This window comes from Vulpes vulpes, chromosome 12 (genome assembly GCF_048418805.1).
Source record: "Vulpes vulpes isolate BD-2025 chromosome 12, VulVul3, whole genome shotgun sequence".
In the NCBI taxonomy this organism is placed as follows: Eukaryota; Metazoa; Chordata; class Mammalia; order Carnivora; family Canidae; genus Vulpes; species Vulpes vulpes.
Window position 1 is genome coordinate 181389980 of NC_132791.1, and position 144179 is coordinate 181534158.

General features: G+C 37.1%; 1 protein-coding gene across 7 annotated transcripts; it reads right to left on the reverse strand.

The window, feature by feature from the left end:
• Positions 1 to 569: 569 nt before the first annotated feature.
• Positions 570 to 113959, reverse strand: NFAT5 (nuclear factor of activated T cells 5). 7 transcript variants are annotated; one of them, XM_026011586.2, is made up of 15 exons: positions 113518 to 113940; positions 111700 to 111753; positions 63161 to 63286; positions 48741 to 49299; positions 42474 to 42666; positions 39471 to 39661; positions 37253 to 37425; positions 28327 to 28461; positions 28149 to 28201; positions 20730 to 20862; positions 15334 to 15417; positions 7244 to 7392; positions 4025 to 6524; positions 3118 to 3361; positions 570 to 2679 (listed from the first exon to the last, which is right to left on the reverse strand). In XM_026011586.2, exons 1-14 carry the CDS (start codon positions 113588 to 113590, stop codon positions 3126 to 3128), a joined length of 4659 nt encoding a protein of 1552 aa, XP_025867371.1. In that variant the 5' UTR covers positions 113591 to 113940; the 3' UTR covers positions 570 to 2679; positions 3118 to 3125. The 7 variants fall into 7 exon arrangements, with proteins under 7 accessions (XP_025867371.1, XP_072587709.1, XP_025867372.1 ...); XM_072731608.1 differs by having other exon boundaries at positions 15334 to 15414; positions 113518 to 113932; XM_026011587.2 differs by lacking the exon at positions 111700 to 111753 and having other exon boundaries at positions 113518 to 113959.
• Between the last annotated feature and the right edge of the window lie 30220 nt (positions 113960 to 144179).

Below are 144179 nucleotides of genomic sequence, written 5' to 3' on the forward strand. Positions count from 1 at the left end.
TTTTAAAACTGAAGCACTGGATTGTGTGGCTGGTCCTTCTCATAACCTGAACTATATTGGGTAATTTTTCCTGATGGGTGGGGAGAGATGATGTATTGAGGAAAATGCTTTTGGTTCAGAGAATTTATAAAGTAGCTCTGGATATTACAAGATGGGGAAAATGTTATTAAAATTACAAACATGGGTATTTTTTTAGTGTCATTATAAATAAAAGGCATAGAATACAGAAAGCCAATTAATAATAACAATAACAACAATAAAATATTAAATATATAGTGAGCAAGGACTGAATGGCTCATTCTCGTCAAACACCATTTGACACAACTGCCTAGGTGGGTTTCCTTACTCTGACATCTTGCCGAGTGAAGACCCAGCAAACACACAGTAAGCTGCCTCTAGCCCACTGATAGCATCAAGGAACTGCCCGATGGAATGGCCACAGATGAACAGGTCATTTGTTTCAAAAGATACTTAAATACTCAATAAAGACATAACAAACCCCCCCTCACTGTTATCAGACGCCACGTTGTGGTAGAACATCAGACAAACTCACAAATTTACCACAAAAATGTGTGGCAAAAAAAGAATAGTTTATATATATGTATATATATAAATTTCTATATTTATGCCAATGTACTCACTCAGTACAAATAGCAAAATAGTATACCATTTCCTAAATACAAAATATAGCTTTCCAAAAAAATGAAACACACATTAGATATAAACCATCCAAAACTTGAACGATTGAAAACTGTATTCAAAAGTAAATGACCCAGAGTAGGTCTCTTTCTGAAAAGTTCCCTTCATATCGGCAAGAAGCCTGTACTACTGAAAACGTAATTCAATGCCTCTCAATCAGAGAGAGAAAGAAAGAAAGGGTTGGGGTGGAGGGAAGAATATAGAAGAACAAATCAGAAGAAGAGCACATCTGAAGAACCAAGGAAGACCACAAAAAGGGGGAAAAATCTGGCTGTATAAACAAAACCAACACCACAATTCCACAAAGTTCAACTAAATGTATAGGATAGAAAAAAATTAAAAAACAAACAAACAAAAGTAGCCTTCGACAAACAATTAACAGGCTATTTTTTTGTACACTTAAAAAAATTAAATGAAACGGACATGAATACCAAAACATCTTATCTACAGATAGAAGCCACACACAATTTGGCCTTAAACTGTATTAACAGCTTTCTACATGCCAAAAGGAAAATAAGACATAAGCATGTGTCCAGACAATAGGTTGTAGTGAGAAGCAGGCATCCCATGGGTGGCAAGAACACCCAAAACTGTATAACTAATGCTACAACTGCAAATTCTGGAGTGTGTAATTTTGCTCTCTATAGATGTAACACAAGTTAATTCTTCATTTTAAGTCAATGACATGACCCTGTAAAGCCTAAGGCTTGTGGGAACCATCAGGTAAGTGACCACTTCAAACTGTAAAGCACTGAGGTGACAAGTGAATTACACTCTCTGCAGTTCAGGGAGAAGTGATGTTTCAAGAAATTTCAGTTTGCCTTTTTTTTTTTAATGTAAATGTATACTGCTTCCTATTAGAGGGAAAAATTTGAAGACTTCAGAACAGCACCGATCATGGAAAAAATGCATTGTTTCTTGTTTCTCAGGAATCGGCTCCCCTCATTCCTGAGAGGGTGGCCCCCGCCCCACCTGTGCTGCAGGAGTTGCTGGGTTACCCCAGACCAAAGTGGCCTTTTCCTTTAAGTTGCTACAGGGTCACAAAGCTAGTATATTACTCATTGTCTAAAATAAAGTGAGAAGAGGAGAATAATATAAATGATGATAAAAAGGGAACATCGGTCCACGACGGGGATCAGAAGAAAACACTCAAATTGCTGTGTCAGTTCAGTTTTAACTGCTGAAGGAGGATATCATAACATAATTTACCACCTATTATCCCCTTCATTTTTTGATAGAGCAAGATAATTATTTTTTTTTGCACATTTATGGCTAAACCCCTTAAGAGAAATGCAGAAAATTAGCAACTCTCAGAAAAAATAAAATCAATAGCATTTCAGCTCTTCCTAGTTTGTGTGCTGTCTGCCTTCTGTGATAAAGATGCCTCTTAACTGTGCAGAGCTCTTAATACAGCTACTTGTTAGAATGTTACCCCTTCAGTTTCTCCATAAAAACTGACAAAAGATTCCTTCACTTTGGCCAATAGCTGTGCTTCTTATATGGAAGAATCACAGCCTTAGTTTTAGTTACTATGTGACCTTTCCTTTTTCAAAAGCCATTACTTCACTAAAACAACGCAGGAAAGAAAATATGAATGAAGAACAAAAGTAAACATGACATTCTGAATTACTCTCTAATAGCAATAATAACTGAGCAGTCCAGCTTTCGGATTTAAACTGTACTTTTAGAGAAATAGCGCCTAGGAAAATAGCAACAATTAATTCTGTCAGCTGGAAACTCAAATAGATTCTCAGTCATCACTGTTATTAGGAATATAAAATATGAAGATGTTAACAATGGTGGCTAATTACTGCAACAGGCAGCATAGGTGTGCTCTTTTGCAGTAAAAGTAAAATCTATCCATTTACTCAATCACAGTTTTTCATACTTTGTTTTGTTTTTAAAGTAACAGTTCAAAAATCCTCATGGAATCACATGATCTCAGGACATCTTGGAATCAGAATTTTCTTCATGGAATTTCTAAAAAAGAAGGAGAAGTTGAATATAACTCACTAGGGAGGGAAGCATTTAGAAATTTCCCATTACCTTGAATGACCCCAAAGTATATTACAATACCATAAATGATACCTCATCATATTTATATTTCCACAGACTTTTCTGACTCAGTATTTCTGGAGGAAGGGAGAAATGAGATGTAACTGTATCTAACATATAGTATGTTCCTTGGATGTTCTGTCATTCCATGGCAAAGAAACTTGGATTGCCTGGTATTAACAACAGGACTACGAGCTATCATTCGAGTAATTTATGCAGATCGAAAAAATACTACTACCTTGTGAGAAAGCTATATTTCAAAAGACTAGGGTCTAAAGAGTGGTATTACTTAAGCCCAAATCTGGTAAGAATAATACAATTTATTGATGCTTCTCAATAAAAAAGCCAAAATGTAGTACTTACTCATCCAGTTAAAAGGTGCCAGTCAAGTTGTTCCCTTGGTTTTGCAATGAAACAAGCAAATCAATCTTTTCAATGTTCTGGTTGGCATTTATAGAGGATGCTAGTGAAGAATTCTCTGGCATTTGCTGAGAAAGAAGTGTTGTCACAGGAGGCTGACCCTCATTCTGGGGTTGGCCTGGCTGACTTATGGCCATCAACTGATCTGGCAATGTAGCTGGTCCAGAAGTTAAAAGCTGACTACAGTCTGCAGAGACATTTAAAATAGAGAAGCTACCTGATTAGTTACTTTCCATTAATATTTATAAGAAGATATTTATTAGTTGCTGGGGGAAACTGATTATTGTGCCTACCCAATATAGAACTAGAAGGAAGGCACCTGACAGCCCCATAAAAAGGTTCTCACCGAACAGTACTGGACTTCATCCCAGGTTCTCCTCTAAGTGGTATACAACTACAACTTTGCCTCGTTAATCCTAAGTAAGTCCTACACATTTTCTTCAGTATATAAACATTAAAGATGAGTTTTTACCTCCTTGGAAACTACTTATTTTAATTGGCAGAGATTTTTCTGTCATTCTTACTTCATTTTCCTTTCAAGTTTATAGCTTAAAATGGCAAACACCTTCATTTAACATTCATGACCACATTTAGTCCTCCCATTATCCTTTTTTGAGTAAGTAGATAATATTACCACCATTTAAGATATGGAAATTGAAGCTTTTGTAGGTCATGTAACTTGTCCATGATCTCACAGTATATGAGTAGTATAGTTGGAACTTGAACTCAGTTCTAAGTACACTCTGTGCTCTTAAGACCCCTGTGTTTTGCTTCCTTTTAGTAAAAATAATAATCTGACCATTTCAATCAATAACATTTAAGAAATAAGAAATCAGAAAGAGTTTCTTACTATTTTGAATGCCAAATAAGAACATTCCAGAAGTCTGTTGAGATGAGCCAGGAGAATTCTGTAGTTGGTTCATTGTGCCTCCAGTAGTGTTATGAAATAAAGCAGCCTGTGGTTGAGGTGAAGATGTGGCTCCTTGGATTCCAGGCATGTTGTTCTGAGGAGAATAAAGAGGAGACTGCTGCATGTCTTGTTGGTTCATACTGGTCTGCAAAGCAGACATGGATGCTGGAGAGAGGAACAGTGTTACTTGCTGCTCTTGCGAACTGGGTGACCCTTGGACCAACTGAATCTGAGGAGAACTATGGAACAAGGAGGTCTGTGGTGACTCAGACTGGGTAGGGCCTGGGTTCTGAAGAGAGGAAACTGTAGGCTGGTTCTGAAATTGCATGGGCTGCTGCTCTTGATTCATTGGGGCCATATTATTTTGTTGGTGAAAGATGGATTGGTTCTGTTGCTCCTGATTAGCCATTGGATTTTGACTTGGGTTGAACATCATGTTTGGTGGTGGCTGCTTCTGAGATGTCATTGTGGCCATGGTATTCTGATTACTGAACAAAATGCTCTGCTGCTGCTGTTGCTGCTGTTGCTGCTGCTGCTGCTGTTGCTGCTGCTGCTGCTCCTGGGATGGAGAGTTACTCTGGATAGCGACTATTGAGTGCTGCGACTGGAAGATCGGTCCTTGTTGGTTTTGAGGCATTGGATTAGGAGGCAGGGAGCCCAGGGACACCTGAGGCTGGAACATACCTTGCTGGGAGGGTTGTGCCTGTTCCTGAGAAAGCATAGGGGTCTGGATGTGTGATATTGGAGCCTGCTGTTGGAAAGCAGCTTGCTGCTCAGTGTTAGACGTTGACTGAAGTGGAGAAATTGAGTTTTGAGCTGCAAAAAATGAAATCTGTTCTTCTTGGGCTACTGTGTTACTTTGAAGATTATTCATTGGAGTCTGGGAAAGAAATAGGTTGGCTGACTGCTGGTCTTGAGGAACAGAAGAGCCCTGCAGCACAGCCATGGAACTCTGAGAGTGAAACATTGGAGGCTGCAATTGTTCAGAGGATGTTGTAGAAGTCTGACTGTGGACAATAGGACTTGGACTGTGAAAAATAGAACCTTGAGTTTCCTGGGAAAGGTTCTGAGCATCAGCAATAGGATTCTGAGGATGAAAAAGTGGCGCCTGTGAATGAGAAGACTGTTGCAAAAAATTCCCAGATTGGAGGGACATCATCTCATTACCTTGCTGGAATAAACCATTACCTTGTTGCTGAGTACCATTATTCTGCACACTCATCATACTTTTCGTAGATGAAAAAAGGTTAACTTGAGGTTGACTGTCCCCACTATGTTGCATTTGGACCATGGTCTGAAAGACACTGTTCTGAATCTGCTTTGCTTGTGCTCCAGTTTCTTCTCCATCTCCTGAACTTGATGTCTGAAACATGGTAGTGCCAGGGGTTGCAACCTGCTGTGTGGTGGTTGTAGTAGTTTCATTTCCAGAAACTGCAGGTGGAGAAGAAAACAATTCACACTGCATTTGCATGTCTTCATTGGTAGATAATGCACTCATCATGTGAGGAGTCTGCTGGTAAACTGGAGATTGCTGAAGGTTCCCATTTGCTGACGCAGGTGAAGGAAATAACTCGGACTGGATCTGGGCAGCTGCCTGGCAGATACTCTGCTGCATCTCCATCACCATCGCAGCTGATGATTCCATTACTTGTTGCTGTTGTTGTTGCTGCTGTTGACTGGATAATGTGTTCTCAGTCGGTGGGTGAACACTTTCGGCTCTTCCAGTGATTAAATTATCTGGTCTAGTATGGACTGCTGGCTCCGTTGAGGAAAATATTCCAGGGCTTACACTATTTTGAATTTGACTGACTTGTTGAAAAATGTCTGCACTAAGCTGTTCTTGAACATTCTCATTACCATCTGGAGCTGAAAATAAAACTGAAGATAACTGTTGTTGTGCCTCTAAAACTTGTTGGACTAAGTCAACATTTCCACTGCTGCCACTAGCAGTACTGCCTGTAAAACTTCCGGCTTGCAAATGCTGAATCGTATTCTGTAGCTGACTCACGCTATTTGGTGATGGGAAAATATTGGATGAAATCTGCTGCTGTAAAGTCTGCGCTTGTTCTTGTAGTGGTGACTGCTGCTGTTGCTGGGATGACTCAGTCAGGTGTGACAAATTAACCACTGTACCATCTGATTGCAGTACTTCTCTAGTTGGAGTTTCTCTGGTCTGAAACTGGGTAGCCTGCTGCAGTAGTGCATCACTATTGGGCAGCTGATTAGAAGCAGAAACTGCTGGAAAGGTACCAGGCTGTGAAATGTCCTGTGTTTGGATAGTTGTCAGGGTCTCTGGGTTGTATGTCTTGGGTTGAATTTGCTGCTGCTTTTCATTTTCAGAAGGTAAGTGGGAAGATGATGATGATGAAAAAGACCCATTTCCTGCTATGTTAGAGATATTTTCTAATGTTTGTTGAGTTGATCCAACTGTCTTTGTAGTCTAAAAAATAAAAATCCCCAAATAATATGTATATATAAACATCAAATTAACTCATTTGATACTTCAAAAATTATTACTCTGAATACATATGTATATGCAGGACCAATTTTCCACTCTACATTGTTTTTTCATAAAATGTGTAAGACTAGGATTCTTGGTGACACCATATCTGTCATTATGATATTTTTTTAATAAATATTGTAAGCAAAGACAGTCAAACAAAAAACTAGAATAATCAGTTAGTTATTGATGTGCTAAGGACAGGAAGAACACATTAATTCTACAGTTCATGAATTAATAGTAAATTCAAAAATATCTCCATCTTGTGGATCATTGGTAACATTATAGGAGGGAAAGGAGTTAAGTGAAAAAGGGAAAGGGGGTTATAGAAAAAAACTGGGGGAAAAAAGAAAATAAAAATGTCTCCAATTCTGAAACTATTAAACTTGTACTTTCATGAATACCCCACATCCCATAGATCTAGCTAACATTAATCAATTCCTCCCTTATCAAGATATACTGGAAGTCACTTTGCAGGCTATTTTACTGGCTATTTACTGGTTAAAGCATTTATTCTGAAAACCAAAACTCAGTAACTGCATCCAAAAAGAAACACGTGAAAAAAAAAGTAAAAGTAAAAGCACAAACATGGGGAAAAGAAATCAAATTAGCAATTTTTATAACCAAGAAGATGTGGGGCACTAGTCAATGCAGCTTACCTTAAAAATAGGGGAAGATCTCTTTTCTGCTGTTACTTCCATTGGAGTAACATCTTCACTCTTAATCATACTGCTTGATATGAGTGGAGTGATCAGAGCATTAGGAAGAATATTTACCTTATCTAAGTTACAACCAGTAGTTTTCATTGCTGTACACACACACACACACACAAAAAAAAAAAAAAAAAAAGAAAGAAAGAAAGAAAGAAAGAAAGAAAGAAAGAAAGAAAGAAAGAAAACTTTAAAATCACTAACATCATTAATTATTTCATTCTATAATATGGTGATTCTTAGTCATGATTTAAATATGTCTATTTTTTGATGCTATGCTGGCAGCATAGGATATAAAAACTGATGTATCAAAATGTGTCTTCTAGGCACCTGGGTGGCTCAGTTGTTTGAGTGTCTGCCTTTGGCTTCAGGTCATGCTCCTGGGGTCCTGGGATTGAGCCTGCCTCTCCCTCTGCCTCCCTTTCTGTCTCTCATGAATAAATAAATAAAATCTGGGACGCCTGGGTGGCTCAGCAGTTGAGCGTCTGCCTTCGGCTCAGGGCGTGATCCCGGGTCTGGGGATGGAGTCCCACACTGGGCTGCCTGTGAGGAGCCTGCTTCTCTCTCTGTCTTCCACGAATAAATAAATAAATAAAATCTTAAAAATAAATAAATAAAATCTAAAAAAAAAAAAAAGTGTCTTCCCTTTTTAGAAGTCATAGTGGCTTGAGGACTCCTGATAGGAACCTGAGACTGGGTTGAATTCAACAAGCTTACTCAGTTCAATTATCAAGCTATATCCCTCAGGGCCTTTCAAAGTACCATGAGTTACACTAATCAACATGATCACATATATTATAGCGTACAGCTTAGAAATCTCCAAATTAAAGCTACTCAATTACAAGTCTCCTCTTAGCATATGGTTAGTTGCCTGGCAGCATAAAATCAAAACATTTACCAATTAAACTTCCAAAGCAAAACCATCAAGTATTTTCCACTTTCTTTAGTTTGCAGGAATAGTTACAGATTTATGCTAGGGAGAGTTAATACATAGCAGATAAGGTAGGTTCAACCATTTCATTCTATTTTTTCTCCTTGATCCCTTTTCTTCGACTTCTTTTTTGCCTCAAGTCTGTGTTACTGGCACTTCGTGGACCCTACTGATACCACTAATGATAGTCTCCTGAACTGAACACCTAGCCAAATTCTGCACCCAGAGTATACCACTACTTTGAAACCCTATGGAGAGAAATACAAAATCCCCAGAAGCACAGCTATTAAACTTCTTAATGTGATACTGAGAAGAAATACTGGCTACAAAGAGGACTTTAAAATGTTTTTTTTTTTAATTTTTATTTATTTATTATAGTCACACAGAGAGAGAGAGAGGCAGAGACACAGGCAGAGGGAGAAGCAGGCTCCATGCACTGGGAGCCCGACGTGGGATTCGATCCCGGGTCTCTGGGATCGTGCCCCGGACCAAAGGCAGGCGCTAAACCGCTGCGCCACCCAGGGATCCCCAAAGAGGACTTTAAAATGGCATATGGTATATATGAATAGGATAGCTATCTTTGTAATAATTTGATTTTAAAATATTTGAAATTTTCTGGTCTTACTTCAACTTGTCTCACAACTAACTGGCTAGAAACAACTCCTATGGAAACTGATTATCTTGAGGGAGGGAAAAGTGCTCATTTAACTTTTGATATTTTATACTTTATTACTTTGAAAACTGGATCATTTAATCATGAGTTCTCAGACCTCTTTTCACTTAGATTCTAACACTACCAATACAATGCAACTCACAATCCAAGTTTGACTAAGACAGAACTTCGGATCATGTACAAGGCAGGCATTTGAAAGTATTCTAGACCCATCTCACACGACAATTTGAAAGACCACAGTAGTGTCCCAAGTTGATCCTGTAATACTCAGTTCCTATTCTTGCTTTTGAACTCTATTAGAATGTGAACTCTGTGAAGGCAGATTTTGTTGTTGTTGCCTGGTGCATAATGGATAACCAATAAATATTTGCTGAATTAATGAAGAAATTAATAAATGAATCTACTTTACCTTTGTCACAGTCAATTTAGTTCGCTGTAGATTATTTGGTTAGTCTTACAGTACATTGTTGCATATTTTCATTCTAGTATTTCTGACTTAAAAAGTTCAATATCTAAAAATAAACTTATATTACAGTTCAATGAGAAACTGTATATAAACATCCACTGACAAATAAATCCATCACCTACACAGTTACTGTTTAACATGTCTATATAAAATTTTGCCCAAATTTACTTAGAGGATAATTCTTATTATCATATTTTTTCCCCCTTTCTGGAAAATGAGAACAGGTAGGACAAGTTGAGCAAGGGTCTTTAACATCTCCTAAGGAGACCACTGACAAACAGGTAGGTCTACTAGTGTCGACTAACAAGAAAAGGACATTTTGTCTAATGCCCACGCAGAGATACAAGTCTATCTATAGCCATATGCACAAAATCTTTCTATGGCCAATAATAATTGAGGTTTCTGACAATCTGGTCTGTTTGTTGTTCTAGTTCTATATGAGCAGTAGCTGGAAACCTGTTGGTGTTACCCATAAGAATGGAAAGTCTTCCCTGAACTCCCTGGTGTGGGTGGTAAGGGATGCTGAACCTACAGAAAAGAAAACATTTTTCCTGGTATTTTCTCTAGTCTGCTGATACTATTGGGCTTCCCATTCCATTTCTGCTAGTGCTGCTAGAGGTGGGAAAGCACTTACATGGGCTACTTCTGCCCTGTGGCTGGTCAAGAACTTCGAGGTTAAGGTGGGCTCCTTGTCACTGGGTGAAGATCTGGGAGACCCTGAGTCTGGTTCACCTTCTGACAATGGGTTGCCTTCTGTCACTGGGTAGATGACTGGGAGACACTTGGCCTGGATCTTCTACCCTTAGGGGGAGGGCCAGGAGCTGTTGGGCCTGGGTCTTGCTTTGCTGCTGAGGGAAGGGCAAGGAGATGCAGGGCCTGCTGATGCCACCAGCACAGGTGGAAGGGCCTGTGTGCTACTGCCTGATATGAGGGAGGGGATGGGTTGGATCCCTGGGTTCTGCTGTTCCCACTCCAGCAGACAGACTGACCTGCTGCTTCTGGCTTATGTGAAGCCTGTATTTGGGCCCTCTTTGGTTCTACTGTTAGTATACTGGGCCCACCGCTACTTGGCAGATGTGGGGTATGGGGTGAGTTAACCATATAGCTGTTGCTATTACAAATTTGAGTGGGGGATGTGCTAGTCCCCAAATTTTGTTAGTGGATCAGCTGTTGTCATTAGATATGAGTCATCCCATTAAGACTCTGCTAGGCTTTGCCTTTCCTAGTCTTTGAGAGCAGGCTGTTCATGCTTATTTATTGATTTATTCTTTCTGTCTGTGTAGGTTGCCAGTTCTGAGTTGCAGACTTCTCTGGTACCTAATTCAGATAAAATGGTAGATAAAAGAAAACCTAGGAAACTCACTTGGTGTCAATTATTTCCAAGGTATATTTAGAAAGGAGGGACAGGGAAAAATAAGTGTATACTATTATGTCCCAGAACCCACAAATATATCTTTAATGGATCTGTAAACAATATTAAATGGCTTGAGGGATGTCAACCTACTTTGCCTTCCTACATTCTCATTATATATTTATGATCCTTTACAAAATTTCAGGCACTGTTCCAGGTTCCAGTGATGACTAAGATGGATAAAGCCCTACTGCCTGGAAATTACATTTTAGTGAAGGGAGGGAAAAATCAAACATATGAAGTCTGTGTATTATGTAAGGGCTAGGGGAGAACTTTTAAGCAATTCAGAAAACCCACAAAGTAAATAAGACAAACATATTTAACCATCCAAATATCAATGTGAATTTGTAAAGAATAATGGCATTGACAGTTTATGCCAAAACAACTTTTGAACTGTTCTCTCCATCTATGCCGAATAATCTTTGAAATTTAGAATAATCTTTACTGGAAGTTTGTTATCAGCAAGCAGTATTTAGGTGGAGTACAAATATGTTTGTATAAATTAAGATTTATAGGGGAAGAAATAATAGAGTAAGAAAATACAGAGTTGTGGAAGAAATCTAAGTCACAAGCTCTATCAGTTACTAGCTGTGTGACCCTGAGGCAAATCACTTAACTTCTCTGAGTCTTGGTTTATTCACCTGTGAAATGGATCGAGATATGGTTCCTCCAAGCTTCTAAACCTTTGCATGTAGTTAAAACCAGTGAGAAGGGGATCCCTGGGTGGCGCAGTGGTTTGGCGCCTGCCTTTGGCCCAGGGCGCGATCCTGGAGACCCGGGATCGAATCCCACATCAGGCTCCCGGCGCATGGAGCCTGCTTCTCCCTCTGCCTGTGTCTCTGCCTCTCTCTCTTTCTCTCTGTATGACTATCATAAATAAATAAAATTAAAAAAATAAATAAATAAAACCAGTGAGAAAAGTATATGCTCTCAACTATTTTTCACTCATCCAGTGAAGCACTCCTTACAAAGCCGAAACTAAGAGAATGCATATCAATACAAGTTGACCCTTGAACAACGTGGGGGTTGAAGCAATGACCCTGCCATACTAGTTGAACATCCATATAGAACTTGACTCCCTCAAAACTTAACTGATAGCCAACTTTGACCAGATGCCTAACTGATAACATAAATAGTTGATTAACACATATTTTATGTATGTATTACACACAGTTTTCTTACAATAAAGTTAGAGAAAAGAATGTTATTAACAAAATCATAAGGAAACATGCTATATTGAAAAAAATCTACATATAAGTGGACCTGCGCAGTTGAAACTTGTATTATTCGAGGGTCAATTAAACTTATCCCTGGGTCCTAATAAACCCGTATCACAGTCTTTGAGCCATCTTTCTAGAGTGTCCCCTCATGTCTACCTGTACCTACAGAGATACTTTCTGGAAATATGCTCTAGAAACGATTAATAGTAGCTTACACTGCACACTTTACATTATTTAATTAGTTGTTTTTTGAAGATTTTATTTATTTGACAGAGGAGAAAGCACAAGCAAGGGGAGTAGCAGGCAGAGGCAGAAGGAGGCAGAAGCAGACTCTCCACTGAGCAGGGAGCCCAATGCGGGACTTGATTCCAGAATGCTGGGATCATGATCTAAGCCGAAGGCAGGTGCTTAAATGACTGAGCCACCCAGGCACTCCTATATAATTTTTATTACTTTTGTGTAAAGGATACATACACAGTTGACTAAAACCAAAAATGAATCATGATACCTTGGCTCTAGATTTAATATCTCACTGAGTAAGCTGTGCAGTCATCCTCCTTACTCCCTACACACTTCCCCCAAACCCTAAGAAATTAGAAACTTATTTTAAAGCAAAAGCTTTCAATATCTTTCAATAATATAATTATTTGGTATCAAGTTCTAAAGCTCAATGTAATTGATGGCTATTTATAAGAACGTTACTTAGAAGATTCTTGCCAGAAGACAAATTTAAAAGTCATTTATGTTGCTCAGTCTTCATTATTAAAAAATCTCTCAGCAACTTGGCATTACACTAATGCTCTAATTTCAAGAGATCATAAAAATAAGCCATATGTCAAAGAAAACTGTTGGTTCTGAAAGCTACTATTTTTATGTCGTTGTTCAGGAAATCTCCAAATGATATAAAATTTAAAATGACAAGTAAAAAATTTAAATCAATGTTTAGTATTCTATTCAATTTTCTATCTTTAAAAAAATTTTACCATGATTTGATAAAACTGTCAAAATCAGGTCTAAATTGTGAAAAACTAATAACATGTGTATGTGTTTCTTATCCAGTTTTTTAGCCTTTTAAGATTTTGATCAACTAAATCATTTATTACTAAAAATTAAGCATGACATTTACAACCTTTCAACCTTTAACTCATAATCTTATATTAGAAATTTCATGTTAAATTGGATTAGTGTCCCATTAGTATGATACACTATGAAAGTACCACCACAAAATTCTGGAGAGGGATGCCTGGGTGGCTCAGCGTTTGAGCATCTGCCTTCAGCTCCGGGTGTGATCCCAGAGTCTGGGATCAAGTTCTGCATCAGGCTCCCCATGGGCAGACTGCTTCTCCCTCTCTCTCTCATGAATAAATAAAATCTTTAAAAAAAATTTTTTTTGGAGAAAAGCATGGATGGCAAAGTTGGCCAAAAAAAAAAAAAAAATCATAAATATCCCTGACTTTCTATATGGATTAATTAATTATGGTATTATTCATCTAATAAGCATGGTTTATTTTTTATTTTTTAAAGATTTTATTTATTTATTCATGAGAATACACACACACACACACACACACACACAGGCAGAGACACAGGCAGAGGGAGAAGCAGGCTCCATGCAGGAAGCCTGATGTGGGACTCGATCCCGGGTCTCCAGGATCATACCCCGGGCCAAAGGTGGCGCTAAACCGCTGAACCACCGGGGCTGCCCAATAAGCATGGTTTAAATAATTTTTGCTTAGATGTGTTACCTTACACACTAGAGCTCAACCTATCCTTCTGTTATTACTGACTAAGTGACCTAGGGCAAATTTTTAACCTTGGTTTCTTCACCTGTGAAATGAGAATAATAAACTACCTACTTCATAAAGTTTGGAAGATTAAATGAGATAGTGCCAGTAAAAAGTACGGCATATTGCCTAGCACTTAATATACATTTGATAAATATGAGCTATGGTTATCCATTATATAGATTTGTAAATTTTCCTGTAGTTGAATCAGATAAACTTGGCTGTTTACTTATTATTGCAAAATCCCTCACTAATCTACTCTGGATGTGTTCATGGTCAGAAATTAAAATGGTAAGTTATGTACATGAATGCTGGATTTTGCTACTGATGATATTTAATAGACACATCATATTTGATTAAATATTTTTAATTTTAAGATTGGTTTTAACTCATGAATTTCATGGCAGAAAAATATAAATAATGGCTAGGAATTATAAAAATAAATCAATAGGGATTATGTAGTTGACATCTCCATCTATAATGGCAAAAAAGCATCACCACTGAGTATCTAGTTGTGTTAGAAATCCCTTAAGAAAAAAAAAAATCTTGATTTTTGCCCCTCTGACGTCCCAGGTATTACAGGCTGGGCACAGAATCAAGTCTGCAAGCCGGGGGGAAAAAAAAAAAAAAGAATGAAAGAAAAAAAAATTTACTCTGTGTTACATTATAACATCCTGAAGGTATCTTCATTGTTTCTTGGGGTTGGCAGGAGTAAATATGATGTCAGAAGGAAGGATGATAACAAGAAATCTTTTTTTTTTTTTTTTAAAGATTTTGTTTATTTATTCATAGAGACACAGAGAGAGAGCGAGGCAGAGGAACAGGCAGAGGGAGAAGCAGGCCCCCTATAGGAAGCCCGACATGGGACTCGATCCTGGGTCTCCAGGATCACACCCCAGGATGCAGGCGGCGCTAAACCGCCGCGCCACCATGGCTGCCCAATAACAAGAAATCTAAATAAACTTTTTCAAAATAGTTCAAATTTCAGTTTCAAAATTTCAATGTCAAATATTAATTTTGGTAGCAAGAAGCTTTACAGACCCTATTTTACATAAATTATTGTATTTTATACTTTAACATTAGGGAATAAAAAACATCAGAAAAATCTCCTCTCCTCCAACATACGCTTTAAAAGAGTTTGTTCAGGGGATCCCCGGGTGGCGCAGCGGTTTGGCGCCTGCCTTTGGCCCAGGGCGCGATCCTGGAGACCAGGGATCGAATCCCACGTCGGGCTCCCGGTGCATGGAGCCTGCTTCTCCCTCTGCCTGTGTCTCTGCCTCTCTCTCTCTCTCTCTGTGACTATCATAAATAAAAAAAATAAAAAAATAAAATAAAAAAAATAAAAGAGTTTGTTCATATGGTGAATAATGGGAAATACCAAGTTGGGAAATAAGTATCTGCATTCAGTAAAGTTAAACAAATGTTTATTTTGTGACATGGAGGATACCCTGTTAAGTGTTCTAAGCACATAAGAAAAAACAAAATAGTAAGATTTGCCAGACAAAATAAATAGGATCACCTTTTTATAATTTTTGGAAAGAATGGACTTGGTACCTTTCATGGCCTCTTCAAAAGAGCAAGGTCTTGAAGGACTAGATATTTCTTTCTTCACATTTACATTCAAAGCACCAGCTGCTGCTATAAAAGCAAAACAAAAAGATTGATGTATTTATTTAAACTTTCCCTAAGAAAAAGGTGTATCCTAAAAATCTTTAATTGGAATATTTCCTATAAAATATTATTAAATTATTTTTTTAGCAGAAAATCTAAGCAGAGATGAGTTTTTATAATCACCAATCTATGCCCTAAAAACTCACCAACCAAATGGGCAGTAACATGCTCATGTATCAAAACAAGAAACAATAGCAACTTAAAATCCTTTTTGTAACAGTATTGACACTGACAATATGTGATGAGTAGAAGACTGATGTGAAACCTTTTTTCTTCCCCTTTTCCCCCCCTCCATGCTGGGCGTGGAGCCCAATGCAGGGCTTGAATTCACAATCTTTAGATCAAGAGCTGAGCTGAGATCAAGAGTTGGATGCTGCACCCAGGTGCCCCATGATGGATATAAAACTCTTAAAATTCATCAAATATATTTTAACACCAGAATGAAAAAAATTCACCATTCATCTACATAAATGATTTATTAAAATAATATTGATTGAGAAATGTTAATCAATCAGTTGAACTAAATTAAAAATGTGATAAATAGGGGATCCCTGGGTGGCTCAGTGGTTTGGCGCCTGCCTTTGGACCAGGGCGCAATCCTGGAGACCCGGGATGGAGTCCTGTGTCAGGCTCCTGGCATGGAGCCTGCTTCTCCCACCTCCTGTGTCTCTGCCTCGCTCTCTCTCTGTGTTTATCATAAATAAATAAATAAATAAATAAATAAATAAATAAATCTTTTAAAAAAGTGATAAACAGAACCTATAACATTATGATTATTCTTTTTGTAAAGCCTTGGAAAAAATAATCTTTGTATATTATTAATAGAGAATTTCTAGACTATAACATCTAGTCATAGCAACTACAGCTACCATGGCAACTTTAAATTTAATGGACCTGAGAGTAGGGTTCAGTTCTAAAATGATAAATAGGGACACGCCTGGGTGGCTTAGAAGTTGAGTGTCTGCCTTCAGCCGAGGGTGTGATCCTGGGATCCAGGATCGAGTCCCACATTGGGCTCCCTGTGAGGAGACTGCTTCTCCCTTTGCCTATGTCTCTGCCTCTCTCTCTCTGTCTCTCATGAATAAATAAATAAATCTTTAAAAAAAATCTTTGACTTACTCAGAATGGGAACGGAATCACCTTATTTTCAATTTCTTTTAAATTTTTATCTTGGGATCCCTGGGTGGCTCAGAGGTTTAGTGCCTGCCTTGGGTCCAGGGTGTGATCCTGGAGTCCCGGGATCGAGTCCCACGTCAGGCTCCCTGCATGGAGCCTGCTTCTCCCTCTGCCTGTATGTCTGCCTCTCTCTCTCTCTCTCTCTCATGAATAAATAAAATCTTTAAAAAGAAAAAAAAAATAAATTTTTATCTTTATTTATTTTTAAGTAAAGTGTATACCCAATGTGGGGCTTGAACTAACAACCCTGAGATCAAGCATGGTGCTCTACTGACTGAGCCAGCCAAGAGTTCCACCTTATTTTCAATTTCTTATTTTTGATAGGACAAGGTGAAATGATACTTATGAAGAGACTATAAAGAGCTAGTTAGTTGTGAATAAAAAGACAAAATGAACACATCTAAGAATGAAGTTAAATAACTTAGTGTGCTACACAGGAAGTCCAATGAATGACATATAGGGAACTGAATGGAAAAGAAATCCATAGACAGTTTTAAAGCATAACAATAATTCTAACAATTACAGACTTACCTATCATCCATCCATCTATCAATCTATCAATCTACCAATCTACAGCTTGAGTGTGAGCAGGGTAGGGAATAGGAGAGGGAGGGAGAATCTTAAGAAGGCTCCACACCCAATGCAGAGCCTGATGCAGGGCTTGACCTCATGACCCTGAGATTATAACCTGAGCAGAAAACAAAAGTTGGATGCCTAATCAATTGAGCCACCCAGGTACCCCGCAACCACAGATTTAAAAATAGAAATCTTGGAAAACATTTAAATTTCAACTTTTAAAATCAAGTTTTAGTCAATTGTTGTTAGAGAAAAAAAAAGAATAATTATTATATCCCTCATTTCTTACAGAAATACCACTGCTGTGTCACTGCAAAAAATACCTGATGTGATTTACGTGTCTTCATAAAGTGAAGTGAAAACTTTGGTGACTAACTGGCAAAGTTTTATGACCCTGCAAACTAAAAGCTTGGGAACATGCACATGAAGTATATTTTTTAGCTCTAGACTCAGAGTGCTGTAGAGGAGCTTTATCTGGCAAAGCATGCAGAACCAGTTTATGTTCAATTGAACCCTTGCCCCAATCACATGTACCAAATATCCATGATCCCCGCATTTTCTGCATAACTATGTTAGACTATGAGTACAGTCTCAGATCTCCAGAGCAGACAGAGCTTGGAAGCACTGGTTGGTGCACAAAGGCCCTCTAGGTATAGAATGAAGCTAAGAAAGAAAAGAAGGCTACCAGACTGGGGAATCCTCCTTCCTTGTGTTGCCATATCTGACTTAGAACTCCCAAGCATTCTGATAATCCTAAATTCAACTCTCCTCTTTCAGGTTGGTATGAAAGTACCTTGGTCAAATCAGGAGGACAGGACTTATTAATTTGCTAGTTTAATTATAACTTTTAAATATTTAGGCAAGTAGTATAATAGTCATCATTTCTACAATACTGGGGTAGTCCTAGTTTTTGCTGTTATAATTATACACCACTCAAATGTTTAACCACAGTCCCCAGATGAATCACAACAGCAATTGGTTTATCATGAGATAGTGCAAATTTTCTATAACCAAGTTTTCCTGAAAATCATATTCTCTCTCATGTATATCTGAAAAGATTATATTTCAGAAAACACAAGAAGTGAAATTATAGCAAAGTTCTTTTTTAAAAATATTTTATTTATTTATTCATGAGAGAGAGATAGAGGCAGAGACACAGGCAGAGGGAGAAGCAGGCTCCATGTAGGGAGCCCAACATGGGACTCAATCCCGGGACACCAGGACCACACCCCGGACTGAAGGCAGGCGTTAAACCACTGAGCCACCCGGGGATCCCCAGGAAAATTCTTTAATTAACTATATCATAAAGGCAGAAACTGAAGCATTAGGTCTTATTACAAAGTTTGCATAGTATGTATTTATTTGATTAAGAGATTCTGAGTATAACTGTTATCTATTGAAGACAAAATATGAAAGGAAAAACTTAAAAGAATAGACATGTTAATGATTGCCTAAATGTGGCCAAAGATAGCCAATTAGTGTATGCTGTTAAGCAGAAGACTTAAAAGCTGTTTTATCTGCCAATTTTTCAAAGGGAAATTTCTTTTTTTTTTTTTTAAAGATTTATTTATTTATTCATGATAGAGAGAGAGAGAGAGAGAGAGAGAGAGAGAGAGAGAGAGAGGCAGAGGGAGAAGCAGGCTCCATGCCAGGAGCCCGATGCAGGACTCGATCCCGGGACTCCAGGATCGCACCCTGGACCAAAGGCAGGCGCCAAACCGCTGAGTCACCCAGGGATCCCCTCAAAGGGAAATTTCTAATCATCAATATGCATCAGTAAGAAAGGACAGTACTAAGAGAGGATTCTTAGTGCTGACACTAAACACTTCAAAGTCCAAAATGTTCTTCATAATTAATCAATAAAAGCAAACAAATAACCATAAAACCTCAGTATTTTCAACACCGCAAAATCTTTGAGGCTATTCCCTGACTAGATACCTACATTTCCCTCTTCCCTTTCCACACAAATGATACAGCTCATTAGTTCTGTATCAATTATGCCAGCTTTCTCCTCACGAGTAAGCTCCTCTTAACAAAAAATATTAAATGCCACTATTCAAGTAATTTAGCGATTACTAAAATGCTTTAGCTACCATTAGTTTTAAGTCAAACTTTCTTGGATTTTTGAGACCTTTCTAGAAAGAAAACAATAAAATATTTGGTCTCTTTGAGTATCTTCTCTTTTATTTATTTTTGAAACCAGTATATTATTTCTAAACTTTGCCTTTTCCTGCCTGAAAATTTTACTGCTGATCTTTTATTCTGAGACAAATATTAATTTCATTAATGCTATGTAATGTAGCATACTTTTACAGCAAACTGGTGGATAATAATAAGCAATGCTGTGAAATTTAGACATGATTTATTTTATTTTTATTTTTTAATAAATTTTATTTTATTTATTCATGAGAGAAAGAGAGGCAGAGACACAAGCAGAGGGAGAAGCAGGCTCCATGCAGGGAGCCTAATATGGGACTCGATCCCGGGACTCTGCGATCATGCCCTGAGCCAAAGGCAGGCGCTCAACCATTGTGCCACCCAGGTGTCCCTAGACATGATTTTTTAAAAAGGGGAGAGATTCATTAAATGATAGAAAGTAATTATCAAGATAAGATTAACTCAGGTCTAGTTACGGTTTCCATTGCTTTTTCTTGCCTGGGCTTTTTTCCCCTCTGCCACCTTTAGTCACCTTGTACCTCAATGAATCCTGAACTATATGGGAATAACATAAACAATAAACTTAAAATATGGAAGAAATGCTAATTCTGAAGTATGCCTGAGACTGGAATGAACTGAACCAATGGTAAACATAGCAGAAATCAAGCATAGGTCAATGGAACATGTATAGAGTTTCATTTTCTAAAATGTTCCCCCTACTTTTGCCAGGAAAAGGCTTCTCTTCTTTAAGCAACTAAATGTGTAGGGAAGAAATTCTTAAGAGACTTCCTACCCAGAGATCTTCTAAACTTATGAACATTTCAATTGTTTTTATTGTTCTGGTTTCTAAAGGAACTACTTTACCTCAATGCTTGAAATTGTATTTGAAATACTAACCAAATAAATATTTTTGACTACAAATTAGAAAATGTTACATGCATACAACTCCACTTGTGATTTTATCATTTATCAATCCAAGCTTATCTCTCCCTCTCCCAAAATGCATCCTATAGGCCAGATACAGACTAAACTATTAAGTTTTTCAAAGTCGTCACTTTTACCTTTCTGTATATAAGAGGTACTAAATGAATGATAACTCTTACCAAGTAATATGGATGATATAATTCTGTAGAGTAAACTTCAGAGCATTCCTAGCTTTTCTTTATACTATTGGAGCATAAGCAGAAATAATATCCTTGACATAAGAGTAAAAACAGTATGTGGTGGACATCTTCTTAGGAAATCATGCCCTTAGAAATCAATTCATCCTAGCACACAACTTTTTCTTTTTGGTTGACTGGTCTTCATATGCTTCCAAAAAATTAGAAATTAGTGATTGATTTTAATTCAGAATTTTTATTTTGACATACCTGGGTCAGGAGTGTAAGTGAATGGCTGAACATCATGAGATCTTCCAGCATTGGTCACTACATATATTCCCACTGATACTGGCAACGTTATATGTTGGTCATGATATGGGGGAACCTTCACAATAAGATGATTCTAAATTTAAAGGAAATAACAAGAGTCAAAAAAGAAGCAATATTTAAATTAAAAATTTGAAATAATTATAATTAAGTACATTTCCTATTAGCTATAAAGTATAAAAAGTCTGACTAGGAAAAAAAAAGCATTTTAAAGCTCAGGTTCACAGGCATCATGACATTAAACTTAAAACTGCTTTTAATTTATTTTTATTTTATTTTTTTAGTATTTTACTTATTCATGAGAGACACAGAGAAAGAGAGAGAAACAGAGATACAGGCAGAGGGAGAAGCAGGCCTCCCACAAGGAGCCCTGATGTGGGACTCCATCCGGGGATCACGCCCTGAGCTGAAGGCAGATGCTCAACCACTGAGCCACTCAAGTGTCCCTGCTTTTAATGTTTTACAACAGCTTACAAGGTGCTTCTCCCGCCAACTATCTCTCTTTTCCATTCTCCCTGAGCTTGTTACATTCTGGCCATGCCAACCTTCTCAGTCCAGTCTTTTAACACATTAAATTCATTTTTGTTTTTACCTCACAGCTATTACAACTTGCTTGTCTCTCCCACTGAAATATTCTTCGTTCGCCTCTTCAAATGGCTAGTTCTTAACCCATTTTCAGGTCTTACTCAAAATGTTACCTCCACATAGAGGCCAGCCTTCTATGACCATACTACTTGAAGTAGTAACCCTTCCCAACCGGGTCACATAATCTTATTTCTAAAACAGCATTTATCACCACTTTAAATTACTGTGATTGTTTTTTCACTCTCCAATCACAAGAATTTAAGCTCTGTAAGAACCTAGGATGTTCTGTTCTTCATTCTATAACCACTGTTAAACACCTTATACAATATAGATCAAATGTATTTGTTGAATTAAAAAATGAATAAATTTTGAGAAAAAAAATATGCCCACCAAGCACAATGTCAATTATATGTTTTGTACAACATTAATTGTGAAGTGCCTTTCGCAATGCAGTTCACAACTGCTTCCTAACCACTTTCTCATTTAAAGTCAGATAGAGTTCAGTGTACCCAACCCTACCAAATCAAAGTTATTTTTTTGTCAGATAGTGGCAGAAGCATCCTCATAAGAAAAAAGTTTATAGTGCTTCATCAGCACTCACTCAAAGAAGACTTCATCTTCTTGAACCATATTTGAGTTTTGCAACTTCTTCCCTAGTATATTATAGTAATGGGAAGGAGTATTAAGGGTTAGCGATTATGTTTTTCTACTGAGGATGTGATATGCAGGAGGTTAATGATGGCAAATGAGGATGATGTGAGTTTTCTTTTCTTTTTTTAAGATTTATTTATTTATTCATGTGAGACACAGAGAGAGGCAGAGACACAAGCAGAGAAGAAGCAGGCTCCCCATGGGGAGCCCGATGCAGGACTCCACCCCAGGACCCCGGGATTACACCCTGAGCTGAAGGCAGACGCTCAGCCACTGAGCCACCCAGGCGTCCTTCTTATTTAGCTAGACTACAGTTGATTGACTCAGTTCATAGAACTGAGTGACAAGTGACAAGTGGGGCCAAGATCAAGGTTTCAATTTTTGAGCAATTAGTTCGTTTCTAAGCCATTTTTTTAAAAAGATTTATTTATTTTTGATAGACATAGAGAGAGAGAGAGAGAGAGAGAGGCAGAGACACAGGAGGAGGGAGAAGCAGGCTCCATGCCGGGAGCCTGACATGGGACTCGATCCCGGGTCTCCAGGATCGCGCCCTGGGCCAAAGGCAGGCGCTAAACCGCTGAGCCACCCAGGGATTCCCCGTTTCTTTTCTTTCTTTCTTTTTTTTTTTAAAAGATTTTATTCATTTATTCATGAGAGACACAGAAAGAGAGGCAGAGACTGAAGCAGGCTCCATGCAGGAAGCCCGATGTGGGACTTGATCCTGGGACCCCAGGATCATACCCCGGGCTGAAGGCAGATGCTTAACCACTAAGCCACCCAGGCGCCCCTGGATTCCCCATTTCTAAGCCATCTTAAAACACTCTCTGAAACAGTCATGTTAGAAGTAAAGAAATAGCTTCTGAATTATGGCACTATGCCTCCTAAGCCCAGTTAGCCATCCTCCCCCAAATCAATCAATCAATCAATCAATCAATCAATCACTTTTTAAGCTAGGTGAAAACACATGTATACATGAGTGTATGTCTACAGATATTTGGACATACTGAAAGCACATACTCAAATACACATAAGCTCATCAAAAAATGTATCTGCATTGATCTAACTTCTAATAAACAGTTTTAAAATTCTGCTTACTCTTAACGTTACTCTTTTGTTTGAACACTCTAACTATGTCACAAAGCAGTCCGACCTGAAGAGATGTTTGAATGGATGGGCTTATGAGGTTATCCTCTCATTCTTAAAATTATTTGGCAAATTTTGCAACTGAAATTATTCTTCTGAATAAAATCTTATTTCTTGGTAATCAGTAACAGAATTAGTATTTAAAAGTTGGATGCATATGTTATTTAAAAGCTTTTACTCCACTTGCTTTGAGAGTATATTTAAACAAATCTAATTCGAAACCTTTAAAAAACCAAATGAATCTATTTTTATACTAATCTTTCATACTCTCTCAATTTGCATCTAGAAATTCTACAAGTGATTTGAATTAAAAACTAGGTAAATTATGAAGTGATAGAAAGTTGTTTTTAAACACTATTTTAGTAAATTAAGAGCAATTAGCTACCATTAAGTTAGGAGCACAATACAGATAAAACACACAAAGGGTTGGGAGGCCTTTGGAGCAAGTCAATATTCTCTAGCATAAAAATAGAAGCATATCTTAATTTTAATTTCTTAGAAAAAATCTGCCTGGGTTCAAAATAACAATTTTCTTCTCAGTAGATAATTTTTTTTTAAATTTATAAGCTATGGTGCTAGATATTTTCCATTCTCCTAAACGACAATTTATCATTGCCACGTTCATTTTGCAGTTGAGGATATGTCTACATATGTACAATTAGAAACACTAACAAAATTCCTAATAAAATAATTTGAAAATATGCAACCTCTAAGCCTTTGTTTAGTCTAGATGTTCCCAAAAATTCTGAGGATCTCTTTTGGCATTTCTTTTAATAACTTTCCATATTTAAACTGATAATTCCATCTTTTCCAAAACTCCTAAGCTTCTCTTTATTTTTTATTGTTTCCCTCTAAAGAGTGCAATAGAAAGACCTCAGAAGACTAAAGATTGAGAAATAACAATCTATACAACTTTGTATTTTTGATACACTAATGCCTGTTTCATGTTTTATAAAACAAGCTATTCTTTTTTTTTTTTTTTTGAAGATTTTATTTATTTATTTATGAGAGACACATAGAGAAAGGCAGAGACACAGGCAGAGGGAGAAGCAGGCTCCATGCAGGGAGCCTGATGTGGGACTCGATCCTAGGTCCCAGGATCATATCCTGGGCTAAAGGCAGAGCCAAACTGCTGGGCCATCAGGGCTGCCCTAAAACAAGCTATTCTTTTTTTTTTTTTTTTTTTTTAAACAAGCTATTCTTAAATTGAATTATATACTTCTTAGTTTCTAATATAACCATTCTTAGCTTCTAGATCCCTTTTTAAGATCATCTCCATATTTCAAGCTATGAAACTCTTGCTTTCTTTCAAAACCAACTTATGTTTAAGACTATGTATATATACATATAGAGATTATATAATTTAACTATATGTGAAAGATAAATCTTAAGAGATTGATCTTTAAGATATATATCTTTTGTATATATTTAATAGGCAGAATTTATCTGAAATTGTTAAGCTGGGAGTAGATATAATGACCATGTGCCTATCACATTTGGTATATATGTGCACAAGATATTATTGCTTTGAACAGAAGAGCCAGATATTAAACAAAGAACTGTTTTTCCCAGACTTCATTAATCTCAATTTATTTAAGTCTATTTTTAAAGTATTATTCATTCTTACTCTCTACTCAACATGGGGCTCAAACTCACAATCCTGAGGTCAGGAGTCATATGCACCTTCAACTGAACCAGCCAGGACCTCTCAACTTTTAAACTTATATTATTTTTAATTTATTTTATTATTTTTTAAACTTCTGAATAATAAAAAAGCTTAACGACTGATGAGTTAATTTTGGAGTTGCAAACGAAGTTATCACAATTACTCATAACTGCAATTTGCAAAGTTATCTTTAAATGGTCTTTTCTACTATACCATCTTTTGTTCATTTTTTAATACTACAGAGGTCCTTTCAGCTTTTCTGTATAGACCTGGTATTTCTTTACTGACTAAAATTTCTTTTCTCTTGTTTTCTGAGTACTCTTTCCTCTAAATGTTTATTTTTCCAAACAGATTTTTTTAAAAGTAATCTCTACACATAAGCTCAAACCCACAACCCCCAGATAGAGTCACATGCTTCACCAACTGAGCCAGCCAGGCACCCCTAAATGTTTTGGTTTTTTTTCTTTTTCTTTAATATAATCTGTTGGATCAATTCTTTATATCTCCATTGTGATCCAACTCTAAAACACTTCCCAGAAAGTCTCTTAGGAAAAAAAGACAGAAAGCTCTCTGAAAAAGATAAAAATTTAAAAATGAAAAGAACTATAGAATTAATGAAAGATCATATTATGTTTTAGTTTGTTATACATACTTGCTTGAAAAAACCCCAGGACCTCTAGATAAAGTCACCAAATAAGGACATTAATTCCTTTCCATTCCACCATGTCTTATTTTTATGATTATTCTTCTTTAATCTATTGTAGCTGGTATAACTACCCTGAAAAAAAGTGTTTTAAGAATATTAACTACCCCATGCCTCAAAGGTAAAGAAGTAAAAAAAGGAAGCACGGAAAGAAGGAAGGAAGAGGAAGAGGGAGAGGAGTTAGAAGAAGAAGAGGGGGAGAAGAAGAGGAAGGTGAAAGATGAGGAAGAGGAGGAGGAGAAAAGACTTAACAAAAGACTTAACTTCTTAACACTTCTTAAGTTCTATATGAATCAGCAAGTTAAGACTATAATTTGTTGTAGCTATCTTAATATTTTGTACAATTTATAGGGCAAGTTTCTCAGTCTCCAGAACTAGTTTTCTTATCTATAAACTATATCATAAGGTAAGGAAGAGAAATTATAATAGAATATTACTAGAAAGGAATTTACATTAATCTAACCAACTCATCAAAAAACAAAATGTTTATAGAACACATAGAAGTACTGCACAGATAAGGTAAGCTTTAGTCAGGACCAAAACTACAGGCATGTAAGAGCCTGGTTGAAATCAGGGTTTTAAGTCCCCTCAGAAAGAATAAGGAACCTCAGACCCCAGGGTCCTAATTTTCTTCAAAGTGAATAAAATGAACTGACAGTTTTTTTTTTTTTATATATGTTAAGTGCTTAATATTATGAGGAACACAGAAGACTCAAAATATATTGTTCCTAACCTCTGGGAGTCCTTGAAAGGAAGCCACTGTAGTTCATGGGGAATGGGAATGGTCTGATCAAATAAATTATATAAGAAATCATAAAATGTCAGAGTTAGAAGGAATCTCTCATATAATCTAGTAAAAATTTACGTATTAGAAAACTTGGAAAAAGAAAAAGAAAAAAAGAAAAAAAAAAAAAAAAGAAAACTTGGGCACAGAAGTGACCTGTCTTATTTAGGTAACACAGACTGTTAGTGATTAAGTGCTAGAACTTCAGTTAAGACATATTGCCCAAAGGTAATGTGACAAACAAATGACTGTTAAGTCCCACTATCTCTTTTGGCAGCATGTAGTAGTAGCGTAAAGCCAGAGGAAAACTTTCTACATAGCATTTATCTAGGTGTATAAGAAGCTCTACTTATTATAGGATACTATTTTGTGAAGAATTAACTCAACCCAAAGTAAGATTTAGTTTTTGCCCTTGGCTACTGAAAAGTAATCTCTAAGACCTTTAATTTCTGCTTGATAGGGGTATCTCTGATTTGGGACTTTTGCCACTGGATTAACACATCCAACAATGTGATTTACGAAGGGGACTTTGGAATATGTCATATTAGTTTCAAGCTCTGATGGAACTGAACACTAAAGGTTAGCTGCATGGGCAATATGTGACTGAGCCCTAACAAAAACTCTGGGTACAATGGCTTGGATGAGTTTCCTGATTGATAAATACTCTGTGTATTGTCACACATGGATGTGCTGAGAGTGTAAGGCATCCTGAGGACAACAGAGGCTTCACCTTCGGGACCTTCCCAGACCTTGCTCTATGGGTCTTTTCCCTCTGGCTGGTTCTGATTTGTGTCCTTTTGCTTTAATAAAACTGAAATTAAATATAGTGCTTCCTGAATTTTGCGGGTTATTCTAGCAAATCTGAGTAGGGAGTGGGAACCTCTAAATCTGAAGCCTACTGTTCAAAAATGAAAGTGGTCAGGAGACTCCTGAACTTGTGCCTAGTATCTGAAGTGAGGGCAGTATCAGAGAACACTGTGCCCTTAGCTTTGAGTTTGGCAATGTATTATAGTGGATATATATTTTAGATTTTATTAAAAAAATACAAAGCAATAAAAAAAACTTTAAAAGTTACAAACTTTTTTGCTAAATTGGCCAATCTCTAATTTTTTCCTCTTCCATCTCTCCTGTTTGCTTTCATGTGCTATTTTCTACTCCTTTTCTTCTCCTCTGGTAAATTTTAGGCTTTGGGTATTTTACATGTAAGTTTGTTCCTCTCTTCATGATCTATACCTATGTGTTACTCTGCTTATGCCTTCTATCTGATTTGTTCATTCATTTGTCCTTCTCTTCTGATAGTCTTAACTTCTGTAAGTGTAATACTATTTGTTCCACATTCTAATTCATAAGCCAGTTTTTTACCCTGTTTTCAAGCTCTTTTTACTTGTCATTTAGAAAATAACATATGGTGAGGTCCTACAGACCCTTTAAATGTAACAAACAGTGCCTCTGCGAAAAAGTAACTAACAAACATAGAACACCTACACAGAGCAGGTACTCAATAAATAAGTTTCCCTTTGATTTAACTAAATAGTAAATCTGGATAATCCAAATCCTCAGAACAAACAAATATCAGGAAAGAAAGGTTTCATTTATTAACAATGATAATTTATTAATGCTTCTAACTTTTAAAAATAGGTAACTGTCATTTTTAGCATCAGTGGAATAATTCCATTTCAGTTAGAGAAATTCTCAAGAAAGAAACTTTTAAATGATTTGTATGAATTCTACATAAAGAAGAAATTTAATCTGTTGATCAGGAAAATTTCAGAACAAAACTAAATTTCTCAGAGAGTAAATAATTAAACTACAAAAAGGGTTAAATTATACCTGATGAAATAATTCCATGTCAATTTCAGCTTCTGACTTCCAAGAGTTTTCATCTGATTGAAATAAAAACAGTAATTTACTAAAATTCTGAAACTCTTTTTACTTTGTAGCTATTATTGTATCTTTATAACAAAGTAGAACATGCGACATTTTCCATACCAGTATTATGCCTACTTACCAGAAACATTTTCTTGGAAAATAACTTTAGTTCCTTTCAGAAAGTTCTTGCCGATTAAAAATACTTCTTCCTCTCCTTTCACTGAACAGCTATGCAAGCTTTTCTTTAAGATTTCTGGCACTCCTGCTGGCTGAGCTGTGGGTACACATAAGCATTCCATAAAAAGAACCACCAACACTTATTTCTTTTCTAAAATCGACTCAATTATCCAGTTCTAGAAGTTGTCTTTGTGGACCTCTGAATTGGACTTCCTTTACCCTGCAGCTTAACTTTCACCCTAACAAGAAAAATCCAGGAATTAATTTTTAATAATTCTGTATTAAGTTTTATTAATGTATTAATGTATTAATTTTTAATAATGCTGATGAGATTTTGTAGGGATAGATTAATGTCTAAGATGGGGTTTTATTATATATCATCTTTGTTTTATCATTGTGACTGATGAATAGGTTTTAAAATATGCACTTAGTTGGGCAGCCCTGGTGGCTCAGTGGTTTAGTGCCGCTTGCAGCCTGGGGTATGATCCTATCCTGGAGATCCGGGATCGAGTCCCACGTTGGGCTTCCTGCATGGAGCCTGCTTCACCCTCTGCCTGTCTCTCTCTCTCTCTCTCTCTCTCTCTGTGTGTCTCTATGAATAAATATAATCTTAAAAAAATGCACTTAATTGTATTTGTCATATTTTTTAAGAATTCTATTTAAAAACAAGCTTGTCCCACAGTCCTAACCTCAAAAATGCCAGCTATGCTTTTGCCATTACAAGACTTCTGAAGCAATATGTGCCTCTGGGTGGTGGTGAGGGCTACTTTCAGAATCTACACCCAGGACTCAGAGGCCCCACACCAAAAGAACACCTAAAAACAGACCGACTCTAAATCTGAATAGTTTTTTCTACAAGGGTATCTCCCTGAACTAGGATGACCTGAGCTCAAAAAATAAAATGCACTAGTTTTCCAATTACAAGACAAAGTAACTACTACTAAAATAAACAAAGAAGCTGTAAAGTACTGAAGGCACAAATCTAATGAATAAATTATAATCAGCCTACCAACTTTTCTCATGCCAGGATTTCCTTAAGAAAATCTAATAGGTATTCCTTAGCAAAACAGGTTTCTAAGTCAAGTAAATCTGGGAAATACTGGGTTAAAGCAAAGCTAAATAAGCAAAAGGATTTCTCTAAGTATTTAATATGCTGATAAACAGTATAAATATTCAAGAAGTGAATATAGTATACAAGTTCCATGCACAGATCAGGACAGGCCATGTGACTTCTTTGTATAATGAAATGTGAACTGAAATAATGTGCCAGTTCCAAGGAAAAGGCTTTTAGAACCTCACATGGTTCCACTATTTCCTTCTTCCGCTCTACTACAAAAATGGCAATGTCCCAGATAAGAGCAGCTTCTTCAGCCTGAATCCTAAAGTGAAGGGAATGGACCTGCTTCAAAACCACAGCCAATACAATCATAAAATGAGGGAGAAATAGAACTGTTGTTGAATGCCACTGAGTTTTGTTGTTGTTGTTACTGCATCATTTAGCCTTATTTTCTGATACTAACAAGTATCCTGTCCTTATTTAATATTTATTTATTTATTCATGAGACACACACAGAAAGAGGCAGAGACGGGGAGAAACACACTCTCTCCTGCGGGGAGACTGATGCCAGACTCAATCCCAGGACTCCGGGATCACAATCTGAGCCAAAGGCAGACATTCAACCACTGAGCCACCCAGGTACCCTCATTAAATATTCAAACAGAAAATGACACTTGCAGCAATGTCTAAGAGTTTAAAAGAAAGTGTGAATGTATAACCATATACACTGGTTACAACCCACAGGGTTAATGTATGAAGAAAACACAAACAGTTATTGGCCAAATACTAGTAATTATATGCTTAAGATTTTATTTATTTATTCATGAGAGACAGAGAGAGAGGCAGAGACATATGCAAAGGGAGAAGCAGGCTCCTTGCAGGGAACCCGATATGGGACTTGATCCCAGGATTCCGGGATCATGCCACTGAGCCACCCAGGCATCCCCTATATGCCCTTTTTAAATGAAGAATTAACTTTTTTTTTTTAAGATTTTATTTATTTATTCATGAGAGACGCAGAGAGAAGGAGAGGCAGAGACACAGGCAGAGGGAGAAGCTGGCCCCATGCAGGGAGCCCAACGCGGGACTCAGTCCTGGGACTCCAGGATCACGCCCTGGGCCAAAGGCAGGCGCTAAACCTCTGAACTACCCAGGGATCCCCATGAAGAATTAACTTAACTAATTTATAGCTTTTTAGAGTAACACTGGAACTAGATATTTGTTTTAAAAGGACATTCAATGGGATGCCTGGGTGGCTCAGTGGTCGAGCGTCTGCCTTTGGCTCAGGGTGTGATCCTGGAATCCCAGGATTGAGTCCCACATCAGGCTCCCTGCATGGGGCCTGCTTCTCCCTCTGCCTCTCTCTCTCTGTGTCTCTCATGAATAAGTAAATAATATCTTTAAAAAAAAATTAAAGGACATTCAAGAAAAACAGTAAATTTTTTAAAGATTTTTTTATTTTTAAGTAACCTCTATACTTAACATGGGCCTTGAACACACCTTGAGATCAAGAGTCATTATTCTCCAAGGTCTGAGCCAGCCATGTATCCCAGGAAATATTATTTTGATTAGAAAACAATAAGAGGCGAAAATTTATATGAATATATTATATTAATCAAATGAATGGAAAGTATGTATATAACCTTTCTCCCCATTTTCAAATACTATGTAGAAATTCCACTTCACTGATGCTTATCAAAACTTATTTTTTTCCTATCTCATTTTTTTCCTTTTATGTATTAAGGGTATATAATGGCCAAATGAGGCCCTTCTGAAAGGTACACTGTGTACATATCTTCTATATATTTGTATTTACTTATACAAAGAACTAGTCTGTTACTGTTCAAGATAATTTAACTTTTAGCTTTTTTTTTTTTTTAACTTTTAGCTTTTGATCTTAAAAGGTCTTTTCTATTAAAAAGTTTAATGGTTACCGAAGAGCTAGACACCATACCAAACAGAACTAAAGTCACTATAAGCATTAACTATTTTATTTTTATCTTTAAGTAATTAGTAAGCCAGCTCTTGAAAGTGATCACATTGCTTAAAAAACTGTAACACAAAAAAAGCAGCCACTTTTCTGGTATTATAAAAACAATGTGCTTCTAGATGCTTTTCAAATACTAGCTTCAAAAATAAAGCTGAAAAAAATTAATGAATGTCTGAATACTGAAAAATAACAGAGCAAATATTTCATTGTGCCAAAAGAATTAGTAAGCTTTTTAAAAATGTCTGTGAAGAGAAGGAAAGTTTACTCAATGTTACGATCCTTTTCCTAAAGTTGTGGGATACACAGAAATAATGGAGTTAGAAACTTGTTAAATTCAGTCCGATTTAATCCAATACAAGGTATTGGATTTAATACTTATGGTATTTAATCCAATACCATAAGGTGAAGAAAGCTAAAATTAATTTTGCTATATTTTTAAAAATTAGCATAGAAGAAGGGTGGATACTAAAAAATATGAAAATTGATATTTTTAATTTGCTATAGTATCACCAAATAATATAAACAATATAAAAGGGAGTAATTCTTTCATCCCCTTAAAAACAAACAAAAACAGAGAATAGGTCCAGTAGTCATTGTTAAACAAGTAAAAGCAGGACTTCTTTTTTCAATGTCACAAAGCACATAAATACTGGCAATAGGCCTTCTTTCCATGGAGTGTCTCTCCTCCCTTCTACCTCTATCACCTTTTGGCTCCTCTTCCTCTTTTACCTCCTCTCATCTTCCTGTTTCCTTTTATCTCCCATTCCAATTCTAACCCTTCTTACTAACCTATTTCCTTTTCACCTCTCTTTCTATTCCAATTGCTCAAACATGTCAAAAACGTTATATTCATGGAAATAAACATAAACCAGGAACCTGTAATGAAACATTCTTATTGTTAATTTTTTAAATAAAAAGACTTTGGAGGCCCTTTGCTTCACTGTGTCTTATTTACATGTTTACTTTTCCTTTTCCCTCATATCCCTACTCCAAAGGCTAAGTGCAACCCTCAGGCTCCCTAAAGTAGTCAGGTTAAAATTCAAATTATTTAGCTCAACACACATGTCTCTATAAAACAGATCTTGCCAGGCTCTAATAGCTTCAAATCTTACTACTTCTTCATAGTATCTTTTTTTTTTTTTTTTTTTTTGAGAGGGAGAGAAAGAATCTTAAGTAGGCTTCATGCCCAGCGCCAAGCCTGACTAGGGGCTCAATCTCACGACCCTGAAATCATAACCTGAGCTGAAATCAAGAGTTGGACACTTAACTAACTAAGCTACCCAGGCACCCCTCAACCTCTTTTTAATTCCCTTGAAAGAAGCATATGCTTTCATTGAGTGTATTTATACACCCTTCCCTTTGCCTACAATGACCTTCATCTAAACCCTGTTCTGTCTGGTTTGCTTTTCTATTTGTCCTTCAACACACAGCACAAGTTTTACCATCTCCAAAACAAGATGTTCTTCTTTTCTAATGTTTCTCCTGTACCCTATTCACGCATCTGCTATAGTCTTTATATCACTTTATAATAGGAAACTTATCTTTTTTTTTTTTTTCTCTAGCCTGCTAGAGTAAGCTCCTTAAGCTATCACATCTTTATTTCCAGAACTGGGCATGTTTTAACTATCCCTTCAATTAGCTATGAAGTTTACCCCAAACCTTTGGAGATTCTGATTTAAATAAGTGTTTTTGTTTGTTTGTTTGTTTTTTAATTTTAAATGCACCACAGAAGACTCTAACAGCCAAGATTGAGAAGCAACACATTTATATTGAATAAAATGACTGACTGAATGGAAATAAGGCAGTATTTTGTTAGAATACAGTACTGTTTCTATGGAGTAAATTGTAACCCCAATAAGAACAACTTTGACTCAGGGCGTGATCCCAGGGTCCAGGACTCAGTCCCACATTGGGCTGTGAGGAGCCTGCTTCTCCCTCTGCTTGTGTAAACATACATGATAGTATGTTTACAGCAAATTAAAAGTATGTTCTTCTTGCAAGTGATTTTTTAATTTAAATATTAATTGACATATATTCAATGTTACATTAGTTTGTGTACAATATGATTTAACAACTCTTTACCTTATGCTATGCTCACCATGAGTACAGCTACTATCTGTCACCATGCAACACTATTATAACACTACTGACTATATTCCCCTATGCTGTATCTTTTATTTCATTCTGTAACTGAAATCCTGGATCTTCCCCTCCCTTTTATCCATCTTGCTCATCCCCCAGCAACCTGGCTACCACATCAGTTTGTTCTCTGTATTTATAGGTCTTATTCTTTTTGTTTATTCACATGTTTTGTTTTTAGATGCTACATGTAAGTGAAATCATATGGTACTTTCTCTGACTTTTTTAACTCAGCATAATACCCTGTAGATTCATCTATGTTGTCACAAATGGCAAGACTATATCCTTTTTGGTACTCCTTTCTTTCAAAAAAAGTACTGCTCGTGTTTATCTAATCTAGTCTCTCTAAGCAAAAAGAAAGTGACAAATAGTCAACTAAAAGAATAAAAAAATATCCAATACCTCCGTAATAAATGACTTCTACAAAAAAAAAGGAAGGGACAATATAGGTAATTCAAGTAAAATCCCCCAATATGAACTCAGATCTCTTTTCTTAATTCAAAAGAAGTCTAAATTACATAATATAAATCTCCTAGGTAGAGGAAACAGTTCACTAACATAATCTCTTTCTCTAACCATCCAGAGGCGATGGCTAGGGTGAAATGAATTTTTAAACTTGGCATCAGCACTGCAATTTTAATTGATTATAACGGCAATGTAGCATAGTGGTTAAAAGCAGAGGCTCTAAATCCTGGTCTTAAGATTTACTAGCTATGTGACCTTGAGGGAGTTATTTAATCTCTTTAAATATCAGTTTCATCAACTGTAGAATGAAATCCATATCTGGTAACAGAGAGGACTGAATGATACAATGCTTATAAAGTGTTTAACAAAATCCCCAGCATATAGTCAGAGCTCAAAACATGTTAACTTTTATCACTGGTGTATATCCTTTCCACTGTGTGGTGCTGCTTCTTAGGGCCATTAAATCCACCCCACACATCACCTCCCAGAGAGATATACTTCTTTGCCTTGTGGACAATATTATCATTAATAGTGATAATTAAGAAATGATAATAATTACAGGTGAAATAGTTCAGAAAATTATGTTTTCTAGTTCTTTTGTATTTTCTACTATCTTTAGCCAGTTATATTTATACTTCAATAATACCTTAATGAAAAATAAAATGAAGAAATGATTGAACACACTAACGAAAGAACAAATAATTAAAGTTGGCAACGATTTCTCGGTTTCTGCTGAAGCAGTATAATCTGAATTATCTAGCCATCTCCTGGCTCTGGCCTTCAGAGAGTGGCTATAGTCATGCTCAAAGTATTAGATCACTTTAAAAAAGAAGTGCAAATATACCACTAAAATTGGAAATTCATCCTAGTAAGATTCAAGCTGGGACATATTGTGAATTATAGTAAATCCAGAATTGGAGCACCCCGATTAGAAAAGCTTTAGGGACGTTTGGGTGGCTCAGTGGCTTAGCATTTGCCTTTAGCTCAGGGCGTGATCCAGGGTCCAGGAATAGAGTTCCTCAATGGGATCCCTTGGGGGAGTCTGTTTCTCCCTCCACCTCTGTCACTGCCTCTCTCGGTGTCTCTCATGAATAAATAAATAAAATCTTTAAAAAAGGAAAAAAAAGCTTTAGAACTCAATAAACCATCTACAGATTATTTATTTTGTGCCTATCTAAATGCAACAGAATGGAAATGGAATCTACGATCTGTAAAAGCAGTCTATTTATAACTGCACATCACCCGGAAATGGCCCAAGGAAATACCAGTATCAACAGAAATTTGTCATAATAATGAAAAATAGAGAAATCCAACTGAACTCTCTTTTTTTTTTTTTAAAGAATTTTTAAAATATTTTATTTATTTATTCATGATAGTCACAGAGAGAGAGAGAGGCAGAGACACAGGCAGAGCGAGAAGCAGGCTCCATGCAGGGAGCCCGACGTGGGATTCGATCCTGGGTCTCCAGGATCGCGCCCTGGGCCAAAGGCAGGCGCCAAACCGCTGCGCCACCCAGGGATCCCCCAACTGAACTCTCTTGAGATGAGAATGATACGTTAGTACTTAAAAAAAAATTCGGTGTTTGATAAGCTTAAAGTACAGTTATATAGTCATTTCTGAGATGAATTAAAAGAAAGGGAAAAATAAGAATTACAAAGGATAAAACAATTTGACGAAACTAAAATACATTAACAAAGGTTTTGTAACTGTCCTAGGGGTAGTAGTTGTAATATCCAAAACAACCCAAAGGAAAGTCAACTGAATGGATGGATCTGAATGGATGGATCTGAGTCTCTTCTGCTCTTCTGAATTCAGGTATAAATTATAAAAACACAATGCCCAAGAAAATTACAATCAATGAAAATTTTCTTTTTTTAAAAAATGTTTTATTTATTTATTCATGAGAGACAGAGAGAGAGAGAGACAGAGACACAGGCAGAGAGAGAAGCAGGCTCCATGAAGGGAGCCCCATGTGGGACCCCATCCCGGGACTCCAGGATCATGCCCTGGGTTGAAGGCGGGACTAAACCACTGAGCCACCCGGGGTTCCCCCAATGAAAATTTTCTGAAGTGATACTTAATGGAAAATTTTTCCTATTTATTACTTGTAATAATATTCCTTATAGGGAAACTAGAATATATGATTGAATCTAAACACACACACACACACACACACACACACGTCATTCATTTACTTTCCATGCCAAGATTAGCAAAATAAGAATTTCATTTCTCACTTCCCAACACTATAATTTAATGCTATAATTTGTAATCAGAACTCCGACTGCTATATATTCACAAAGTTCTGCTTATCTTAGTATTTCTTACATTCTAATAGAAAACAGACTTAGGATTAAAGCAACTTATCAATTCTTTGGCTTTCCAATTTACTTCATAAATCATTCAGAGTACTTTTTCTTTTCTTTAAGTAGGCTCCATGCCCAGCATGGAGCCCAATGGCAGGGCTCTGACTCATGACCCTGAAATCAAGACCTGAGCTGATACCAAGTTGGAAGCTTAACCAAGGGCCACCCAGGTGCCCCTAAAGTACATTTTTTTAAAGATTTTATTTATTTATTAATGAGAGACACACAGAGAGAGAGGTAGAGACACAGGCAGAGGGAGAAGCAGGCCCCAGGCAGGGAGCCCAATGTAGGACTCAATCCTGGGTCTCCAGGATCATGCCCTGGGCCGAAGGCGGCGCTAAACTGCTGAGCCACCCAGGCTGTCCTAAAGTACATTTTTTTAATAAAAAAATTTTTTTAAACTAGGCTACACACCTAATTTGGGGGGTTTGAATTCACAACTCTGAGATCAAGAGTCACATGCTCTAGTGATTGAGCCAGCCAGGCGTCACCTCAAATTACTTTTAAAATCAGTTCGGGATGATAATAGGGAACTACAAAATGTTACCACCTTTAGAAGTTTATTTATCCACCTTTAGACTAAAAAATCTGACTATAGCTTTTAAAATGTTTCAAGTTTTGGGATCCCTGGGTGGCTCAGTGGTTTAGTACCTGCCTTCAGCCCAGGGAGTCCCGAGATCGAGTCACACATCAGGCTCCCTGCATGGAGCCTGCTTCTCTGTCCCCACCTCCTCTCTGTGTGTCTCTCATGAATAAATAAATAAAATCTTTAAAAATAATAAAATGTTTCAAGTTTTGCATGATCACAAATTTAGAGATGTCTGAAAATTAACAGAAAATGAAAAAATTCAATATATATTTTCTTACTTACTACATAAAATCGGAGAAGAGGGTGTTTGCAGTGTCAAAGTGGAGCCATCTTTCCTTGTGATGTTAACTCTAAAAACCAATCTGGCACGAGTGCTTTTTTTCTTGGAACCAGCAATTCCTATTCTGGCTTCAACATCAGCATTCCTCAATTTCAATATTCCTACGCAGTCCACCCTAGCACAGAAAAAAAAAGACATTAACTGATATTTTCTGTTGTATAAATAGTGCAATATTCTTAACCAAATAATTTTTTTTTTTTTTTTAGAGGGGGAGCAACAGAGGAAGAGAGAATCTTAAGCAGGTTCTACACCCAGTGGGTAGCCTGACAGGGGCTCAATCTCACAACCCTGAGATCATGATCTGAGCTGAAATCAAGAGTCAGATGTTTAACTGACTGAGCCACCCAGGTGCCCCCCAAAATAAGTTTCTTTAAAAAAAAATGCTAATTATTAGTTTTCTGAATATGTAATACAATCATAAGTTTCCAAATTTAAAAAGTACAGGAGGGTGAATTCTGAATATTCATAATTCTTAATCTTGTCAACTTTTCATTTATAATGCTAATGGAAAAAATAGTAAAGTAAAATCACTATTTCAAAACCTGAACACAAGTAATGGTTTACAAGAAATACTTTTGCCGTTTTTAAATTTTAATTTTTTTTAAAAAGTATGCTCTACACAGAATGTGGGGCTCAAATTCACGACCCTGAGATCAAGAGATAGTCAGGCACCCCAACAGCCATTTAAAAAAAATAAATGAAAAAGAAAAAAGAAAAAAAAAATAAAAAAAAATAAAAAAAAAATAAAAAAAATAAATGTATCCTCTCTGCAGCTAATTCAGATATTAAAATAGAGGGAAAGAATTTTACCTAAAAACAAGCAAACAAAACTATCAACTGTCCCCAAAAAGAACAGAACACTATACAGCCATTAAAATATATGCTTTTAAAGTAATACTTACTATACGGAAAATGCTGACGGTAAGTGAAAGTAAGGTTACAAAACAGTGGGTACAGTATTATTTCAATGTTATCCAAAAAAAAAAAAAAAGGATGGAAAGACACATATCAAAATAGTGGTTATTTCTGGGACGTTGGTGTTTGGTATGTTTTTAGCTTTATATTATTATTCATTTTTCTTCTTGTTTTTTATTTTTCTGTATTTTCAACTTATAATGAATAAGCACACTTTTTTTTTTTTAATTTTTTATTTATTTATGATAGTCACAGAGAGAGAGAGAGAGAGGCAGAGACATAGGCAGAGGGAGAAGCAGGCTCCATGCACCGGGAGCCTGACGTGGGATTCGATTCCGGGTCTCCAGGATCGCGCCCTGGGCCAAAGGCAAGCGCCAAACCACTGCGCCACCCAGGGATCCCATAAGCACACTTTTTGTAATAAGTAACTTTTGCTTTCTTCCTCTATATACATTTATTTTTATAATTTTCAAAAGTTAAAAAATAAGTCTTTATTAAATATTCTTCAAAATTTCCCTTTCTAATTAATCTCTTACTAACCTATTCAAAATGGCTTTCAAAAGGGAATTGAAAATAGAGAAATGTCTTAGCTATCCAATACAAATAATTACAACATAAGTTTACCCCTTTTCAATATATTTGCTGTTGTTATGGTTCAACTTTAGGATTAAAGGACCTTAATAAAAGCCTTAAGGGGAAAAAGTTTTTAATTTAAATCATTAACACTTCCAATAGGTTTTAGGCAGTGAAAATCCATAAGATGAAAAAGCCCCAGAACATTCTTTTTTAAAAAAGGAAAATAAAAACAGAAGGTGAATTTAGAACAGCAATATGCTTTTTCACATCAAGATGGGTCAAAGTACCATGAATGGAAACTCTGTCAAAGAGTTTCTAATATAAACACTATGAGCACAATTTAGGAAAGCAAATCAAATTGTCATTTTTATTTTTTAATGTTACTTTTATTAATCCCAAGTAAGTCCATATTATTTTCAAAAAAGCTAGCATTCCACCTGGCTTTTATTTCCTTGCCTTTCTTTCATCATGGGAATTCCAATGCAAAGGGCAAAAAGAGTTCATTTTAACCCATTACCATTCTGTAATAATCTATTTTTGTACTTGTAATGTTTAAAATATTTTAATAAAATACTCAAAATCTTCTTTTTTTACATTAGAAACTAAAATTTTTTTGATGCCACTGTTAAGGTGTAATATATACTGAAAAACTGTTTCCTAAGTACTTACGCCAGTGTCATGTTGTTGCTTGGATCAAGACCAACTTCTATAACGGTAGTGCCTTCAATGTCCACTTCTTTACAGGGAGTTGTATTTCGCCCAGTTACCCTACAGGCCTGATAAAATCCATGTGGTTTCACTCGACCAGAGTCATTGCCCACAAACACCTGCAACACTACTGGCTCATTATGGCCTTCCAGCTGGAATGAGATAACATGGAATATAAACACTAATTAGCCTTTCAAATAATCTAATTGTCAAATCAAACACTTAAGACCAAGTTCTATAACTAGATAACAATAAATAATTTAAATCCTTAAGAAGAATAAAAGTACATTATTTTCATAAAAAAAGGAAGAGTTGGCTAAGTTTCTGCAGGAAATCATAAGTTTTAATTCTGTAATAATTGTACTTTGATTAAAATTTATGTTTAATGATAAATTATCATTTATAATTAATTTGTACAACCAGATGCAAATGAATACACAGTCCTTCAGGTATTTATAAATTTATAGACTGCCAAAGCATGTAGGTTTCTCAAAATATACCACCACCACTAGTTGAAAATTCACTAAACTGTGTTAGTGGCATCGCTATCATCATCATCAAATGAGTACATATACTGAATTTTTCTCTTTTAAAGCTATTTAAATAGAAAAGTGTTTGAAGTCCAACTGTTTAAATAATAGGGAAATGGAGTATAGATCAGATACGCATACATAACATCATGAAATACTGGACCAAAACATAATGGTCTGAAAAACTGTTAGTTCAACCCAGGATCTGTGGGTCCTAACAGGTCTCTAACAAGCCTTCATAAATTTTAATTTGTATGCTGAAGAATAAATAAATATTTAAAACAGCATTTGGGAATAAACAATTCCAATGCAGATTTTTGTTCAGGTTTACAGTTAAACACTGAAGCTTCTAATATAAAATGCCTGAAATCACAAAATAACTTGTACAATGTACACCAAAGTGCATTAAAAAATTCATACATCTTTTCTAAATACTAACCAGTACAGCTAATCTAATCTTTTCTAATACTAACCCAGTATAGCTATATCTCTGTGAAAAGATATCAAAATGAGGGAAGCAGGGGCAGCCCCGGTAGCTTAGTGGTTTAGCGCCACCTTTGGCCCAGGGCGTGATCCTGAAGACCTGGGATCGAGTTCTGCGTCAGGCTCCCTGCATGGAGCCTGCTTCTCCCTCTGCCTCTCTCTCTCTGTGTCTCTAATAAATAAATAAAATCTTAAAAAAAAAATGAGGGAAATAAGCAGACAAATAACCAATCTACCCAAACTATTAGCAGTATTTGGAACAGTGTCTGGCACATAAAGGGATGCATACTTGTTGAATGAATGAATAAATAAACTTCTGAGATCTGTCAATTCACTCCCTATCACAGTCAATTAATCTAATAATACTTCTGACCAGAGAGTACTTAAAGCATAACTTAAAGTCAGAACTGGGTTAAAAATATTGCCCAAACTATCAATCCATCTGGTTAAATATTTACAAAAAGCACAACTGAAATTTCTTATTTACCTATTATTTATCCTGTATTTGGGGGATTGAAGATGAACTGGTATGGTAAGTAGCAGAGGGATAGGAATGATATTGTACACGAGGCTATTAACCCAACCTTAGAAATAGCCATGGATAGGTTTCCTGATCCTAAGATTCTACCATTATTTCATTAAAATTTAAAATGAAAGGCAGTCTGAATACTGTTCAACTAACACATTTTCATAAACTGTATTTTCTTTTTTTTATGATAGTCACAGAGAGAGAGAGAGAGGCAGAGACATAGGCAGAGGGAGAAGCAGGCTCCATGCACCGGGAGCCCGACGTGGGATTCGATCCCGGGTCTCCAGGATCGCGCCCTGGGCCAAAGGCAGGCACCAAACCGCTGCGCCACCCAGGGATCCCCATAAACTGTATTTTACAAGAATTTACTACGGACTAGCCAAAAGTCATCCTGTTTAATGTTTTATAAGGGGTAGGAACACTTACTAAACATCTCCCATCCACTCTTTTCTGGTTTGTCTTCAAAGAGAAATATTCTTTCTAACAAAGTTTCCCAGATGCTGAAATTTAAGCCCCCTTTCTCCTTCTAGTCTAAATTCTGAAAAAATGAAGTTTCAGTTGATATCCTATTTCTTAAAGTGAAGACTTAAACTATTTATCAACCAATTCTTTTCTGAGATGAATAGTTGTGATTCCTTTAGCCATCTCAAAAATCTTATTTTCCAAGTTCATAATAATTTCTACAATATTTTTTGAATTCACTTTATTTTTTCTTATGGTTTTGTTTATTTATTCATGAGAGACACACAGAGAGAGAGGCAGAGACACAGGCAGAGGGAGAAGCAGGCTCCATGCAGGGAGCCAATGTGGGATTCGATCCTGAGACTCCAGGATCACGATCTGAGCCAAGGCAGATGTTCAACTGCTGAGCCACCCAGGCATCCCTTGAATTCACTTTAAAATTTCTTCTTAAATATTAAGTTTGGGAAGAATTAAGTATCAGGTTGATACCAATGTCAAATATAAGGGGAACATAATTCATGGTTTCCAGATATTTATCAGAATACTCTTTCACTTCCTCTTTCATCTAAGCTAAAATTTAAATGATATCAAAGTAACAATATAGGCTTCAGTTAGACTTTTGCCTTAATTTCTACTATAGATAGCTAGTAATTCTATCATTCTATTGTAGGCAGCTTTTGCTCGTTAAAAACAAAACTGGAGGGGATCCCTGGGTGGCGCAGCGGTTTGGTGCCTGCCTTTGGCCCAGGGTGCGATCCTGGAGACCCGGGATCGAATCCCACATCGGGCTCCCGGTGCATGGAGCCTGCTTCTCCCTCTGCCTATGTCTCTGCCTCTCTCTCTCTCTCTCTCTCTGTGTGTGTGACTATCATAAATAAATAAAAATTTTAAAAAAATAAATAAATAAATAAAAACAAAACTGGAGAAAATTCTTTGTATATTGCTAAATAAAATCAGTACCTTTACTGTAGGAAAGCCTTGTTGTGTCCTGTCCTTTACTGAGCCACGGCTACCCTCAGTCAGGTACCGAGCTCGGTGCTGGGTTTCAGGCTGTACAACTATCTTCAGTTCCTTTCCCTCACTTTTAACAGGATACTGTCCACACAACATAGGGCTCTTCTTTATTCCACTTCCTTTTTGGTTTTCCAATGTTCTGGAAAGTCAAAGCACAACATGGAAAAAGTATCAAAAAAAGGTTTTTTTCTACAAAAGTCATCTAAGATAAAGGAAGAAACAATAGGCAGTAACATTAAAAACAAATGATTATCTTATTGACAATTTACAGCCTAAGGGAAGATACATTTCATAAGTAAAGTATCTCTTAAAATTCCATAATAAAATTTAACTATACAATGCAAAAATAAAAAATGCATATGAGTGGTAGAAAGAAGGGAGGACAGACTGAATGTAGTAAGCCAGGAATAACAGGTAAGAGAATAGCTGATACCTTTCACAATGTACTTTAGTCAAAACAAATTTTAAGGCTACAAGATTAATTATTGTTATTTTCTAATCAGACTTCCAAAGCAAAAGAAAAGTGGGGGTAGCAAAAAGAAACAAGCAAAAGACCTTAATAAAACATCTAAAGTACAGGAGGCATACATATTCTTTTGGATATCTTTCTCAGTATAATTTTTCTGAAAAAGTAATAAAAAATCAGTGCCCCAATTTTTATTGGAAGTTTAGATTTATTCTAAATAATCTTTCTTAGAAGTGTAATTTTTCATTGTATTTTTATTTGTGATTAAGTAACTAAAATCCTTAGCATATAAAATCTTTATAATCTGGGCTTTACAGACAGGCAATCTATTTTTAAAAATTGTATTTCTAGGGGCACCTGGGTGGCTCAGTGGTTGAGTGTCTGCCTTTGGCCCACGGTGTGATCCCAGAGTTCCAGGATCGAATCCCATGTTGGGCTCCCTGTATGGAGCCGGCTTCTCCCTGTGCCTATGTCTCTGCCTCTCTCTCGTCTTTCATGAATAAATAAAATCTTTAATAAAAAACATTGTGTTTCTAATATTTATCATGCATTTGCTATGTGGAGCGTCCAAAGAAAAATATTTCAAGTGGTCATTAGGACTTCAGGCCAACATATTTAACCTGAAGCACTGCAAACATGTGATAAAATAAATATAAAACAATACTACTAGTTTTAACAGATTTAAAATTATCCACGCACATAAATTTTTAAAAAGATTTTTGTTCATTTGAGACCATGAGTGAGAGAGAACATAAGCAGGGGGAGGGACAGAGAGAGGGAGAAGCAGACTCCCCGCTGACCTGGGAGTGGGGAGCCTGAGGCAGGGTTCGATCCCAGGACCCCGGGATCATGACCTGAGCTAAAAGCAGTTAATCAACTGAGCCATCCAGTACGTTTTAAAAAAGAGTCGGGGTTCCTGGGTAGCTTAGTTGGTTAAGCACTGGACTCTTGGTTTTTGGCTCAGGTTATGATCTCAGGGTCATGAGAGTGAGCTCTGCACTGGGTTCTGGGTTCAGTGGGGAATCTGCCTGAGATTCTCTCCTTCTCCCCCTACCCTTCCCCCCCTTAAATGAATAGATTAAATCATAAAAATACAATAAATAAAAGTCATGCCCTATAATGCTTTCTGTAGAACTCACACTGAAAATATAGGAGACAAGAGAGGACTATGGACAAAAAACTCCAAAAGCAAACAGGTCCCAGGAGGAACATTATGACTTCAAACAAAGAAGAGCAATGGTGGTTAAGAAGCCTTAAATCTGGCCCTACTGTTTAACCCTCCATCTCTAACCAAGTTGTTGTCTCTATTACCAAAACAAAACGAGGAAATGCTATATGCTCAATGGAACCAGGGACTAGGATGAACCTCATGGCTAGGAAAGGGACAGAAGAATGGAGAAATGAAGGAATGCCAAGGAATGCTGTAAGACTGACAAGGTAAGTGGGGGAGTTCTGAGAGCTAGTGATGTGCCCTACATCTTCATATGCCCTAAACCTAGCACAATTCCTGAAACCACAGGTGCTGAGAAATTAGTCATTATTTCAAGGCAAATAGAAAAGAAAGGAACAAAGAAAGAAAAGAGACGAAAAAAAGAACACCTATAACAGTAAGATGAGAAAGACTGGATCCTAACTGGCCAAGGAATGCCATTCATGTAAGTTTGACATACGTAAGTCAACGATTACCTGTTTAAGTCATTTAAAAGGCCCTAGAAGAATAAATTCTATGAATCAAAGAGTTGAAACTGGAACAACAGGCAATAAATCCTAGTTTCCCTTTCATCATTCTGGGTAGAAATTCAAACATCTCCTTTCAATATAATGTGCTCTCCAAAAATTTGCTCTTACTTATGAAAACCTACAATTTTATCATTTGTTACTTATTTTAAAATCAAAACAAAAATATTCACAGAAACTATGTAAAAACACCTCCCCCCAAATATTCATTGAAAAGAAAATTCAGCAAAATGCTAACAGTACTTGTACTGAGTGACTAGATTAGGGATTATTTATTTTCCTCTATTTTTCTGCATTTTTCCAAATGTTTGTAATTAGTATCTATTAATTTTATAATAGAAAAGGCAACAGTTTGAAATATAAGGAAAGTTTAGCATATTTCAATGAATTTGGCAAGATACAGTTTTTGTATTCACTTATGCTAGCCAAGCTAATATTTATTAGGATAAATAGATGAACACTATTTTCAGTAAAACAAGATATCTCATTCAGGATGAAGACTGCTGAATGAGTTGACAAGTATACACATTCTTAAAGAAGAATAGTTCAATGTAACTAAACAACTTCTGAAATGATACTTTTATAAGCCCCAGAACTATCTTTATTCTCTAAGGCTTAAATGTAAATATTTATACATATATATTTAGATCTTTAGACACGTAAAACGCATAAAACAAAGAAAATGTCAACTAATTTTTAGAAAAGTAGTCAATGAAATTACTAATTTTTTAAGGCATGATGGCTTAAGAACAAACAAGAGAGTAGCAGTTTACTGTATGGGATTTTACTTTTAAATGACATCTAAAAGGTAAATCCAGGGATCCCTGGGTGGAGCAGCGGTTTGGCGCCCGCCTTTGGCCCAGGGCGCGATCCTGGAGACCGGGGATCAAATCCCACGTCCGGCTCCCGGTGCATGGAGCCTGCTTCTCCCTCTGCCTGTGTGTGTGTTTCTGCCTCTCTCACTCTCTCTCTTTCTGTGTGACTATCATAAATAAATAAAAAATTAAAAAAAAAAATAAAAGGTAAATCCACTGTTTTGGCATACTCTATTCAGAAGTCTTTTTGTTTTTGTTTTTTAAAGATCTTTACTTATTCATGAGAGACACAGAGAGAGAGGTAGAGACATAGGCAGAGGGAGAAGCAGGCTCCTCTAGGGAGCCTGATGTGAGACTCAATCCCAGGACTCCGGGATCATGACCTGAGCCAAAGTCAGACACTCAACCACTGAGCCACCCAGGAGTCCCTCTATTCAGAAGTCTTAAGATGATTCCTTACGATAATTCCTTTGTGTTAAATATCCTTCTGGTTGTCTATGTCACAAAAAAATAATTTTCACTAAAAAATGCCTAAAAAAGGTTTCATATCAGATGACATCATATCTTAATTTCAAGGAATATCTAGAAGAGATATAGGGCTACTGATTCTCAGAACATTTAGTTGAAGAATTTAAAAATAACATGGTGAGAAATGTTTAAACACTGAGTAGTTTTTTTTTTTTAAAGACTTCATTTATTTATTCATGAGAGACACACACAGAGAGAGGCAGAGACACAGGCAGAGGGGGAAGCAGGCTCCATGCAGGGAGCCTGATATGGGACTCGTTGCCAGGACTCCAGGATCACGCCATGAGCGGAAGACAGACTCTTAACCGCTGAGCCACCCAGGCATCCCAGGACTGAGTAGTTCCTTTTCAAATGATTTTGTTTTCTTAATAAGCTCTTTTATATAACATTTAATTATATAAAAATGCTATTTCCATCTTGAAGATCAATATGCAACATATTTGAGAGTATATTTCCTATAATTTAGCATTTGTAAATTATAAATTTATGGCCTATTAGATCTAAGACTATATATACCCTCTCTCTCAAAAGATTTCTAAGTTTCTTTCATTTTTTAAAAGATTTTATTTATTTGAGAGATAGAGAAAGTACAAGCAGAGGGAGCAGCAGGCAGAGGGAGAGGGAGAAGCAGGCTCCCCACTGAGCAGGGAGCCCAACATGGAGTTCGATCCCAAGACCTTAGGATCATGACCTGAAGACAGACGCTTAACCCACTGAGCCACATAAGTGCCCTTCTTTCATGTTTCTAATACCTTTCTTGTTGAAGAATATAGCACTTTGGCTTGAGATCTTCTTAACTGCTTTGAAAAGCCTATTTTTCTATATATTTACGAGATTTTATCCTCTCCTCGATATAGTTTCTATAAATTCAAAATTAAAACTTCTTCCATCATTTCTATTTGCTATTGTCAAATATTTTCCATTACCTAAGAAGCTGGACATTTCTTCTGCTGCTTGATGAGTTTCTGTTCCATGAATTATTTCATGAGAGATTTTTGTCTTGACAAATGTTATTATACTTTCCCTGGGTAACCTCAAATCATTTCTAAGATATATCTATCATACAAAAGCAGAAGCAGAAAAGATGTAGGTCAAGATATCTCTTTAATAGGAACTGCAAATCATATGTGTTGACTAATCCTATGTCAAAATTTTATTTGTTTTTCATTTGGACCTTTAACATTTATTTCAGTATAAAAATGAAAATCTCTCTTCCGGAACTTAAAATTTTTTTTTTTTGCATTGAAGCCCAAATAAACACATACTTATATACACAAGTCTTTTAAATCAGTGCTATCCATGTTTCAGAGCATTATTCTCTAGGTACTACTTCTACAAATATGTTCTAGAATTGATTTTGCTAATAGCAAGATTTTACGAAAGGGTGTATCTTACTGTTTTGTTTTGTTTTTTTAAAGATAATTTCCTAATCTGGACTTTCTAAAAAGAAAAAAAAAACATTTAAATGTGTATTTTTATTTAACTACATCACCCCAAAGGAGTTCTAAATGAGAGAAGAAAAGAAAAACAGTATAGAATAATTATGCCTAAATGGTAGATATTACTTTAAAAATGTAATATGGGGAGAATATTTAAGAACAAGCTTAATATACATTAAAAATATTCTCTAGAATGTTCAACCAAATTTCTAACTTAAAAGAAATGAATGATGTCATCGAGTAGTAAACCAACCAAAAGCTTCTCCAACAGCCTTTGTAACAACCTGAAATTGTAGGAGGTTCTGGGTCAACGAAAGGACCATAATCTGCCACCCAAAAAAAAAATCTCTCAAAATCCACTGAGTTACATTTTATTAAGTTATGTTGAATGCACTACAAAAAAATCTAACTTAAAAAGCAATTAAATATAATAAAAGTACTAAAGGAACTACAAAATTAAAAATAATTCATAGTATTCTGTATTATAGCAATAAATATTCTGTCCTATAGCCACGGAGATATATTTATTTACAGATATGTTTACAGTAAGTGCTGTGAACTGGCGGAGATGAATGAAAATTCAAACGTGTACCATGGTCCTGTTCTATCATCTTCCAATACATTAACCCAGAATCACAGATAAAAAAATTAGTGATATATTTATTCTTCTTTAATGTCAGCACAATGTATCAAAGAAAAAGCTTAAAAAGTACATGAATAAATGATGAGAATCAAACCATCAATTTAGTTTTTTCTTGTTTTCAATCAAAAGCAAAAAGAAAAAGTCTAAAATCCTCATAGAAATGGAAATGGGTTGAACTATATGGGGAGACAACATGAAAGAACACAAACTAGCCCTTTTCGAACGTTTTGAGTTAACTTTAGCCATTACATTGTAGTTATTTCTCTGAGTAAAAATATTTTTAAATCCTTTTAAAATACAAATCCATTTGTAATTTAAAAGTCATTTCAAAACAGATTATTTTCTACTACTTAATCATACCCATAATAAAATACCTATTGCTAAAACCTATTAATAATATGTTTTTCTCTAGTGAAACTTGGTAATTTTAAGTTAGAACTTTCATGTATTTCTATGATAAATTCAGTATCTTTGCTTTATATGCACACTTGAGCTGAGCAATTACAAAAACTGGGGAATGATTTATTTATTTTTTGTTTTGTTTTGCATAATGGTGATAGAACTTTAAAAAATGTGAATACCAACCCATTTCCTGCTTTTGAGTTGCCTTTGTTGTCCGTGGTAAGCTGAGAAAGCACATAGTGAGGTGCTTTGGCACTGTCGGCATCAAATATATCCATATTAGATTCTTCACAATCTCGTCGTTTGACCCCCGGCCTCTGCTTTGGATTTCGTTTTCGTGATTTACGAGGTACCTCAGTGTTATCATTGTAGGAACTGGTGCTCATGTTACTGAAGTTGGAGGGGGAATCCTCCATCCACATACTGCAGCTCTGCTCTGATTCCAATCCACACCCCTCATCCTGGCAGGACATCCGACTGTTATCCAGCAAGTCCTCAGGTGGTGGTGAGATGTACAAGACTGTGTGCCTCTTCGGTGTTGATGGATGCTGCTGAACTGTGTTACTGGTTAACTGCTTTTCACTTACCCCTCTGTTACTTACCCCCAAGGCTGAGGAGCAGCTCTCCACTTGCATAGCCTTGCTGTCGGTGACTGAGGTAGAATAAATGGTAGGGCTGGAAGAGGTGGTAAAGGAGCTGCAAGCACCGCCCATGGAGGAAGAGGAGGGAGCTGAAGAAGCATCTGCGGTGTACAATTTAAGAGTAAATACACTATACATGTTTTCACCTATGCTGGCTAGCAGTCCCATTGAAAATGTGATTCGTGAACTGATTGTTTTTCCCCAAAATGAATAGTTGGAATTTGGTTAAGTTTTAGAATATAAATGCTTCAAGCAATATAAGGCCTAAAAAATGCAATTTTAAAAAATGCCCAAATAGCAATATTTTACTTGTTATAATTGATAGATTTTTAAAAATCTAATTTAATGTTTTAAGCTGTAAAGCAAGAATAAAGCTTTTATTGCCTCAGCTGGATGTTCTGTTGAATTTTAATCATTTAAGATAATAAAACCCCAATATGAAATATATGCTTGTGGTCCACATTCAATGCCAATTAAATAATCCATTATAGAATTTGAAAAGTGGGACTGTGCTTAGCCACAAAATATTAAAATAAGTTTCTAACCTATGAAGCAGAGAACTACAGGTCATTTTTAATGCAGACACTCCCTGCTTCAGAGGCAAATCCTGGAATAAAAATATGAGAAAATAAATGAGAAAAGAGCTGCTGATTATTCCAGATATCAATTATAAAATGAGAAATAAATAGAAAAAATATATAATCAACTGAATTGGAGGCAAAATGGAACTGGTACCGTCACTATGATTATTGTAAAATCTAGAATAAAAGTGAAAAAGTTCGATTTGGAATATGCTGGGCTGTGGAAGATAAGGAAGTTAACCACAGAGGGTATCCAGAAGTTAGAAGTAGCAGTTCAAAACTATAATCTCTAGAGTAAATAAATCCATCCTTTATGGCAGAATGAAAGCTGGGTAAAGACTGATTATTGGATGGATTTCTCTTACAAAGTACTTGATTACACACTCAGCAATTGGTTACCACTATCTATTTCCTCTCTCTTTAATGAGCCTACTCGATTTTAAGGAAATTTCTTAATATAAGTAATAGTAACTTCTATTGACTGAAGTCTAACAAAAAAGAGTTAAATAAAAAATTCTAGTGCTGGGGAAGCACTAGAATTAGTTTCTATAAAAAGGTCTTTTATAAGGCCATTTCATTATTATACCTAGCAAGAAAGATTTAAGTGTATCTTTCAAAACATGTGGCAACCGGCAGAACAGCTTGTTGAAAAATAATACTACTTTAACCATTAAACAGCACGAACTCAGAGGCACACTAATAATGCTAAGGTTGGAAGTTGTCAGTTCTAAAATTTTAGAAATGCCATTTGATCTTGTATAAGATATGGAGAGACTCATAATCCCATACACCAAAATTAAAAATTGGTAACATGTGACAGAGATAAAAGATATGTTTAAATCTAAAATTAGTTTTTACCTATAGCCAAGTGTGCCACTGTGATAAAGTGATAGGATAAAACTTAAAAATGTAATGTGCAGCCATTGGAATTGCAACATTCTTATCAACTCTAATGTAAAGAGTGAAATGTAAGAATGTCAATGTGCAGATAATCAAAAGCCAAGTGCCAAAGATCTATTTTTAAATTAAAAACATACCAGAACACTTAAATCAATTAAAAGAGCTAAATTCACCCATAATTTTTCATCACTGCTGTCAAAGCTGAAGAGCATAGTAATTATATTAGCCATTAATGATGTGATCTACATAATGCCACGTGGAAATATTTTCCCCAACTATCATAAGTCAAAGAACCTAGAGCAATTAAGATGATACCAGTTCCATTTTCCACTTTGTGTCCTTGTCAAATGCAGTAGCTGAAATTGGAAAATTCAGTCACTTTAAACTGCATTCCAATTTAAAGAAAAATTTATCAATTTCGTATCATGCATTAATGCAATGTTTTCTTAGTAAATAAATATTTTAAAAGATTTGTAAAAACTACAAAATCTAGATGCTAATGTCAGTGACAGTTTAGGAGCTGATTTGTAGCCACTTTGGGTTTAAATAACAAGTTTTTTCCTCTTTTTTTTTAAATACTATAAAAATCATTTTTAAAAAATAGAAAACTTATTATAACATTCCTCCATCTGTTCCAACTATTGGCAAAATGAAACTAAATTTTTGTGTGTGTATAAGCCTATGTTCTTCATCTTCAGAGAAATAAAAGTATGCAGCATGCAGTATTTGCAGTGGAACACACAAAACATGCAGCATGAATGCTGTGTGAATGTGTATTTCTATGAAGCGGCTTTCCCCCACCCATTCTTTCTGAATCTAAGTATCATGCAAATGAGAATGCAGAATATGAACATCTCAGGGATCCCTGTCCATGACAGATGAAAGTACTGGTGAAAAGCGATCATGAACTCAAAAGCAAGTTACTTGATATTTATGAATTTAATATGCAAGACATAGCCTGGTATTGGTCTTACAGGTATATATGATTTTATCTTGCAAATCTTACCAAAGTAATCATGTTATAAAAAACCCAATTGATATAATCATACATAAATGTCTGTTCTGGGACAGGTATGCCAAACTGTGATCTCATACCCTACATAAATTAAAATATTCTATACATTTTCCTTGGACACCTAACATACAATTTTTATATTTTACCTGCAGTTTCCTGGATATACTTATTAAATAAAAAAGTTCATTAGCACAAAACTATGAAACTGAAAACATAAACTCTGTCAGAAGACAGCAGTAAGCATCCTTTAATTAAAAAGTATTACTTTTTAAAGCCTATCTCAGTTTGAGCCTAAATTACAAAAGATTCTATTCATTTTAAGACTATATAATAAGACAATTTTTAAAATTATAAAACTCTTTACAACAATATTTTTACGTTGATAATGACAATAATAGTGTATAAAATCCTTTGCATAAAGATGTTACATTCTGGTTAGCAAGACATCATCTAAGTGTAATAATAATGCCAAATGATGTGGTGAAGAACTATGGGCCCCTTTTTAGATCTTTCTTAGACCCTCTCAACATCTAATACAGTACCTTGCATATAGTAAAAATTTTAATTTTTTATTAAACTGATTTATTGGAAGCCAATATTTGATATATATGTTGAATTATATTAAAGTTATATTGCCCAATAAATGTAACAGTGTGCCCATGATGAACACGTCAGGTATAAAAAAAGGATTTACTACTCCAAGTGCTTAAAATATGTATGACTATAATAGCATTATCTAATACAGGGAAGGGTTTAGAAGTACCTTAAGAGTTTAGAGGTAACTACTTGCTACTTCTACAGAATATACTAATAACTTCCTTTTTTGAAATATATATAAGCCATATTATCTACTTGTGTATTAATCCATAAATTTACTAAGAATAAAACATTATTTATTAAAAGTGTATTAAATTATATGAAAAACATTTTAGATTTCTAAATACAAATTTCTCATTCCCAAGCAATCCCAGAAAAGCATAAAGAACATTACTGGGAATATTATAAATGCACTTAAAATATCTACAAAGACTTTTCAGTGACTATATCATTAAATATCAAGAAACAGCTTTAAATGACTTTCTATAGAACTAAAATGCTAATGTAATCCTGCCTCATCTATATATTCTTTTTTATTTTTAAGTTGTTATGAACAAAATATGCTTTTTGGTTTTAAGTCCCCACTTTTATCCATTAGGAATGTACAGATTACATTTTATTGCTGCATATTAAAAGTATACAAACTCCAAATAAAAATGTTCTAATAACTGCTTTTATTTTCTTCTCACTAAGCAGAATAGTTGCAATGTTATTTCTATTTCATACCTTTATAATTTGTTCTTTTAAATCCCATACCAATGCTCTGTAAAGTTTTAAATTTTCCTTAAAAATTTTTTCTTAAAATTCTCTTATATAAGTAACACATGAATAAATTTTTCATTTTTTTCTTTTATGAAAAAATTATCTTTGAACCTAAAGGAATTCTATTTTTCCGTAACACTTTTGTGACTAGAGAGCATGGTGAACCAAAGGGAAAACCATTTCTACATTTACTAATGAAGACTTATAATTTCAAAAGAATAGATTAATTCTAAAATATGTAAGTGAAAGGAAGTATCATATTTATAGTGTTCTATGTCTAAGCCTAATAATTCTATTATTAGCAGTAGCCAATTACTAGACTGCCAGTAATGATAGCGAACATAAGTTGTATATTATATTCTTTTAAGAACTGATGGAATCATTAAGGTTCACTATAAATATTCAAAGTAGTGGTGATAGAGTGGCAGATATTGCCTACATGGATATCCTAGAATTTCTAAGTATTATTAAGTATTATTATTTGAATTGAAAACATTCTTTAAGTCCCTAGAAGAAACAAATACCTATCACTAATTTAAAATGTGTGGCAAAAATAGCATTTAACTGAGCTTCTATGATAAAATTGTGATTTCTAGCATTTAAATAAGCACATATATTTTAAAACTTTCAACATCAGTGCAAAATCATTTAAGCTTCCTAACAAAGTCATTAAAACAAAGCCATAAAATTTTGCAGGTGTGCTTAAGTGAACCAATAGTGGAACGGAGAAGGAGTAAACCATTGACTGTTCAGAAAATAATCTTAAAAACCAATCCAGGTATTTGGAAACATTTCCATTCTAAAACACTTATTGTTCAACCTCAGTTATCCTTTTAAAGCATTTCATTTTCTTTCTGGTAACAATGACTTCAAATCTAAACATCTTGCCTGATAAAAGTCACCAGATACAAGGACATCATTTTAGATCAAAGAAGAAAGATATTGAGAGAAAAAAAATTGTAAGGCCAACATTCATGTTGCTAAGGGATTGAAAAATCTAGAACACACAAAGTGGCTGCAAACCTGCTTTGTCAACACCTTACATGCCAACCTTCATTTTCTACTTTTCTTCTTCTTCTTCTCATAGTATTAATGTAAAGTTTAAAACTTTACAAAAAGTTTTTAGTTTCAATCAGTATCAATCCACTATTTAGAAACAAAAAAAGAAAGGAAGGAAGGAAGAAAGAAAGAAAGAAAAAAAAAGACTTATGAAGAAGTCTGAAAACGAGACCGACCTATACCCTGGGTGAGATTGGATGGGTTAAGTGTCTCTGGCACTATTTGTCTTCACTATTGACAGACACTGTCACACAACCCACCACACGATGCCTGTCTCTGAATGGCGAAGCTAGAATGCAAGTTAAGTGTATTAATAGAAAAAACAACTAGCATCCCAGCATATAAAATAAGCAATCCAGATTACTTTACCAAGAACAACAAAAAAAAAATTGTAGGATTGATCATTTAATTTACACGTTTAACAATTTCAATTTCCATTTGTACTTTCCCCACCCACATAAGTTAACATGCCACAATAAGGAATGTTTGAAAACAAACTTTAAAAAATTAAATTATCAACATCCAAATAAATGCATGTGGAAAAATTTCTTATCCAAACTTTTTGTTAACTCATATTCACCAATTTGTTCTCCTGTTTACTAATGCAATCTAATCCATAAGCCAGAATGGTCTCTCTCAGGTGTTTTTTAGGCTGTACTTTTACCCAAATTCCCTTGAAGTAGAAGGGAAACCAAAACACTCAAGAAGTAAGAAATACCTGTATTTTAGCAGCAAAAGAATCTTTTCATTTCTCAGGCCTACTTCCTCATACTCCTCAAAAAAGTAGCAATTTTCACTTTTAAATTAGATATGCTATTGTACATAAAACGTTTGATCTAGAGGCTCTATTTTAAAAAATAATTAGCACTGTTGCTGAAGCTGAAAGGTTACTGATTTATTGGAAGCCATTTTTTCTTCCCCAGTCCATCAAATTGCCAATCAGAGTTCTAATACTACACAATAATTATTCTCCCATTTTTAATCTAAATTCTCCTAAAATAATTATTTTTTATCTTGTCAGAATGCAAGAAGGAGGAGAGGGAGAAAGAGAAAACCTTAAGAGCAGGCTCCACACCCAGCACAGAGTCCAATATGGGGCTCAATCTCACAACTCTTGAGGATTATGACCTGAGCTGAATCAAGAGTCAGATGCTTAACCGACTGAGCCACCCAGGTGCCCCTATTCACAGAGTATTCATTAAAGAATGTTTCCTGAAAAATAAAATGCTTACAAAATTTGTTAAGTGTCCTGACATTTATAGCAATGTTTAAACATATCTTCTGTCCCATTCAACCCCTAAATATCTAAGCACAGTGTAAAATACATACTAGGTATATATTATGCAATTTGGTTTTAAATCCTTTCCTGTTGGAAAAGAAAGATGCTTTTTTACCATCCGGTGATTTAAGTACTACTGGATAACATCACTGGTCAATACTGGGTGAAGAGACTAAAGCCTAAAAAGAATCCTTTACCTCAAAAAGATTAAACATAAAAGGGAATAATTATACTAGCTGATACTATATTTATTACACTGTCAAAGACCCCAAGAAGTACAGGCTAAAAAAAAAAAACCAAACAACTATTCAACTATTTTACTATTTGAAAGGGAATATTAAAAAAAAAAAAAAAAGAAAGGGAATATTATGTGAAGACAAAAACAGAGATTGTCACTATATTAATTTAGGTAAGAATTAGAGAAAAACAGTTCTGAAGGATGCTATTTGAAGGTCACCTCGATGCATTATCACATAATATACTTTAATATATTTAGATTAAATAATAAAGGTACTCCTGCCAACTCTAAGTCCAATGTCTTCATTTTTTTTTCTTTTTTTTTTAGAGGAGACCAAAAAGGGGGAAGAAAGTATTTGTATTGTTAAAATCTTGTAATTTAATTAATCAGGTTTTACACCTGGGTCTGGGTTAGAGTGGATATTAGATCCACAAGCAAAACTGTCTATGCAAAAAACATAAGGTAAATTATACATTGTTCTATTAGAAATTCTGACAGCTGATCACACAAATGTGTATCAGTTCATTTTAAAAAAAGGTGGGAAGAGAATTCTAGGAACTAGAACTCTTTAATAGTCACCTTTCAGAATCTCCCTTTGCGAAATGTCTGTTCTCCCTATGACTCATCATCTTCTATCAATGTCTCTTTTATATACAAGGGCTCATATTGAGAGAGTGTCAACATGAAAGAATAAGTCAGAATGTAAATACCGTGGCCCATGAGTGGCTCTATCTCAACTAACAGGCAAAATTTCAAAATAAGGTATAAAAAGAGACTGGGTGAGAATGGAAAGAAAGAAGCAAAATAAGGTTAAAAATTTATTTTTATAAGATTAAGATCTATTTGTTTAAACTTTACAAACGAAAGGAGAAATGTAGGAGGAAAGTCAATGTTTACTGAATGATCAATAATTCTCAGGTAATGTTAAGTGTTTTACATATTTATCTTTGTAATAACTGTAAGAAGCTGGTATTAACTATGTAGTGATAGGGGCAATATTACAAATTTTTTAACTTCTACAAAATTCTGTCTGTATGATAGAAATGATATGATAGCAATAAGATGCAAATTAGATCCTAATGATTCCAAAACCCGTATTAATTTTATTATTTTTCATGTGTGGGAGAAATAAATAAATAGAAGTAAAACTATAACGTGTGTGTGTGTGTGTGTGTGTGTGTGTGTGTGTGTTATTATCTAGATTATGCCTGTACAGGCCTGGCACTTTGAGGTGCTTTCTCAGTTATTTTCTATTTAATTTAGTTGACAATAATAACTTTTCATGAAGGGATGACGCAGGAAATGAATTTTAGCTCAGTGGGCTAAATAAATAAATACCACTGGATGGATATCTACTTGCATTTATTGATAAAAAGGTAATGTACTCTCATGCCAAAAATAATCAAGGATCTAACATATCTCATACCTTTATTACTTTTTAACAGCATAGTTCACTGAATATTTTGACTTATTTTAATCATCTACTACATGGTGTTTTTTAAATCATGAAATATTCAAAACTAATACTGTTTCCTCTGCTCATATTTTAACAAATACTACATGATTTTAGTTTTAAGAGAAAAAAATTAACAGAAACAGCTGAAATCTTTTGTTGGGCCCTACCCTAATCCATTCTCCTTACTCCTGCCCAGCTGGAGTACTATTTATACAACTTTATTGGTATTATATATACAACTGTTATAAAACAATTACTTACGGCAGTTGGCATGGTGACACCTTTTACTTATGATATTATCAATCTTATTGATGATGTAAGAAAGTAAGCCCACTTCTGTCTATTAACTTATTAATATTAAATTGTATAAAATACATTAAAATAGATCTGCCTATTTTTTGCATGAATTTTGTCTATTGAAGGTTGAAATCATTGAGCAGTTTTAAAATGCTACTCTACACACTCAGGTAATATAAAAATATGCTTTTTCTATCAGAAACAGAATAAATCACAGTATTTATAGAGTTGTTGCTAAAAATTATTAAGAGGTAAAGATAAGCATTAAAAGAATAAATCAGCTGAGTGAAATAAGTCAATTGGAGAAGGACAAACAGTGTATGTTCTCATTCATTTGGGGAATATAAATAATAGTGAAAGGGAATATAAAGGAAGGGAAAAGAACTGTTGGGAAATATCAGGAAGGGAGACAGAACATAAAGACTCCTAACTCTGGGAAACGAACTAGGGGTGGTGGAAGGGGAGGAGGGCGGGTGTTGGAGGGGAATGGGTGACGGGCACTTACAACTCACTTGGAGTTGGAGGTGGACACTTGACGGGATGAGCACTGGGTGTTTTTTTGTATGTTGGTAAATTGAACACCAATAAAAATTAATTAAAAAAAAATAAAAGAATAAATCAACAGGCTGTATGTACTTTTTGTCAATGAAAATTTATAAAACAGCCTCCAGAATTCTTGTTTCTGAATTCACCATTATGTCCCAAGTTTGCTTATGCTTTTCATTTTAGTAATGATGTTAACATAAATAAATGTATACATTTATACATATAGAAATATAGAAATGTATACATTTAGATTTACAATATAATTTCAGTTAAAAGACAATGAGGAATAGAGTTTTTACACCTACTTGCAACATATTTGTAACTAAGATCTGATTTCCTTCTGGAAGTGCTCTAACTTTCTAGAAAAAGTTGAAATGGCCATATAGAAAAACCAAGATCAAATAACATTTTAGCTCACAACATCAATATATAGGTGAATCACCATTCCTGCTAATGAGCTTTGGGTATAATTTTTGGAATAGTATACTACATAAATGGCCAAAATTCTGAAATATGTTTACCAAATTAACTTAGGACAGCAATCAAAGGCAAATTTGCTCCTCAAAATTTATTCAGCTGAAGAAAATACAAATTACATAACTGTAAGTAAGTTACAATAAATTCAATCAAATGCATAATTCTGTTGCTGTGAATCACTGTTATTAAAACTCAATATTATTCTAGAAATCATATTCTCATTTGTAGATCCTGAAACTTGCAGAAATAAGGGGCGTATGGCTTTTACAACTCAATATCCTACACACTGCTTAGTCCAGGAACTGCAGTTATCTAAGTAAAATAGAGGCACACAATTCCCTGAAGTAAAATGACAAGAAGAAAAGAACTGAGACCTCATCAGGAAAGAAGAGAAGTATCTTGTACCTAGGACTGAAATATGATGATATGCAAATTGCCTAGCACAATTCCTATAGTAGGAACTAAAAATGGCAACTTACATTTTCTTCAACTCATATTTTGTATCGCTGTTATGTATGTTTAGAAATTCCTATTTTATTAGATGATTAAGATATCTAAAACAAATTAAAGTATAGCTGCTCTTTGATTATAGGACATTAATTTAGCTCTCTAGCATCCTCTCCTCTAATATAAATAGCACTCAATTAAGCTATTTCAGTATAGAAGGTATCTGTTAAGTACTTGGCGATTATTAACTGCTGTAGCATTTGTAAAATTCAAAGCACTATTTAATAAGTCTCTTCCTTCTAACAAAAAAGCATATTATATAGATCCCCTTATATAAAGTCATTAACTAAAATTACAACCTTTAAAAACCTCTGATGACCTAACTAGTAGAGATATTCAACAGGTATTTCTATTACACATGCTTGATCTGTGTGTACACCTAAACAAATTAAAAAGTGCTACAAAGTATTAGTATCCTGAAACTGTATTATTTATTTAAAAAGTATTAATATATAATTATTGAACGTAAATTAATAATTTTATGAAAACAAATAAAGAATCACTAGTTATTCTTAAGATTCTCTGGCTGAATTATAAAACTTATGGTTTGATTAATTCATTGTTTACCTCAAGAATTAGAATAAAAATTTTAAAGAAACTGAAAGTTACTTTAGCAAAGTCATATTTTGATATAAACTAACAACATAATGCCATATCCCATATGAAGACAAAGAGTTTAGAATGGAATAAGAAAATAAACTGACTTTTTAAAATGAGGATTAAGTTTACTGTTCACTTCTAATGGAAAACTTCCTATTTTAGTTAAATTAAGTAAATCTAAGAATTAAAAACTAAACTTATGAAGAGATTAAAAAATACTTGATTGATATAGGAGTTATTTACCAATAAAGCTGTTATTTAAGAAAAATGGCTGCCATAAGTCTTTGCAAAAACTCCCCACAGTCTGGTACAACTGTTTTAGTTCTAAATAATACCTGCATTTTAGTTCTTTAAAACCTATAGTACAGGATTCCACCCCCACAAAAACAAACAAAAATAATTCTTTCACAGTTTTCTATTTTTATTTTATTTTTTAAAAATATTTTATTTATTTATTTGTGAGAGAGACAGAGGCAGAGACACAGACAAAGGGAGAAGCAGGCTCCATGCAGGGAGCCCGACTCGATCCCGGGAGTGGGACTCGATCCCGGGTCTCCAGGATCACGCCCTGGGCCGAAGGCAGCACTAAACCGCTGAACCACCAGGGCTGCCCCACAGTTTGCATTTCTTGAGCAATTCCTTATCTTGCCAAAAATGCTAATAATTCATCTGGATGACTATTTTGTGTCAGGAAAACGGCCCCTGTCTTAACTGCTGAGAACCTACAATACTGTCAGAAAGTCTGTATTTCTAAAACTTACTCATTCACATATTGAACCTCAAACTCTTTCTTAACCCTCAAACTCTTAATTACCTTTCTAATGGGACAAAAGCAGAGATCTTTAAAAAAGTGAGGAGTACAGTGCTTGCTTCGGCAGCACGATACTAAAAAATGAGGAGTACAAATTTCAGACTGTTGATTCTCAGCTAGATTCCCAGATTTTGACACCTGACACATGGAGAGAGGAGTTGTGTAGAAGTAAGACCTTTTTCTCCCAGCCTCAGCCCTGGAACTTACCCAATAAAAAAATGTTACTGATGGGAATGAAAGTGTGAATAGTGTAGAGGCAGAGAAGGTTTGAGAGATACTCTTTTACCCAATATTCTGGATTGTGGATTAGCAGCATCATGTTTACTCATTCCCTCAATAATAAGTAAAGGGAAAAAAAATCTAGATTGGCGAATCTGAGAAACACATTTTCAATAATTAAGTAATAAAGAATGTACATGAATACCTATATGCCCAGCCTCTTAATTTCAAAATTTAAATTGATTTAGAACTTGTGAAACACAAACCTTTATAGCAGAACTAGAAGTCTGTTCCCACCAGGCCCTCATACCTGATAGCAGCCAATCCGGCTCCTTCAAAACTCTGAAGAATTAACTACATCAAGAATCATCATTTTTATGCATTTCATATTTAAACAGCAAATTAAAAATAAAACTCAAAGTCTAAATTAATGTGTCTTTCCTTAGACATCAAATCTTTTGGCCAGGAAACACTGAGTAAACTGGTAATCTAATCCAAATCTTTCTCTTTGACAGTTATGTCACTAAAGATATTCATATGTCAAATAAAAAAGCAACTCCATAATGACATATACTAACTGATTTCCCTACAATAATTATTCTGTAATTTAAACTCTCTTACCTATAATGTTATATAACGAAGATTATTCTACCAATAAGACAGAATCCTAGAATAAGATTATATTGGTTACTAAAAGTAAATTTATGTAAAAAAAAACATTACAAATGACTTGGTTTTAGATCATAGAAACTTTCTGTATGTGAATATAAGAAAACAGTCCATGTTATATCCTCACTCTCTTTTCACCTTTATAATATCAATAACTTCTCCCTCTAATAAGAATTTATTACTTCAGAATATTTCCTTTGGTTAACTCATGTCTTTCAATGTAATTTATCTAGAGAAGATTTTCTCAACTATATAGGGGGAAGGAGGGAGGATCAACATTTTATGAGGGACTCAAATTCAAGAACTTTTAATACCTATATATAAAAACTTGTAATTGACTTTGGTATTATTTAAAAGGAAGTGTTCTTTTCCAAACCTGACATTTTTTCAGCTTTTAAAAGGAACTGGATCTACTGTCAACAGATGTTAAAAAGCACAGAAGAAACAGACTTTTAGTTCTATATAGATTCAACAAGTCTATAAAAAATAATCTCAAAAGATACAAAAGAAATCAGTTAGTCAATTTCTACTTGTGGATTTAAAGTGAAATATTTCATTAAAATTTTTTTTCAAAAATATTTTATCATCTGATACAATTTTTAAGCAATACGTAAAATTTTAAATTCCAGAAAAAATAATCAAGGACATTTTAGAATCCAGTGGATATAAAGTAAAACCAGGTCATCTTACCAATTGGATAACTAAAAAGTTCACAATTAAATCCACAGAATCTGTTAGAAAATGTCTGGCAACACATGAACAGTGAGCAGGGCTGATAAGTTTCTTTGCTATGTTTAAGTTTTCCTGCCCTCAACCAGGAAGGCTGCGCACTGCAGTATATAGCTTAGGGAAAAGATTTGTACACAAGGTTAATGGTACACTGGTTAATGCATACAAGAAAAATATATCAAGTTCTATTACAGTACCAAATCCTTATTTAAACCATAACCTTCCGCTTCACTGTTCTTTTAGAAATGAAATGAACTTACTGAAAACAGTGCTGTGATGGATTTTAAGTACCATTTAAAAGATGAGAGGTATCATTGGATAAGAAACCTCTACTTAGAAGGATAAAATTTCAGAGTCTGTGTGTGTGTGTGTGTGTGTGTATATATATATATATATACACACACACACATATATATAATTTTTCCCCTTTTTTTTTTATACCAAACACACTTAGCAGTCTATAAAACCCAACTAAAAAAAGAAATATAGTTGGGCAATCTAATATTATTAAAAGCACTCATTAATTTATCAATAATCAAGGTTTTTTTCTATTGGCTTGTCCATCAATCCTTTATTCTGGCTCATTAAAAAATGGAACCAATTTTATATAAAGTGTATGATTTGAGAGCTGAATAAAAATAAACTTGATAAATTTAAAACATTATTTTCTATACTTTTTAATTGACATTACAAAATGGCCTTATATAAATAATACATTCAAATCTTCCATTACTTTCAACTGAATTTAAAACAAGTCTGAAGTGACGTTTTCAAATATAGGGAAAAAGTTATAGTAACATTCTATAAACGGAAAAGAGACTTGAGTGCTTAAGTCTTTTTTCAGATTATACAAAATATTTTTCTCTTTCAGCAAATTTTTAAAAAGAATTTTTAAATTGAGATTCAAATGCTAATTTTCTATTCATAGCTTGGCATGTAATTTTTTTATGTGTAGTCAATAAAAGAGCTTGTTGTTTCCATAGCTGAAGGTAAGCTCCTAGAAAAGAAATGGCACTGACACATGTGCCAATGTGAAATTTTAAGAAATATGAATTGTATCAAGAAATGTATATTGAAATATTTTAAGGTTAAAAGTATTTTTAAACCTTCTAAAACAAACCCTCAAATCACACTCTTTTTGATATGAACTTTGCCAGCACTGTTCATGTTGGCCAGATAATACACTAGTTTTCTTTAATAAAGTAAAATGAAATGCATACCAGCAGCAACTACAGCTGGAGGAGGCGAGCCTGCCTCACCACCACTTGTCTGACTCATTGATGCTACAGATGTTTCTCTAGATGGAGGTAACTGTAACTCCTTTGGGAGAAGATCATAGACAGATTCTGTTGGAGAAAGAAGAAAAAATTTTTATTTTATTTTTTAATTTTAAAGATTTTATTTATTTATTCATGAGAGAGAGAGACAGGCAAAGGGAGAAGCAGTTTCTATGCAGGGAGCCTGACGAGGGACTCGATCCCAGGTCTCCAGGATCAGACCCTGGGCTGAAGGCAGTGCTAAACCTGAGCTAAACTGAGCCACCCGGGCTGCTCAAGAAAAAAGTTTTTTATTTTTTTTAATTTTTATTTTTTTAAGAAAAAAGTTTTATTTATTTTTTTTTAAATTTTTTTTTATTATTTATTTATGATAGTCATACAGAGAGAGAGAGAGAGAGGCAGAGACACAGGCAGAGGGAGAAGCAGGCTCCATGCACCGGGAGCCCGACGTGAGATTCGATCCCGGGTCTCCAGGATCGCACCTTGGGCCAAAGGCAGGCGCCAAACCGCTGCGCCACCCAGGGATCCCAAGAAAAAAGTTTTAAAAGAATATAAGTCAATAACCTAATATATGAGCATGAAATTAATAAGTACTTTCATGTAGGAGGAGAACTATATTATGCACACACTCACACAAAAACTCCATATAATTACTGTGGTAATGAATTATTAGCAAATATTTTTCTTTTATTATGCAATTTTACCAAACTGAAGAATGAATTTTCCATTAGTTTTGTCCCCTCTTTTCTTCTTGGCTTTATCCTTTATATTTAAGATGGTCTCTAAAGTTACTAAATTTTAGAACTGGATAAAATTAGAAAAAATGTAAGAAATGTCAAATAACAAAATGGTCCAATATCTTCCTGAAAATGGTTCATTATCTTCCATAATGAGTGCAATTTACTATATCTTATCAGGTTTATTTGGCTTCTCCAATGAAACCATTAGTCTAGCCCTGCTCTTCTAACCAACACCTTTTAGTGAATATTTTAATTCATTATCATAATGTATTTTTCCCCTCCCAAAAAAGCTAAACAAGGAGTGCCAGTCATAGCTCAAGGAAATATTGTTCTTTTATTCTGAGCTAACTCCAAACTCTAGAAAGTCACAAGTACAGGATACTCTTAAATCAGAAAAGATAAAAGCCTAACTAAACTATGATTACTTTTGTATCTCAGACTAAAGAATACTTTTCTTTTTAATGTACTTTATAATCACTGTCCATAAAATTACATTTATCTCTACTAATTTAAATTCTTTTATAGTTATTAATATATGGTTTGGGGCACAAATAATTCTCAAAACATCCTGCTGAGGTAGTAGAATCAATGTTGGAAGAAACTTCAAAAGACCACTTAGAATCTATGCTCATTTTCAAAAGAAGTGAGGCACAAGGTTTAAGAGACTTGCCTAGTATTCCAAGAAACTCAACATTCCAACAAATAAAAAAGATTATTAATTATTTGCATGAGAATAAAAAACAAAGGTAGCACTATAAGATATTTTATTCTTGATAAAAACAATATTTTTAGTTAACTGATTAATGAATGTATAAATTGATCTTTCCAATTAATGTCTGAATTAGGTACACCAACTTTAATGTGGGTAGGGATAAGGAAGAGTGTCCTGAAGGAAAGATAAAATTAGAAGTTTTATCATTAAATGATCTCCATTCATAGTACAGAACCAACTGAAAGTTTTCTTTTGAAAAACTCTACTACCTAATACTTGGAGAACCTAATTAAAACAGAAATGCCAGTAACATCTAATATTGATTTTAAAACAATTGTATTTCTTCCTTATACATAAGAGAAGCACACTCAAGTCCTTTTGTCCAAACAAACCAAAAGGAAATATGAAAATAAAAATAGCTTAGATGAAAAGTGAAAGGATCTACCAAAATACATTTATGTCAAGGAAAAAAAATGTCCTAGTAATAGGCCATCATTAATAGCACTTCACTAGTTCTACTTCTCTACTTCTTTAATTATTAAAATAAATACATCAAAACAAAACAAACCCTGTGGGCTGAAACACTCTACCTTTCCCAAAGTATATAAAATTTAATCTATACTAGAAGTATAAAAGCAATGTTAATAAAAATACATTGGAAAGTAACTAAATAGGGGGATCCCTGGGTGGCTCAGTGGTTGAGCATCTGCCTTGGGCCCAGGGCCTGATCCTGGAGTCCCGGGATCAAGCGCGTTGGGCTCCCTGCGTGGAGCCTGCTTCTCCCTCTGCCTGTGTCTCGGCCTCTTTCTCTCTCTCTCTCTCTGTGTCTCTCATGAATAAATAGATAAAATCTTAAAAAAAAAAAAAGTGTGCAAAAGAGGTATTGGCTCACAAATAAAAATATCTTAGGTATTTTTAAAAAAAAGAACATAACTAAATATAGAACTTAAATCTTAACCGTCCCCACAGCCTACCCCCCAAAACAAACTAACATGCAAGGTCAAGTAGAAGGTGTAGGAATAGGAAGCATGGACTCATTCCTTCATCAAAGGTATTTTCTGATTAACTGACTCAAGCATTTGGAAATCAAAGATGTCAGAAGTTTTATCATATCTACCCAAGCGAAGAAGCAGTTAATACAGTCATTACCATCACAGGCTCTGATTTCAGACATAACTGGGTTGGCTCTGCTACTTCAAACAATCTAAGACTTAAATCCTCATTAAAATTTTTCTTTTACCCCATTATCTCAAAGAAACTCTTCTCAAGCTATAACTGTAGGACCCAATCACATATACTGGCCTTATTCTTAAATCTGCTTCCCTTAAGACATTAAAAAGATTAAAGGAAAAAAAAAGATTAAAGAAATATAAATTATGTTGTTAATACTATTCTAATTTACTCCTAAATTCAATCCAAATTACGGTTTTACAGTATCTACTGCCCAATGAAAGAACTTCTGAACAAGATCGTAGGTAATTTAAAACCCATGAAATTGAAAAATAGAAAAAAAAAAAAAAAGAAGTCCTAAGCTTGTATTAATCACCTCATGTTAAGATATATCTATTTTTCTTGTGTTATCTTTTAAACCAGTTAGATAGATAAGGAAGGAATGAAATTCCAGGCTTATAAACAAGGAATATGAAGAAGGAGACCAGGAAATCCATAATGGAAAGGCAGTTTCTTAAGGAAAGACTTCATTAGAAAACAAAAGTAAAATCACTTCTAAAGTTTTTTTAAAGGGAGAGGGAATTGGTCACTAGTTTTCTTTTTGGGATGGTAAAATGATCTAAAATTGGATTATGGTAATGATTACACAACTCTGTAAATAAACTAACAACTACTGAATCTGTACACTTTAAATGGGTGAATTTTATGATATGTAAATTTATATCAGTAAAGCTGTTTTCTAAAAAAAAAAAAAGGATGAGAACAAGTACAAATGAAAATGTACAAGAGCAAAGTACATCTCTCATTGTTCCTAATAAACCTTATGGATAAAAATCTCTCTTTATATAGATTCTATTTATGAAAAGTGAAATTATGAAGGCCAAGATGCACACTAATTTACTTTTTAAGGGTCTTCTATTGGAGGGCCAGGAAAATGCCAACAGGTATAGTTATCCTACATTCAGTAAAATTCTGAGGAAAATCTTTAAAAGTTCTCATAACCTAGATGAAGAAATGCAGACTTTTTTTTTTTTAATTTTTTATTTATTTATGATAGTCATACAGAGAGAAAGAGAGAGAGGCAGAGACACAGGCAGAGGGAGAAGCAGGCTCCATGCACCGGGAGCCTGATGTGGGATTCGATCCCGGGTCTCCAGGATCGCGCCCTGGGCCAAAGGCAGGCGCCAAACCGCTGCGCCACCCAGGGATCCCAAGAAATGCAGACTTTATAAAACAGGTAACTAAAGCAACAGCACCCCAAAAAGTATGGGTTCAACCTGGAAAGAGGGACATCTGGGTGGCTCAGCGGTTGAGCATCTGCCTTTGGCTCAGGGCATGATCCTGGGGTCGGGATCCAGTCCTGCATCGGGCTCCTTGCTGGGAGCCTGCTTCCCCCTCTGTCAGTGTCTCTGCCTCTCTGTGTCTATCATGAATAAATAAAATCTTTAAAAAAAAAAAACAAAAAACCTGGACGGAGGTGGTTACTACATCAGTATCTTAAAGATATTGCAAATGTCATAGGCTTAAGAAGGATATATTATGTGTTGTAATTCATAACAGATCATGCAAGGCTGGAATATCTGCCCAGAGGAATAAAGTGAAATTTAGTTAGGATTAATGTAATAGCTGATAAAAATTGTTCTTGTACAATGTAATGAAAGGCACTCTCTTTTTTTAAAATTGAGAAATAATTTTACTTTTCTATTTTATTTTTATTTTTATTATTTTAAGTAGGCTCCACACCCAGTGCAGAACCCAACTTGGGGGCTTGAACTCACAACTGTGAGATCAAGATCTGAACCAAGATCAAGACTTGGATAATCGGGATCCCTGGGTGGCTCAGCAGTTTAGTGCCTGCCTTCAGCCCAGGGCGTGATCCTGGAGACCCCGGATTGAGTCCCGCATCAGTCTCCCCGCATGGAGCCTGCCTCTCCCTCTGCCTGTCTCTTTGTCTCTCTCATGAATAACTAAATAAAATCTCAAAAAAAAAAAAAAAGAGTTGGATAATCAATCAACGGAGCCACTCAGGCACACACCCCCTTTATTTTAAAGAACCTCTATACCTAACATGGAGCTTGAACTCACAACCCCAAGATCAAGAGTCACATGCTCCACCAACTAAGCCAGCCAGGCACTGTTTTCTAAGGAAATCTTTAAAATTCTAGTTTTCTAAGGAATTCTTTCCCTGGTCAGCCAGGATTGAAGTGACTGATGTCTTACCTATTTTTTCTATTAACACTGCTAATAATTTATGTAGTAATGTTTAATCAACTCACTTGCTGGTTCATTATGCATTTTAGTTGACCAAAATCCCAAGCAAGTGTACTGCTTAAATATCTCTGTAGTAGAATTAGGGCAGGTGTGATATAATAAATGTTAACAGAAATTATTAACATAAGTATATGAAAAAGGAAATTAGGCAGAAAGGGAAACAAGCTCAGATGATCAAGAATTTATCTTGTGTTGGTGCCATACTGTAGAGCCTAGGGCCATTAGGGGAAAGGAAGAAATGGAGTAATGGAATTATTTTCAGATACTGAAAGCAAACCAATACTTCCCAATTTGGGTGGGAAGGTGAACAATGTAAAAATGGGCTAACTGGTTTGTTTGCTTGGTCATTCAGAGTAAACTCTAATTGATCCATTTATGTCACTGATTATTTTCTGGGTCAATGTAGTTTTATTCTTCAACAGTGGTTACGAGGAGTTTTCCTATACTGCATCAAACTCAAAGTAGACAGAAATCCTAGAGTACAATGCAGTGAAAGAAAAGGCAAAAATTGGTAACTTAATAGTGCAGCTTATTTTTTTTCCTCTCAATTGCGAACTCTGTTCCCAAACCACTGATAATCCAAACCTCATTCTCTATTGCTTCATTGTGTAAGTTGCTCAGTCCCAGGGAAAGGTAAAAAGACTTCAAACCCCCATACTCTCTCACTTTCCCCTAGAAGGGTCCAGGGTGATAAAATATAGGAAATAGCTGAGAAAAGGCATGTTCAGTAAAATAAGATTAATACAACTACCATTTACCAAGCATTTGGGGATGGGTCAGGCACTATGCAAAGTCATTGTATAGATTTTTAACTTAATTTCAAAACAATCCTGGGAGGTAGGTTTTACCAATAAAGAATCTGAAGACTGGGGCATCTGGGTGGCTGCGTCAGTTAAGCTTCAGCCTTTGGCACAAGTCATGATCCCAGGGTCCTGGGATGGAGCCCCACATTGGGGCCCTGCTTCTCCTACTCTCTCTCTGCCCCTTCCCCCCTGCTCATGCACTCACTCACTTTCTCTCTCAAATAAAATCTTAAAAAAAAAAAAAAAGAATTTGAAGACTGTGCAATAGTAAAAAATGAAAAATGTGATACAAAATAAAGCAATGATAAATATAAAGTTTATTAGGACAATGGGTTCCTTTGATGGGGAGAAAGGAGACAGGACAAAGGAGGAACAGAAATAAGTTGGGCTGGACAGTGAGCTCACAGATGTTATTTTCCTAAAATATATAAGAAAACAATAAATACAAAAAAATTAAGATTATGCATGGATAGTGTGTAGCCTCACAGAATTGCTATAAGGCTTAAATAAAATGATCTGCTAAAAACAATTATGTAAGTTATCATTCTTTTGTTGGAATTTGTATCCTTACCTCACCCTTTTCACCTGATAGCTAATATTCAATGTTCAATTGATTTAGGGTCAAAAAGTAATGACCAAACTTGTCAGCCCACTTACTTTATGACTTTTCTGAAGACTTTATTTACTTTCAGGTAATGAAATAGAAAAAAATACACAATCAATACTACAGATTTAACTGCATGCAGAGATGAATGATAAAAATATGGGAGGAAAGCTCTGGAAATAAGATGTTTCTATTTAACTGTCAAACAAGCAACTATAACTGGATATATGTGTGGTAAAAAGGATGATACTGGGACGCCTGGGTGGCTCAGCAGTTGTGCCGCCTGCCTTGGGCCCCGGACGTGATCCTGGAGTCCCGGGATCAAGTCCCACATCAGGCTCCCTGCATGGAGCCTGCTTCTCCCTTTGCCTGTGTCTCTGCCTGCCTCTCTCTCTCTCTCTCTCTGTGTTTCTCATGAATATATAAACAGAAACAAAATCTTAAAAAAAAAAAAAGGATATACTTTGTTCTGGGAATGCTTTAAAATTTAACAAAAAGTAAACTAATAATACAGCACAGACACTAGTTATTCAAATAATGAATGCTCCCTGATATCAGATGCAAACACTAGAATACTGAAAAATCCACTTATAAACATTTGTACCTTATTTTAAAAATCAAGTTTTACTTATTTTTTTACACTCTAAATATGAAGCTAGCATAGCACCTGAAAGAGTTAAAAGACTTTCAAAAAATCCTTGCAAATGGTTTGGGAACTAATTGCTTTACTCTTCCATCTCTCTATTAACTGTCTCAATAAGCCAGTCAATCCCAAGGCTATGGTTTCATGTCAGACATTCTAAAACAAAATGCCTGGCACCTCCACAGTGCCAACATAGTTCTGCATTCAAGAGAGACAGCATTCATTCTGTTAAAAACACTTCAGGCTTGACAGTCATCATACTTGGCATCTCCACTGGAAAAATGTACTGGCTGCAGGTCTACTGGATATTTGGTTTCTAAAAGGTTATGAAGTCCAAGAATAACTAGTAGGTGATATTCTTTTTTAACAAATTTTTGTTATCTAAGTCAATTAGTAGTTTTCTATCACATATTTACTTAATCATATCACTTCTTCCTGAGTATATTTTTTATTGTTTTCCTAAAACAATCTAGTGTTCTAAGGTATTCTAAGTAATATACAGCAGCATAAATAGTATCAATTTGGGAAATAAGAAAACTAATTTGAATTCCATAACCATTTTAATATAATACATGATATATTTTTTCTAGTAGGTATTACTTTTCACCTAAAACAATAAATAATAAATATATTTTAAAAATAAAAAATAATTTTACAATTTTTTCAAATTAACTTACAAACATTTATGAAATACAGAATGGAATATACTATTCGACTAACCTTTCTGGTTACCTAACATTCTGAATTTACTTGTATTATTTTCTGAATATTACTTAAGTCTGTCCTAGAAGGAGACTTTCAATGTCGTATCTTTTTTTTTTTTTAAGATTTTATTTATTCATGAGAGACACAGAGAGAAAGAGAGAGAGAGAGGCAGAGACAGAGGCAGAGGGAGAAGCAGGCTCCACGCAGGGAGCCTGATACAAGACTCAATCCTGGGACTCCAGGATCATGCCCTGGGCAGAAGGCAGGCACTAAACCGCTGAGCCACCCAGGCGTCCCTCAATGCCATATCTGTGACATAAACTATTGAGTAAAATATTTATGGCTTGTTTGCAATTTCAAAGATCTTATAAGAATATTTTTTCATTAGAGCTTTAAGAACCATGGAGTTTAGACAGAGTCAAAGAAAGGTATGAGCAGGACCCAGGGCTGAGTGTCAGAAGCCTAGTGGGGTGAGGAAGGTATCTACTGAGACAGTGGAGGAAGTGGGTAGGACAGGGTTTCAGAGCCCAAACAGAGTGAAGAAAACATTAATAGAGAGGCGAAAAGAGAGAAGAGATATCCAGATGCAGAATCCAAAGAACGTAAAGAAATTATCTGCAGCCTAGTGGGTGCTTATCAGAGCCATACACTGTAATGTACATACCTTAAAATTTAGCTGAATGTTCACAAAGCCAATACTGAATGAAGATCTCTTCCACTGTCTGACAATTAACCATATTATGTAACATATTTTATAGTCATTCCTTTTTTAAGCTAAAATAACCATGCACTCATCAACATATATAATAATCTATCATTGAAAAGAAGTAGAATATATATCTATATTGTTTTTAATCTTGAAAAGACAGTTAATTAATAAATGATTTGTTCATTCATTCATGTATGAAACGCAGTATTTTTTTTTAAGCACAGTTCTGAAGTGCCAATTATGTGCCAGGCACAATAACACAAGACTTCAGTGTTCTTTTTTTTTTTTTTTTTTAAGATTTTACTTATTTATTTGAGAGACAGAATGAGCAGTGGGAGGGGCAGAGGGAGAAGCAGACTCTCCACTGAGTAGGGAGTCCATTCTGGGCTTGATCGCAGCACCAGAGCAGAAGGCAGACACTCAACCAACTGAGCCACCCAAGAGCCCCTAACTTCAGTGTTATTTCTAATTGGATAGACCTTGCATTACAAGGTAGTTCAGAAGTTTCTTTTCTAAAAGAGAAACCTAATTTTGTCACCATTAATCCATTTTGTGTTTACAGGTGCAGACATTAAAGTGACCTGTATCTCTGTTTTCAAACAGCTTACCATCCAGTGAGGTAGACTGCAAGTACATGAATAACCAATCGAATCAGTACCAAGACATAGATGTTATGTGTGGAAAAAAAAGAAAGAAGAGATTAAAGGTAAAGAGGGCTAGCCAAGGGAAATCCCTGGGTGGCTCAGCGGTTTAGCTCCTGCCTTTAGCCCAGGGTGTGATCCTGTATTCCTGGGATCGAGTCCCACGTCTGGCTCCCTGCATAGAGCCTGCTTCTCTCTCTCTCTCTCTTTGTATCTATCATGAATAAATAAAATCTTAAAAAAAAAAAAAAAAAGAGGGCTAGCCAAGAATGATATGAATGTAGTTTTATGAGATTAACCGAAAATTCACATAAAAAAGCATAGAATTTTAGAGGTAGAAGCAGTGAAAGTATTCAGCATAACTTTCAGTTTTTACAGAAAATAAATTATATTCCTATTAAGTTATGACTTTATTAGCATAGCCAAGACTGGCTGGAGCTGGATCCTGAACAGGAGAATAGCTGGCTGAAAGATAAATTCTTCTCCCAGTATTCCTGTGTATATTTTCCCAGTATCCCAGTATTCTGAACTAATTAGAATGAACAAATGAATACTGTAAATCATCTATCTTGATTGATTCTACCCAATTATAAAATATTAAATCTTGTTTCCATCCTCATAATCTCAATGAGCAAAAACAAAACAAACAAAAAAAATCTATCTTATTTTCCCTGTTATCACTACCAGGATGTTCGAACACTTTAATGTCATTTTTCTGCAGTATTTTCTACTCCAAACTATTTCCCCAAATTCCATCTTCTGGCTTCCACTCTATCATCACCTAAACTACCATTTTCTTTTTTTTTTTTTTTTAAGATTTTACTTATTTATTCATGATAGACATAGAGAGAGAGAGAGAGGCAGAGACACAGGCAGAAGGAGAAGCAGACTCCATGCAGAGAGCCTAATGTGGGACTCGATCCTGGGACTCCAGGATCACGCCGTGGGCCAAAGGCAGGCGCTAAACCACTGAGCCACCCAGGGATCCCTAAACTACCATTTTCTTAATGAACAAACAAAAATTACTTTTCATATTTTAGGGTCTTCATTTTCAGTGATATAAAAAACTAATTTCCTATCAAATTTGTTCTTTTCTGTTCATGTAACATGAATTTTTTTTTCTTCCCTCAAGCCAATACTAAATAAATCAACAAGCTCACTTTTTTCTCTCTACTCCACACACAAATTATCAACAAACAGAATATGCAAACCTCAAAACTTTTAGAAGTAAGCTGGCTGTTTAGAGATCAAAAATATTTGTCTACCATTAGTGGAAATAAAGGAGCAAGTTCATTACTTCTGCCTCTTAATTTAAGAAGTGGTAATCAACAATGCATATCAGAATTGCATTTGAAATATGTATTTTCTTTCCCTGAATGAAGATGCCCTGGGATTCCACCACAGACCTACTGAATAAGGGTTTACAATAGGCAGGATCACAGAATGCACATTTTTTTTATAGAATTCCATAATGGTTCTGGCAAAGAGTCATTACTTTTAAGCATGAAATTTAGCCTCAAATGTTCAGGCATGAGTTTTGCCATTCCCCACCCCCCCTCCACACAGTAGAAAGGAATAGTAACAAAGAGCTGAACCAGGGGATCCCTGGGTGGCTCAGCGGTTTAGTGCTGCCTTCAGCCCAGGGCCTGATCCTGGAGCCACGGGATCAAGACCCACGTCGGGCTCCCTGCGTGGGGCCTGCTTCTCCCTCTGCCTGTGTCTCTGCCTCTCTCTCTCTTTCTCTCCCACTGTGTCCCTCGTGAATGAATAAATAAAAATCTTAAAAAAAAAAAAAAAAGAGCTGAACCATTCTCTGCAGATTAAATTTCAAACCTGTGAAGAGGAAACAATTACATTTACATATCAAAAAGGAAATGAGTGTTGTCTGTCATTCCTGACTAAAATGACAATTGCTATTTCACATGGCAGTAGATAATTTTAGATATTTGATACTTATATTTGATACATGAAGACTTGGACAATACCTACAATAATAAAGCGAATTAGCACAGTTCCTGTTATTTTAAACCTGAGAGATATTATTTAGAATTATCTCTTATGGGCAAAACCCAAAGATTCTCAATGAGTAAAATTTTGACAGCACACAGTCCTCTTCTAGATCATCTACCTCCTGGCTATTCTCTAAATACAAGTAACATTTATTATAACATGAAAGTTTAATACTTTGTTTCTTGCAAAAAAAAAAAAAAAGAATAGCTTGATTTTGATGTAGTAACTAAATGTCACTTTACTGATCAACAAAGCCATTATTTTTATTAATTCTGATAATGATTTTTTCCTTTCTTTTTTTTTTAAGATTTTATTTATTTATTCATGAGAATACACAGAGAGGAGAGAGAGAGAGAGAGAGAGAGGCAGAGATACAGGCAGAGGGAGAAGCAGGCTCCATGCAGGGAGCCCAACGCAGGACTCAATCCCAAGTCTCCAGGATCACACCCTGGGCTGAAGGCGGCGCTAAACCGCTGAGCCACTGGGGCTGCCCTGATAATTATTTTCAGTTGTCATTTTACAACAGCAAATGAAAGGGTAAGCTTATGAGTATTTTATGCCATGATGTGGTCCATAAACAGAAACAAGTAGAGAAATAGCTCTAGAATATTGTTCTAAAAATAAATTATGTCTGAAAGGGATACCTGGCAGCTCAGTTGGTTAAGCAGCTGCCTGAAGCTCAGGTCACGGTCCTGGGGTCCTGGGATCTGGTCCCGCGCCAGGCTCCTGCTCACCAGGGAAGTCTGCTTCTCCTTCTGTCCTCCCCCTGCCTTCTGCTCTCTCTCTCAAATAAATAAATAAATAAATAAAATCTTTAAAAAATTATGTCTGATAACATTACAATTTAGAATTTACAGGGCAGCCCAGGCGGCTCAGCGGTTTGGCGCCACTTTTGACCCAGGGCGTGATCCTAGAGACCCAGGATTGAGTCCCACATTGGGCTCCCTACATGGAGCCTGCTTCTCCCTCTGCCTGTGTCTCTGCTTCTCTCTCTGTGTGTCTCTCATGAATAAATAGATAAAATCTTTAGAATTTATAAAGTACTTTTATGTTTATAATCACAGTACTGATATATGTGAAAAGTGCTTTGACTGTAAAGTATACATAAATAAAACAAGTTAATTATTACTGCCTCATAAGTTATAATTTCAGAATAGATTGTTTTTCAGTGTTTTAACTTTTTATTAAAGCATAATATACACGTACAGTGAAGTATACATAACTTATGTCTTGAGATTGAAGAATTTAAAGAAGTGAACACACACACATAATAATTACCACCCAGTTGATTAAGCATCCTTTATGCTTCTTCTCAGGTACCAGCCCAAGAACTAACAAATCTTCTAACTTATATCACCATAGATTATAGCTTTGCCCATTTTTGAACTTTATATAATAAAAGAATCATATAGGATATATCCTTTTGTGCCTAGCTTCATTCACTCAGCATTGTCTGTTCAGTTTATTGACACTGCTACAGCAGTTCATCTATATATTTTTCTGTCTTTTGAATATTCTACAATTAATCTATTCTGGTGTTAAACAATGGAGCTGTTTATAGTTTCTACCTATTATAAAAATACTGCCATGAATATTCTCACATGCACATATATGTACTTCCCTTGGATACAGAGATAAAACTGCTGAGTCAAAAGGTATATTTAGGGATCCCTGGGTGGTGCAGTGGTTTGGCGCTTGCCTTTGGGCCCAGGGCGCGATCCTGGAGACCCGGGATCGAATCCCACATCGGGCTCCCGGTGCATGGAGCCTGTTTCTCCCTCTGCCTGTGTCTCTGCCTCTCTCTCTGTCTCTCTGTGACTATCATACATAAATAAAAATTTAAAAAAAAAAAAGGTATATTTATACTGAACTTTAGTAGATACTGCTAGTTTCCCCAGAAGGTTGCATTAAGACATTCTCATCATCCATGTATGAAGTTCTGGCTACTCCACAAATTCAGTCTTAATAAAAATGTTTTTATAATTTTTTACAAGCCATCTCACAGAGATGGAGTGATATCACACTGGTTTTAATTTGGTAACTAAGTTTTTGAACAACTTTATAAATGCTTATCTTCTTTTGCTGTTCAAGCCCAAGTCTTTTACTCATATTTTAATTGGGTTATTGTTTTTTTGTTTTGTTTTGTTTTGGGGGGGGTCTTTTTGAGAGAGAGAGAGAGAGAGAGAGAGAGATGGAGCCCAAGCACGAATGGGGTGGGGCTGATAGAAATTCAAGCAGACTCCTTGCTGAACACAACACAACTCAATCCTATGATGCCGAGGATCATGACCTTGGCTGAAATCAAGAATCAGAAGCCTGAAAAAATAAATAAATAAAATAGATTAAAAAAAAAAAAAAAGAATTAGACACCTGACTAAGCCACCCAGGCTCCCTGAGGTTGTCCTTTTGTAAAAATATTACTTTGCACGAGTATGTTACATATTCTAGATACAAATCTTATGTCAAATATACATATTGTAAATATCTTGTCCCATATGTGCCTTGCCTTTCCACCCTCTTAATAGTATCTTTAATGAACAGAAGTTCTTAATTTTAATGAAGTTCAGTTTATCAATTTTTTATTTATGGTTAATGATTTTTATATTCTATTTAAGAAATCCTTGCATACCCCAAGGACATAAAGATATTCTACTGTGTTTTCTTCCAGAAGTCTTTTTGCTTTACCTTTCATATTTATACCCAGCGGGAATTGGTTTTATTGTATTACGAGTCTGAAGTAAAAGTTCATTGTTTTCCATATGCATATCCAATTGATTCAGCAAGGAATGTTTGTTTTCACTCCAAAAATAAGTCTCAGAGACATTCTCTATTGGAAAGATAGAGTAGACACAGTTTTCCCTATTCCTCCAAGTTCAGCTAAAAATCTTAGATTTTACATACATTTTTAAAAGAACACATAAAAAAGACTGAAAAGTGGAAGAAAGAAGGCAGATCAGCTCTGGATCATGGGACCCAGGTTAGCAGTGGATTACTGGGTTTTCTTTTTACCTCATGGGTGTTAAGCCAATAACCTGGAAATGTCAATGAATGCAAACAACAGAAACCACTAGTCATTTCTGAATCAGTTTTGACTTACTAATTTTTCTATGTATTACAACTTTTTGCTTCTTTCCATGACTAGTGATTTTTGATAGAATAACACAAACTTTTAGAGTACATGGTGATTTTTTTTTTTTTAAGATTTTAGTTATTTATTCATGAGAGACACAGAGAGAGAGAGGCAGAGACACAGGCAGAGGGAGAAGCAGGCTCCATGCAGGGAGCCCGATGTGGGACTCATTGCTGGGTCTCCAGGATCACGCCCTGAGCTGAAGGCAGGCACTAAACCGCTGAACCACCTGAGCTGCCCCTACATGGTGATTTCTGATTGGAAGCCAGACTCTGAGAACTTTACCTTGCTGTGTGCTGAATGTTTTTTACATTCCTATAAATATTCTTAAGCTTCGGGGATATGATTAAGCCACCTGGAAACAGTTTGATCCTTTCAGTTCTTTCTTTTATAAGCTTTGTCAGGCATGACCAGAACATGTTTAGTCCAGGGTTCAGTTTTCTTTACTACTAAAGACCTTTCTTAACACTACCTAATGTCCCCTGAATTAAGAGGTTTTTCTACTCTCATTGGTACAAATGGGCATTATATCCAGCACTCTGTCAGTGCTGAGCACTGTTCTTTCTTTCAATCCTTTCACTTTTTTCCTCAGTCTTAGGTAGTTTTCATCCATGCATGTAATGATCATTACTCAAATGCATACTTAAAGGAGATCCTCTCCTGATCTTCAGAATTCCATGTGCATTTCCGCCTTTCCAGTACTCTGCTCTGAGAACTGTAGCTATCTGGGTTTTCCCAGACTCCTAGCTTTACCTCCTCAATTCAGGGAGACCACTGGGCTCTATCTGGATTGCCCCTTTCTGCACCACCACAGCCTAGAAACTATCTTCACAGAGTAAGTCAGGGGACTCATAAGGGCTCATCTCATCTGCCCTTCACTCCCCCCTTCACTGTCACTGTCTTTCACGGTCTGATGTTAGATATAAAGAAAACCCGTGTTTCATATATTTTATCTCTCTTTTAGATGCTCAGGCAGGAGGGTAAGTCTAATCCGTATTACTCTATCCTCACTAAAAGAAGTTATGCTATTTTATTTTAACCCATATCAGTACGTTCTTTGCTTAGAAAGGAAGAACTAATATCACCATGTTCTACTTGACAACCTTCAACAAATTTGAATATGTTTCAGGTTACTTAAGTAAATATTTGAAAAGTGTATGTGCCTCATGTAAAAGACATTGAGTTAAGCCCTTTAAGGTTAAAAAAAATGAGTGTTAATCTTGTAAGCATATAAACTCTGCATATACAGACATATATAGACACTTTGTACTCTAACACAAAGATGTAAAAGAAATTAGACACAGTATTCTATGCCCTCAAAGACCTGAAAATCTAGTTAGAATAAAGCCACATATATTAAACATTTAGAGATTAAGAATAGATTATACATTAATGACAATGATTATAACTTAAAATCAGAGACAGAAGGCCAAAATCTTGAATAATCAATAAAAAAAAAGTCTTGGAACATTCTAAGTCAGATCTAGTAATATAACCAGTACAACAAACCCATGATAACACCAGTCTATAACTGTAATCAATTATCACAGATTCAGCCTCTAAAACCTAGTTATGATTGTTCATAGCAGCAGGAGTGAAAACTAGGGTTTTAAAATGAATACTTATGTTGTGGTGCCTGGTTGGCTCAGTTGGTGAAGCATACAGCTTTTGATATTGGAGTCGTAAATTCAAGCCTCATGTTAGGTTTAGAGATTACTTAAAGATAAAATCTTTTTTGAAAATGTATACTTATGTGAAAGTACGGTTAAAAGTAACACACAGAGCACCAAGTATTTATGGAATGAATATTAATGAGTGCCTATTTTATAACCCTTCAACCTTATCCCCTCCCCATTCTCCTCTTTCCCTCTACACTCTCAGGATACAATGATTTTCAATTCTTTAGCCAAACACTCCCTTACTTTTATTTCTTTGCAAATGCTATTGCTTCTGCCCGATACACTGACCTCCCAAAGACTCTTTCAACTGTTACTTCTTCCCAAAAAGCTTTTCCTGACCTCTCTAGTCTCAGCTAAGTATCCCTCCTATGAATTTCCTTTACCAAAAAATTTATTATACACTGTTCCACAACAGTGGAACAGTTAATCTACATGTATTTCCTATTAGACTATTCACATCTTGAGGACATTAGCTGTGTCAGTCCTCACTCTCAGCAACAGCACAGTGCTTGGCACAAACAGGCATCATTTGATGAGTGCATGAATAAGCAAGAAAACAGAAGCTGTGGCAATGTATAAGATAACTGACAGACTATATAAACAATAAAAGGTAGAAGGATCAGAATAAGAAAAGAAGCCAGGCAAGAAGTTACAGTCAGAGGAGAGGCTGAACAGTACAGTGTCAAAAAAAGGAACAGTCTTGGGAGTGGACAGCCAAAAATGAAAATGCCTCATTCAGTTCAAGTAAGGAAAAATTTGGAAGAATGTATTTATTTAATGTGGCAAAAGGTATTTCTTGATACTTTTGCCAAAGAAATATCAAGGGAGTAATGGTGAGAGAAGCCAGAAGGCAAAAGAGTTGAAGACCAAATGGAAGTGAGGAAGTAAATGCAGTGTAAGCAGAAATATAGACTACTATTTCACAAAGTCTTTCCAAAGAGAAAGGAAAAAACTTAGAGATAACAGGACCAAATGAAGGCTTTATTTTATTTTGTGTGGAAGAAGAAATTGTGTATGTTGGATGGCATAAGGGAAATAGTCAGGAATAATGAAAGGCTTGAAGATCCAAAAGAGGACATATAGAAGAGATTTAATTTTAAAAATGCCATTAGGAAAAAAAATTTTTAATAAAATAATAGTGAAATAAAAATTTTAAATGCCATTAGGTTTGACAACTGTAAAATATAACTGAATTTCCTAGAGAATGCTTCCATGCTAACAAAGGGTTAAGGAACAACTGGACAGTGAAAAAGCTTAAATTAATACAACAATAACTAAATAATGGGACTCTTGTATGGTTCAGCGGCTGAGTGCCTTCAGCTCAGGGCGTGATTCTAGTCCCGGGACTAAGTCCTGCATCAGGCTCCCTGCAAGGAGCCTGCTTCTCCCTCTATTGTCTCCACCTCTCTCTGTGTCTCTCATGAATAAATAAATAAAATCTTAAAAAAAAAAAAACAAAAAACAGTAACTAAATAAAACTTTTTTCCAGGGCATTTTTACAGGATTACACTACCGTAAGGACATTTATTTTCTTTTGTAAGTACAATTTTTTTTAAAGATTTTATTTATTCATGAGAGATCCAGAGAGAGAGAGAGGCAGAGGGAGAAATCAGATGGTTGACAGCAACTACAGGGTTGCAATAAATATGAACACTGAAAATTAAAATCTGTGAGGAAGAATTAAAAGATGATATTATAAAGCTTTCAGAGTCAGTTACAAAGTTGTTGTGTTTTTAAGATTTTATTTATTTATTCATGAGAGACAAAGAGAGAGAGAGAGGCAGAGACACAGGCAGAGGGAGAAGCAGGTTCCACGCAGGAAGCCCAATGTGGGACTTGATCCTGAGACTCCTGGATTACGCCCTGAGCCACCCAGACGTCCCAGTTACAAAGTTCTAATACAGGGGATCCCTGGGTGGCTCAGTGGTTTAGCGCCTGCCTTCGGCCCACGGCGTGATCCTGGAGTCCTGGGATCGAGCCCCACGTCGGGCTCCCTGCATGGAGCCTGCTTCTCCCTCTGCCTCTTTCTCTCTTTCATGATAAATAAACAAAATCTTAAAAAAAAAAACAAAAAACAAAAAAACAAAGTTCTAATACATGGCGATTCTTATTTTAACATTTTCATGATTGTTTTGTTTTTTAAAGATTTTATTTGAGAGAGAAAATAAAGTCACTTCAAATCTCAATTTTCAGAGATCACCATTCTAACATTTTAGTTAATTTCCTACTAGTCTTATTGTTTTTAAATAAAACTGGGATCATTATTTTATGTATTCTTTCTTTCTTTTTTTTTAATTTTTTAAAAATTTATTTATGATAGTCACAGAGAGAGAGAGAGAGAGGCAGAGACACAGGCAGAGGGAGAAGCAGGCTCCATGCACCAGGAGCCCGATGCGGGATTCGATCCCGGGTCTCCAGGATTGCGCCTTGGGCCAAAGGCAGGCGCTAAACTGCTGCGCCACCCAGGGATCCCGTCTTCTTTCTTTTTTAATTTAATATCCATCATGGGCATTTTCTTCTAGTATTAACTATTCTTTGAGTACATGATTTATAATAGCATAAATTTCATTAATGAACACTTATTAAACAAAGATGATAACCAAGATTTCTCTACATTTCCTTAACTTAGAAAAGGAAAATAACATTAAACTGCACCCTAAAGGATTTTAATTAGTTTACATTTTTTTAAAATAAATTTTATTTCATCTTAGCTTAAAAATCCTCTTAGTGAAAAAAATGGGTCTTAGGCCTATGTCTTTTTTTTTTTTTTTTACAGATTTTATTTATTTATTCATGAGAGAGACAGAAAGAGAAGCAGCTCCCTGCGGGACACTGGGATCATGCCCTGAGCCAAAGGCAGACAGACACTCAACCACTGAGCCACCCAGGTGTCCCAGGAACTATGTCTTTTGTTTAAAAAACTGAAAGCTGAAATTTAGAGACCTATAACCAAAGTAAACAGCAGAGCAAGGTTTTTTGAATCTCAATCTGCTGTGGCTCCAAAGCCTAAGCACTTAATCGCAACACTACATATTTGAGTGTGGTCTTACCCAATTATATACAGGTGTTTTTATTTAGTTACTGCATTCTCAAGATCCAACTAAAAGATGCAAGTCTGAAGGATTTACCTTGAAATTTAACAGCAAAAGAAATTTAGAAATGTATGACAAATTTAAGTGCTTAGAACACTACTCACCATAGAGAAAATACTACATAAGTGTTAGTTGTTACTACTCACAGGAAATATCCATAATAGTACAGAAAAAAAAAAGTATGCACTGTGTTCATCACAGCGATGTTTGTAACAGGTAAAAAATAAAATAGTGGCCCACGATCAAAGGATTGGCTAATTTACATATATTTTGTTATTTCAACCATGGAATATTCTGCAATAATAGCAAGACAGATCTATATTTAATATTATTTGTAAGCAGATAATAAAACAGGATATACTATAATCCCATTTATGCAGAAATATACTAATAAATAGATATGTACACAAAGAGAGATGTCTGAAATAATCACCAACATATTAATAACTATATCTAGACACAGCAAGCTTTCATGTGATTTGTCCTTATTTTGTACTTTTGCACATTTAAAATTCAGTGTGTGTGCATGTGTATTTTAACAGATTAAACATAAGGCAGTGTTAGCAGGTTTTCCCTGTACAAAATGAAAAAGAAAAAGCCCAATGGGGTACAACTTCAGGGAAAACATGAGATTATGTCTTGAAGAAAACTTCCTGCACCCTGTCCTCAGGGTTTTTCTATCATACTGATCCTAACCATTCATCTTCAACATTCCTGAACCATAGCTTCTAAGTTTTGATGGAAAAAATGAAAACACATGGACCAGTACCACTATGAACTCATGATCTTCCTCAATGTAGCTCAGGGAAACTTTTTTCCCCTTAGTATTCCTTCTCCGTTTTCCTCTCCATTCCTCATAATTATTCTTTTAAAGCCACTACCCTATTACCTATCATTCCTGGCAAACGACTATTTCTCCAGAGAGAAAACAGGATATAGGACATGAACTTCCCATATTTCCTCTTCCAGTTACAAATTATCCTTACTTCTGACCCTTAAGGCTCAAGAGAAACAACACTGTATATTAGATCCCCTTTTCTTCTTTGTTCCTCCAAAACTTTCTATTAATAATTTTATCTTCAATTTCTCCACTCCACAGGATTCCTATTCCTATTCATCTCTTTGAAGCTTCCACCTCCCCTTCTCTTCACAATCACACTTAGCACAACACAAGCTGTCTTCATTAGCTGTCCCTATTTTCACTACTCACGTTAATCAGCTACTTATATTTGGCTGCTGTCCCCACTACTACAGTAAAACTTCTCTGTTACTGGGGATCCCTGGGTGGCTCAGCGGTTTCACGCCTGCCTTTGGCCCAGGGCGCAATCCTGGAGTCCCGGGATCGAGTCCTGAGTCGGGCTCCCGGCATGGAGCCTGCTTCTCCCTGTGTCTCTGCCTCTCTCTCTCTCTATCATAAATAAATAAAAATAAATTTAAAAAAAAAACTTATGTTATCAAAAAACTCCTGACTTAACTTCTGACACTAATGACTGCCTCTGCTTTCTGGAAATTCCTCTCTCCACTATCTTCTGTTCCTTTTCTTCCCTCGTTTACTCCTCTGTAGTACACTCCTTTTTTCATGCCCCTTAAATGTTTTGTTTTGTTTTCGCAGGGAAATGAACCCTCAGCATTCTTCTTTCTTACTCTAATTATTAATTCCAACTTCAACAATAACTCCAATGATACCCATAACGTGGTGACTATCAATGTTTGCCTCCAGTTTAAGACTTAACATCTCCATTTGGACACTTACAAGACTCTTTATCCTTAATTTACCTAAAACCAATCTCATGACTTACTTTCTCTCACCTACTCATCCACTAGAGTCTTTGCATCTCATTAAATGAGAACTCCATTCTTCTAGTTGCTCAGTTATAAAACTGTGGTATCATCTTTCACTCATCTTTTTCTCTCACACTTCACACCCAATGTAGACACAAATCTTGTTTGCTCTTTCTGTGAAATACATCTACAATTCTACCACTTCTTGCTACCTCTTCTACTACCATCTTGGTCTAACTGTCTCACCTAGACTAATGCAACTGCCTCTCAACTCATTTCCTATTTATTTTACTCAGCTTATTATCTATACCATAGCCTGAATAATCTATTTTTTTTTAAGATTTTATTTATTTATTCATAGAGACAGAGAGAGAGAGGCAGAGACACAGGCAGAAGGAGAAGCAGGCATCATACAGAGAGCCTGATGTGGGACTCGATCCCGGGTCTCCAGGACCACGCCCTGGGCTGCAGGCGGCGCTAAACCGCTGCGCCACCGGAGCTGCCCTGAATAATCTATTTAAAACCTAATTCAGGGGATCCCTGGGTGGTGCGCCTGCCTTTGGCCCAGGGCGCGATCCTGGAGACCCGGGATCGAATCCCACGTCAGGCTCCCGGTGCATGGAGCCTGCTTCTCCCTCTGCCTATGTCTCTGCCTCTCTCTCTCTCTCTGTATGACTATCATAAATAAATAATAAAAAATAAAAAATAAAAAAAAATTAAAAAAAAATAAAACCTAATTCAGGAAGTGCCTGGGTAGCTGAGTAGGTTGGGCATCTGACTCTTGGTTTTGGCTTGGATCATGGTCTCAAGGTTGTGGGATTGGCTACGATCGACTCTATGCCCAGCAGACAGCCTGCTTAAGATTCTCTCTCCCTCTCTTTCTGCCCCTCCTTCTGTCCTTCTACTCCTTCTCTTAAAAAAAAAAAAAAAAAAAGAATATGTTAAAGGAAGATTAACCTAGACACACCAAAGTAGGGAAGCCAGGCTAGAAATGGTAGCAAAAGAATATGACAGCAAAAGCTGATCTTTCAGAGTTCACCAGTGAATAGTGCAAAGTTATGTTTCCAACTATTAAGATTATGTGCCCTTTACCGTACAAAGACAAGACATATGTAATAAACGTATATAATACTGCCTGACTACAATATTTCTATCACATTTATTCAGGTTTTCATGACACTGGTGATCCTCTTCCCTACATCCCTGGTGCTACTAAATTCAGAATGTTATCACAGCCAGCCTTGGTTTACCACATCTTTCACAGCTATACCTTTCCCCCCCTTAACATTCCCTTCTCCAATCTCTAAGTTTTGCTTTTTTTTTTTTTTTTAAGGTTTTATTTATTTACTCTGAGAGACAGAGAGAGAGAGAAGCAGAGGCACAGGCAGAGAGAGAAGCAGGCTCCATGCAAGGAGCCTGATGTGGGACTCGATCCCGGGTCTCCAGGATCAGGCCCTGGGCTGAAGGCGGGCACTAACCCGCTGAGCCACGCAGGCTGCCCTCCAATCTCTAACTATAAGACACAGCCATACTGAATTTCCTTCAATTATATAACATATGAATCTTCCACCATCATTTTCTCCCCCTACCTGGAACAATTTCCTCCAACACAGCCCCTTCACCTTTACCTTACTGATTTTTATGATTTCAATACTGAGTCTGGATATCACCTTCAATCAAAAGCCCTTCCTGGGGATCCCTGGGTGGCTCAGTGGTTTAGAGCCTGCCTTTGTTCCAGGGCGTGATCCTGGAGTCCTGGGATCGAGTCCCGCGTCGGGCTCCCTACATGGAGTTTGCTTCTCCCTCTGCCTGTGTCTCTGCTCCCCCCATCATGAATAAATAAATAAAATCTAAAAAAAAAAAGCCCTTCCTGATTAATTCCCTGGCATATCAGCACCTTCCCAAGCCCCACCTCATCAATCTGCACTTCCCTTTTCATTTTTTTTTTAGATTTTTTTTTTAATTCATAGACACACACACACACACACACACAGAGAGAGAGAGAGAAAGGGGCAGAGACACAGGGAGAGGGGGAAGCAGGCTCCATGCAGGGAGCCCAATGTGGGACTTGATCCCGAGTCTCCAGGATCACACCCCAGGCTGCAGGCGGCACCAAACTGCTGCGCCACCAGGGCTGCCCTGTACTTCCCTTTTCAGAGCACTCAGAAATCTACTTTTTTTTTTTTTTAAGATTTTATTTATTCATTCATGAGACACAGAGAGAGAGAGAGAGGCAGAGATGCAAGCACAGGGGGAAGCAGGCTCCATGAAGAGAGCCCGATGTGAGACTCGATCCCCTGGTCTCCAGGATCAGGCCCTGGGCTGAAGGCGGCGCTAAACCGTTGAGCCACCTGGGCTGCCCAGAATTTTTCTTTTTTAAAATATTTATTTATTTATTTGAGAGAGAAAGGGAGAGTACACACATATGTACACACACGCCAGTTGGGGCAGAGGGAGGAATCCCAAGCAAACTCCCTGCTAAGCACAGAGTCCGATCTCCCCACCATACCACACCCCCTCTTCATGACCCCAGCCAAAACCAAGAGTCAGATGCTCCAACTGAGCCACCCAGGCGCCTCCCAGAACACTTTTTTAATTAAGTATTTATTAGCTGGTCTTACCAACTAGAAGATAAGCCCAATCAGGATGGGAATCACATTTTGTCTTTTAGCATTGTCTCTGTAGTCAGTAAATAAATGGTCATGGCTGAGGTTACAGAAAAAAGGAATAGATCAGAAGTGAGAATGCTTTTTGTTTTAACCTAGTTCTTCTAATGATGAACAGTGTCTTAGGCAAGTCTCTGTCATTTGGGGTTTTGGTTTTATTTTATATTTTTAAAGATTTTATTTTTAAGAGATCTCTACACTCAATGTGAGGCTAAAATTAACCCCAAGATCAAGAGTTGCATACCCCACCAACCGACCCAGCCAAGGAACCCCTGGGTTTTATTATACATAAGACAGGGATGATAACAATACCTTCCAGTTGTCAAAAAGATTAAATGAAATTCTGTGTATCAAAGTGCTCTACAAAGCTACATGCAAAGTATAATACAACACTGGCATAAGCTATCCACCTGACCACTCTCTTACAATGTAAATAATCCTCTTGTTATTTATTATGACATTAGTCAGTCTATTAAAGTTAAACTTTTCTCAAAACAAAATCAAAATTGGGGGATCCCTGGGTGGCTCAGTGGTTTAGCGCCTGCCTTTGGCCCAGGGTGCGATCCTGGAGTCCCAGGATCAAGTCCCACTTCGGGCTCCCAGCATGGATCCTGCTTCTCCCTCTGCCTGTGTCTCTGCCTCCCTCCCTCCCTCCCTCCCTCTCTCTCTCTCTTTCTATGTCTATCATGAATAAATAAATAAAATTTTAAAAAATAATCAAAATTGGAAGATACACTAGAAGCAGAAAAGTTCCAACTGTAAATCTTAACCATTTCGACTAAAGAGTAGCAGATTTTCCTGAATCTATTAAAGTAGTCAAGTGCTAACAGATTAATGAACTAGGAGATATCTTCAGCCCACGAACAGTTACAGCTGAAAATAGTATCCGGAAAAAAGTTCTAACATGAAAACAGGTTAAAATACAAGTTTTTGTGATTAAAAAAAATCTGATAATCTTATATGCTAATACTGTACAAAAAATGACATCTTTTTTTATACTAATAAACTTAAAAATTGAATTTACCATTTCCTTCCTTTATTCACTTTCCTTACTCACCCTATTCTACATATCCACCAGTTTGGGGATTACACCCTTTTTATCTAAATTCTCAAAACCACTTTGTTAAAAATGCCACTATGCTATAGTACTAGAGGTGAATTAAAGTTATTCCAATGGGAAATGCCATTGCCAATTTGCCTCTTAGATGTTTCACTATAACATCTTCTAGAAAGATCTAAGAACTCAGTAAAATTCACATTTTATAAACCTGTACAGTTAAAATAAAATTCTAAGACTCTGATGTTTAATTCATTTATTTATAATTAGTAATAGAATATTACAGGTCTACAGTATTTAAAACACAATGGAAACCTCAAACTAGTTGTTACAAAACAATTCACCTTTGAGGCAATGAGAGACTCAATGTCTTTTTGTACCCTTAGCTCAAAGATAGCCATCAACATAAAAAATATGTTTAACAAAATGAAAAAATTATATGGGACAAACCTTATCCTGTCAGGCTAAGAGGGAAAGAAAAGCCAGAAAAATATATAGATACAGAACACAAGTTACAGACATTAAATTATAAATTTGTTAAACCACTTAGAATTTATTTTCTCCTTATAATTTTCTTTTTTTTTAAGATTTTATTTATTTATTCATGACAGATAGAGAGAGAGAGAGTGAGAGAGAGAGAAAGGCAGAGACACAGGCAAAGAGAGAAGCAGGCTCCATGCAGGGAGCCCCAATGTGGGACTCGATCCCGGGTCTCCAGGATCACGTCCCCGGCTGAAGGCGGCACTAAACTGCTGGGCCACCGGGGCTGCCCTCTATATAATTTTCTAACCTGAGACGGAAACTATGAATGACAATTTTCCAAAATTTAATTTTGAAATTCAACTGAATTTTAACAATACAAAGAAGAAATAGTATTGTTCTGTATTGTGAAATACCTCTCCCTGAAAAATCCTGAACTTTTCCTAACACGTTTTTTTTAAATAAATGCTCAAATCTAAACTTATTAGGAGGGACGCCTGGGTGGCTCAGCAGTTGAGTTTCTGCCTTCGGCTAAAGGCGTAATCCTGGGGTCCAGGATGGAGTCCCTCATCGGGATCCTTGCAGGGAGCCTTGCTCCTCCCTCTGCCTGGGTCTCTGCCTCTCTCTGTGTGTCTCTCATGAATAAATAAATAAAATCTTAAAAAAAAATAAAATTAGGAAACTATTTTGTTTCTTTTGTATACTATAGCCTAACTGCCTAAAACAAGACTCATCAATTTATTGGTTGATTCAGAATAGTCATAATTAATCACCTAACACTTAGCACTCATTTAAATCTGTACTGAGTAGATGTACAAAAGCCAAAGAAGGATCTTTTTAGATACCTGGAGTGTCCAAGAATCACTTGCAATGGAAGACAAAATATACAGAGAACAGATAAAGTAACAAAACAAATCATCAAGGAAAATAACTTACTGCTGCGAGAAAGAAAGAGAGAGAGACTTCTCTTTTAATTCCTAGAAATGGAGAATTCAAGAGCCTTACTCTAAAGACTCAAAGAAGTGATCTGAAGCATCCTGATACAGACTCTGCAACCTGCACTTCTGTGCACTTTTAAATCCCAAAATTAGGGATATTGCTTTTTACGGTTTATTCCTAGCTATTTTAACTGATAAAACCTATTTTACTCTTATTTTTTCAACAATTTATTCATTTGAGAGAGAGTGTGCTAGTGGAGGGAGAGGCAGAGGGAGAGAATCTTCAAGCACACTCTCTGCTGAGTGCAGAGTCTGCCACAGGGCTCAATCCCACGACCCATGAGATCACGACCAGGGCAGAAACAAAAAGTCAGACACTCAACCAACTGAGCGGCACAGGCACCCCTTTTTTAACTCTGACTTTTATTAAATGTCATCCTCTGAATTTCTCAATTGATTGTTTAAGGATTTCAACGATCCAAATGTGGATGTGCCACTTGGACAAGATAAGCACATCCACATTTGGATCATGAATATATTTTTCTCACAGGATACACCATCCAGTCCCTTTATAAGGAGCTATGTTTACTACAATCCATTATCTCTGCAAAATATAATCAATAATCAAGTAGATGAACATCATCCTACTAAAAAGGAAATAGGAAAAGGAGAGGTCAAACACAATGAAAAGGACCTTCCATATAATGCTCTGGTCTATCTTTGTTCAAGAACTAGATAGTGGAGGGACACCTGGGTGGCTCAGTGGTTGAGCATCTGCCTTCGGCTCACTGATCCAGGGTCTGGGGATTGAGTTCCACATCAGGCTCCCTACGGAGAGCCTGCTTCTCCCTCTGTGTCTCTGCCTCTCTCTGTGTTTCTCATGAATAAATAAATAAAATCTTGAAAAAAAAAAAAACTAGATAGTGGTGAATATTCAAATAATTCTTAACGGAAGAAGGCCTAGTATTTTTTCTCTGCCAATTTTCCTCTAATGTGGCATTTCCAAATGGACAGGTTTTCTCTTGTGGGCAATATTATAGGGTCCACCCTAAAATGGTATTTCCAAAAGAGTTTACTTCTCATAGTTCACTTTTTCTATTTCATTTTGCTCATATAATAAAAGACTGCTAAATTTCACTTCTAAGTCTATTTGATAAGGGATATTCCAAAATACAATTGGCTTTCATGCTGGTTGGAGTTGTTACTTCTGCAAAAGACTTCCTAGTATAAATGTATAAGAGAACAAAACACATCTAAATTTAAGGAAAAACACACTTTTGGATTTACACACAAACAAACAAGTATAGTAAGAACGCAATTACTCAGTAGCTATCTTTCAGTTCTAGTTTACCTTTCTATTTTTAGAATTTGACACCATCTCCCTCTGGAAGCTTGCCACCACAAGCAGTCCATTATAATTCTATCAAATGAATATAGGCAACCTGGATTACAAATCTAATCTTAATTTTCTTCAGAGTAAATTACTTTCTGTAATTAGGGGAAATATAAGCCTATAGGTCAGTCAGTGTATCCATCAAGAAGTTCCTGCTAGTAAAAGGACCAATCATTTTACAAAAATTATTATGAATTACCAAAGTGACAAATTTATACCTAAAACATTCTTTATTCATAAAATCAACTTGTGCACATATTAATATACATTTATCAGTAAACACAAATACTGGCCAAGATTAACTTAATTGAATGATGTTCATATTCTCTCATTTATTCTTAAATTAAAACTTGAACAATGGCAATAATCTAAGAAAACATCTTCAAATAGAAAGTATTTTCATAGTTAAGAACTAATAATAAACCAAATTAAAGAAAAGGAAGTTAAGTATTTTAATGTTCATACAAAATAAATACTAAACTACCCAACAAATGCCTCTTACCCAGGCCTCCAACAAATACAATTATACCTATATTTAATCTAGCAGTTATCTAGGGTCCTCATTAACCTCTACTAAAGTCTTTTTTTTTTAACCTCTACTAAAGTCTAATTAATAGTACAAATACAAAGAGAATACCTTTTTGAGACTTAGTAGGGTTTATAGTTTCCATAGCTACAGAAGTGTGTCTCACTTCACTAATGTAGCTTTTCTTCTTCCTGGCTCTCTGCCACAATTCTGTGACATTTATTGGAAAACTGCAATCCACTTGCTACTATTAAATATAAACATTTGCTTTCCAGAAATCAACAAAATGAATCAACCATGCATATTAATAGTAAAAAAAATTTTTCAATCTAAATTATTGTGTCTACTTCATGAATTTTTCAGTCATCTGTGGTCTAGACTGGCTCATCAAAATTTTGTTTTTGGTCATTCAAGATGTAGCACAATCAGTGAGGTCCAGGTCATTCCATTCACATTTAAAGCTAAAGATTTTGGGTCCTGGGACACCTGGGTGGCTCAAGGGTTAAGCACATCTGCCTTTGCCTCAGGTCGTAATCCTGGAGTATCAAGTCCCACATCGGGCTCCCTGCATGGAGCCGGCTTCTCCCTCTGCCTGTGTCTCTGCTTCTCTTTCTGTGTCTCTCATGAATAAATAAATAAAATCTTAAAAAGAAAAAAAAAAAGATTTTGGGTCCCCTATAGAAAGCAAGAAAAATTCACATTTTATGAAAACAGAAGTACAAAAACCATAAATGATTTAAACAACTAAAATATATTCTGTTAAATGGGAAAAACAGTCTCTCATGTGCCATCACACAATTACCTCTGTCTCAGTAACTGCATCAAAAAAAGTATATCTCAGACTCTTAAAATTACTTTTTTCTGCTTTTTAATATATATATATTTATCTTTGTGGTAAAATATATGTAACATAAAATCTACCACATCATTTTTTAAAAGAATTATTTACTTTAGACAGAGAGACAGAGACAGAGAATCCACATGGCTGCCAGCAGTGGGGAGAGATAGATGGAGAGGGAGATGAAGAGAAGCAGCAGACTCCTCACTATGTGTGGAGTCCAATTCAGGGCTTGATCCCATGACGAAGACCATGACCTGAGCCAAAATTAAGAGTCAGACATTCAACTGACTGAGCCACTCAGGGGATCCTTACCACCGCATTTTTTAGTATACAATTCAATGGCATTAAGTTCATTCACAATTTTGTACAACCATCACTACTACTCATTTCCAGAACTTCATCATCTCAAATATAAACTGTATACCCATTAAACAATAACTCTCCATTAGCCTCTTACCACAGTCTTTAGCACAATTTACTTTCTGTCTCTATTCTAGATACTTCATGAAATCATACAATATTTGTCCTTTTGTATCTGGCTTATTTCACTTAACGCGTGTTTTTGAAGTTCATTCATGTTGTAAGATGTATCAAAATTTCATTTCTTTTTAAGGGTGAATAAATCTATTATCTGTACAATACCACACTTTATTTATCCATTCATCTCTTGATGCACAGTTTTTAGTATATTCACAAAGTTGTACAACCGTCACAATTTTTTTTACCACAATCAATTTTAGAACATTTTTTATCACCCTTCCAAAAAACACCCCAAACTCTTATCATTCCCTATGCTTAAATCCCACCCCTAGGAACCAATAATCTACCTTCTGTCCCTATAGATCTATGTATGCTGTATATTTTATATAAATGGAATCATACAGTATGTGATGTTTTGTGATTGGCTTCTTTCACCTAGCACATTTTCAAAATTCTTCCATGTTATAGCATGTATCAGTAATGCATTCCTTTTTATGCCGAATATTATTCCATTAAATGGATATACACTTTCTTTATCCATTCATCTATCAGTTGATGAACATCTGGGTTGTTTCCACATTTTGGTTATTAAGAATTATGCTGCTATGGACATTTATGTACAAGTCTCTGTGTGTACAGATGGTTTCATTTCTGTTGAAATGAAACCTCATTTAGAAATGAGATTGCTGGATTATATGGTAACTCTTTTAATGTTTTAAGGAATTACCAGATTATTTTCTAAAGTGGCCACACCACTTTACATTTCCACCAGTAGTATATGAGGTGATTTGTCCACATCCTTCCCACACCTGCTATTATCTGTCTTTTGATTATAGCCATCCTAGTGGGAATAAAGTAGTATCTCATCGTGGTTTAAATTTGCATTTCCTTAATGACTAATGTTGCTGAAAATCTATTCATGTTTTTATTGAAATTGTATACATTTTATTCTATCTGTGCTTTTATAGTAAAACATTTATACATTTAGCAGTATTTACGGAAGAGCTATTAAAGTCAGTACGTTAAGTAAAATTTAAATGTTTAATAGTACAAGCAGTATTCTGCTATTAAAGTAAATATAAATAATTGTTCCAATCAATAAAATGGAGTAGACTCTCTTCATACTGTGTTTGTCTATAGCCAACCATCTAAGTGTTTCTCTCATTTAAAGAACACATTTTTATTTAGATAGAATAAATTCCTGTGCTCAAAAATGTCAATCAGGTGCATACATAATGCAAAGCAGTACACAGGTTCCTCAAAAAATTAAAATAGATGGGACACCTGGGTGGCTCAGTGGTTGAGCATCTAACTTTGGCTCAGGGCGTGATCCTGGGATCTGGGATCGAGTCCCACATCGGGCTCCTTGCAGGGAAACTGCTTCTCCCTCTGCCTGTGTCTCTGCCTCTCTCTGTCTCTCACCAATAAATAAATAAAATCTTTCTTAAAAGAAAATTAAAACAGGGACGCCTGGTTGGCTCAGCAGTTAAGCATCTGCCTTGGGCCCAGGGTATGATCCTGCAGTCCCGGGACTGGGTCCCGCATCGGGCTCCCTGCGTGGAGCCTGCTTCTCCCTCTGCCTGTGTCTCTGCCTCTCTCTATGTCTCTCATGAATAAATAAATAAAATCTTTAAAAAAAAAAAGAAAAGAAAATTAAAACAGAAATACCATGTGATCCAGCAATTTCATTTCTGGATATCTATCTAAAGAAAATGAAATCATTACCTTGAAAAGATGCCTGCACCCCCATGTTCACTGAAACATTATATATAGTAAGTCAAGACTAGAAACAACTTAAATGTTCATTGATGGATAAGTGGGTAAAGAAAATGTGGCACACACATGCACATATGCATGTGAACAGGGATATTACCCAGCCATAAAAAAGGAAATCTTGGGATCCCTGGGTGGCACAGCGGTTTAGCGCCTGCCTCTGGCCCAGGGCGCGATCCTGGAGACCCTGGATCGAATCCCACATCGGGCTCCCGGTGCATGGAGCCTGCTTCTCCCTCTGCCTGTGTCTCTGCCTCTCTCTCTCTCTCTCTGTGTGACTATAATACATAAATAAATAAAAAAATTAAAAAAAAAAAAGGAAATCTTGCCATATGTGACAACATGACTAGAGCTTGAGAACAAAAGCATCGTTGAGAACACTAAATGAAGACAGAGAAAGACAAATACTGTATGATCTCACTTAAACATATTATTTAAAACAAAAGAAAATAATATAAAACAAAAACCCCGAACTCAGAGATACAGAGAACTACAGAAAATAGACTGACAGTTGCCAGAAGTTGCAGGTGGTGGGTGGAACAGGTGAAAGTGGTCAATGGTACAAAATTTCAGTTTAACCAAAAAAACAAAAAAATAAAAAAACAAACAAAAAAACAAAATTTCAGTTTATAAGATAAATAAGTTCTAGGGATATGACGTATAGTATAGTGACTATGGTTACCAATACTGTATTGTCATTTGAAAGTTGCTAAGAGTGGAGCCTGGGTGGCTCAGTTGGTTAAACATCTTCCTTCAGCTCAGGTCATGCTCACTGGATCCTGGGATCGAGCCCCTCATTGGGCTCCCTGCTCAGTAGGGAGCCTGCTTCTCCCTATCCTTCTGCCCGTTGCTTCCCTTGCTTGTGCTCTCTCAAATAAATAAATACAATCTTAAAAAAAAAAACTTAAAAACAATTTTTTAAGCTGCTAAGAGAGTAAGATTAAAAGTTGTCATCACAAGAAAAAAAGGTAACTGTGTGGTGATGGATGTTAAATAAACTTATTGTCATATAATCATTCCCAATACACACATATATCAAATCATTTTGCTATACACCTAAAATTAATACAATGTTATATGTCAATTATATCTCAATTAAAAAAAAAGGAGTATCATAGGAGTGAAATGAAAAAAAAAAAAACCAAATAAACAAAACAACTCTTCTGGATTTAAGAATTTTATAATGCACTGATTAATACCTAGCAGGGGGAAACAAATGTTTAAAAAGCATCCTTCACACAATTCCAAAAGTAGTGGTATTACACCAACGAAATCAATAATACAAGTATGGTAGTCCCAAATCAGTGTTTTAGATGCTACATCACTCCTAGGACCCTGCAGAAATTAAAGGCTAAAAAAATTTCTAAGCAATGTTTCTGCACATAAAAGATATACATAAAATGTGTTTTAAAATCTGTCTATAGGGGATCCCTGGGTGGCGCAGCGGTTTGGCGCCTGCCTTTGGCCCAGGGCGCGTTCCTGGAGACCCGGGATCGAATCCCACATCGGGCTCCCGGTGCATGGAGCCTGCTTCTCCCTCTGCCTGTGTCTCTGCCTCTCTCTCTCTCTCTCTCTGTCTCTCTCTCACTATCATAAATAAATAATAAAAAAAAATTTTTAAAAATAAAATAAAATCTGTCTATAGGGGCAGCCTGGGTGGCTCAGCGGTTTAGCGCCACCTTCAGTCCAAGGTGTAATCCTGGGGTCCCGGGATCGAGTCCCATGTTGGGCTTCCTGCATGGAGCCTGTTTCTCCCTCTGCCTGTGTCTCTGCCTCTCTCTCTCCCTCTGTCTCTCATGAATAAATAATAAAAATAAAATCTTAAAAAAATAAAATAAAATAAAATCTGTCTATAAATAATATTGTCTTATTTCTCATTCACTTATATTTAAAGTGAAGTTTGCTCCTAGTACATGACAGTTAAAAATTACAAGATTAATTAAAAAGTTGTTGGAGACCAAGGTTTGACAGAAGTGATCTCACATATGCCTATATACATAATACACTTCACTCTACTAAAATCCTAGGAAAACTAGGGCACCTGGGAGGCTCACTTGGTTGAGTGTCCATCTCTTACTTTCAGCAGCTCAGGACATGATCTCATGTCTGTGGGATGGAGCCTCACATCAGGCTCCATGGTCAGTACAGAGTTGGCTTCAGCTTCAGATTCTTTATCCCTACCCCTCGACCCCTCCCCACTCATATTCTCTCTCTCTAAAATAAATGAAATCTTTAAAAAAAAAAATCCCGGGAAACCTATGCCAATATGAGTTGAAAAAGCTACGTTAGGTAGAGCTGAAGTCTACTTCCAGTTCTATAAAATCACTTCGTATTAACTGGTTATTCTGTTCTGTGGGGCACAGAATTTTAGAAACTTTTTTTTTTAATTAAAACTCACCACCCAAAAAATAACCCAAATGTAGAGAAAAAAAAGCATTGTTGAGAAAAACTGTATTTTCTGATAAAAGCACCACACATTTTCTTTGCCATAAAATTTAGATCCCATCTCTAGCTTTCTCAATTATCCATGATGGCCATCCTAATATTCTATTAATTTAACTAACCATTCTAGATTTTTCTTTTTAGTTGTAACATTGTAAAAGTTCCCCTAAGAAAACTTTTACTCACTATACTACATAGTCCTACATTTTGTCCTAAAGGTGTTCCAGTCAAACTTCAAGAGAACTTTCTTATTTGAGTATTCTGGGTTTAAAAAACAAATTTACCTCCATTTTCATCTTTATTATCTAAGATTTTGTCTTTACAGATTCAATAGCTCCAATTCTATAAAGGCCTAGTTTTCTGTTGTAATTCTAATGCAATTGTTATTACAATTGAAGCTTTCAACATGGTTGTATATGACTAGAACACAATCCTCTCAGACATCATGATTTGGGTTTTTTGGAATACATATATAATCTAGTATTTCAATATTAAAGGTCTCCTAGTTTTAAGAGACCATTCCTCAAATCATTTTCCTAATTTTACTAACACTTAAAAATAATGATTAAAAGAAAACGTAAAAATGTTTAAAAGATGTGTAAAATTTATACTCCAAAAAGTACAAAACACCTTTGAAAGAAAGTAAAGATCTAAATAAAAGGAAAAATATCCCATGTTCATAGACAAGTAGGTTTAATATTATTAAGATGGAAAAAATAAAAAAAATAAAAATAAATATATTATTAAGATGGCAATATTTCACAAACAATACTCCTCAAAATAGATAGAATGCAATCCCTATTAAAATCACAGTTCATTCTTTTGCAGAAGTTGCGACGCTAATCTTAAAATTTGAATGGAAAAAAATAAAAAGTAAAAAAAATAAAATTCGAATGGATATTTGAGGGACTCTGAATAGTCAAAATAATCTCATAAAAGAAGAACAAAATTGGAAGACTCACCCGTCTCAATTTTAAAATTTATTTCAAAGTTACAGTAACCAAGACAGTATGGTGCTGACATAAGGAGAGAAAGATGAATGGAAAAGAACTGAGACTCCAGAAATAAATTAACTCAAAATGGATCAAAAATCAAAATGTAAGACCCAATATCACACTCTCAGAAAAAAATATAGGTGCAAATCTGTGTAACTTTAAGTTGGACAAAAGTTTCTTAAATATGACACAAACCATGAGTGCAACGGATAAAGTAGACTTAAAATTTAATAAAATGTTTGTGCATCAAAAGACATTATCCAGCAAGTAAAAAGACAACCCACAGAATGGGAAAAAATTTCTGCGAATCACATGACAAGGGACTTGTATACAGAATATATAAAGAACTCTTTTTTTAAGATTTTATTTATTTATTTGAGAGAATAAACAAAAGAGAGATAAAGGGTATGGAGGGGTGGGTGCAGGGAGGAGCAGAGGAGGGAGCCTGACACCAGGCTCGATCCAGCCTGACTTCAGGACCATGACCTGAGCCAAAGGCAGATGCTTAACTGACTGAGCCACCAGTCACCCCTATATAAAGAACTCCAACAACTCAACAATAAGAAGACAAATAATTCAATTGAAAAATGAGCAAAAGCTATGTGTAGACATTTCTCCAAAGAAGAAATACTTATGGTTAATAAACACATGAAAAGATGCTCAACGATATTAGTCATGAGAGAAACGTAAATCAAAACCATAAGGGACTTCATACCCATTAGGACATCTATAATCAAAAAGAGATAATAACAAGTGTTGATAAGGATATGGAGAAATAAGAACCCTTACACATTGCTGCTGAAAATGTAAAATGATGCAGTCACTGTGAAAAGCAGTTTGGCAATTCCTCAAAAATTTTTAAATAGAATTAATGTATGATCCAGCAATTCCACTCCTGGGTATATGCTCCAAGAAAAAAAATCTGGGGGCACCTGGTGGCTCCATGGTTGAGCATCTGCCTTTGGTGCAGGTCGTGACCCCGGGGTCCTGGGATGGAGTCCCGCACCAGGTTCCTTGCAGGGGACCTGCTTCTCCCTCTGCCTATGTCTCTGCCTCTCTCATGAATAAATAAATACAATTTTTAAAAAAAAGAAAAAAATGGGATCCCTGGGTGGCGCAGCGGTTTAGCGCCTGCCTTTGGCCCAGGGCGTGATCCTGGAGACCCAGGATCGAATCCCACGTCAGGCTCCCAGTGCATGGAGCCTGCTTCTCCCTCTGCCTGTGTCTCTGCCTCTCTCTCTCTCTGTGTGACTATCATAAATAAATAAAAATTAAAAAAGAAAAAAAAAGAAAAAAATCTGTACACATAAAAATTTGTACACAATGTTCATAGCTTATTATTATTATTCATAATAGCTAAAAAAAAAAAACCCCACATGTCCATGAACAAATGAATGGATGAAAAGTCAAAAATAGGGGCACCTGTATAGCTCAGTGGTTGAGCATCTGCCTTTGGCTCAGGTCATGATCCCGGGTCCTGGGATCAAGTCCCACAACAGGGTCCCTGGAGGGAGCCCGCTTCTCCCTCTGCCTATGTCTCTGTCTATCTCTCTCATGAATAAAATCTTAAAAAAAAAAAAAAGTCAAAAATATTCTTCCTAAAAAGGAATGAATTACTAATAGAAGCTATAAAATGGAGGAACCTTGAAAACATTATGCTAAGTGACACAAAGAAGTCACCAAAGACCATATATGATTTCTTTTATATGAAATGTCTAGAATAGGCAAATCCAGAGACAAAAAGTAGAAGAGGGCTGCTTTTAGGGTAGGTTGAACTGAGGAGTGACTGGCTAAGTAAATAAAGGGTTTCTTTTCAAAAGGGTAAAAATGTTCCAGAATTATATACTGGTGCTGGTTGCACAATATCTTGAATGCACTAAAATCACTGAATTATATACACTTTAAAATGGTTAAGGTAACAAATTATCTCAATTTTTTTAAAAAAAGATAATCAGGAGCCAGGTCTTTAAGAATTTTGTTATCTTTATTAAAGGATTTTAAAGCAAGCAATATGATTAAATTTATATATTTAAATTCTGTACCACACTGTGCTATGAATACCTAAACCTTAGTATATAAATTTAGCAACATCTGATTTGGGTGTTCAGAAGCTTATGCTAATAAACTCCTGGTTCCTTGTTACATTTTGGGTAAATATGTTTGTCAAGTAATTTATTTATAGATATGAATTTTTACTTTAACAAATACTTATATAGTGCTTACCGTGTGCCAAGTACTATTCCAAGTACTTTAGATATAACTCATCTAATCTTCATAATAAATCTATGAATCTATTTTCCCCAATTTATAGAACTCAGTCACAGAAAGGTTAAGTAACTTGCCTAAAATCACACAGCTATTAAGTAATGCATGCTTTTGAAATTGGGTTTTTATTAACAAGACTGATAAATATGTAGAACTCTGATTTTTCTAATCATTATCTTTACCATTTTTAAAATCCCAAGAAAAGCACTTCTTCATATGCAACTTCAACTCTTCTGTTCATTTGTTCTCAATTAAGTATGTACTGAATTTTTTTCTGGGCAGAATTTTTCGTATTGATTCTATCCATTCTTATTAAGTTCATTGAAAAATGTTTTCAAGAAAGCTATTTTTTCGTTTTTACTTAGTTTTACTTTTATACTATAAAAGTGCCATTTGTGTTTACTATAATAGATTAGTAAGTTAGCTAACCAGTGACATTCTGTTCTTCAACTACTTCATTACCCAGTTTAAAAACAAAAAAGCGGATTGCCCGGGTGGCTGAGTGGTTTAGTGCCGCCTTTGGCCCAGGGTATGATCCTGGAGACCCAGCATCGAGTCCCACGTTGGGCTCCCTGCATGGAGCCTGCTTCTCCCCCTGCCTGTGTCTCTGCCCCTTTCTCTCTCTCTCTGTCTCTCATGAATAAATAAATATTTAAAAACAAAAAAGGAAATGAGCTTATTAAAGGAATTAAGTAGGGGCACCTGGGTTGCTCAGTGGTTGAGCATCTGCCTTTGGCTCAGGTCATGATTCCGGGGTCCTGGGATTGAGTCCCACATCGGGCTCCCAGTAGGAAGGCTGTTTCTTCCTCTGCCTATATCTCTGCCTCTCTATTCCTCTCATGAATAAATAAATAAAATCTTTAAAAAAAAAATAAAGGAATTAGTCATTTTATCCAAAGCATCTGTTATTCAGGTAAAAATAAACTAAGAAGGGGGATCCCTGGGTGGCTCAGCGGTTTAGCACCTGCCTTTGGCCCAGGGTGCGATCCTGGAGTCCCAGGATCGAGTCCCACATCGGGCTCTTAGCATGGAGCCTGCTTCTCCCTCATCTTGTGTCTCTGTCTCTGTCTCTCTGTCTCTCTCTCTTTATCATGAATAAATAAATAAACAAATCTTGGGATCCCTGGGTGGCACAGCGGTTTGGTGCCTGCCTTTGGCCCAGGGCGCGATCCTGGAGACCCGGGATCGAATCCCACGTCGGGCTCCCGGTGCATGGAGCCTGCTTCTCCCTCTGCCTGTGCCTCTGCCTCTCTCTCTATCTCTCTGTGACTATCATAAATAAATAAAAATTAAAAAAAAATAAATAAAAATAAACAAATCTTTAAAAAATAAAAATAAACTAAGAAAATGAAATGTTATTCAAAAATAATTATAAAATTCAAGCTCTATGTTTGTATTTTCCCTTCATTTACTCTAGCCTAATACTCTAAAGAATATGATTTAACAGTTAAAAAAAAAAGTTGGAGTTCAAAATACAATTTTAAAAAAACAAGTAAATTTTTAATTTATAGTATTTCTAAAATCCTTATAACTGGGGATCCCTGGGTGGCGCAGCGGTTTGGCGCCTGCCTTTGGCCCAGGACGCGGTCCTGGAGACCCGGGATCGAATACCACGTCGGGCTCCCGGTGCATGGAGCCTGCTTCTCCCTCTGCCTGTGTCTCTGCCTCTCTCTCTCTCTCTCTATCATAAAAAAATCAAAAAAAAAAAAAATCAAAAAAAATCTAAAAAAAAAAAAAAAACCTTATAACTGCTTATCACCTAGTTGCTTATAAACAATGATTACACTTGTGAACATTAATTTATTATCGTTAATTCCATTTTACAGTGATATTTTTTCAAGTAAAATCTTCATTTCAGACTGAAAACCCAACAAGTTGGTATTTAAAACTGGAAAAAAAGAGATAGTACATGATCTTTAAGACTTCTAATTACAACTTTAGTGTGAAGAATAGCTACTTGTTAGCTTAAACCTATGTTTGGGTGCTTCATTGCTGTTATACACTTTTAAACACAAGGCATTTTAGCAACTTACTTAAACAATTGTAATGAAAACTTTAATTCAAACAAATATTTAAGGTTGTATAATGAGGCCCCCTTCAACAAAGATTTAATTGTTCCATTATGTTGCCAACAAAAAAATTTTAATGTATGAGGTCCAAACTAGCAGTATGGTACATAATATAAATGATTACTGGGCAGACTTAAATTTTATTCAAAATTAGTACTTACAACATAGTTAAGAACAAGATAGTACTCACTTACATGTGACAGAAAGCTCATATTCTGTTTTGACCTATGCACTTAACCTATAATCAGAGAAAATAAAGTACATACCCCCTATGTACTTCAACTGTATAACCCTCTCAAGACTTAAACTACTTTTTACAAAGAAATTTTGAAGTTCTAAACTTCAATTTACAATTGTCAAGTACAGAAGCAAACTATATGCTCTGGTACAACGTGCACAAAAGTATTTTCCTATTAGCAAATAAAAGTTAAAAGTCAACCATATTAATTTCATTCTCTAATCTAAATTGAATTGTGAAACTCTTTAAAACACTGTTATTATCGTTTATTCACATACAATCTCTTCTATTGAGCTATAAACTATAGGTGTCCAGGATCCACATGTAAATTCATTTTGAGTTAATGAATAAATATAAATATTATGACTAAGCAACCTATACTTACATATAAACATGAAAAGTCGTCCCTAGAAAACTACACTTGGCTACATTATAGAATATAGGAATGTATATATAAAAAGTCTCCTATTACTTGTATGACCTTTAAAAAAATAATTTTGTTTTAGAATGTTATGGTGGTTGAACAAACAAAAGCTAAAGAAAAAAGGGTATATAATGTATAAATCCATGTATACGAAATTCTTAAAAAGACAAAACTCATCCATTATAAAGACAAACAAGAGGAGTAGTTGCCTGAGGGGCTGCAGTGGGCGAACTGCCAAGAGAGCAAGAGGTAGCTTGACAGGGTGACTGAAATGTTCTGTATTATTATCTGTGATTATACAAATGTATACACTTGTTAAATATTCATGGAATACTCAAAATTGGTGAACCTCTGTACCTCTATTTAAAGATGGCTTGTTATTTTTAAAAAAGAAGGGAAAGAAGGGATACAAATAGTAACCGTAAAACTAACAAGCAAAATGTACAAAGTACCATGAGAAAATGGAGACAAGAGTAAAAGACTTTTTTCAAAAAGGACAGTAAAAAATAAAATAAAATAAAATAAAGAGAGACAGTACAAAGAACCAAAGTAAATTAATAGAGCCTTACACAAAATATCACTACTCATACATTTTATAGTTTGGTCCTCTTTGTGTCAGTTGTTCTTCCTCTTAACTCTTAGGTAAGCAAAACTGCTATTAATGCCTCTACTGAAGAAAAGGAATGCTTGTATGATTTTCCACAGGGTCTCAAAACCAAACTAGAATTAAAATCCGTATTTTCTAATGCCTAACACAGAATTTTCAGGAAGTTCATGAACAATGACCCATCATAGCAAGCACAGGACTCTTGAGGCTCTATTGCTACTGTTTTTTCTGTTACTCATCTCCATTCAAATTTAGTTAGGTTCTGAAATATTTCAGCAGAAAAAAGAAGTATTTCAGCAGAAAGAAGGTGCAACGATTCCATGCTTCCATAAAACTACTGCCAAAGAAATTACGAGTCACACGGCATCCTCTATTTCTCAAGTAATTCTCCTTAAGTGATGCTCTACTTACCCTTTCCCTACTTCTCACTTCTGAGTACCATCATCTGTCAAAACAGGGGTGGTTCGACCTTAACACTCCCAAAACCAGGCAATGATTTGCTAGTTTTGAGCGTTAAAGTATTCCCTCAAAGGGTCATCATTATAGTCTTCACTGATTTTTATGTGTGGCTTATAGAAATTTCTCTCTTACTCTATGGAAGCTGTTTAGCTGAAGAATACTACACAAAGCACTCTTTTTACACCATCCCAACAGTGGTGTAATTTTAGTAGGGACCAAAGTGTAAATACCAATTATCAAATGTTTATACTAAAGAGAGGATAAGTAAAATAGTAAAGTTTCAAATTCCACCCTTCTGGATTAGCTATGCGACCTTGGGAAAATCAGTGAATCCTTCTGTACCTCAGTTTGCTCATTTATGAAATACAGATACTGATACTATCTCATAAAATTTTTCTGAGGACTGTGAAAAATAGCTGTAAAATTCTGGCACACATAAATCGCTCAAAAATGTTTTCAGGGAAGCCCGGGTGGCTCAGTGGTTTAGCGCCACCTTCAGCCCAGGGCGTGATCCTGGAGACCCGGGATCAAGTCCCACGTCTGGCTCCCTCAATGGAGCCTGCTTCTCCCTCTGCTTGTGTCTCTGCCTCTCTCTCTGTGTCTCTCATGAATAAATAAATAAAATTCAAAAAAATGTTTTCAATTACTACTAGCACCGAACGTATTATTTTTTCTTTATCAACACTGTTTCTTTTAACATGTCCCACAAATATTACTGTAAGTAGATTTCTTAAAACTAAAACACCACACTGAACTAAATTTATAAAGATAAGAGAATCAACAACTTAGGTCACTCTTAGAAACTTTTCTATTCTTGTCTGACCTTCAATACACCCCCCTAAAAAACAACCAATACCAAATTTACTAAAAGACTAACATTTCTGAATGGGAAAGACATAGATGAACATTTATGGCTGGCCAACAGTAATTATCATCACCTATTTGTCAAATAAATATTAAAAAGAAAAGAGAGGGATGCCCAGATGGCTCAGTGGTTGAGTGCCTGCCTTTGGCTCAGGGCATGATCTTGGAGTCCCAGAATCGAGTCCTGCATCGGGCTCCCAGTGTGGAGCCTGCTTCTCTCTCTGCCTAGGTCTCTGCCTCTCTCTCTCTCTCTCTCTCTCTCCCCCGTCTCTGATGAATAAATAAAATAAATAAAAAGAGAAAAAAATTTATATTTCAATAGTTATTAAGAATAAGTAAAAATAACTAAAAATTTCCACACAGCACATCTTTAGTTCAAATCATCAAAAATACAGATCATTAAAAAAAAAATACAGATCATTTATCACAACACCTGGTTTTATTTATATTTGGAAGCTAAAATCATTATCTGTAGTTTGTCCATAAAGAAAATTTCTACCTTTTCACTTAGGGACATGTTTGTAATTAGTGTATTATATACTTTGTTATTTTAACCTTAATTTTTATTAAGACAATAGCAAATTAAAGACACATAAATCTCTTCTATGGAATTTCAAATAAAATCCTTGCAATAAGACAATAACATAAGTTAACAAGCAACATTTCTATTGGAGAATGTCTTATACCTTAGGACTAACAGGACTGCCTTCTCTCACTACACAATCAGGTCCAAATGATGTCTCAGAGTAATTTGATCTTCTATTTTTTCTCTAATTACCTATTATTCTTTGTGAACAATATAACAAGTCAATTTTTTCTAATAAAAAGTAGCCACTTTTTAAATATATATTATTAATTATATGTATTTATATATATTATTAATTACAGTAAGATGTTTTTCTGTACTATTACTTTCAAGTTTTAGGGGACTCCTGGAATAATTATGGTACAGTCAAGAGTGTGTTAAGAGCAGCCAAGAACCATCTGATTAAATATGAATTTCTATCCTCTTACTGTAATAAGCAACAGAATGCTAATACTGATGAATATAACAAAAACAGAGTTTAGAAAGAGACACAAAAACAAATGGTAGGAAATCAGAGAGAGATGGATTCTAGTACCAAGAAGTGAAGATGAACTCAGTATGTATGACTTTTATAATGTTTGAACTTCACTTCCATAATTATTCCCATAATGATATTTTTAGTTTACTAGATAAAGATCTATAGAGATTAATAGACACTAAACAATTGGGATCCCTGGGTGGCTCAGTGGTTTAGAGCCTGCCTTTGGCCCAGGGCGCAATCCTGGAGTCCCGGGATCGAGTCCCGCGTCGGGCTTCCCTGCATGGAGTCCCTCTGTGTCTCTGCCTCTCTCTCTCTCTTTCATGAATAAATAAATAAATTAAATAAATCTTTAAAACAAAATTGACACTAAACAAGAAAAGAATCCAACAGATTATTTTTAATGTTAAATATTTTCAAAAAATCCTTTCCATCAAGATAACTATTCACACATTTCATCATTTAAGAGTTAATAGTTTAACTACCTTACTAACATCAGCCCTAGGAAGAGAAATAAATCAGGCGTAATGGCAGTTCAGAAATACACCAGAAAGTCAGGAAAATACTGCTACTCTGTTAGGATTTTCATTTTGTAAACTATAAAGTATAATTATGCAATAGTAACATATCAAATAGTTTGACAGCAATAAGAAAAAAAAAAGTAGTTTATTGTCCCTAAGTCATTGTATTACTTCATACTTTCTTTTAAAAACCTTCCAGTTTGAAATATTTAATTCATATTAAGACTACCTCACATTGGTAGTTAGCTCTTATTTAACCAATTTGGTCCATCATGTAATCTCTTAACTTTTGCTTTTAAAACATTTTAAAATTTAAAAGATTTTATTTATTTATTCATGAGAGAGACAGAGAGAGAGAGGCAGAGGGAGAAGCAGGCTCCATGAAGGGAGCCCAACGTGGGACTCGATCCTGGGTCCCCAGGATCATGCCCTGGGCTGAAGGCAGATGCTCAACCGCTGAGCCACTGGGGCATCCCCATTTTAAAATTTAATCCATGGTTTTTATTACTCTATTTTTTCCAATTTATGTTTTTTTTCCTGTTTTACCTGATTTTCTACATTCGTGTATCTACATTTTCAGAATGCCCTCTTACTTGTATTCATTTACTTTTAGTTTAATTTTTATCAGTTTTCAAAAAAAATTTTTTATCAGTTTTCTACATGGAAAACCATACATGCCAAAATCAACATTTTTCAATGCAGAAAATATAAGAAACAACAACTTTTCCTCCATATTTGAATTTTTCCTCTAGGCACTCCAAAGATTCCTAGCCTTCAAGTTTTTTGAACAAACTTGCCGTAAACAATTTTATTTTTTTTAATCTATATAAAATATCTTCTTTAAAGAAGGCAGAAAAAAAAAAAAAAAAGAAGAAGGCAGGGAAAATGCAAAAAAAGAATCAGGGACGCCTGGGAGGCTCAGCGGTTGAGCGTCTGCTTTTGGCCCAGGGCATGATCCTGGAGTCCCAGGATCGAGTCCCACGTCCAGCTCCCTGCGTGGAGCCTGCTTCTCCCTCTGCCTGTGTCTCTGCCTCTCTATCTCTCATGAATAAATAAATAAAATCTTTAAAAAAAAAAAAAGAATCAAAAGTAAAATCTTATAGTATATACATCTGTACAGGACTTTTTCTATGTGAGTTATTTTTAGCATAATTCCAACAGTATCTCTTTTATTTACTTATTTCATTAAGAGTTTCACGTGTAATTATGGGGTCATCAGAAACATTATTTTATGGCTATGTATTACTGCATTAAACACCTTGACCCTGGGATCCCTGGGTGGCTCAGTGGTTTAGGGCCTGCCTTTGGCCCAGGGCGTGATCCTGGAGACCTGGGATCGAGTCCCACATCAGGCTCCCTGCATGGAGCCTGCTTCTCCCTCTGCCTGCGTCTCTGCCTCTCTTTCTCTCTGAGTTTCTCATGAATAAATAAGTAAAATCTTTAAAAAAAAAAAAAATACCTTGACCCTTTTTCCATTGTCAGGCAATCACCATGATAAATAAAAAGGTGGTAGCAGAACTACATATGGTGACAGATGTCAATTAGACTTATTGTGGTGGTCACTTTCCAATATACACATATAATGAATCATTATACTCTGAAACTGTAATGTTTTACATCAACTATGCTGCAATTAAAAAAATGAATTTGCTATTTTTTAATAATATATATACATATACACATACATTTACGTGTGTGTGTGTGTGTGTGTGTGTGTGTGTGTATATATATATATATATATATATATATATATATAGTAACAGGAAGAACCAGATTGATATGTAGGAAAAAAGCAAATTTAATTGAATGGTAAAGAGATTTTGAATCTACTTTTAATTTTTTTTAAGATTTTACTTATTTGAGAGAGTGACAACAAGAGAGATCACAGATGGGGAGGGAGAGGGAGAGAGAAAGGGAGAAGCAGACTCTCCGCTCTGCAGAGCGACTGATGCAGGGCTGGATCCCAGAATTGAGAGATTATGACCTAAGCCAAAGGCAGATGCTTAAAAGACTGAGCCACCCAGGTATCCCTTGAATCTATTTTTAAAGGTCAATAACACTAAACTGCAAGTTTTCCAACCTGGTTTTCCTAAGAGAGAATTTAAAATTGGAAAAAATATATTCTATAAAAATTTGACAAATTATAGGACAGTAATTAAATTGTCCTCACTCAGGGTTGGATTTAATAGTAAATGGAAATCTAGACTACTGACAGAAAGTATGCATATATATGATTAGAAAATACTTACATAACACAGGAAGTCCGTATAGTATAATAGTTAGGAACAGAGACTACAGTGAGAATACTGGTGTTGAAATCTCGGCTACAATTTACCAGCTGTGTGACTCTGGGTGAGTTACTGAACCTTCTCATGCCTTAGCACCCTCATCTGTAAAACTGGATAATAATAACCATCTTGAAGAGTTAAGAGAATTCATTGAGTTCATATTTATAAAGTTCTTGACACACAGTAAATGCCAAGTAAGTGGTTGTTGTTTAGAATTATTAATTTAGCTAATATTTATTGAGCACTATGTGCTAGGTTAAATGCTTACACATGAATTTGCCTTAAATACTCTTCACAGCAACCCATGATGAAGATAGTATGATTGCCTCCATTTAAAGATGAGAAAATTGAAGCACAAAAGATTAAGTGAGTAAGCCAAGGTCAAGCACAAATGCTGAAACAAGGATTTGAACCCAAGTTTGATGTATGACCTACAATTTTAACACAGATTACAAGGTACATTATAACTAGAAGCAGTAGCCTCCAGCAGAAGTCTATCTTAAAAAGAGGGCAGGAAGAGGAGACTACTGAAATAAATCAGAATATGTATTTCCTGGATTAAATGCTGTATATATATATATTTTAGATTTTATTTAGTTATTTGAGAGAGAGTGCGCATGAGCATGGGGGGAAGGAAAGATGGAGAAGGAGAATTAGACTCCCTGCTGAGCAGAACCTGACATGTGGCTCGGTCCCAGGACCCTGAGATTGTGACCCGAGCAGAAAGCAGACACTTAACTGACTGAGCCACCCAGGCACCTCTAAATTACGGTATTTTTTTTTTTAAGATTTTATTTATTTATTCATGAGAGACACAGAGAGGCAGAGACACAGGCAGAGGAAGAAGCAGTTTCCCTACAGAGAGCCTGATGCAAGACTCTATCTCAGGACCCCAGGATCACGACCGGAGCCAAAGGCAGATGCTCAACCATGAGCCACTCAGGTTCCTGGGATCCTGCATGGGGATCCCTGCGGGGAGAATGCTTCTCTCTCTGCCTGTGTCTCTGCCTCTCTCTCAGTGTCTCTTATGAATAAATAAATAATATCTTTTTAAAAAAAGTAATAAAGAAGTATCACTACAATATAAAAGTATGTATATATGAAATGACTTGATGTCTGATATTTGTTTTAAAATAATACAGCATGGGGCACCTGGGTGGCTCAGTTAAGCCTCTGCTTAGGCTCAGGTCATGATCCCATGGTCCTGGGATCTAGCCCCATGGGCTCCCTGCTCAGTGGGGAGTCTGCATCTCCCTCTCCCTGTGTGCCCACTCACACTCTCTCTCTTAAATATATAAATAAATAAATCTTAAAAAAAAAATACTGCTTGGGGAAAGGGAGAGGATAAACGAAACAAGATTAGGCATGCACTGAGAATTGTTAAAAACTTGGTGATAGGCATATGAGGGCTCATTATTTCATTCTCTACTATTGTATGTTCTTTAAAATGTCCATAATAAAAGATTAAAACAGAAGTAGACTGCATATATTAAATACTTTCATTACACAAACTTTCTTATGACTCTCTGTATCAAAGACAGAAAATGATAGTTGATATTGATACATTTTACAACATATATGAAAGGATGGTATCACTTCAAAAAAATTATCTTCTCATCCAAAATAAAAATTTAATAATTAAAGTATTGAAGCACATACATGTAAATAAACATATTAAATGGCTGTCTGCATTTCCCCTGACTTGTTAAAAATATTTCCAGAAATAATTAACACTTTTTTCCCCCATATCTTTCTCCTCCCTGATAATCTCTACGATTATGATACTCTCTGGTCTGCTGCCCAGAAAATGGATGGCTTTGTAGAGACAAATATAAATCTACAGCACAGTCACAAATGGAACAATATGAATAAAAAACGGAAATCTGCTTCACCAAGAAACATAAAATTTCTTGCCTCAAATTGTAGTTGATTTTTATACTAATATCTGTCAAAGGGCTTCTGATAAGTATAAATACAATCAATAGTTAGAAAACATTTTATATGTTCTATATTATAGTTAAAACAAGTTAGCTGATAACTAAAGGAAAAGACCAACATTTATTAAGCCAGACACTACACTAGGCATTTTCATACATATTACCTCACTAAATTTAAGAAATTTATACATTTTTATAGAAAGAATATTAAAAGTTTAGAGAGGTGAAATCACCTGCCCAAGGCCACAGAGTTTATTAATAACTAAATTAGTATTCAAACTCAAGCTCAATTACAAAACCAACTCTTCCCCAGCACTATGTCAGACTACCATATGGAAGGCAAGCATCTAAAATCAAACTTAAATATTTAGAGCTTTTTTTAAGTGGACCACAAAATGTTTAAGTTACTGGTTACATATATATTTTACAGTGACAGCTTGGCTTTGGATATAGAATTCCAGCTAAAACACAAAAAGCATTATTTCTGCTATCGTGTGACTTTTATTAATTTCAGCCTCAGGTTACTCATCTCTATAATGGGAAAATAAATATCCTTGCTGTCCAACTGCAGGATTACAAAATTCAAAGAGGATATATGTAAAACCACCTCAAAAACCTCAAAGCACAGGGACACCCCCACCCCACCCCACCCCACCCCCGGCTGGCTCAATCAGAAAAGCATGCAACTCTTGATCCAAGGAGTGGTGAGTCTGAACCCCACACTGGGTGTAGAGATTACTTAAAAAATAAATAAACTAAAAAAATTTATTTAAAAAGCCCTATGAAAATACAAAAAAAGGTATTTTTTGTCTTAAAATGCTAAAAACAACAAAGTTTTCCCATTTTTTCAATATAACGTTTTCTAAAGTAATTATGAGCTGTTTAAATTCTACACCTTCTATTAACATTTCCAGAACTTTCTCAAACTCTTTTTTTCTAAGCATAGTTCAGGCATCATCTCTGTCACTTGGCTTTTCTTATCCTTAAAAATAATTCAACAATAATAACATCGCTTTTGTAATAAATAATTAACATGCTGTTTTGAAATGCTCAATATATAAAAATTCTAAATTCTGAATTTTCAAACTAAGTATGTGTTTGGTGTCACTCTTTCAGTTGTATTCATGATCACAATGTTTGAGCCTTTTCATATTCAGTTTATAAAAAGCTAGAATTAAGATCTGGAATTCCAAAGTAGAACACCCAACACATAATTTTTAATGATTTGGGGGGGGGGGGGTGTTTCAAAGCTTCTCAAAGCAGATACAATAAGCTAACAAGCACATCAAACACAGCAACAAAATCCACTGAAACATTCAGCTGCTCTAAAAGAAGGATCAGGCTCTTTAGGAGAAAATTACATTGTATGAGTTTGCAAAGTTTCACACTTTCTCACTTAAACTCCATTTCAGAGAAAGCCTTTGCATACTCACACAATATGCTTTAAAATGGTACTTTGCTGACCTTCCAATAGTCCAGCTCTATGAAAATTCTGTGATGGGTGTAACTTCAGAGAATCTGAAAAACACAAAAAGCATTAAGTACTTTTTATGCTGAATGACTTGAAAAAGAAAAAAGGCAAGGGTAGCATACATCTCTTACATAACTGCCATGTATTTTTAAGAGCTAAAGCTCCTATCTGTGAATATACTCTCTAAAAGAAGGCTGAATTGCCTCTACATTGGTCTCTATGCTAAACTTAGATTTTTCATAAAGCATTTGTTTCATGGAAAATTATCTGATGATTACTGCACAAATGGTGTTAATGTCTTGCCTATTTTTAGCACCCAATTGTAATACCACTTTAGCCCTCTTCTAAGAATCACCGCTTGATAGCATCTTTTTCTTCTGACGCTCTAAACTACAATATTTCCAAACTACTTCAGGTACGCTGCCTGATAAACATCCTACGGGATTTGTGACTGCCAACTAAAGTCATCAGAGCAACAGACAATGGCCACGGTTACTAAGTAGGACTCTCTGTACAAACCCAATCGTCAGTCTGTAAAGTCCAGTACCTTCCAGGGTGAGCCATCTCACTCCGATTCACTTAAACAATTTACATTTACTGACGTGACGCTCAAGTAAGTACCCCTGGGGGGGGGGGGGGGGGGCGGTAGAGTCAGCGGATGGATACATCACACCAAAACCGAAGAAATGCTGGATTTCTCAGGAAGGAGGTTCACAACGGCACACATATATTTTTTTTAATATGGTGAAATGAATAGCTAATAACCCAGTTTTGTCTTTTGCCCCTCCCGGTGGTTTAAAAAAAAAAAAAAAGTGGTCAAGAGTGCAGCGGGAGCATTTTGGTTTGGTGCCCCTTGCAACGGGGGAAACCTGTTCTAACACATTCTTGCGGTGCCCAGCATAGGAATTTAAACCCCGCAGAGATCGACTCGAGTGCTAATATCGTGGATCCCGGGAATCCCCTTTAGGCCTTCGCGGAAAGAGTTTATAGAAGATGTGAAATCGCCTGTTAAGGGTGCCCCATTCCTGCAGCCCTGGAACACGGCAACCAAAGAGAAAATTCTCAAAGGACAGCGTCAGTGCCCGAGCCGGTACCCCTGGGACAGGAGAGGAATAAAACTAGATCCAGAGAGAGAGCGAGCGAGCGAGCGAGCACCCCTATCTTTTGTAAAAGACAGAGGTGTAAGTCATGAGAAGGCCACAGAGGTAGGAAGGAAAAAAAAAAAAAAAAAAAAAAACAGAAAACAGAAAATTCGGGCCCTTTCCAGCAAGAAGATGACGAGGAAAGGGAGAACGCCTGGTCGAGGGGGGCCGTCCCAGCACCGGGAGGGAGTGGACTAGGCCGGAGCGAGCGGGGGGTAGGACGCCGCCGCGCAAACAACCCGGAGGGGGGGAAAATGGTGCCCCTGCCCTCGGAACCGCCTCGGGCCGCGCCGCGCGTGCGGGGGCAACTTTGCGGCGGCGGAGGGTCCCGGTGAGAGGGGCCGCGGCGCACGGCTCGGCCCAGGCCGGGGGGGCGGGGGGTCCCCGAGCGGGGGGGGGGGCCGGGCCGGCAGCTCCGACTGTGTGGCGGGGCCGGGGCCGGGCCCGCGGGCGGCGGGGGGGCTCGGAGCGGCGCGTGCCGCAGAGACCCGGGGCCGGCGGTCCGCGGGGGAGGGGCCGCCACTCCGCCACCGCCCGACCCCGCCGGCCTCTCCCCGCCCCCCCGCAGGCCCCGAGCCGCGCGGGCCCCCCCCGCCCCCGACGGGGACCCCCCGGGCTCCGCGGGCCGCGCCTCCCCGCCCCCACGCCCCAGCCCCCAGCCTGACTCACCTCGCGAGTACAGGGACTTGGGCGATTCCAGGTCTAGGTCCGCGCTGAGCAAGGAGATGAAGTCCGAGGGCATCGCAGCTCGACCCAGCCCGGCCCGAGGGCAGCGGGAGGGCGGGGGAGCGGCGGTGGCGGCGGCACCTCCTCTCCGGGACCGCGGGCACCGATCCGGGGGCGGCGACGCGAGGGCGGCTGCGGCTGCCTCCTCCTCGAGGGCAGGGACTTCCACCGGGCCGAGGACCGAGGAAACGGCAGCGAGGCGGAGGGGAAAACTCCACGGGGGCTGGTTCCCGGCGAGCCAGGAGGGGGGTTCAGGGCGGGGACAGGGAGGGGGGGAGAGCCAACGGGTCCGTTTCGTGCTTCTCCTCAGCGAAAACTGACGGTCGCCGCCACCGCCGCCGCCGCTGACAGGAATCTGAGCCCCGCCCCCCGCGGGGCACTGCGCAGGCGCGGAGGGGGGCGCCCCGCAGCCTGGAAGAGCGAGGGCGGCCGCCGGAGGGCGGGGAGGCGCGCCACGGAACAGCATCAACAAGGGCTTCGCTTCCTGCCGCCGCGGCCGCGGCTGCTGTTTCCCAGCCGGGAAAGGGCCCCGCCAGCAGGGAGGGAGGCAGGGAGGTGTCCGCGCCTGGGGCCCCGGGGAGGGAAGAGGTATTTGCGCCGACCTGGTGGCGGCCGGCCCAGCGCCGAGCTGAGCGCCGGGGGAGGCGGCCCCCAGGGAGCCGCGAGGGCTGCGGGGAGAAGACGGGGACCCCAGGGCCGGGCCGGGCCGGCGGGGCGCGCTGGCTCGGGGGCTCGCGGGGGGCGGAGTCGCGCGCCCGGGACGGCCTCCGGCCCCGCGCGGCTCTCCCAGGACGGCCTCCCCGAGTGGGCCGGAGGACGACCAAATTCGCTTCTTGATGAGGAAATGACAGACCGCATCTAAAATCCTCGAGTTATTGCTTGTTTTTAATTAAAGCACCTTCTCCGTCCTTCGCCCTCCCCCTTGTTTGCCTCCCCTCCCCCATCCTGTCGAGGCTGAAAATGCAAAACAAAACAAAAACACAACTTTCTGATTGTGCTGGGTGGCCGAGTTTCATCGGGGTAGGAGATAAGAGGCTATTTAAAAATTGGATCGTGTGAATCCACCTGGCTGTTCTAGAGGAAAAACGAAAAAATTAAAAAAAAAAAAAAAAAAGGCAAACCTAAACACCACTCTTCCAGACCAGTTTCATTTTTTTACCTTTGGATTAGGCAAGGATGGAGGAAAAACACATTTAATTGAGTTTTTGCTATTCTGTTCATGGGGCCAAAAGTTTCCGTTGCAAAAACTGAAAATCCTCACCTACACCGCAGACCGTTTCCTGACTCTAATAGACTTCTGAGAAAATTTTAATCAAGTTATTAAAATATCAATTGCAGGGTATGCATCTTGGGAAATAATTTTAATCTTGTGTGGAATACTGATGCCAGCAATCACTGGGCAACGCTTTAAAGTTATTAGATTTGGTTTTGGTTTTGTTATTTTATCTACAAAGATAGTTACAAATCATAAAAATTACTCTTTTGTGTGTTTGTGTGTGTGTGTGTTTGTGTGACATACATATATACACAATTTTTAGAGCCTTTTCCACAGGGATTTGGGTAGTTCATCTGGACTCCTGGAGATGGGGGAAAACTCTCAGCCAAAGGAGGGCCCAGTGCAGGTGTCTCTGGGGTGGGGCTCTTTGCAAAGCTTTACCTGCAGACCTAGAATTTAAACTTGTGTCATCAGTCTCCCTATCTTCCCATCTGAACATCTGATTCAGGTTGCCCAATTATCTTCATTGCATTCTGTGCAGTAATGAATCAACCCTGTGAACATTTTCTTCCTGTCAGAGGTAAGAAAGATTTTCAGAGCCACCCCAATATGGCAAAGCAGAACAGGAAACTACTGTCAAGTCTCCATTGCCACTGTCTGCTGTTGCAACAAGTCCCAAGGGAAGTCCCTTCATAAGTGGTAAGAACCCCATTCATTTGAGAGAGGAAGATTCAAACCCAAATTGCCCAACAGGCTAAGGCCTGGGCCAAAGCATTTGAATTGGAGCAAACACCTATTGGAGACCTCCCCCACAACTCCATTAGTCAATAGAAGATGTGAGGAGAGGAAATTGTAATTTACTATGCAGAACCCCAATACTGAAGAGTTGGATATATCACTCTGAACATATCCCTTTTCCCCAGACCTATGCAATCATTCAACAAATTTGGGGTATAGGAAATCCCCAGTACTGTTCTGACCCTCATTAGCAAGTCAAGAATTGGCAAGGCCTCTTCCTTCCCCTTTCCCTCAACACTTTTCTGCCCTTTTCCCCCAGTATGAGTGCTTTGTTGTTTATGTTAATCAGATTTCCCCTGATTTGGTAAACGGAGTTAAGAGGGGGGCCCCCCCAAGTGTGACTTGACCTAGACTGTGAATTCTCCTAGATGGATTCTTTGGGCTCAAATCCCCCCCGCCCCCATCATTTGATTGCATCAACCAGTAATTATATCTCCTGGATATTTGAAAAGTCAGTGTCCTTCTCATTTCCTTTTACAAAAATGCATTTTTTGAAAAACTTTATTTTTTTTAAGATCTTATTTGTTTATTCATGAAAGACACAAAGAGAGAGGCAGACACATAGGCAGAGGGAGAAGCAGGCTTCCTGCTTCTGGGACCAGGACCCTGGGATCATGACGTGTGCTGAAGGCAGATCCTCAACCACTGAGCCACCGAGGCATCCCTGAAAAACTGTTTAGATGGATGGTTTTCATCTTTGCAACAGCAGAGACCTAGATTTCATATTATCCTTAAAATTGCAGTGACTAAAAACATAAATTCATTTGTAAACATGTTTGCTCTGCTCTAATCACAAAATATGATATAACCCGCATGATATTTGGGGTTACCAAAAATAACTATCTGATTATGTCTTTAGTAAATTATATGTTACCCCCAGTCCCAAGGATATTTCCCTCTGTAGTCATTAGTGTCTCTGTGCTTCCCCTTTTATTCAATGGTTGAAAGACCTCCTGTTATATTTCAAAAGCCACCCATCACCCAAGTATACACCTTCATAAAACTTCGTGCACAATAAAAGGTAAAGCTTTAAGCATGTAAAATTTGGAAATTTCCTCTCATTAAAAATTACAATAGGATTATGGGGCAAAACGTAAAGCAGATTTAGTAGTTTGTAGAATTCCTTTATATTGCTTCCCAATCATCATATCACATTCCCAAGTTACTTGATTAAAATTTCACAAGAACCCAGATTCAACTACAAGGTTGTATAGATTATGCAATAGAATGTCAGTTTTTATATTGGTGGTGAGTTCTTTAACCCCTCCTGGACCTGTTTAGGCACTTAGTGAATTGTGTTGCTGGATCTACTGTAAATGAAAGAGGTTCAAATATCAACCACTGAAAAGGAATTAAATAAACTCATACAGAACAGAGGAATGTGTTGTCACAAGATAATCTTTGTCATTGTAATACAATTAAGGCTGTTAAAATAATTTTGGTCACATGTATATTGTAAAGAACCTGCTAAACAAACACAAAATCTGAAAGGAAAATTTCCAGAGCAATTCAAGTCATGAAAAAAAAAGCTTAGACTGAAAATTTTCTTTGCTCCACCTTGGGAGCACTCCTTAATAATAATGGAGAATTGATAGGGGTGGGAAATGGCAATGACTACATTTGTGCTGAAATTGTAAACAAAGCCTTATTTGATTATGATTATGTGTCAGTTTTCACCCTTAGAACATGTTCTAGCAAATATTTCTGAAGGCGAAATTAGTTTTTTTAGTTTTGCCATTGGATTTAGAACATTCTCACTCCTTACATCTTTCACTGCTGAAATCTGATAATCAGGCATCTAATTCACTTTGAAGTACTTCTGTACTTTATGACTGGGTCTGAGTCAGAGATGTCATCTGAAATCTTACAGAGACCAGTTCAGTCTCTCAAGATCTAGAATAATTGCAAGTCCTGAGAGAGAGAACAATCATCTTGAACTGGGAGAACCTGGTGAACAGTGGCAAAAAGAGATAAATGCCAGAGAAAAATCAAAGGGTAGATGAGGTAGGAGAAATCTTAATGGGAAGATAGAAACCCCCGAGCCCATTAAACCAAGAAAGGAAAGAAAAAACTCGAGGTCATCCCAACAGTAAGCAGACTGGACTTATGCAAACTGCATTCAAGTCCTCATTCACATTGGCTTTGACACCATCACGTTTGCTAAGATACTCTTTCCACATCTAATCATAATATGAATAATCTAGTAGCCCCACCTCAGCTGTGATATTAGTTTGTCCAAGAGTATGAATGGTTTTTACAGGGGCGCCTAGGTAGCTCGGCTAAGCATCATCCAATCTGACTCTTGATTTTGGCTTGGGTTGTGATCTAGGGTCATTGGATCCAGCCCTGTGTCAGGCTCTGTGCTCAGCAGGGAGTCTGCTTGAGGTCCTCTCTCTCCCTCTCCCTCTGCCCCTCACTCCGTGCTCTCACTCTCTTAAATAAACAAATAAATCCTTTTTTAAAGATCTTATTTATTTAAGAAAGGGAGAGAGTAGGGGGAAGAGCAGAGAGAGACAAGCAGACTCCACACTGATGCAGGGCTCAGTCTTAGCACCCTAAAATCATGACCTGAGACAAAATCAAGAGTTGGAGCTTAACCAACTGAACCACCCCGGCACCCTGCATGAGACTCTTGATGTCGGGGTTGTGAGTTTGAGCCCTAGTTGGGTGTAGAGATTACTAAAAAATAATATCTTAAAAAAATTATTTCAAAAACTACATAGGATGAAAGTCTTTAACCTTTGTAAGATTTCTGAGCAAAACAAAAACAAAATCCACAACCCAGAGAAGATGAAAAAGCATTCCTCTATGTGAAGCAAATCCATTCTTCCCTCTTTCCACAAAAGGGCTCTAGAAACTACAGTAGGTGCAGGAAATACAAAGATTTTGCAAAGATGAATATAAGAAGCCAACTCTCAGCCTGATGTGGGAGATGACCTTTAAACAAACACACGCACCGTGATGGACGCTATGCTAGAGTTTTGTACAGGTACAAGAAATCAGTTATTTTTGCTTTATTAGTAAGCTGATAGAGGGGAAGAGGAAGGAATGCCATCTAACACACATCACTTTCTTCTCCGCCCACTATCCCCCACAGCTGATTTCTCTTCACTCCAACCACAATTTCCTACAGTGGTTAAGAGAGGCTAGACAGTTGCAGGGCAAAGTCCTGACATACAAATGTTTACATTGTGAAACATCACAGTTATTATGTGTTGATACAAATATTCCAAGAAATACCTGGGCTTCATTGGACTTTGTCAGTGGATAGTCAAAGAAACATTGAGTGTCTTTTTTTTTTCAGCTTTGCTGAGGATAATGGCTAAATACTTAGGTTAAGGACGTAATGATAAAATAGTTGAATTGGTCATCCACAACTAAGCCCAGAACTGAAGGGCTAAGTAGAAGTTACTGGATAAACTAGACTGACTTTAGAAATAACATGTTCCACCTGAGAAGAATTTGTTTCAGCTGAATAAGGAAATGAGGACTGCTCCAAACATGGGAAGAGGCATGCAAGGGCTCTACCCACATCTGTTAGAACCTAATTATAAAACATGAGGCTTAGAAACAATATTCATTTATGTATTCATTCAGCTTCTCAACCCACAAAAATCCTGTTTATCTTTCAGAGTCCAGCTCAGATTTTACATCTGTGAATTCATCCTGAACCCTTCCAAGAGCATTTCATCCAAAATGTTGGTAGAAGGATCATAACAATGAATTCCAGTTCATGGATCTCTCTCTAATATATTATGAACACTAAGTTGTATAGTCTCTGACAAGGTCAAAAACACAAACAAACAAACAAACAAACACATCCTTGCCTTAAATAACATAACTGACTTTGAGCACATTACTTTAGCACCCACACAGAATGAAACAAACTCTCTAATATGCCATTTGTTGATATTATACTAGGAATTTGACATCTGGTATGGAGATTAATAGAATGAAAGAAGAAACTGGAAAGTTAAGTAGAGGGGCTCCTGGGTGGCTCAGTGGTTGAGCATCTGCCTTTGGCTCAGGTTGTGATCCCAGAGTCCTGGGATCCAGTCCTCCATCAGGGAGCTTGCTTCTCTCCCTCTGCCTATGTCTCTGCCTCTCTCTCTCTGTGTCTCTCATGAATAAATAAATAAAATCTTTAAAGAAAAAAGACAAGGATAGGGGTGAGGGGCCACAAATAAGGATTTTGTTCTTTATCCCATAAGCACTGGGGAGCTATTGAAGGTTTTGAAGGAGGGAGATGACCTGCCCAGAGCTGTATTTTAAGAAAGTAGCAGAGACAGCAGAGTGGAGAATAAATTGGCAGCTGAAAGCCTAGAAAGAGAGCCCATGAGCCTAGAAAAGAGAGGCCAAGGCTGAAAAGTTGTATGTGCAAGACATTGTGGAAGTAGAACCAAAAGAACTCAGAAATTGCTTAAATGTTGAGAGAGAAAAAAAAATATGAGAATACTCAAAAAAAAAAAAAAAAAAGAGATAGTGAGAGAAGTTTGAAACATCCGCCAACAGATTCTTCATTGTTGGAGTCCAACTGCTTAACGTGCTAAAAAAAAAAAAAAAAACTTAACAGAGAAGCAAACACTACTTAAATATGAAACACCCAAGAGACTTTATACTTTGTTACGTGGAGCAGCAAAAACTCTAACCAGAAAAGAAATTATCCTAGATTTAGTGTTTACCCGTAGGAAATCCAAGTAAACATAACATGCTGAAACTCAGGGAAAGAGTAAATTGATAAGAAACAAATCTACATGAGCAAGCGTTCATGGTATTCACTCCAAATATACTTGAGCATTAATATATAAGCCTTTAAATGCTTATTTTCATAGTAACTGCATATGGAAGAATTTCAGGAATCCTAAAGGCCAACAATTCTTCCAAAAAAGAAAAAAAAAAAAAAGGCTTGTAGAGTTAAAAAGCAGTCATAATGTCTTTAAAGAGGATCAATTTGCAAACCTTCCATTCATGGAAGTCTTGGGTAATAACGGACCTGAGGTTTATTCTGTAAGGCCTGGACTGAGGACCAAAGCATTTAAAAACCAGGTACAAAATTGACAGAGGGAACTCTGAACTCATCCCTGACCATCTGAACTAGAATCACAAGGAACAAGTAGCTGGTCTGCCCATTATAGTTAGTTAGTTTATTTATTTAAGTAATGTCTACACCCAAAGTGGGGCTCAAACTCACCACCCCGAAATCAAGAGCTGCATGTTCTCCCAGCTGATCCAGCCAAGCACCCCTGCCCTTTGCAGTTATTAAATCAGTACCTTCTTTGGGTGCAGGAGGAATATGATAAAGGGAAATTCAGAAAGAAACATTCAGCAAGAGAAAAACACGAGGAAAGAGCCTATGCAGAGCTGCTCTAGTCGGCTTCTGTCAAGAAACAAAGAGGAAAATGTAATCTGTATCACAGTTCATGAGCAGGTCATCCCAAGCCCCAAATCCAACTTGGTCTACAGGGCTGAGGGCCATCTCTGAATGTGATGCCCAGGGACGCCCCGGGTGGTGCAGCGGGTTAAGCATGTACCTTCAGCTCAGGTCATATCCCAGAATCTGGGGCCCAAGCCCCGGGTCGGGCTCCCTGCTCAGTGGGGAGTCTGCTTCTTCCTCTCCCTCTGCTTCTCCACCCTGCTCACGCTCTCTCACTCTTGCTCTCACTCTTGCTTTCTCTATCGAATAAATAAGTAAAATCTTTAAAAAATAAAAAATAAATAAATATGACACCCAGTAAATTCTTATTTCTTCTGGATAGATGAGGTATTTTCTCTACAGTATTTACATACCTTGCTGGTCAACAGCTACCAAAGGAGTATATAATCGTGTACATGATCCAAGGAAATCTCTGTTTTTCTCATGGACATTGCATCTACCTATTTATGTTGAATCAGAGGCTACTTGGTGAAGTAGGGAGTGAAGTGACCTGGAAACAGGAATCCTAAGTCCTAGATCTAGGCACTGAGGCAACTAGGATGTTCAATTCTGGAATGCTCAGCAGGTAGTCCTACTCTTCTTCTTCTTTTCTTTTTTTTAAGATTCTTCCCTGGACACCTGGGTGGCTCAGTGGTTGAGTGTCGGCCTTCGGCTCAGGGTGTGATCCTGGAGACCCGGGATCGAGTCCCAAGTCAGGCTCCCTGCGTGGAGCCTGCTTCTCCCTCTGCCTGTGTCTCTGCTTCTTTCTCTATGTCTCTCATGAATAAATACATCTTAACAATAAAAAATAAATAAAAGATCCCACCCATTTATTTGACAGAGAGAGAGAGCACAAGCAGGGGGAGCAGCAGATAGAGGGAGACAGAGAATCAGGCTCCCCACTTAGCAGAGCCTGACTCAACTCAGAGCTCAATCTCAGGATATTGGGACCATGACCACAGCTGAAGGCAGACGCCTAACTGACCGAGCAACCCAGGTTACCCAGGTAGTCCTACCTGAAAACTGTGACTTTCCTTTAGGGAATAGTTCTTTCTTTCCCTCTGAACTTAATCCTGGGTGAGATAAGGCTTCCCCTTGTCACAAAGAGGATAAGAGCCTATGTGGAGTGGAGGGAGCAGAGGAGGCATTGCCAAAAGATGGAGAGAAAGAAAACCCAGAATCTAAAAAAAAATCATCCGAGTCTCTGGAGGAAGCCACCTGACTTCAATGATCTTAAATGATTTTTCTTTTTTTCTTGTTTAAGAGGTTTGGGACTGGGGGGTCCTGGGTGGCTCAGTCCATTAAGCACCTGCCTTTGGCTCAGGGAATGATCTCAGAGTCTTGGGATCAAGCCCGGCATTGAGCTTCCTGCTCAGTGGGGAGTGTGCTTCTCCTTCTCCCTCTACCCCCCCTCCCCCTTGCTCGTGCTCTCTCTCTCTCTTTCTCTCTAATAAATAAAATCTTAAAAAGAAAGAAAGAGGTTTGGGATTGGGTTTTCGGTTCCTTCAAAGTAAGAAAATCTAAACTTGATACAACCTGCCCAGGTTTATGGAACTTTCTTGAACCTTTGTCTCCTCTCTGTGAAATAAGTGGGTTAGATTATATATCAGGCAGGCATTGTATTCGGCTGCTAGCAACAAACACCAGTGGCTTAGAGGTTTTATTTTTCTCATACAGAAGCCTGGATTAGGCAATCCAGGCTAATCTCACAGTCCCACAATGCCATCAGGCACACAGGCTTTCAAGACAGCCCTCGTTCTCATACTTAGGAGATGTCACATCTAAGCATCCTGTTTGTATTTTAGGTTGAGAGGAAGAACGAAGGGAAAAGGGGTACCTGGGTGGCCCAGTCAGTTGAGCATCTGCCTTCTGCTCAGGTCATGATCTCAGGGTCCTGGGATTGAGCCCCATGTTGGGCTTCCTGCTCAACGGGGGGTCTGCTTCTTCCTCTTCCTCTGTCCCTCCCCCTGCTTGTGCTCTCTCTGTCTCTCAAATAAATAAAATCTTTTAGAAGAAAAAGAAGGGAAGAAGAGGAAAGCACAAAAGGGTCAACTCTGGCCCCTGGAAGATCCTCACAAAGGCTTCTATTTACATGTCATTGGCCAGGACTATGTCACATGGTCACTCCATCTGAAAGGCTGGGAAATGTGTGGGGTTTTTAATATGTGTACATTGATGCTCTGAACCCAACTGGGCATCAGTTGGCAAGGAACAAGGGGAGAAGAGATGTTGGGTAGACAATTACAGTATCTACTGCCGACTACATAATAGCAAAACGTAACTTCCCTCTCTGAAATTTTGTAATTCTAGTCATTTTGTTTTACCTAATCCTTTCTTTTTTTTAAAGATTTATTTTATTTATTTATTTATTTATTTATGAGAGACACAGAGAGGGGCAGAGACACAGGCAGAGGGAGATGCAGGCTCCACACAGGGAGCCCAATGTGGGACTTGATCCCAGGTCTCCAGGATCATGCCTTGGGCCGAAGGCAGGTGCTAAACCGCTGAGCCACCCAGGCTGCCCCAACCTAATCCTTTCTTAATGGAAAAGAGCTAAATGTTTTCTGGAAAGGAAGCACATTTTTTAAATCTCCAATTTTAAAGAAGTGACATGACAATGAAGACATGAAATGACAATACGTACATATGAGATATCAGGTTATTAATCAAAAGCGCTTCACATTTACTATTTCGTCCCTGAAACTTTCTTAAACTTGCAAATTCCAATCTTCAGGAAGCCTCTTCTCACTAATCCCAACTATTCTTTAATGGAACTAAAGTTGCCTGTTTTTTCTTTCCCATTTCCAGTGCTTCTTGGATGATTTCATATCCTCATCTTTTCTCTCTCCAAGTAAATTGTAAACTAGTAAAGAGCAGAGCTGGACACTTAGCACAATGCTGGCTGTGTAGTGAACTGTCGAGAATGGTTGAACAATTGAACGAATGAATGAACAATTGAAATCTGAATTTCTATTTATTTTCTCTCTTCAGAACTCTATCCTCAAAAAAACAAACAAAACAAAACTCTATCCTCAGTGCATGCTTGCTAAGTGACTGCATCCCAGAGTTATGGCCAAGGCAATTTGTACCCTAGGAAGCCAGGTTTAGAAAGCCTTTTATTTTCTGCCTCTAAATCCACTCCACCCTTGCATATTCAGCTCTCTGCAGGAGTCAGTGCCTGACCACCTCCCTTCACTTAACTGTTTCACCGAGGCCCCTTCTCCTTTTAACTCATTAAAGATCTTACCTTCAGGAAATTCTTATTTGAATTAAATTCGGTACAAGCCATTTCCTCTTCCTTTGCTCTCCAGGTTGACAGAACACAGCAAGTAACATGTTTGTCAGTGTTTATAAAGGCCTGAGTGAGTTTTCTTTTTTAATAAAATTTATCTGGGGGTTTTATACTGCAAAAGTGATGTGTTCATTATAAACACTAAAAATAATAGATGAAAATATAAATAAGAGGCTAGTGAATAAGAATTATTCAAAAACTGATAAAACACCACATGGAAAAGATCATTTAGTATCTATCCTTTGGGAATTTTTTAAAATGTATATTTATCTTACATATACAAAAATTGGCTACGCTGTGTATATTGTTATCCTGTGTTGCTGATGTTACTGTGAACAACAATACACATCAGTAAATATTTTTTTTTAAAAGATTTACTTCTTTGAGAGAGAGAGAGAGACAGAGAGAGAGAGAGAGACAGAGAGCAAGCGTGAGCATGAGGTGGGGAGAGGGGCAGAGGGAGAAGGAAAGTAGGTTCCTCACTGAGCAGGGAGCCGGACCCAGGGATTAATACCACGACCCTGAGATCAGGACCTGAGCCAAAACAGTCACATAACTGACTGAGGCAGCCAGGCACCCCCACATTAGCAAATACTCGTAATAATGTTTGCTGGCAGGGGTGCTTGGGTGGCTCAATGTTTGAGCGTCTGCCTTTGGCTCGGGGCATGATCCAGGGGTCCTGGGATTGAGTCCTGCATGGGGCTCCCCTCAGAGAGCCTGCTTCTCCCTCTGCCTATGTCTCTGCCTGTCTCTCATAAATCAATCAATCAATCAATCAATCTTAAAAGAAAATAATAATGTGTTATGGGCAGAGGGGCATTCCACTATAAAATATATCTTAGCTTACTAGTCAGTGAACTACTTTTGACATTTAGTTTATTTCCTTTATTGAAAACTTTTGTAAATACCACTGAGTTGAACATCCTTGTAGCTAATCTGTGCTTATAGCTTTTTCTTAATTATTTCCTCTCAATGTACCCTTTAGGAAATTTTACTTTTGATGAGCAGTAAGGAGAAAAGATGAATGAAATGGAAGAGAGTGATGCAAGGCCATAGTGGCTCTTTAGCCTCGTTTTGGTACCGAAAATGTGTTTTGCTTGCAGTTTCCAGGGCTTACTCAGCATAACATAATGCAACGATTTTAAAATATATTTCAGTGGCACAACACCTGGAAATCTGAGGTCTCCACAGAACATTGCAGAAATGCCAGTAGGGAAACTTAAAAGCACAAGACAAATAACTTCATGCTACATCAGATACCATCCTATTGCAGCATCTAGTACAAACAGGCATGAGGCAGCCTTTTTCTTTTTTTTTTAATTTTTATTTATTTATGATAGTCACAGAGAGAGAGAGAGAGGCAGAGACACAGGCAGAGGGAGAAGCAGGCTCCATGCACTGGGAGCCCGACGTGGGATTCGATCCCGGGTCTCCAGGATCGTGCCCTGGGCCAAAGGCAGGCACCAAACCGCTGTGTCACCCAGGGATCCCAGAGACAGCCTTTAAAGAAAAATATATCACAGAACAATTTAATTGAGAAAATTTGGCACCTTAATTAATGATTTTTCTATCTACACTGGTAGAGGGCTGGCATTATCTGATTTGGTGGAGCTCAAAATGTACCAATGCAAGTGAAAAAAGCAGAATATTTTATTCTGAATCTCCTCTCTGCCACTTAATAAATGAATAAATCTCCTAAGCACTCTGAAACCTCAACCTCTTCCTCTGCAAAATGGCTTTATAATAGTGCCTTTGTCATTCACAGAGGTATATCTGTGAATGGCAATGATTACCTCTTTGGTGTATCTTAGGGAGAAAATGAGCTAAATTGTGAGAAATTGCTTTGTAAAGTATAACATTGTAAAACAAATGTTGCTGGTAATTGTTACCATAATTGACAGAGCTTTACTTTATAGATTTGCTTTAAAAATTTTCCTTATTCATAATAAATCACTTCAAATAAATGTTTTAATGTATAAAGAATAAGTAGGCTTTCTTCTTTGTCTTACTTTTTCTTTTTCTTTTTTTAAAGTTTATAATTGCATGGGCAAATCAATTTACAGAAATTCATCCCAAGATAAAAGCACTTAGGGTTCTGTGTCTCTTAATCAGTTTATTCTCATTCAGCTTTCAAAATATTTATAATTAGGTAAAACATCTAATCTATGTTTTAGAAGAATAAAATCAATCTTCCTTTCCTGGATAGAAACAAATCATAGGAGAGGCTCCTAGCTGGCTCAGTTGACAGAGCATGCAACTCTTGAACTCAGGGTCATGAGTTTGAGCCCCACATTGGGTGTGGAGCCTATTTAAAATAAAAAGTTAAAAAAAAGAAAAGAAACAAACAAATCACAAGGCAAAGAAATGTTGTAGATGAAGAGAAAGAACCTTGTATAAGAGAAAGATTATGGTCATCTCAATCAGTCATGTTATTGTTTAAGCTATCTAGAATATATACCATTAACAGAAAATACTAGGAAAAGGAAAGGGCAGAGCATTCTCCTTCCCTTTAAGACATGGACCACCACCTCGAGGGGCACCTCTGGGCTCAGTGCCTGATTCCTGGTTTTGGCTCAAATCATAATCTCAGGGTCAGGAGATCAAGCCCCATGCTGGGCTCTATGCTCAGTGTGGAGTCTGATTGGTTTCTCTTGCACTCTCTCTCTGCTCCTCCTTTCCACTTGCTCTCTCTCTCAAATAAATAATTCTTAAAACAAAACAAAACAAAAAAACATGGACCACCTCTAATTATGTCTTAGTAGTCAAAGCTTAAAAACAACCCCATCTCCTAACTGCAAGGGATCCTGAGAAATGTAGTATGCAGCTATATGATCAACTACAAATCTGAGGTTCTATTACAGTAAAAAGAATAGGACAGTTAATGGGAGGCATCTATCCACCAAAAACTGACAGCAAATCCACAAAAAGCATCATAGTTAATGGTGAAAAAAAAAGTAGAAGCATTTCATTAAAACAAGAAACAAGACAAGGATGCTTTCCTCTGCATGCTACTATTAAACATTATCCTAGATATCCGAGCCAATGCAATTAGAAAAAATAAATAAGAGGGATAAGAATTGGAAAATAAGAGAGAAAATTTTTTTTTACTTGCAGCTGAAATGGTTGTCTACATAATAAGTCCAAGGAAAACATTAAAATATTTGAGCAACTCACTGCTCACTGGTAAAGACAACATCCAAAAATTAACAGTGTTGTTAATAATAAAAAATGCAATTAGGAAAGCAACAAAAACTGAGAGAGCTATGAATAAACAGACAAAAGATGGACAAGACTCTTAAGGAGAAATTAAGAAAACATTACCGAAGGATATAAAAGGCCACTTACATAAATGGAAACTATACTATGTTCGTGGATAGAGGGACTCAAAATCTGTAGTTGGTCTATAATTGGTCTATAAATTCATTATTCTATGTCAGTTAATCTATAAACACATTGTAATCCCAATAAAAATTCCAAAGAACATTGTATTGGTTTTCATAAACTGATCCTAAATTTCTTTTTTTTTTTTTTAAACCTTTTGCCTTTTTTTTTTTTTTAACTTTTATTTATTTATGATAGTCACACACAGAGAGAGAGAGGGGCAGAGACACAGGCAGAGGGAGAAGCAGGCTCCAAGCACCGGGAGCCCGACGTGGGATTCGATCCCAGGTCTCCAGGATCGTGCCCTGGGCCAAAGGCAGGCGCCAAACCACTGCGCCACCCAGGGATCCCTGATCCTAAATTTCATACGAAAGAACAAATAGCCCCAAAATAACAAAGATAATTTTGCAGAAAAAAATAAGGAGGACCTACCAGATGTGACTTGACCTACCAGGTTAGTTAAGAAAAATTAATCATAAAGCCATATTTTTAAAAACAATTCAACATTTGTTTAAAAGTAGACAAAAGATTAAAGGAAAGATAGCTCAGAAACAGCTTAACTACATATGGAAACTTGACATAAAATAGAAATTGCATTATAAATCAGTGGGAAAAGTGGGAAAACTTAATCAATGGTGTTGGAACAATTAGCTACTTATACAAAAAATTAAAATAAATTAGTTCTTCACCGTATACCAGATAAAAAATAAATTCAAAGTGGATTATAAATTTTAAAGGTAAAAAGTAATGTGGAAAGTTGTTAGAAGAAAACAGAATAGTTTTATGACATCAGAATAGGGAAAGATTTTCTAAACAAGACTCAAAAGTATGAGGAGTAAAGAAAAGCATTTTTGATTACATTAAAATTGAAGAATATCTGCCAGACCAAATTAATATCATATAATAACATACTATAGAAAATATCAAAGGATACCTACATATTGAGGATGTTTGCAACTCAACACAACAAAAAGATTACTAGGTAACCCAGCCAAAGACTAATATACTGCATATAAATAAATTCTGACAAACCATTTTTAAAAACCACAATTTTTAAGGGGATCCCTGGGTGGCTCAGCGGTTTGGCGCCTTCCTTTGGCCCAGGGCGCGATCCTGGAGTCCCGGGATCGAGTCCCACATCAGGCTCCTGGCATGGAGCCTGCTTCTCCCTCCTCCTGTGTCTCTGCCTCTCTCTCTCTCTCTATGTCTATCATAAATAAATAAATAAATATTTTTAAAAAATAAAATAAAAACCACAATTTTTAAAATAAGCAAAGGTGGACAAGAAATTCATCAAAGAGAATTCTGGAAGGTTAGTTAATAAACATGAAAAAATGCTCAACCTCACCAGTAATTGGGGTAATGAAAATTAAAACAACAAGGAGATACCATTAGGAGTAGAAAAAATTTAATAGAGTTTATATTTTAGAAAAGTTTCAGATTTACAGAAAATTTGAGAAAAGAATATCATTTCCATATACCTCATGCCCAGGTCCCCTGAATGTTAATGACTTATATCAGTGCAGTATATATTTTTAAAAGATTTTATTTTATTTATTTGAGATAGAGTGAAAGAGAGAGCACAAGAGGGAGGAGGGAGGCAGAGGGAGAAGCAGGCTCCCCACTGAGCCGGGAGCCCGATGTGGGGTTTGATTCCAGAACTCTGGGATCATGACCCGAGCAGAAGGCAGATGCTTAAAAGACTGAGCCACCCACGTGCTCCCTGGTACATTTGTTACAATTAATGTACAAATACTGATACATCATTATTAATTAAAGTCCACAATTTATCCAGGTTTCCTTAGCTTACCTAATACCCTTTTTATATTCCAGGATCCCATCTGGGATACTACTTTACATTTAGTCATATATGCTCCTTAGGCTCCTCTTGGCTGTAACAGTTTCTCAGACTGTCCTTAGTTTTGATGGCCTTGACAGTTTTGAGGGTACTGGATAGTTACATTATAAGATACACTTCTAATAGATTTGTCTGAGGTTTTTTTTGTTGTTGCTGTTTTGTTTTGTTTTTGTTTTTTCATTTTTGCAACTAGACTGGGGGAATAGGATTTTGGGAGGAAGATCATAAAGTGTCATTTTTATCACATCATATCAAGAGCCCATACAATCAAGATGATTTATGACTGTTAATGACCTTGATCACCTGGCTGAAGAGTAGAAAAATTTTAAGATCTTAAAACTCTAAGTGTAATAAGAACAAAAGGAAAGGAAATGAGAACTTTCATACACTGCTGGTGCTTATGGAAGTATAAAGTGACAAAACAAAAAACAAAACAAAATTTTAAAAACCCTCACTTTGAGTAGAAATTTGGCAATATCTGGTGAAGTTGGAAGTGTCTATACTCTTGACCTAGCAATTCCACTTCTAGATTTGAAAACCTCTCAGTCACATATATAAGCATGCGATGACATGTTTATTGCAACATTAGGTGTAATACTGAATAACTAGAATGTGGGCATCCTTGGAGATCCTGGATCCATTGTTACCTGAAGCCTGACCAGCTCCCATGCAACCAAGAGCTCTTCAATGATCAAGTGATATTCTATGTTAAGCCTGGTTGAGATGATTTTTCAGTCATTTATAACCTTACTGAGTTCTAACTGATACACCAAGATATTAATGTCAAGTTCATCTAAATCCATGCCCAAGTTTTTTTTTTTTTTTCTAAAGGAAAAGTCAACATCTATTAAGCAAAGTCTAAAAGCCTAGACTCTAGGCCCTAGGGAATAATTAAGGTACAGTGACCAACATCTCTAAGCTTTGCAATATACAAACTATTCCAGGCAGTCTTGATCAAAGCACAAAATCAACAAATGAAATAAACACAGTACTTGAAATTAATGAAAAGTATTTCATAAAGTGATACCTTACAAAATTTTACATTCACATAAGTAAGTCAGTTCAAGGTGAAGTTTTTTCTTTTATCTTAAAATAGGAAACATTTCAAATACACGAGAAATAGATGCCATATATCCATCACCCAAAGAACACATTCAACACTTCCGTGTGTTTTTTCATGTTTTTTAGAAAGATATATACATAACACTGAAGTCTCATTAACCATCCTTTTTCCCTTTTTCCCTTCCCATAGTAACCACTGTCCTGAAGTTGGAGAGCATCATCCCTTGCTTGTTTTTACACTTGTACTACATACATGTGTATCACTGCTTAGATTTGCATTTTCCTATTACTAGCAAGTTTGAAAACCTTTTCAGATATTTATTGGCCGTTCAAGTGCCTCTTCTGTTTATTTCCTTTGGCCACTCTTTCATTTGGGTTGTTTGCCTTGTGTTAGTCTTTCATATATCCTGGATACAAATCCGTTGTTGTTTATACGTGTTGCAAATATCTCCTCCCTATCAATCGCTTGTCATTGCCTTGGCTTATGGTGTTTGGCATACAGAACCCCCAAGGACAGTTGAAAGAAATGGTGATTTGTGAGTTAATGGTGAGAATATGGGTGTTTGGCTGTTGTTATTCTTTGTACTTTTCTGTATTTTGAAACTTCTCACACTAGAAAAGGATTTCTAAATTAAAAAAATGGGAAGGAAAGTAATAGTGATGCATCCTTTTATTCTTCCTTCTGCTTTTCTATAATTTCCAAAGTTTTTGTAATAAGCAAATCTATAAGGGAGGGGAAACCACCAAATCATTTTTTGTTTAAAGTTTTGTTTTTGGCAAACTTAATCCTAATGGGGAGGATGTTAGTGTCACTTTAGAATCTACACAGCTATCTTATGCATTTTATATATATTCTTATTTATTTTAAATCATTTATTTATTTATTAATGAGAGACACAGAGAGGCAGAAACATAGGTGGAGGGAGAAGCAGGCTCCACGGAGGGAGCCCAATGTGGAACTCAATCCTGGAACCCCGGGATCACGACCTGAGCTGAACACAGATTCTTAACCGCTGAGCCACCCAGGCGGCCTATATATACTCTTATTAACCTACTCCCTACTATCAAGTATCTACAAACTAAATAGGTGATGGAAAAGCCCATATTGACATAAAAAAAATTCCCCACTCAGATAAGTGGCTTAAATCCCTCTCATGAGCTTGGAATCATGCAGACATGAGTCAGGGACAAGATGTCAGTAGTATTGTTTCTGTAATTTCAAAGGGCTAGAATATATATGTGCCTACAAGTGCATGTATTCTGATATCCTGAATTGTGGTTACTGCTCAGAGACAATAGACACATTGAAAATTAGTAGAAATGAGGTATTTACTGAGATTAGAGTGGGTTCCTCTTACGATGTGTTTTATCACTCATTGCATTGATATTAACAATTGGGTAACAGCAGGTGTGAGTGGGTAAAATGACTCTAAATCACAATCACATGGGGGAAGTTAGAAAAATTGTGCATAGCATGGAAACCTTTTTACTTTTGTAGCTATCTGAGCAAGCAAAGCTTGAGTTTCCAAATCTAGTGACAGATTTATTTTAATGTAATTGAATAATCGGAGTTTTCCACTGTCAGAAACTTTTATCCACTTCATTACTTAGAGGATTAAAAGAAAATTTGATCTGGTGTTTTATGGAGCTTTCTCTTCCCAGGGACCCAGAGAGAGAACAACTGGGAACATATGACCCTGGATATTACCTGTTTCCGCTGCATCTGACTGAGCACAGTATATACCAGATCACTGCCAAAAATGTGAAGTCTGCCTCTCACTCTGTTGGCTCAGAATGATTAGGTTCTAGAGCTGGGAGAGAAAAGCCTCAGAAATCACTGAATCCCTCTCATTTTTACAGGTGAAAAAACTGGGGCATAATTTTAGCAGGAAGTAATAAAATTTTGCAAACACTGTGACCCAGCAATTCCGTTCTTGAGAGCTACAAAGGAGAGGCCTGAGGAGACATTCAAAGATGTTCATTGCAGCATTGTTTGTAACAGAAAAAAGGAAGAAAGAAAGAAACGATTAATAGGAAAATGGCTAATAAAACATAAAATAGTCATACCATGAGGCACTATGCTACTAGTAGATAAAAGGACTGAGCTAGATCTAAGTGGACAGAGGTAAAAAAACAGAGTGATTCAAAGGGCCAAGTTGCAGAAATCTGTGAAAAATATATTTATATAAAAATCCATTTGACAGGGGATCCCTGGGTGGCTCAGCAGTTTAGTGCCTGCCTTCGGCCGAGGGCGTGATCCTGGAGTCCCAGGATTGAGTCCTACATCAGGCTCCTGGCATGGAGCCTGCTTCTCCCTCTGCCTGTGTCTCTGCCGCTCTCTCTCTCTCTCTCTCTCTCTCTCTCTCTGTGTCTCTCATGAATAAATAAATAAAATCTTTTTTAAAAATCCATTTAACAATACTGTTTTTATGTGGGCACAGAATATATGATCTATGATATGACACTGAATATAAAAATCATCTAGAATGTTTAAATCTGTGTCATCCAATGCAGTAGCTAGTAGGCACATGTAGCTTTTGAATTTTTTTTTAAGATTTTTATTTATTTTTTTATTCATGAGAGACACACAGAGAGAGGCAGAGACTTAGGCAGAGGGACAAGCAGGCTCCATGCAGGAAGCCTGATGTGGGACCCAATCCCAGGACCTGGGGATCACGACCTGAGCTGAAGGCCAAAAGACACTCAACCACTAAGCCACAGATACCCCACTTTTGAAATTTAAATTAAGTAAAATAACAGTAGCCACATTTCAAGGGTTCAGTAGCCACATGTGGCTAGTGGCTACTGTCCTGAACTGCACAGATATGTATAATTTCCATAAGTGCAGAAGTTCTACTGGATAATACTGGTCTAAAAAAAATAAATAAATGCCAAATTCATAAAATTACATAGCTGGGTAATAGTATAACCAAAACAGATGTCAGAAGACCACTGCTGAAGTGTTCCTGGCATGAGGGCTCATTTGGGTCACTCAGGAATAGATGAATGGATGGATAGATGGATAGATAAATTCATTCATTCATAGTAATTTAATCACTCACTACATATTAAGCCTTGGGTTCAGCCGTTGGGAAACAAAGTTCAACTGGATGCTATCCCAGCCCCAGAGGACAGACTAGATAAGTGTCAGTCATCAATTGTCCACTGAATGGCTTTTTTATGGCAGATCCTGTGTGAGGTCTACGGTTAGTGGTGAACAAAACAAAGTACCTGTCCTCATGGAACTCGTAATCCACAGCAGGGTTCTCAACACTATGGACATTTTGATGCCTAATTCATCAAATTAGCTCTTGTGTGGGAGCTCTTCTGTGTATCACAGGATCTTTAACAGCCTCCTGGCCTCTGCATACTAAAGACCAGCAGTACCCATCCTCCAGTGTGGAAACCAAAAATGTCTTCGGACATTGCCAAATGTCCACAGGGGAACAAAATTGCCCCCCTTGAGCACCACAGGGAAAGAGACACATTAATCAAAATATAACAAATTATTTAAATGATAGTAAGTGTGCTGACTGCTGTGCTGGGGACAGGTGGGCTGCTTTGAAAGTATTTACCAGGAGCCTGACCTAAACTTTAAGGGGCAGATGAGGAGTGCTTCCCTGGGATGTGACAATATTGTCTGCTCTGTTAGCCAAACATGGACAGAACTTGCCTGCTATGGACACGGTCTGAATAAATAAATCTATGCCAATGGTCTGGGACAAAGGAAGTCAGATATTCAAGTCCAGAGATGTCAGGTTTCTCTAGGAGAGGTAAGATAAGCTGGGTTTTGATGCATAATTATCCATTTCAGCACCTACTGACTAAAGTTCACTCAACTGGCACAGCTTGGGCAGGTTGCCATGAACTTAAGATTAAACCAGCTGGTAAAAAAAAGTGGAGATCAGCTACAGGTCCTGTCTTCTTCATCAGAGATCTGGAGGTGCCTAAGTAATAAAGCAAAATGAGAATCAGGATTTATGTTTCTCTTTGTCCAAGAATTTTGACAAAATCTCCCTCTGCTCTACTCCATTACAACAAAAATGAATCCTAGTAGAGAGAAATGGAAGAGACTTGTAAGATCACCAAATACCTTCCCTCCCCTGGGAGGAGGGAGTAGTTGGGAGTCCCCAGTTGGAAGATGTAATCAGGTCTTTAATCATTCCTTTCCTTAATGAGGCCAAAAGGGACTCCTTGGAGCTAAGGAATCTATTTTAATATTTTAAGAATTGTGTTTACTTTAACTTCTTCATTTTTTTTTTTCTCATCTAGAAAAGAGTGGGCCTGGACTGTGAGAGGGGACTTAGCAATCACTTACCCAACCTGTCCATTTTATAGATAAGAAAACTAAGGCCTACCGGGGAAAGTGTCTGGCTCAAAGTTACACGGATACTCATCGCCAGTATTCTCAAATCTCTTAATCTCCTCTTTCCCTTACATTCAGGAACAACAAAAGAATATATAATTGAATGTGTTATGGGGACTCCCGGGTGACTCAGCAGTTGAGTGTTTGCCTTTGGCTCAGGGCGTGATCCTGGGGTCCCAGGATTGAGTCCCGGATCGGGCTCCCTACATGGAGGCTGCTTCTCCTCCCTCTGCCTGTGTCTCTGCTTCTCTCTCTGTGTCTCTCATGAATAAATAAACAAAATATTAAATATATATAATATAATACATATTATGATATATGATATATAAAAATATATAATAGGGATGCCTGGGTGGCTCAGCAGTTGAGCATCTGCCTTCAGCTCAGGGCGTGATCCCAGAGTCCTGGGATCAAGTCCCACATCAGGCTCCCTGCATGGAGCCTGCTTCTCCCTCTGCCTATGTCTCTGCCTCTCTCTCTGTGAGATAAATTTAAAAAAATTTTTTTAAATAAAAACATATAATAATATAATATGTATAGTCAGTCTTTTGCTATTTTCAAATACATAGGGCAATATATATTTATTATGTAAGTATATAAATATATATAAATTCAAAAGTGATAGAAGTAAATGCAAAGGGGGTGCAGGATCCCAAAATGGAAAAAGGATATTAATGGAAAAACCTGTGAAGTCTGAATAAAGTCCACAGTTTAATAGTAGTAATGTGCTAATATAGGTTTCTTAGTTCTGACAAATGTTCCGTGATCATACAAGATGTTAATGTTAACAAGAGGGGAAACTGGGTAAGGAATATAAGTACATCTCTGTACTATTCTTGCATCTCTTCTCTAAATCTTAAATCATCCCCAAATACTATTGTTATTTATAAAGTAATAAAGCAATAAATAGGGGCACCCGGCTGGCTCAGTCGGTTAAGCGTCCAACTCTCGATCTCAGCTCAGCTCTTGATCTCAGGGTTGTGATTTTAAGCCCTGTGTTGCCCAGCATGGAGCTGACTTGAAAAAATAATAAATAAATAAATAAATAAATAAATAAATAAATAGCAACATCAACAAAAAGAGGGGTCTTGTAATTCTGCCCCTAAATTCGAACCACTTTTAATAGCTCAGTGTCTTTCCAGGCATTTTCTTTTATGTTTATTTAAACATACATAGTTTTTAAATATCCTAGCTCATTTAACCCTTCAAATAATCATATGAAATTGGCATTATGGTCAAATGAGAAAACAGAGGCTCAGAGGGGATAAGTAATTGGCTCAGGGTTCCTGGTAAATGTGTTGGACTAGAGACGAAGCAGACCACGTACCTCCCAACTCCACGCTGTTCCCAGAGTCCGCAAGGCTGTGCCCTGCAGGACATGCAGCTTGGGAGGAGAGTCCAGGCCTGCTCTGTGCTGCCAGGCACACGATCTGACAAGGCCTTGCGTCTGGCTGGAGCGTGGAGACTCCTTTACCTGGCAGTGGGCTCCGTATGGCCTAGCACCGGCCTCGTCTTTCCCTCTCTCCTATGCCAGCAGGATGGTGATGCTGGTCATGGCCGCGAATGTTGCAGGATATAGTGAGTGTGATTTGGGGTGTGTTTTGCATTGCCTGTGGTAAAGGATGGGAAAAGGGGTGTATTCTGAAATATCAGGCAACACATGTGCAGGGCATTTCAGAATTCGTTAGAGTGAACCCGTAGTCTGCAGATGATGGCACATATTTTGGGTCCTCAGATGTGAACCAATAGCAGGACTCAAAACACAAAATATGTTCAGCTCCCTTCCCCAAAGCAATGTGCTTCACTTGCCAGGAATGGAATTTTCACACATTTAAGGTCAAAGTGAAATTTCTGGGAGGGATCTCGGTGAATCATAAAGCTAGTCACCACGTGCCGGGGCTCTGAATAGGAGGAAACTGAACAACAATATGCTCAGTTTTTCAACACTGGCCTGTGGGTAGTTCAGGATTCTGAGCCCTGGGTGACCTCCCCAACCGAAAACTCACCTCTGGTTATGTTAGCAAAGCAGCGTTTTTGAATAAGTCCCTGGCAAAACAAATCATGGTACCCCTTAGAAAGGAGGAAACTACGCTGAGTATCAGCCCTTCCCTGTGTCAAGGCCTATGGCACTTGGCCGCTCTCACTTCCTCCTCTCACCTCTCTGCAAGGGATGTGCTCCCATCGTCCCCATTTCACAGGTGAAGAAACAGAGGCCCAACAGGGAGAGGTGGCTTGCCCGAATGTCACACAACCACGAAGCAGCTGACAAAAGATTCTTCTTCTTTTTTTTTGACAAAATATTCTAATCCAGATGTCTTTGCCTCTGAAACAGATGCTTTTTTTAATGTTTCAAAGTAACTTTGCAAACAAATTATATATATTTTAATCTCTTAAACTTGGAAAAAAATATCACTTCTACAGCATATGCTATCCCCACGCTGTGGTTTATATTCTGAGACCAGATGGTAAAATAAAAACCAACAGTCCTTTCCAGCACTCACTCAAATTCTGGCCATATTTTCCTACACTCAAGGAAGAGCTAAATACATTTGCGGTGGTACCCAAGGAACAGACTCCACACCTCCAGCTTGGTATAATGGGTCTACGTTGGACCTGACTTTCCCTGAGGTTTTCTCTCTCTTTAGTAAACAATTGTAATATAGACTGACTTTTATTTATAAAGTTGTCTTTCCTAACACCTTATCATAAAAACCTTCAAACAAGGGATCCCTGGGTGGCGCAGCGGTTTGGTGCCTGCCTTTGGCCCAGGGCGCAATCCTGGAGGCCCGGGATCGAATCCCACGTCGGGCTCCCAGTGCATGGAGCCTGCTTCTCCCTCTGCCTGTGTCTCTGCCTCTCTCTCTGACTATCATAAGTAAATAAAAATTAAAAAAAAAAACCTTCAAACATGTACACAAGTTGAAAGAATTTCATAGAGAACTCATATACCTACCACTTAGGTTCTACTATTAACATTTTACTATATCGGGGCAGGGGGGAACACCTGGGTGGTTGTCATTTAATCATCTGCCTTCAGCTCAGGTCATGATCCCAGGGTCCTGGGATCGAGCTCCACCTGGGGCTCCTTGCTCAGCAGGGAACCTCCTTCTTCCTCTGAAGCACCTTTGCTCGTGCTCTCTCTCTCAAAAATAAATAAATTGGTTAAAAAAATTTTTACTATACCTTTTTTTATTGTTTTTAATAGGTGCCAAGAACTCTGCATGCATTATCTTGCTTAATCCATGAAAAACTCTCTGAAGCTCTTACCATTATTACTCCCATTTAACGGAGGAGGAAATTAAGACTCAAAAGTTAAGATGACATACAAGTTTGTCTATAAAACCGTGACTCGAGTGGCTCACCGGTTTAGCGCCACCTTCGGCCCAGGGTGTGATTCTGGAGATCCAGGATCGAGTCCCACATCAGGGTCCCTGCATGGAGCCTGCTTCTCCCTCTGCCTGTGTCTCTGCCTCTCTCTCTCTCTCTCTGTCTCTCATGAATAAACAAATAAAATTAATAAAATAAAACCATGACTCTATAGTCACAAAGATGGAAGCCAAACTGAGCTGAATTTAATGGAATTTTATTAGTTCAGTTAATGTTGACGATTTGTTTTCTGAAACGGAGAACGGGTTTCCAGATGTAAAACTCAACAAAAGGAGTCTGTGTGCTGAATAGGAAGGGATTTGTTCTTTTGTATTTTGCAGTTGGAGTATTGATTTTTTTTTTTAATTTAAAAAAATGTAAAGCAGAGATATAGACCCAAAGATGTTCACTATGGTGTTATTTAAAATGAGAAAATTTGGAGACAATATAAATGCCCCCAATTAGAAAAACAGCTGACAATGGTATGCTTAAAAGATGGCATCTGATGCATGTGTTAAAAATTGTTTATTTGCCTCCTAGAAATATTTGTCAGTCTAGTATCGGGCATATGGGCACAATCCAAGTGTAATATGATAGTCAGGAACATAAATCCTAAGAATGCATATCATTCTCTCTGGCATAAGAAAATAACAGATTGAATATCAGAATCAGAAAGGCATAGAATTCCAGGAGAAAAGGATTTGTAAAGGGTACGATCATGTGGGACATGTATTAGGTGCATTTAGCTCAGTCCCGAAAAGCCTAATATAGTGTACCACACGATAAAATATCACCAGCATCCTTTATCACGCACACATTTGTTGAGTGCCTACTAGATACAGATACTGGAGACTCATTGTGGGAGAGAAAGGATTCCTCTCTTTGTGAGGATGGCAGCCTGTGTGGGAAGTGATTGCCTCATCTGTATTCTGGGTTATACCCAATGACTGGTTTAGGAAAGACTCTTCCATCTGTTAATACTTAGAGCAATGGTTCTCAAACAGGGGCCATATTCATACCCCCTCACCCCCAAGGACAACTGGAAATGTCTGCAGACACTTTTGGTTATCACCACTGGCAGTGGTGGTGGTGGCAGTGCCAATGGCATCTATGGGCAAAGGTCAGGAATGCTGCTAACCACCCAAAAGGCACAGAGTAGCCCCCCCCTCCCCAACCTGCCCTGGGTCAGTTGTGCTGAGGACAAGACGCAGACTTACAGAGACTCTCAGGATTCTTTCTTAGAAGCTACAGAGAAGAAGAAATTTGGTGGGGGAAGGATGTCCCACAAGAAGGTGGCAGCTCCATGGGCATCTCATCCAAGGGGAGGAGGACGTGCCTGGGTGATTATGGAGGTTATTAGGCAAACCCCTGTGTAGAGATGGTTCCAGTTTACTGAGGATTCTACTCCAAAAGTTAATTTGTAAATTGCTTCTTTGGCATGTCTTGGGTCCCCTGCCTGTCTCCCTGCAGAAGGAGTCCATATGGTGAAATGAAAGGCTCTGGAGATGAAATCAGAAGATCTGGATTAAATTCCAACTTTGCAATACTGAAAATCACTTTAGTTTGCTGAGCCCCCATTTCCACTTTTGAGAACTGAGGATGGAAATACTCCCTGTCCCACGACAGAGATGAGAACAGGTGTCTGAACATGCCTGGCTCCCTGCAGAGGCTCAAAGGTGACGCTGTCATTTTCACTGTTTGTATGTTCACGATGTATCATGAAGTGAAAAGAGTGGTTTATAAAACAGAACATATTGTATGCGTCCAATTTTTGCTCAGTCTGAATATCTGCCGAGAAAACAGTCTAGAAGTAATTCTATCAGATGGCTAACATAGATTGTCCCTGAGTGAGGAGACACAAAACAAAAACAAAACAGAAATAAAGATATTACTTTGGAATTAGGTAGTAAATACATGTTATTCCAACCCTTAAATGTTATTTTTGTCAAAAGGTATTTTGTGGGAAAAAAAAAAAAAGATGTTTTATGAGGTGAGGAAATACCTAGGATACAATTTATTTTTTTAAAGATTTTATTTATTTGAGAAACAACAAGAGAGATCACAGAGGGAGGGGGGGAATGAGAAGCAGACTCCCCCTCTGACTAGGGAGCCTGACGCAGGGCTCAACCCCAGGACCCCAGGATCACAACATGACCTGAACCGAAGGCAGATGCTTAACCAACTGACCCACCCAGGTGCCCCCTTAGGGTATAATTTAAATAAGAACAAAATTAGGGTGGAAGTTATAGAACTGTGCTGTCTAGGACAGTAACCAGTAGCCCCATGTGGCTAGTCTGAATTGAGACACGCCAGAGTGCAGAAAAAGAAAGATTTCAAAGACTCAAAGAGATTGTAAAGTATCTCATTAATAATTTTAGTAGTGAAGGATGCCTGGCTGGCTCAGTCCGTGGAGCGTGCACCTCTTGATCTCAGGGTCACGAGTTCCAGCCCCACATTGGGTGTACAGGTTACCAAAAATAATTAACTTAAAAAATAATTTCAATAGTGAGCATATGAGGAAACGATTATAGTTTGGGTCTACGGTGTGAAATAAAATATAATGTTAGAAGTCATTTTACCTCTTTGTGTTCGTGTTTCTTTAAGGAGGCTACCAAAACATTTAAGATGACTTGTGCGGCTCACATTTGTGGTTCACATTATTTCTCTTCGATAGTGCTGATATAAACAATATAAACTTGACTGTATGATGAAAAAAAAATGCAGAGGAAAAAAAAAAACCAGAATGGAAAAATACCAAACTCATCGCTACGACTGAATCTAAATGGCAGGATTATGGGTGACTTTCTCAGCTTCCTTACACTCCTCTGTGTGTCCCTAATGTTCTACGGGGCGCAGATATCCCTGTGATAATCTAGGAAAGGGCAAAATGAGTCTAGAGTCTCTCCTGTATTCCAGGGCAAAAACTGTTCTTTCTCAAAATCCATCGTATTTTGTAAAATGGAAAAGGATTTTCTAGCTGGCCACCCTCTCCCTGGGTCCTGGGTGGACGGGGACGGTCTGATGCCCTGCATCCCACTCTCCATGGGGCCAGGGCCATCTCCTCTGGGCCTTCCCCGCAAAAAGGGAACAGAGGGTGTGCGGAGTGTGAGGAGCGGCTCGGTGGATGCTCAGAACATCCCTGGGCAAGGAAGTGAGTCATCCATGAGTCAGCCCCACCACCCTGCTTTCATTCTCGGTATTGTTCCATGTCGCTGCTCCCGTGTCTGTCACCCTTTCCCCTGCACCGCGCGTGTGGCCTGGGGTTGGCCCTGGCAGGCCTGGCGAGGAGGGCGCCTGGGTGCTAAAGCGCCCAAGGTGCGTCTCTCACGGTGCCACCTGTGGACACACATCGCCTCCTTTCACCTGCACAGCCACCCCTTCAACACAGGTGGCATTAGTATTCTCACTTCCAAAATGAGGAAACTGAGGCACAGAAGGGCCCCATACTTGGCCAAGGGCTCCCAGCCGGGTAGACAGCGAGGTGAGCTTTCAGTTCAAGCTGGACTCCCAGGCTGGGCCTCTGGAGCGCGGCGGGCTCCCAGCGCTCGGTCTTCTCCTAGAGTTCTCACCTCGGTCGGCTCCCTCCGGACAGGACTGACAAGCATTTAACTGGTGTCTTCCCACTGCCCCATATTTCAGGTGCCCCAGGGCCTCGGAGTGGGCCGCACACCCCAAATAGAGGGGGTCTGCTGGCTTCCTTCCAAAACCTGTGTCTGGGAAAGAGTGGGAGTCTGACAGCAGAGGTTCACACCCAAGTATGACTCCAGGCCTACCCCGAACCTCGGGGAGCAGCTCTGGCCAGTCTTCGGGATTTCCGACTCTTGGCAATCCTACTCCACAGGGAGGGCTGAAAGACTACAAGGCATTCAAGCCAGTGGGAGGCACACAGGGAGGTATCTGGAGGAGAAGGAGGGTGTTCGCAGTTCTGCTCCCTCCTGAGAACAGGAGCCCACCTACTCAAGGAGCCAAGTCTGGCCTCGGGTGTACTAGCAGGGCAGGTGGGGCAAGGCCAAGTAAGCAATGCCCTGCGCTGTCGCAGAACGCCACCCCCTCACAGATTCCACCAGGGGAGAGTCATGCCTAGGCAGCAGGCATTTCTGTGTCTTGTAAATCTTTCGGATTTTTTAAAAAATAATTTAATGTTTCTATGCGTAATACATTCACATGGCTCAAAAATTATATAAGGGTTATAATCAACATTATATATAATATTATTATATAATTTTTGAACCATGTGAATGTATTACACACACACACAGAAGTTATTTTTAAAAGTCTTCCTCCTACGGGGTCCCCGTCTGCCCAGCTCCTACCGCACCCCCATAGTTACTGCTGTTCTTAGTTTCTCGTGTATCTTTTCAGAGTTTCTTTCTATATTTACAAATAAATACAAATACACGCAGACACACACCCCGCCGCCCTTCTTTCTCTACTAAAGTTGCAGGCTCTTTTCCCAAAAGTAAAAATGTTGGAGAGAACACATTGCTACCAAAACTTCAGGGAAAAGGAAATCGTAGATATTTTCTTCCCAGGAGGAACTGATGACTTGCACACTTTGTTTTCACATGTTTTTTTTCTTCTTCTTTTTTTAAATCAGCTTTCAGGAGACGTAACTTACATACAGTAAAATTCGCCCTTTTTAGTGGACGGCTCTGTGACTTTTGACAAATGCATGCCATCCTGTAGCCACTACCACAACCAAGGTACAGAACAAATTCTCTCATGCCCCCCTCTAGCCATCCTCTACCCCCACCTCCTGCCCCTTGCAACCCCATCTGCCCCCCGGCCCCAGCCCTTAGATACCACTGATATGTTCCCCGTCCTAATAGTTTTGCCTTTTCCAGAATGTCATGTAATTGGATTGTGCAATCTATAATTTTTGTGTGTGTCTAATTTCTTTCACTGAGCAGACTCGTATCCCACTGTATGGATATACCACAGTTGGCTTATCCATTCATCAGCTGAAGGACATTCTGGTTGTTAGCACTTTGGGACAAGTATCCATAGAATTTCTATAGAAATTCGTATACAGGTTTTCTTGTGAACATACATTTTCATTTTTCATTGATCAATATGTAGGAGTGGGACTATGGGATCACATGGAGAGTGTGCTTCATCTCATTTTTAATCCTTACAATAGTGGGATGCCTGGGGGGGCTTAGCGGTTGGGCACGACCCCCGTTCCAGGATTGAGTCTCACATCGGGCTTCCTGCATCGAACCTGGTTCTCCCTCTGCCTTTGTCGCTGCCTCTCTCCCCGTATCTCTCATGAATAAATAAATAAAATCTTAAAAAAAAAATCCTTACAATAGCCCCGTGGCCTGATCTTGCCAGCTCATTCTCAGAGGGGAAATCTGAGGGCCTGATTGTTTCAGTAACCTGTCTCCTACGTTACCCATCAGATAAATGGCAGAGATGGGATTTGAACTCAGATCTTATAAACTTCCAACTTTGATGTAATGCTGGCTTTCTGCCACTCTGTTAAAAGGGGTCAGAGACATCTAGGTGCAAGGGCTAAAGCCACAAATAAAACACAAACCTCGCTTTCTTTCTAATTTTGGCTCCCTTCCAAGAATTCAGTCTTCTGGTTGAGAGGAAATCCTAGTGGGGCCCCCTCTAGGCTGGTAGTACAGTCTGTTGCCTCAAGAAGATTAGCTTTCCCAAAGGGAATGATTCCTAATGTTTATGAGTAGGTATGGAATGTGCTCTTAAAAGTTTATAGTTCACTTAACATGCATCATCTCATCAGAGAACGATTTCATGAGGGGGTGGACCTCTCTCTCCTTGTAACCCACCCACAGAGCCACTCACACCTGGTGAACATCATGCAGAGGGAGCCTATTACTGACCCTT

Excerpts from the sequence above, each read along its gene's own strand:
- NFAT5 (XM_026011586.2), bottom strand. The coding sequence starts at position 113,590 with ATGCCCTCGGACTTCATCTCCTTGCTCAGCGCGGACCTAGACCTGGAA. Across the intron at positions 39,662-42,473 it reads AAGGCTTTCCTACAGTAAAG|CTGGAAGGCCATAATGAGCC; the intron begins GTACTGATTTTA and ends ATCTCATTCCAG. Across the intron at positions 28,202-28,326 it reads TTTCCAAGAAAATGTTTCTG|ATGAAAACTCTTGGAAGTCA; the intron begins GTAAGTAGGCAT and ends TATTTCAATCAG.